This window comes from Zosterops lateralis (genome assembly GCF_965231275.1).
Source record: "Zosterops lateralis genome assembly, chromosome: 12".
NCBI lineage: Eukaryota > Metazoa > Chordata > Aves > Passeriformes > Zosteropidae > Zosterops > Zosterops lateralis.
Window position 1 is genome coordinate 5,744,990 of NC_139772.1, and position 144,179 is coordinate 5,889,168.

General features: G+C 43.1%; 1 protein-coding gene and 1 long non-coding RNA gene across 5 annotated transcripts; both read left to right on the forward strand.

Moving 5' to 3' along the window:
• Positions 1–20,854: 20,854 nt before the first annotated feature.
• On the forward strand, positions 20,855–24,485 carry LOC310914373. 3 transcript variants are annotated; one of them, XR_014591017.1, is made up of 4 exons: positions 20,855–21,018; positions 21,180–21,291; positions 22,255–22,364; positions 24,243–24,485. It is a non-coding gene; the product is annotated as an uncharacterized lncRNA (long non-coding RNA). The 3 variants fall into 3 exon arrangements; XR_014591018.1 differs by lacking the exon at positions 24,243–24,485 and adding an exon at positions 23,326–24,212; XR_014591019.1 differs by lacking the exon at positions 24,243–24,485 and having other exon boundaries at positions 20,856–21,018; positions 22,255–23,298.
• A 16,161-nt stretch (positions 24,486–40,646) lies between these two features.
• MAF (MAF bZIP transcription factor) lies at positions 40,647–104,276 on the forward strand. Of its 2 annotated transcripts, none has more exons than XM_083870242.1 (3): positions 40,647–42,711; positions 54,102–54,167; positions 54,461–54,478. In XM_083870242.1, exons 1-2 carry the CDS (start codon positions 41,627–41,629, stop codon positions 54,133–54,135), a joined length of 1,119 nt encoding a protein of 372 aa, XP_083726368.1. In that variant the 5' UTR covers positions 40,647–41,626; the 3' UTR covers positions 54,136–54,167; positions 54,461–54,478. The 2 variants fall into 2 exon arrangements, with proteins under 2 accessions (XP_083726368.1, XP_083726367.1); XM_083870241.1 differs by lacking the exon at positions 54,461–54,478 and adding an exon at positions 103,481–104,276 and having other exon boundaries at positions 40,648–42,711.
• Positions 104,277–144,179: the final 39,903 nt, after the last annotated feature.

The window sequence follows — 144,179 nt, forward strand, 5'->3', positions numbered from 1 at the left end:
TTACATTCACATTAAGTCTTGAAAACTTTTTTGCTGTCCCAGCAGTGTCAGCAGGAACTTTGCCATTGCCTGTGCTGGAACTGAGATGTTTACCTTCTGATCCTTAAATCAGCTCCATGAAAATAAATCAAAATCATTACTTTGAGATCTTGCGTCTCATGGATCTCACTGCCTCCCTGGTGGCCAGCTGTCCATCACCTCCACCAAGGGTTAATTCCCTGTGTAGGCCAACTTGTAGTTCTCCAGGATCTGTGACTCCTATATTTAGTATTTCAGACAACATGAATTCCAGATGGCTTGTCTCATTTAGGTGATTATCCAAAAAAGCCCTACTATTGTGCAATATTTTGGAGTAACAATCATCTGGTGGCTTGAATCAAGTGCCCAGAGATTTAAAAAAAAAAAAAAAAAATTAAAAAAAAAAAATAAAAAAAATAAAAAAATCTGTGAAAATGAGGAGAAAATTGTTTCATTACATGCCAGAGAAACTTCCAAGTGACCAGGTTTCATTTATACCTTGTTTTCCAGAGATCTCCCCACACCAAGCTCCTTCAGAAACCCTCTTTGCAGCCCCGTGAGCCCTAAATAAAATCCTGACATTCTCATTTAACCTTCACCAGGCAGAACAGAGCCAAGTCTACAGGCTCTCCAGTTCACAGTCTAATGTTTAAATACACCCACAAACTCAGAAGTGTTCAACAAAAGCCACCAAGGCATGACTTAGTCCTCTCCTTCGGTGAGAAATGTCAGGTAGAGCTGTACCAGCTTGTTAGCACAGAATACAATGTGCCTGGTCTCAAACTGTTAATCAATATCTCTATCTGAGAGGTGACATTTCAACAGCTGTGGAACGCTGGAGCCTGTTAGGATCTCTCTTTTTTTTTTTTTTTTTTTTTTTTTTTTTTTTTTTTTTTTTTAAGTGTCAGATTATAAACTTCATAAATAACTGATGAGCACACCTCTAACAACACCCCCTGTGTTTGTGTGTGCCTGTGTCAGCACCTTTCTGGATGTAAGCACGGTGACCCTGGAAAAAATAGAATGTACTGGTTTACACACTTGCCCTGTGCTGTGGAGTTTCAATTAAGCATTGACATACCCTGAGCCATTTAACACCCCCAGACCCTGGAGAGGTGAAAGGAATCAGAAACACAAGGCTGAAAGAGATCTGGAGGTCTTGACTGGTCCCTCTTCTTGCTCCAAGGCCAGACTCAGCAAATCCCCAGCATATCTCTGTTGAATTCATTCCTTAAAACCACCTTGAAATGGAACATCCACCACTTCCTCAGGCAATCTGTTCCACTGCCTCTAATGTCCAAACTATTAAAGAGGATTTTCCTCATATTTAACGTGATAAACTTGCTCGAGTTTAACCATACAGAAAAATAACCAAGCAGGGCGAGACAAAAATGGTGGGGAGAAAGGGATTGGTGAGAAAAGGGGAGTTGGATGAAGAAAATAAATATGTTTAACTGGAAAATTTACTTGAAAGGAAGTGAATGTCAAGAGGAAAGGCCATGTCAAGAGGAGGACATGTAGGTCCCTGCACAAGAATGTAAAAAAACTTTTTCTTGGAGGAAGGAAAAGAATCTCTGAGAGTAAGAATTTTCCTTTCAATTTTTCCTATTCCCCTTTTATGTTCTTTATACCTTCTCTCTTTTGCACCTTTCCATGCTTCTTAGTATTCCACTTTCCAACTACGCTGTAGGTGTCGTGGGGTTTTTTCCTATAGTTATAGGATTTTTTCTTCTATAGGTTTTATTGATCAAACAATGTATTAAATTGTCAGTATGCCCAGAGAATTTCTGAGGCCAAACCAGCACCAGTGACTGTAGTTGAATTCATACTCCAGTACAAAAAAATTTCAGATGTCTCTCTCTGCTTGTAAATATCTACTTACACATTGTGAAAAGCTCAGGAATGAAAATTTTTAACCAATCTTACATATTTCACATACAAACTTTCTTTTGAAAGGCTTTTAAGAATTGTTTTCTTAGTCTTCCCAACACTTCCCTGAGACATTGGCAGTCCTTCTTTAAATGAAATTATAACAGCAACGCAGGTGGATATAAAAGGAAAAAATGAGAAAAGAAATTAAATCAAAGAGGAAATGCGGCTAAGAAAATACGTCTCAGTTTGTTGTTATCAGGCTTGTGGTGCAAGACAAAAATGAAGTTTGTTTATGACTTTGACCTCTCAAATGTTGCAGTGACATTGTAATTTAATCATAGGCTAATAATTTACCAATTCTCCACTTTTGAGTAACAGAAAGCCATTGTGAGAACTGCAGTCAATTTTCAGCTCTACTTGTGTCTTCATCGAGGCCATAAAAACTTCTTACAAAAGACTACAAGAAAACCAGTGAGGTGATCATACACAATAGGAGAGCTGAAGTTATCAATAGACTAATTTACAATAATTGTATTTGCAAATTGAACATCATTACAATAACAATAACTATAAAATCCCAAAAAGATACTTGATGCTCTTGAGTAATTACATGCAATTAATTTGTATCTAATTCCAGACTCTGGCACACTCTAGCCTAGCCTTTCTCAGAAATACTTGCTGGCAATGAAAAAATAAGATGCTGCCCAGGCCACCTCTGCTGGGAAAGCTTTATGTTGTGCAAGAAGGGTTCAGATTTGGCAAAGAGAAGCAGTACATCTGCAGGGAAACCTCTGAAGGATCCCAGTTTGTCCCTTGCACACGTGATAACAGCATTTATGAGATTATTCCAGTCGAGGTCTTTGGCTCCACCTTCTCACATCCCTTCTGCTGGCTTGTGCTGAGCTGTGCCCCCACAGCAGCCTGGACACAATTATTTGGCACTGGCCAAACCAAGAGAGGGAGGAGAAGACCTTCTGCAGTCTTAGCTGATATTTTCCTTTCCCACACTGATGAGTGAGGAGCAGGAGAATTTGAGCCTCCTCTTCCCAAACGGTGGAACGTCTGCCACCAAATAGTTTATACTCCCACATCTTAATTGAAGAAAGGAGCTAAGGATTATTTCTGGATTGTAGCTCTTCTCTTGGCTAGTTCTAGGGAGGTTTGTGCAGACCTTCAGAGACAAAGGAAACTAAACAAACAAAACAGAGGGACAAAGGAAGAGCGTGGGGACTTTGGAGAATGCAAAGATTTTAGAGCCCAAAAGTAAGAACGCATCAAAATACAAGGGCTTAGTTTAATGAGCATATATGTCTGACAAATACATATTATTCATTATTAATCTATATGTCTTGGCCCAAAGTTCCATGTTATATCTCACTATGGATATTGATTTTCATGTGCTTTGCTCTGTACATGTTCTTTATTTTACATGTCCTTTTAAAGGAAGAAAGAGATTGAGGTAGAGAACAGTGAACTGAGAAAGAGGGTAGCAGAGACTTTCAATTCTTTGCTTCATGATACACTGGCCATCATCCATTGCTATACATTGATTATTTTTTTAAAATTCAACTCTATCAGACACAAGGAAAAGTTATGTATCTCTATGAGAAGACAGACATTCCAGCTGTAACAGTGGACTGGCTTGGTTGGTTTTGGGAGTGCAAGAAGGTGTGATAAAAATCTATACTGACCTACTGAGACATTGGAAGAGAGAGATTTCTGCCCTAAACTCCTGCTAGACTAAGTAAGAGGAAAAGGGAAGGCCCTGGAGCAGGAAGGATGGCACCTCTGCAGGCTGCAGTGCCCAGAGTGTGTCAGGGCCCTGGGCAGGGCACTGTGCAGCAGCTGCCTGTCCTTGCACCTCGTGTGGATTTCAACAAGAAAGGTGTGTGCTGCAAGATCCAAAATCACAACCATCAGTTGTTGTTTGCTGTTATTATAAACAACCCCTGCTTTTCCTCTTGGGCAAGAGTGTGTGTGTGTGTACCTGTGTGCATACACATATCTATAAATACACACATGTAGAGGTATGCAGATCGTATAAATAAAACCAATACCATCTACAAGCCTGGCTTTGATGTCAACGCAGTGAAACAACGCGTTTTATTTGGAGTAGCTGGTGAATAAATATTGTTGCAGGCATCAAATAACAAGCGAACTTGAAACTCCTCGGCGCTGCAGCTCTGTATAATTAGGTCAGTGTTATAGCTAAGGGGAGGAGGAGTCAGCTCTAAATGATGCAAAATCCTAAACTTTCAATTAGAAAGCTTTTTTTCTGTGGGGTAACTGAGCATCACCTCTGTCTGATGTTGAGGGAGGTCTGTTCAATGCTTAAAGTTTTAGTTTTTCTGGAGGGATCTGTAAAAGACAAAGCTGTGACCTGCCATTCTCTGCTTGCTTAGAGTAAACCATCCAAAAGCACTCCAGATGTAGAAATGACTGCCTGAGTGGAAGAAATTGTGGGTAGGGAGTAAATCTACCTGAAACAGAGAGCAGTTAACTGCAGCAGAGCATCAGTTTGCAGGTTTTTACATTTTAGCATATGCATCAGATGCTCCTGGGAAGGGTGACACTCAGAAAAGAAATTGTAATTATTTGTTTTGGAAATTAAGTTATGTGTTAAAGAACACATGTGCCTTGGGACTTCTAGCTCTAACAGCTACTTAAGTTTCAGTAAACGGAGTGAACAAATGAACTGAGTGAAAATGAGAAGAAAGCTTCTGACTCACATCCTCTCTCTCCTGACTGTAATAAGAAATGTCTTGAAAGCAAAATGTATTATTTTATGTTATCAATAAACTCCCCATAGAGTTTATGAGAGAGTTATTTACCTCCATTTGAATGTTAAAGAGGGGTTGGGGACAGGAAAAACATGCAATTTTTTTGAGACATTTCAAAAATTTGGTTGTGTGCAGCTCAGAATGAAGCTGTACTAAAATGAAACAAAGTATAACCTGAGAGAACATTAATGATAGCTGCATGACTAGGGAACTAACTTGGCAGGTCAGAGATCCAGACAAGAATCCCCAAACTACTTGCAAAAAACCCTTTGTCTCGAAATTCATACCTTTTGGCAAAAAGTTGTGATTTTGACAAGGCAGCTCTTTGCAGCAAAGGTATTTTAACCAGCTCACCAGCATGCTAAATTCCCCTCTTCTCATTCTCCACTTGACTTCCTCCAGTGTTTCGGGTTGCAATGCCAGAACAGCAGCAATCAATAGCCCAGAAAATTGTAGTATTGTGTGTCGCTGTAATGACTCAAACGCTGGGATCTGTGTTCGCTTCTTATCTGGCTGTGATGATGCCTCCTGATTGGAAAAGAGGGGCACTTGCAACAAAGCTCCTCTGAAATTATCCTCCCAATGTGTGCATGAGGCAGCTGGCAACCTTGTGATAACAAGCAAGTCAATCTTCACTTTCTCATTGTCTTGGTTCAGGTGAGTCTATCACCTGCCCAGAGGACTTGGCAGAGGAGCTTTCCTGCACTTGGCTCTAGAAAAGGGGGAAAGAAGGGACAGGGTTCTTCTTCTGTGTTAGGAAACTATTACTCCATATTGAGGGATTTTTAAGTCCCATCCATTTCTTCCGTGAGATGGAAAATATTGAAATTACCTGGAGATTACAATGAAATGTGAATATGTGTGAAATGCACAAGTACTGTGTTGGCTGTGGCCCCTCATATTTTCCTGGCAGCTCTTGCAGATACAGTGGGGTTTATGGTGGAGTTCTCTCTCTTGCCACATCTCTATCTCCTGGTTTCCAGTTCTGTAATATCCAAAAAGGGCAGTAAATTGTCCTTCTAATCTCCCAGAGATTGGGCATCATAAATCTCTTGTGAATGCACTGCACAAGGTATTGGGGAACAAGGCTCCAGCTCAGGGGGGGAAAGGGCTGGGTTCAGGAAGGTTTCCTATCAGGAGAAGTGAATTTTCTGTGAGGAAAACAGGGAATTTGATGGGACAAGGAAAATAGTTGGGTTTTTGCAGTATTGCCAAATTTATGTGAGCGCACGAAGGGCAGCAAATGGACAGAGACGACTGTTTAAGGGTATCTTGGTGGAATAGACTAATGCCATTTATCACTGTGGGTTTGTAGAGAACATAACTAGCCTGTTAGCAAAAGGGGCATGTATTGTTTAAGGGATTCTTTGTTCTTCCTCTGTTCTCACTCAGGTTTCATGAGCGATGAGAACAGTATTCTGATAAACCTCTTAATGGGAAGAGTGATAGAAACCTGATTTATTTGACTTCCACACTGCTCTGAGAAGGGTTTTGTGATGGTTGAATAGGGTAAATGGTAGAAGTGTTTACAATTACTCTCCTTTGCCTTGTGCTCTCCAAAGTTTTGGGGAAGGAGCGTGGTGCAGATGTGGAGCTCAGTGTCCCTGTCCCTGACAGTCCTCTGGAGGACGTGGAAGCAGCTGTTCTGTACTTTTCAGAAGTGAAGCCCCCTTCAGTGTAAACCCAGGCTGAGATTTTGGCCTTCCTTCAGTGGCAGAGATGGAAAATGTCTCTAAGCAGACCCCCAAAATGAGTGTGTGTGTTTTCCCATTCCCAGCTAAGTTTCTTCTAGAGCTCACAATGGATGCCTGTGGGCTGAGGACATCACTCATGGTGTGATGTCACCAGGGCAACCTTCCTAGAGCTAGAATGAAAATCTGGTGAGATCAGATTAAATCATATGTCATGCTTTCAATAAAGCACATTTTCTTTACCCCAAGTTTGTCTCTGGAGATGACAATGAATTCCTTTGATACAAATGAAGAAGGAGCAACTTCTGCTGAGGACTTTTGTAGGAGCTGTTTTTTCTTCTTCTATTTCTTTTTTAACCTGCAAGAATCCCTCCTGTGTAGAATTCTTCATCCATCCATAGTTGAGGCACATCATTTTAAAGCCTGAAGTCGGTGTTTTTTTCTCTTCAAGAGGGTGTTAACAGAAGGTTACAATTATACATACATTTTAATATGTAACCCTCTATTGTAAACAATTCACTCTTAATATGTCTGGCTTTTGTTTGCTATGAAGTTATACATTATATCTGGATAAATGATTCGCTTGGCTGTATAGTAGTTTCTCCATATAGGTACAATCTCACTCCAGTCATTCTAGATTATTTTTTAACATAATCTAATTTAAAATAAAAACCTCCTCCATGTTTATAAAAATATTATTTGTTCCTGGCTTTCATACATATATGTGGAGGAAAGAAATGAGTGATACTGAATAATGACTAGCACTCAGTCTCTCTAACCACAAATTATGCACCTCTATTTGCAATTTATTCTAAATGCTCATTGTTGTTGGGGTTTCTCTTTGTGTGTTCTCTCATCTTGCCATGCAGATTGATATTCATAACTCCCCTGAATCCATATGGAGAAGCACAAGTGCCTGAGCTGGATTGTGGTGTGTGAGCTCCTGTAAAAGCACAGACACTCCTGTGGTTGCTGTGAGATTGGGTTTAGGCACAAAAACCAGTGGGTGGAGAAAGACAAAGACCAACTATTGCACCACCCCAGCATGACTTAGTCCATACAGAAATGGGAGCATAAGTATCTGCTGTTGATATTGGAGCAAAGCAGAAACAGGGAGGAATTGTCTCTGTGCTGTCTCAGAATGGAATATCTTCCTCCCTCTTCTTTCTTGGGGTGTGTCCTCGGGATACCATCCAGCTCTGTGAGGGAGAGCACACAGTCTCATCTATAAATAACAAATATTTCTGTAGCATAAACGCAGATGCCTATCTGAATGAGATCCCTCTTACGACAAGTTTATTATGTGGCAGAGTAGGAGAGGAGCCTCTGGATGAGAATACTGGAAAACATTTCTCTTCCCAGCAGAGGAAAGCCCTTGCTCAAAATGCTCTGAATGCCAGGTTAGGGTACTGGCAGCAAAGGGCTGTGGGGTATTTTCCCACTCAACACAAGCTATATGTGTTTCCTCAGTGTATGAGGAATGCTCTAAAACCTGTGTTCTCGGTGTCCCCACAGAAGCAGAAAAGAAATGGAGATAAAGCCTCCCTGGCTTTTGTACTCCTGCGTTTTTGTCACTGTTGACAGCAAAATGGGAAAATGGAAATCAAGAAGTTGAAGTTTCTTGCTGAGGATCCAGGGATAGGCATTGGGGCCAGAGAAATAGGTTTTAGTTGGCTTAGCTAGAGGAGAGCACAGTTTCTAATCCCATGGATTTTTCTTTCATGGATCATAGAAATAAATGTGCTTTAAGACATCAGCTCCTTGGACATCCTTGGGTTGGATTGTGCAGATGGATGGTCCTGAATACCTTCACATTCAGGTGTCTGCACTCATGATTTCTTGATTTGTGGAGTAACTGCTCCAGAGAAGATCCAAGATGGGTGAGACGAAGAGGAACAGCACCAGGCAAAACCCTGTCTGCCCCAAAATCAAGGGCAGCATTCCTCAGATAACATCTCTCACTAGTCCAGCCTCCCACCTTCCCTCTTCCCCCAGAAGTAACATTGTGAACTATGAAATAAATCAGTTCTGCTTAGTAGCATTCTCTGGTCAACCATAGATCTGATGGCTACAGAACCAGGAACTCTGAATACAAAGGATTATCAGTCATGAAGAGGGAAATGCAGCTCTTTCTTCCCAGACAATGCAAAAGACCATTTTTTCCATGTTAATTCCCTATGTCGAGGTTTAGCACAGGTATTAATTAACTTTATTACACACTTCATACATGGTTACTAATCTACTTTCTGTTCTTTCTAGGCAAGATAAATAATACTCTCCAACTGTAGCCTCTCAGAAGATTGCAGGCCCAACATAATATTATGAAATGGAGAGGACTGTCTCTATTTTTTTACCCAGAAGTAATGTATAATGTACTGAAGTCCAAAGACAAGTTAGCTGGTGGCATGGAAATGGTAGGCAATACATTGTATTAATGATCACCACTGGCTCCAGAGTTAAGCAATTCCAGCATGGAAAGACTCCAGGCAGCTCTGGAGTCCAAATGAGAAGTTTGTCAGCTTGGGAAATACAAGCATGAGAGTTTATGGGACTGAGGTGACCTTTCATGTGAGCAGAGTGTGGTTAAGAGATGAGTGTGCAGGCTCTGGGTTGACTTTATCTTCCATCTGACTTCCCTGCTGAGGAACATCAACCTACTGTGCACAGCACAAGCTCTGCCCTGATGCTCTTGTGGCTCAAGCTAAAGCCAAGGTTTCAGCTGATTTGGGACTATCACAGGTGGATGAGAGGCATGTTAAGATGCTATTTAGGGTCAAAAAAAAACAAAAGGGGAAAAGGAGCCCATACAGCTCTTTGCCCTTTGCTTGCAGTTCACAGACACTAGAGCTGAGCACTCACAGGCGTGCCCAGGTAGAAGGTGTGTGGATGGGGAAACAAATCCCAGAATTAGTGGCTTCAAAAAGACCCAAGGAAGAGGTGACTTAAACATAGCCACAGAAATATGGACAGGAATGGTGACTGCAGCTTCCTTGTGTGCTAAACTGAGACAACCTCCTCATGAGAATTTTCAAAACATACTGAATTTTGTATATTCTTTAAAAAAAGGAAAAAAAAAAAGCAAACCAAATTAAGAGGTTTTTTTTTTTCTTTAACTTATATGTTTAATATGTTAAAAATTAATTTTTCAGTATTTATTTTCACTGGGAAAATGGGTAAATTAGGTATGGCTGTGATGGTGAGTGACAAACCAGGAGCACTAACCCAACTTCTTCCCCTGTCAATCTGGTTCAGTGAGAGCAACAGGGGCTTTGCATTTCTGAAAGTGAAGCCACTTATTTGGGAGAGTTGAATAAACAAGTTTACCTGCATCTGTACCTCTAATTCCTCCCTCTAAGGCCCATGCACGTTCTTACCCTGCTTTTCATAGCCTCAACAGATAAAATGAACTGTAATTACACCTCAGAGATGTTTCTTTCCTCTGGTGGATGCTCTGTTATGCAGAAAGACCTAACAGCCTGGCTGCTCACCATGTTACTCCAGTATTACACTTTGATATAATCCATTGGACCAGTGGTCTCAGGAGTTGGAGTAATGGAACAAAATTATTTCATCACTGGATATGAAAATCTTTTGAACTCCCTTATGCTGCTGTCAACTGAGTTGTTGCCTCCAGTCTAGTTGTTTCCATTTTCTGAAGACATCCAAAAATCTTCTGCAGGATTTTTTTTTTTTTTTGGCTTTCAGGCATATTTAATAGAATGGTTTGGGTTGGAAGAGACTGCAAAGATCACCTAGTTCCAATCCCATCTCAATTTCACTTGTTGAAATTGAGAACATGTCAAAATTCTCTCCTTAGGTGGGAACCCTGAAGGATTCATTTCCTGAAAAGTTCAGCTGTTCTAATCACAATCAGACACTACCCAATGTAACAGGTCCTCCTGGGCTTGTAACAGCCTTCTCAGAAATCTCACTTCCCATCTCCTGTGATAATATTATCTTGATGGTGGCTTTGAGTCATTTTTGTGGATATTTACATGGGTATCTACTGACTTTCCTCCTGCATTTAAGGGCCTCAACCAAAGTCCAATGAGAGATTTTCCACTGTCTTCAAAAAGAGTAAGATAAGGCACTTGAAAAGATCATTCATTTAGAGAAAATAAGTTCTCTTTGCAAGTACTTGCATGCTGCTGGGCTTGAATCTTTGCTAAAGGGATTGCAGGCTCTGTAGTGCGTGTGTGAGTCACACTGGTGAATCAGAGTTTTCCCTGGTTTTCAAACTGTGGTTTTCTTTGTAATAAAGCATACATTGTATTTTCACAGCCAAAGCTCCACCATGACATCCCTTTCACAGATGTACACCCTAAATGGGAGAAGCTATCCGTGGGCTTAAGAATCTTACACAAATAAAAGGGGAATTACCAGAATTATACACTTTTTTTGTTTGGTTGGTTCCAAATTGGATCTTTTTTGAAGGCGCAACATCAGTTTCTTGCAACAGTTTCAAAATACAGGAGCAGTTAAACTGATAGGTATTTTGGGCAGGAGTCAGGTATTTCTGCCAGCTAAGTTACCTTATGTAAATCTAACTTCTCTAGGCAAAAATGCACCCATTTTTCCAGGGAGTAACTCACTTCTATTTCATGATGAATGTTGAGTTCAAAGAAGAACATATGATATACTGCATGGAGCTAATTATCTGGTATTTTGCTGTTCTGTCCTCATCCCTCTCTCTACAATATTAATCCACTAGGCATTTCTGGTGTGGAAATTGTCATGAAATCATAAAAACAAATATTATTTAGGATATTGGGCTCAGATCCCTGGTAAGTGTAAATCAGCCCTGACTGGAGTGTATTTATATTGCTATCTATCTCCTGGAAACCCAGACTGTTACCATCTTCTTTGGCCTTTCACAGGATGACCTGAGAGCTGCTCCCAGAGGAAATGTGAAGCTCCTCACCATGGACCCTCCAGCAGTGATGGGAGATGAACCAGATTTGCCTCCAGGTCCTTTCACTGATGGACATGGTGACACATCAAGTTGTTAGCAACACAGAATTAGATCACACCAGATCAAAAATTTTAAAAAGACCCAATTGCCTTAATCATTAGCAAGAAAAAGGAGAACAGAAATAGAGGAGAGAAAGATCTGAAAAGATTTTTGAACAACAGTTTTTAGGGTGTTTGATTTACTATTCAAGTGTGCACAGCTGCTGCTCGGGGGGGAAACGGCACCATGCCAAGAGGGAGAGACAAGGCTAGAACAGTAATGAGAGAGGAGAAGATTGTTTGCAGACTGGACTATTAAATGAGCTTGGAAAAAGTCCCCTCATTCCCCCCTCCATTAAAAAGTTGCCTGCTTCAGTGCCCCAGTAGCTCACTTAAACATTGTTGATGCCATGAACTGATGGCAGGACCAGAATCCACCCTTCATCCCTCCAGTCTGGTTTTCCTCAGAGGCAACATTAGCTGCAATAACAGCTCCCTTATTGGTAGCATCTCCCTTGTGCTCTCCCCCTCACATGTTCAAACAATCAGCTCGAGTGGGAGATATATAATTATTCATTTTAGTGAAGCAGCAGCAGTCAACACTGCTTGTCCACAGCAATTCCAGCTCTTGGTGTGGCAGCAGCACCATCACACAGGAAGCCATAAAGCTCCAGCACCCGACATCTGAGGGGAGCAGTGTAGGGATCAGAAACCCTGGCCAAAACTGATCAAAGCAACCACTTCCTTACTTTCCAACAAGGTGAAGGATGTCTCCCTTTGGACCCAGAGATTTGTCATCATTCTAGCACTGCTATGCTTGTACAGACACTGATTGACTCACTCTTAATAGCATTGATTCTTTCACTCAGGTGACACTCCTACCACAGGGCCTGTCATCCTGCTGCTCTGCCACAGCCACCTGACGTTTTCCTCTGCTTCCTCTGATGCTATTTCTGTTGTTCCAGTCTCCTTGGCTTTGCTCATGTTTTGCACTGCCAGGAGATTTCAACAGCACTCTGCTCTTGCTGTAAGGTACAAGGGCACAGGCAGCAGGGGCAGGTGCCTTTCTGTCACTGAGGGGGGTTTGACCCAGATTTTTGTGTGCTCCACACTGACCAGTGCCCAGCAAGGCTTTTTGTCACTGGTTTGGATTACTTTGTTTATGAGAATCTCCCTTTTGGTGATTAATGCCTGTGCATTGTACAAGAGTGGCTTCAAATTTCTCTCTGAAACACGGCTCTGGAAACACTGCCAGATGATATTTCTTCCCAGGCAAAGGGTTCCTTTTTCTATGGAAAATGGGAATGCTTTGTTGGTTGCAAAAGACCCTAGTATGGTACAAATTATAATCTTATTTACAAGTACAAGCTTCTTTGTTCCAGTAAGAGGTAAGAATACACTGTTCAAACTCTGGACAGTTCACAGTTACCATAAACTAGGCAGGCACTGCCCTCCCAAGTGACCAGTTCAAATGATTCACCAAACCAGCTATTGAATTCCACAGCAAGAGCTCTGGACAGAACATCTGCTTCTGCCTAGGCTCTGCTGGTCACAGTCTTCTGATCTCCCAGCACCCACTTGGGAACAGGCTGTGGACAAGTTGGAACTACTTCAGTCTGACTTAACAAGATACGTTTTGTTTTTTCCCCTCCCTGCGGTATGGTCACAATTTCTTTTACCTTTTAGAAAAGAAAATGTTTTAAGGAGACATTTATTTAATTCCTAGTCCTGTTGGATTTTTGAGATTTGATTTATCGTGCTCAGTGGTCATGACAAACACACTGTATCCAAGTGCAGGGAGAGTTATTTGAATGCAGATTGACATGAAGGAAAAATGTTCAGAGGAGCTTATGTGACTAAGGTGTACAAATCCCATTGACTTTGAAGTTTCTACCTAATATCTTTCTAATGATCTTAAGAGTCCAGTTGTCTGGTTTACTAATTATGAAACCAATTTTCAAAAGCGTCTGTCAGACTTTTTCAAATGGGACTTTAATTCTTAAGTCACTAAAGAACTGCAGATTGTATGTTAGTGGGGGCCTTGGTTTTAATTGAACTTAAAAATACATCAATGTGATTAACAAACAGGTGAACTGAGAAACTGTGTGTCAGGACCTTGATTTCATCCAGCTGCTTGCTCAGGTGGTGTTGGTGTGTGTCTAGGTGGTGTCTGTGGGTACACAGCCCAAGTCACTTCTTATCCATCTTTCTTCCATCCAAACCACTCTGCTGTAGTCTCATCATCATCTTTCTCACACTTGGTATGTTTGTTTAAGTTACTACATACTATTTAAACTTAATTCCTTGTCTATGTAAATATTACCATGATAAAATTTTGCTTTTCTTTGCCATCATTCTACCAGCACTGGAAGAATCAGTGCTTGATTCTTGAGCTTTTTACTCTATGTGATTTCAAAAGACCCATGTAAAGTAAGGCCCTTTAGCCTCACTTCCTTTTGAAGATCATTGCTTGGTGTAATACTGGCTACCATTTGCAAATTTTACCCATTTTCATGCAGAATATTTTTTTTATTTAATTTGATTTCATTCTCTGTGTTGCCCTTCTTGAGTGACTCTCTTTTCTTGAAAGTTGTACAAATTAAAATCCCACTTTGTCACTTGCTGAGTGTAGCGGGATCAATGGTTAAGCATGTCCTTGGAATCAAGTCTCTTGAGACTTTTACCCACTAATATTGTTCCTGCAGACATCGCTCAAATTTCTTGAGATATTCAGGCCAGTGCTTGAGTAGATGCAGTTTTTGGCAAACTCTTTCATCCAGGGCAAAATACTCCTAAAGCCCCAAACTGCTTCTTGCTGTGACTGTTCCGGGTCAGTTTGACGTTTTAGAGCAAGGTAGATTTTTTTTGTCTTGCTTAAAATCATTCTGTGCAGATGCATCTGCCTTGCAATCAATGTGTGGTCGTTTGGCTGGTTATCCTTTCCAATAGAGCAATTCAGTTGGTCATACTGATCTACTGATTTCGAATAGCCAACATGACATTAAAGGGCAAGTCTCTTTGTGAGGTCATCATTCTATATTTGGGATTTGGAAAAGAAACAGTCTTCTTAATAAAATTGTGGTTTTGGACTTGATTTTCTTTCCCTTTCCAATGTGACCCATTTTTTTTTTCCAATTTGTATAAATGGTACAGCAGACTGAAGGCCAACTTTGATCCATGTTTTGGTGTTTCAATCAAAAGCACAGGCTGCTGTTCATTATTTTGTGTATATAATCCTGGACACACACACCCTTCCCCAACATAAACTCCTGATATTTACACATGGGATTTCCTAGGGTCACAATTGCTTTCCTCAGAAGTTACTCATCTTCCATTTTTATATGCTTACAGGTAATTACAGACAACATTATCCTCTTTGAAAATTCCCTGAATTCTTGGAAATGATCTGGTAACCAGTATAGCCTTCTCCTTTTCTGAAGGAATGATATCAAATTCATCAGAACAATCCAAACACTGATTAAGACAAAGTATTAGCTGATTTTGGTTGAGTCATCCTTTGTTTTTAATCTCTTTCCTATCCGGTATCTCAATCTCATAATTGCTTTTAAATGTCACACATGCTACCAGAACTGAAACACTGTTTGAAATAAAACATAACCAATTATTTGCTTATTTACTACTAAATGAACATTGTAAAATTAAAACATTATTTTCCATATGTAATAAAGCTGAAGGGAAAGAAAATTAAACTGAAATGGTCCAAACTCCTTTTCTGCAGGGATTTCTGAAAGGAAATAATTTCAAATTATGTGAAATATGCAATTTTTTTCCAACAAAAGACTCAAAGGCATTCTGTGATGTAGGAAGTGTTGTTAGTATGCAGCAAGAGAGCTGAGCATGTCCTTTTATCAGTGATTTCCTACTGGTTTATCAATTCTTTGTTTTGGAACTGAGTTACCACCTTGACCTTCACATTCAAAGCTTTTCTGTAAAGATTTGGGTTCTTCAGTCTGTGGACCAGCCCCACAGTAGCCTGTGGGGGAAATATTGTGGAAAATATTTGGAGTAAATAAAGGGACTAAATAGTATGTTTGTTCACCACAAAGCAGAAAAGGATAATTGAAATCTAGATATCTCCCTGCAAGATTTTGGATATAGCTGAAGCTTGGAAATTAAGGAAAAAACCATCAGTCTTGCAAGATATCAGGATTTTTAATTGCAGTCATTCAGATCCATACTGAGAGCTGTGAAATACCACAACCAGAGTGATCTGCACTGTATTCAGGTGAACTTCCCAAATAAACCCATTCCCAAAGGATTGCCTTGCAAGGACCAAATTGTGAAAACTTTTTTTGACTACCCAGGCTGAGTGGGCCAGTCAGCTGAGCTCTCCTTGGGACAGCTGTGAAGCCATAAAACATACCCCAATGGTTTCCAGGGGCAGGCAGAATCACAGTGGGACTTCTTGAAGAGCTTCAATGCATCTGAGCTCACCAACAGCCCTTGTATAAGGGAGCATGAGGCTATTAAAGGGAGTTTAATAGTGTAGAAGTGAACCCTACATTAAACCAGAGAGGAGCCATGGCTACTCCTTTGCAACTCGGCTGCACAACCTTCCCTACATAATAGGTATCATTCTCTGTGTAGGAAAACCCTTCCCATAAATGCTGTTAATCTCATTCTAACCATACCTTTGTAAATACAATGACACGGTCAATGGTCCCTCTGAGACCACATTTCCCAATAATGAGGGAAATGGTATTTACAGGAAGGACTTAAATATTTCTTTTGTACTGGAGCATGCATTTTTGCATGTAGTGTATGAACCCCCTAATACAACTATGACTAATGCACCCATCTAATTAAATTTTTACAGCATTCCAGCGTGTCAATGTCAAATATTTGCATCCAGTTACCCTCCTCATAATACTGTCAAATAAATAAACTTCTGCTTTTTATATTTAGTATCTGCTTCCCTCCTTCCTCACCATGTGAAATCAAGGCATCATCATCATCCTCATGAAGACAGGAAAACTGCCTCCTGCTTCCTCTTGTCCCAGCAGTGACCCCATAGCTTTTAACTTGCCATTTCAGATATGCTGTTCTGCAGGAGGATCCCATCCACTGTTATTCAATGCAAAGATTAGAATTTGGAGTTATAAGATTACATGCATTTGCAAACAAAAGGAAACAAAACATATATAAAACTTTATTTGTCTCATTTGTCATTTTCCCTGCAGAAAAGTGAGGCTTTCCCGCTAACCAGATAGCTGCTTGGAAACAATTTGGGCACAGATAAAACAGGAAAACAACAAGATTAAGGCTGGTAACTGTTAGGACATCAAAGCCAGGTGAAAAGGTCCATAAGGCACCTCTAGGTTATATCCCTCTAAATAACAAAAAGGTTTATGTCTGGGGATAAAGTGGGATTACTCCCCAAAATCAGATATCACCAGAAAAATACAGACATTGTTCAGTTCATTCTGTTTAATCTCTCCTTACAACACAGGCAGGTCATCATGCAATCTCCCTGAATCCCTAGGTAAGCACTAAGTTGTTGCCTTTAATTAGTCTGCGAGTTATAGTTTAAATGCAGTGGCCTGACATCTCAATTAGGTATGCAAGATAAGATCCCAATAAATGATTTCCCAAGTCTAATATTCTGCAGTGGGGCCTTCTGGGGTGCCAACACAATGGGTGTTCTCCTGACCATGCAGCAGATGCAAACAGGGCCATTCACAGGGCTCTGTTGTAAAGGAGCACTGCATAGTGCTCTAATCCCTTAGTTTAAATGCCTTTTCTTTGAACAGGTTCTAGAAAAGAACCCTTCATTAATATCATGAGGAGCAGGCTGGGGCCATAGCTGTAGATATGGTTGGATTTACATGACAATAAAACATTGTTTGAGGGAGTTTATCAATCCACTGCAAATGAGCATTTCGAGTTCAAAAGTTTCTTCAGCATCAGATTTTCAGAAATGAGTAAACCAAGAGGAAAATCAGGACTTCTAGTGGTGCCCATTCCCTCCTCCCCATGGAGAAAATCACAGACCAGATTTGGTACAGACTTGAGCTCTTGAGCTCTATGTCTCAAGGTTTGTGTTTTATTTGTAGAGAATTTGGGACATTTTTTTTTCTCAAAAATTGTTGAGCCTTTGACACTTACAAGAAAACCACCAAACGGTGATAAAGACATCTGTAAGTATGATGGGGCTTCTCATAGGAGAAATTGGAAAAAATAAGAAATTAATACAAGCAAGTCTAGCTTCTTCTGAGGAGAATGAAGTATTTTTTCCCTTGGACTACAAAAGAAGGTTTAGGTTATGAGAAAAGAGATTAAGATGCAGTAAAATAGTTCCTAAATTCAGGGTGCTGAATAATCCTGACTTAGGGGCCTAGGTTTCCAGGTGAAGTGTCTGCAAAATGCTCAGAGCCCAGGAATGGGATTCACACAGATCAGGACAGTCAGCAGGGGACTGCCTAAGTGGTCTTACAGGGAAAGACAAGTGAAGGTCTGGATTTTTAAAAGATTTAGGGGCCTTCCTCAGGACCAAGCAGAGAGCTTTCCTTTTTCAAAAAATCCTGGTTGTGAATCTTCCACGGCCATTTGAAATCTGAATCTTTCCCTTAAAAGTGGAGAAAGGAAAGCTCTTCTCTGCAGCAGTAGGGAATGTGGAACCAGCCTGGGATGCTGAGATTACCACTTTCCTCCTGACCTCCTCCTCCAGGCATTCAAACCCACAGTTCTCACCTTACCCTGATGAGATTTCTCTCTACACCATGGTAGGACTCGAGTCATTTACTGCCCTCTCCATGGAAAGTGCCCCCCTTCACACAGAACACTGCAGCCTGCAGAGAGGAGGAAACCTGTGCCAGGACCCCAGCAGGTTTTAGCTTGCTCCAAGATAAGGAGGGGGAAGCACAGAGAATCCAAACCAGCGCATGAAAAACCCAAATGTTATCTTAATTCCGCATTTGGTGATTAAGTCATTGGGAGAGAGAACCCGCATTGCCGTGTCAGTGGGTGAGCAGTAAGCTGGTTCAAACAAACAAGTGCTTTTCAGCAGGGGCTTACTCATAAAAAATTTCATATCTCATTAACCAGTTGATTCTGCAAACCTCCCCCACCCGTTAATTTTTTTTCCCCCATCTCTTTCCCTTGGCATGCTTCCTATTTCTCACAGCAGCAGCTGCACACAGTTGAATAGTAAATCAAACACCCTAAAAACTGTTGTTTTAATACAATGTCTAAGATTTCCCAATTCTCTTTTCGCCCCTTATTTTTCTTGATAACCATTCTGGCTCATCTTTGTCTGGTAGTAAAATAACTAAATCTGGTAGCGAAAGCCTGACCTGTATTTTTATTTTTTGTAGAAATTATTGGGTAGGTTAGTAAGTGAAAAGCAAGTAATCCACAAGCAGTTTAGATAAGAGGATATTACAGGCTTGTGTTGTTAAGTGGTATTAAATACATTTTTTAAATTACATTTCAGTAGCAAATGACTTTTCTCATCAGACTCTCTTGTGGCAGAGCTATTTCTTTCTTCATCGTGGTTATAAGTCTTTGGAGAAATCAGTGTTTGCATCCCCCGCAGCCTTCATTTCATCCTCTCCCTGGGCCGTGCCATCTGGCAGTGTCATCTTTCTCTAAGTCTTCAGGTGCCTCTGTTGGCCTGAAAAACCTCCTGAAAGCAGGCTGAGTTCACCACGTCTGAAGAGACACCCTCTCCAGGACAAAAGCACCTTCAAGAGTTCCTGGAGGTGTTTGGAAGGTTCCCAGCCCAAGGTGCAGCATCAGAGGTGGCTTCCTGGAGTGAGGAAGGGTGAATGAATCCCCCCTGGCAGGGCTGCAGCTCTTTGAAGCAGATTGTTCACAGTAATCAAGTGCTCAATCTGCTGAAGGAGTTATTGAACTTTTGTTATCTCTGTACGATTTGGTTTGTCGAGTGTGGGATGTGCAACTTCTGGGTCGGTGTTCACATCCCTGATTACACACAACACTGGGTTTTTTCTGTTTTGGTTTTAATCTGGGCTATGCAGGGGAAGCAGCCAATGGTAAATCCATCTCAGTGACATGCTGTCTGTTATGAGTTAGGAGGGGAGCTGTTTTGATTACGCCTGCGATGTGCAAACCGCAGATGACACTCTGCTCACTGCCAGGGACACCACCAGAGCACTAGTGGGGGAAATGTCCTGCCCTAAAAAGCAGCCTCTGTGTTCTCCTCTCCTGTGAGAGGGGACTGTGAACACTGCTGAAGGCAGAGGCAGGAGTGTGAACCCAGCAATCACATCTTGTGCAAGCAACTTTTTCCAATAAGCTTCCAAGAGCAGATTCCTTAATGGAGTCTCCATGCTGCTGTCAGTGAAGGAAATGTCAAGATCACATCCTTGACTGCAGCCATTCTGAGAAAAAAGAAAGATGACAAGACTGAGAAAGGGAACACCAGCCTTAGAATGGGTCCTCACAGATTCTGTTGGCTCTCTCAGAGCTGAACATGGCCATGGCCACAGGGAGAGCAGAACTCCTGCCATTTGCCCCTGTAGGACAGCTCTGGTGACGTTAGAAAGAGGTTCCAAGTACTAACTGGAAGCAAAAATCTTCTGCATGACTACTTGGAAGTCCTCATTGTATTTCTGTATCCCCTGGTTAAAGCTGAGAACCCTTAAGGGGAACTGGAGCAGCTCTGGGAACTGAAAGAAGATGTGGAAATGTATCAGAAACCTCCTGGCTGCCCACTTCTCTCTTTTCACAGAAAGGAATCTGGGGAAATCACTACTACTATCTCTCTTTATGCTCCTGCTCCCTTCTTGTGGGACATTGTGCTTATTGTGGCTTTTGGTCTTTTGAAGTTAAGTTTGTTATACAGTCTTGGTGAGTGCTTTGTGGCTTGTGGTGGTGTGTAGGCGAAGAAAAAGGACAGAGCTGTGCCGAGGGCAGTTTGGTCTCTGTTGGTAGAACCTGCTGCTAAAATCAAAGCCTGTTTCCTAAGCCATCTTTAAAAACCACTCCAGCAAGCTCTGCTCCCTGCTGCTCAGTGTCCCTGTCTTTTGAAAGCCACACCACCCGTGCTTGTTTTGGCAGATTCTCACTCTCCTCCGCCTCTCCCTGCTGAAGCCCAAACTCCAGAGCCTCCTCCCAGGGTCCCATGCCTTGCACTGGTTTCTGCTGGTCTGGCAGCATGGCCAGCAATAAAAATGGAGTTAGGAAAGGTCTTCAGACCTTACTGGGCTAAATATCTGTTATGTGGGACTGGGCTGACTGACCAGCCCTGAAGTACATGTGTTAACAACGTTCAGCACTGGAGCCAGCATTAATGATTTGTGGACAGACCAGGGTGCTCCAGCTAGCCAGATTAATGCCTCACCTGGTACACAAACCCTGTGTAGCTGTACAAGTTGCACACTGTCCCCAAAAGGCTGTGACAACCACTCTAGAGCCATTACCACCTAACTAGCAAATAAATATTTGGGCACCCAGGCTCATTTGGAAATGTCGATTATTTCCTGAGTGGCTGCAATGGCTCCTCTAGGTAAACACTAGCTCAGGGCAGTGTCTACAGCTGAGTTTTGACCTGGTGGACCTTGGCTGGCAGGCAGGAGTGTGTGCCCAGGCAGCGAGCCCCAGGCTGGGAGCAATGTCTTGTTTCATCACATAATGTGTCTCCCCCTTCCCACTCCACTCCTTGTTTCCTTTCCATTTCTCTCCAGAGGAGACAATGGTAGTTTTCCAATCAAGGAACTAACAATGTAAGTGTTTTTAAAATGCTTTTCAGTTTAAAATTAGAGTTTGTCAAAGGAAGACTTAAGAAATTCCATACTGGGGCTCCTTTTCCAGAGATGTTAGATTTTGTTTTGCATTTAAAGGTTGAGTTTAAGTGGACAACTAACTTCTTCTTCCTCCCTCACAGCACACCTCCATGTTGGTCCTCAAATGGCTCTTTCTCTGTGCTCCAACTCTTTTTTCACTCAGGTGCCTCCAAAGCATATTTCCAAGGCAGAGGGAAAAATTAGGGGAGTGGGGTAAGCATTACGCTCCCATTAGAAAGATGGATTTGGTGTTGAAGTTAAGGAACCAGACAAGCACAAAGGAATCCAAGCAAGATTTCACGTTTAGCTTCCCACAGTGCTCAGCTCCCTCAGTTATGGCTTTGGTGACTTGTACCCCAGTCCCTGCAGATTGTCTGGTGCCTACACTGACTTCAGCTGGCTTCAGTCCCTGGTGCTGGGAGGTGTTCATGTTGTAGGATTCTCCACCAAAACAGATTTCTTCCTGCTGAAATGTGTCTTTAAGTTGAAATCAGAGTCCCTGGCAAATGGCTAAGAGCTGTGCTTGTTTCTTTCTGTCCCTGGTAGAGAAACATTTATGCCAAAAGCAAAAAGGAAAAATGTAATCCCAAAACCTGAAGATGGTTTTGTTGGGACAGGTGATATTCAGACATGTTAAATGTTCTATATGGTCAGCACAAACTGTATTTGAGACTCTCAAAATCAAGGCACTAGATTTGTGTCACTGAACATGGAGACTTAGGGCTTCACTTTGAGAAGAGGTTTCAAAGATACCCAGAAAATCAGAAGCCTATTTTAGGCAATGTTAAGTCCTCATTGCTCTTCTGTGGTTTTTAAAAACTTTCCCATCTCCCCAAATTTGAAAACATTTTCTTCAAGTGCTGTCAAGCTAGAGCTACTCAGTAATGCTAAAATCCACTTGAAAGATTGTATTTAAAAATGAATGCACTCAAAGATTATGCATGAATTCATATGCATGGATTCAAAGACATTGTCTCACAGACAACAGTGGCAGCATATTGAATCTCATATTGAGGAATCATTTCACAGCATTTTACTGTATGTTTTAGCCCTATCTCTTTGCATCTTTATCAGAAGCCCATATATGTCATCATTCATCTCTCTCCTTGAAACAACAGAATTACAGAATTTGCTGAAAAGTGTTAATGTAAACTTTTTTTTTCTTTTTTCCCCCAGGTGATCCCTCTGGCTCTGGGAGGAGAAGGGACCTGTGTGGTGATCTGCCTTTTGAGGAAGGTGAAGGGTGCAGCTGGAATTCAAAACCATCTGGATTTGGGCTTTTTCAGGTTCTCTGTGGGCCTATGAAGGCACAAGAAGTCTGGTGGATTAATCTGCTGTGGAGGGGGACTCTTTGCCACAGATACCAGATACACAATTGTGCTCAGGATGTTTTTTGTTATGAGAACTTACTCTCTGCAGGGAAGGGGAAGCAGAGGGAGGGGGGCTTTGAGCAAAGGCGAGCACCAACTCCCATCAGAAAATTAAAGTCTTTGCAAATATCCTCTGCATCCCTGCACAGAAAGGGTTCTTGGGGAGATTTTTTAAAAAAATCAACAGCAAGAGTCTCTTCTCCCCAGCAGTATTTCTTGATGATGACAGAGCCCCTCTTTCCCTTCCCCCCTTGCTATCAGCTGGCTAATCTGCCTGCACATTCTGACACACAGCTGCGAGAGATGAAAACTGTACTGTTGATAGATGAAACTTTGGATAAGATTACATGGTTTTGAATATCTTGATGACATATTTGTCTGAAAAGTCTTTTAGAGGACAGCCTAATATAAATGCACGGAAATGTTTCTAATGACTAGCATTTGTCTACGTACTTGGTTTGGAAGATTAACATTCACGTGTTCTTCGACTGTCATTTGCATTTGTATGTGGAGGCAAACTTTTCAATAATCACTTCTTCATGCTGAGAAGAGTTAACAATTTATTCAAAATACACAAGGCCAAATTAGTCCCTTCTGTGAGGCTGGGAGCTTTGGTGGAGCTGCACCAGTGGTGGGTTTGGCTCCGCTGCTCTCGGCAGCAGCTCTGTGCCCAGGAGACCTCGCCTGTGGTAATGACGAAAATCCCTCCCTAAGATAGCACAGCAAAGGGGTGGAAAAAACCCACCACCCAAGGTCAGGACAACTGCATCTTTCATCTGTTCGGCTGCGCTGAGCTCTGGGTTGCTTTCCCTTTTGCACTGATAAATGAATGTAGTAAGGCTTATTTTTGTTGTTTTTATTCTTAATTTCACAACAGTCGCTGGTGTGGTTGGACCTCCAGAGTCCTATTTGTCAGCTGAGGAGAGGGCAGAGAGCACCTAAATTTGACACATTTCACATGAGCAGTCAGAGCGTGGCACCTGGGTGCTTTGAATTCCTGCCCTTGCCTAAAATTTTGTGAACCTTAGGAGTTTTGTCACCTCAATTACTTTAGACAATTGACCTTCAAGACTCTTGAAGAAAAGAAGCATCCATTCCTAAAATATGGAAGTACCTGTAGAAACCTGGTCCCATTCAAGTCACAGCAAGCAGGTATCTGTATCTACCTCTACCTGATGCAACAAAGGTTGATGGAGGGACTTCCTTGCTGAGGGTCAGAAAGGACTTTGGTGGACCATGTGTTACCATGCACCTTTACACTTCCCACTAATTAAACAAAAAATAATTAGAGCTCATCTGTGCTGCAGTAATGTGAACCCTCTGCCTTCCTCCTTCCTGCATGCAGCATAAAACGGAGATACTCCTCAAATCTGGCCTCTATATGATACATTCCAGATGTCTGGGCTAAAAAAATGTAACTCAACACTGCCGAGCTGCACTCCTGAAATGGTGGGGTGTCCTTTCCAAGAGCGTGCAGGAAGCAGGGCTGTGGGAAGCCTCCCTGCTCACAGCACTGGACAGAGCTCGGCACAGCTGGGAGGAGAGGCAGCACGTGGGAAGGGGAGGTGCAGGGCTGGATCTTTTATGAAACGTGGTTGGGGTGAGGAAAGACAAACACTTGCAGAGACTGGTGGGGCTGTGCATCCCTGAGGGCTTTGGCCAGTGGCTCAAATATAAATGAAGCTTTCAGTCTGCCTTTAGTGATGTGAAATGGTGAAATGAGTGGGTACCCCCACGCACCAGGAGCACTATCTGTGCACTGATATTGTGGTGTATGTGGTCCCTTGGTTCCAGGAGGAGACTTGACTGGTGTTGCCGTCTGCTGGTCTCATCTGTCCTCCAGGAGAACGCTGCACCCTCCACTGACCAGGAAAACGCAGGAAGGAAACCTCTCATGGACAGTACTGGACATCCCAAGAGATTGTCCATCTCTCCTCTTCTTTAACAGTGTCACTTTCCAATCACCTGCTCTTACTATGGTGAGACTTCTGTTATAGGCCAGATGTTTTAAAAATTTATTTAAATATTCCCCAATGCCAGAAAATATCCCAACTACCTGGTTGCTTCCTCTTGAACACTTCATACTCTTTTTCAAAGGCTGCTGGGATGAGCGTGCCTTTGTCCAGCAGTGCTGCACAGCCACAGACACCGTGTCATTTCTCCTGCTCCTCTCACACCACGCTGTCTCTGCAAACTTGCACTGACACCCTTTCCCCTCCCGGAAAATGTTGACATCTTGATGTCTTCTCCACAGACTCACACTGACACAGTGCTGGGGACTATGTGATGACACCGCAGCCCACGTTAGTGAGTGGTGAAATAGCCCTGTCACAAACTATATAATGAAATATCAAAACTGTTTAAAAATGTAGTTTTCTAGAGAAAAAAAAAATAAATCCCAAGGGCCTTAAGCTTACCTTGAGGACTGCTGTGCTCAGTTAGATACAAATATTGATGCTTAAGTAGAGTGTTTTAACCTATGACAAATATAAATGGCATATAATGCATATGTATGTATATAAGGCTACACATTGTCAAAATTCACAGAGTGATGTTCATGACTTGTGGGCACACCTCATGATATTTTTCTAATACAGGTGCTTTGAAACTCTGTCTGGACTGATACTTGACATAAATGCTTTGCTTTTTTCTTTATACGAAGCACAGTGACCGAATTTGAACTGCCACAATCTGGGATTTAATTTTCAGTTATGAATACTCTTTATTACACATGCAGAATCAACTATTATTCCTTTTGGAAATGGTGGCATAAATTACTCCAGTGCACTTACTTAATTTCTTCTGAAAATGACTCTAATACAGAGTATTAATTTCTGCTGAAAATTACTTTGAAGCTTGACAGGGCTCTGTCAGAGTTTATCAGTGAAGGCCTCATTATGTGTGGCAACAGTTGGGGGTTTTTTGTTTCTTTTGAGGGTTATGAGAATCTGAAATAGGTCAGGTGAAGATGGGCAAGATTGCCCAGGTTTTACTCCTTTGCTACTCTTTAACCATTAAAGACTGCAACTAGTACAACGTAAGACAGAAGAAAATAACAGCTTTAAAATAGGTGCAGCTGTTACAAAGAATTTTTCCTGTTAATATTTGGGATAGTCATTATATCTGGGATGAGATAACTTGGACAAATCAACAAGCTAAGATAAATAGTTTTGATTTCTTTGTTTGTTTATGGAAAAAACACACATTTGCTTAAGAATGTTGGAGAGGTGATTTTGCCTCTTGATCCAAAAAGTGATTAATAGTGGGGCAGGCAGACATACAGTTGGAATTTGACCACACAGGACAGAGTTCATGAGACAAATTCAACCCTGCTTTTAAATATTACATGGTCTAATGAGCCTCAGTATTTAGTTATTTTCTTAAATGTCTGCCGTGCAGACACCTCAGATCTGGAGTCGGAACATCCAGCTGTGCTCTTGCTGCTTCTCACAACACAGTGTAATTAGAACGTGCTGATAACTCGGTTGATGCATGAGAGATAAAAATCCATTCTACCTCATGCTGGTGGTAAAAACGTGGTTTCATCAGGAAAGAGAGCAAATATGAATTAAAAACACGCTGAAGACGACCGTATCATTTTCACCAACACACTCGTCTGACATCACCGACACCAGCGTGAGTTGTGCTCTGCTGCTTTATCCCTGGCATGGCACTGATCTCAGCCATGAGTCAGGGCTCGCTGGTACCAGACACTGCAGAGAATAAAAAATAAAATATTCACAGCCCTGGAAACCCTCACGTCGAGAAACCATCTACCCAGTGACTCCTGCAGCAGAGCAATTCGTGAAGAGCTCCTGCTGCTCCAGAGTCAAGCCTCTAATGGAGCTAATTTTTCTCCTGCATCCTGGGATAAACTTGTCACACAGCTTTGTTTTTATGAGTAGGGGACATGACATCTAGTCAAGTTTTCCATGCTAAGAATTTCGTGTTACATATTGTTAAAGATGACTGAAATAGGTTATGTACACATCAAAATGAGTGAACTTTTACCTTTCCTATTGCAAGTTATCCGTGACATCCTTGGAAATCATTGACTTCTCAGCTATTGACATTGGTGGGGGAAGGGGAAAAAGGTTCATCTTGCAAGAAATGCTGACTCAGAGATTTCTCAAGAAAATCTACTTTCTTAGCTGAAGAAGGAAGGTTCATTCTTTGCTCATCTTGGTGAAATCTAATTGTGATATTTATATTCTGTATTAATTTGATTCAGTAAAGATTTCCAACATAGGCAAAGAAGCCAATCGTAATAATTTGTTCTGAAGCTTTTATTACTATTGTGTTTTGAATGCAGGTATTAAAACAGCAGTGGAGCAGCAGATGCTATCCCTTGCATATTGTTAAAGATGCTACCTATGCAATTCCTAAAAGCATGAGCCCTTCTAATGGGAGGAAGCAGCAAAACACCCATTGACTTCAGCTGGTTATAGATTTCATCAAGTAAATATGGGACAGTGCTACTTGCTGGGGAACAAAGTCATTTGCAAGGAATATTTTACAGTAGCTTTTACTTCTCCTTTGTACTTTTTACTTTACAAAATAGAGTTGAATTTCATATATGAAAGTAACTGCTTTGCATTAAAAATAAGTTTTCCTTTTAAGTTGAACAAGCCTGCTTAAAAAGAAGAGACATTTGGTACCAGTAGCTGTGATTTAGTGAATTTTTTTTTCTACTTTTTCAAGTGCTCATTACAATTCCTACTTATTTTATAGCAATATCACACAATAAACATTTCTTTTCTGATTAAGGGATTGAAAGAGAACTGAATTATAAACAGTATTAATATAAGAGGGAATTTCTATCCTGTGCTCTGTAGGTCTGAGTTTATATGACCTTAAACAATCAGTCTGAAGAAGTGACATCAGCTGCTGTACACATTCCACATTACTGAGGAATTAAATTAAGCAGCTTTAATATCTGTGAAATGGCACAGGCCTGAAAGAGAATCGTTCCAATTTATGGACTTTGTATCTGATTTACTAGTGCATGTCTAGCAATTTCAGAGCCACCAATTGCTTTAAGACCACCTCCAAAGTGTTTTTATCACTTACAGTAAATGTGCTAACATAATGTTTTAATTAAACATTTAAAGTGCATCAAACAAATTTATTGATGCTGCCAGAAGGAAAAAAAAAAAAAAAAAAATGGAAAGAAGAAGAAGAAATTCTGCTATTTGCAAAATAAACCAATCTCCACACCATTTTGTGACCCTGGTGAGATTGGTCTTAAACATTTCAGCTAGCATCTATAAATTAACAAAAATATTCCCCTCCCCTCCAGTTCCTTCATTTTCCATCCCCAACCTCCAAATCATACTTTGTGCATAAAAACATGGTAAGAGCTTTTTGAAAGCTATTCAGCTATAATATCAAATGGTTGTGAACACTGCATTTATTTTTTCTCCTTGAACATAGGCCTGATATTGAAAAGATATAAAAGTCCCAGCAGCACTTTATATTGATGTTGGCATTAAAAATGCTTTTTCTGTTAGTGAGAGAGGAGTTCCCCCTTAAAAAAATAAAAGCCAATACCAGGCCTATCAAAACTTTATCATCCTGTTACCACTTCGGCACTGCATTAAAATATTCACAACCAGAGCTTGTTTTCATTAAAAATCCTTTTCCATCCTGCACAGGGGATCACAGCCCTGACAGAGATCCAGAATTCCTATAACCCTTTAAAAGAAGGAGAAAAGCAAGCGTTGTGTTGACATCACCTGAAAAATAACCCACATTCAGGTTTGGTGGCAGTTGGGCACTGGTAGAGATGATGTGTGGTGGCAGGGGCAGAGATTTCTCCCCGCCACCTCCTCCAGCTCTGCCCATCTCCTCCCAGGAAGGTGGACCTCAGGCACTGTGGCACAGCAGCTCAGCTCAGAGAGGCTTTTTGCAGAGGGCTAAATTGTGATTTATGCTTTATGGCACCAAAACTACGGGCATGTTATTTGTGTAACATAGCATGGCTTAGGTTTTCCTAGTGAGGGGAAGAGTGTTTTGTCTTCCTGAGTAAGCATTCATTTTAGAGACAGATAATCATGGCAGGTTTGCTTTCCTACATATCTTTTCTTGCATACATCTGTCGTTGTGTATGAGAGAACAGCTAAATACAGTGGGTCATAATATGAATGGAAAGCATCTTTCCATACCAAAGAGACTCCAGGATTCTGGTGCCTGGAGATGGGATTCTAAGCAATTCTTGTTAAGGTCAGTACTGTTGCTATTATACAATCTGATATATAAATGTGAAGTACATTTCATGTATGTTATTATACTATACTATACTGTATTATGTATCATCTGCAATTCAATTTGCTCTATTTGTTCAAACATGGTAACTATAAACATCATGTGGTTGGAAAGGAAATGAGCAAAGAACCCCATAACCATTGGAGCTGCCAGGAAACAAAAGGCAAGGCAAAACACCATGGCTGTTCCTGGGAGATTAATCTTACCTTTGTTAAAGAAAAAAAAAAATTGAGACAAAAAAGACAAGTGAGTTCATCATGTGGGATCAGAACCCTCATTTTTGGGCATCATTCAATCATGGGTTGCATGAAAGCTGTCGTGTCATCTATCATGGTGCAGGATAATCCTTTCAGTGTGGTAATTCAGTGATGCGAGAAGCACCACTAACCCTTCGTCCTTTGTGCTCTTTTGTCACGTCCTGAGTCACCCCAGCTTTGCTTCACTGCACCTCAGAAGACAAATCTACTGCAGGCTCACGGTTGCTGTGGCTCATGGTTACCTTGTGGTCCACATCTATTTTTGTATCTGTTGTCTCCTGCTTTATATTTAGCTCTTTGGGCATTCTAGGCTTTAGCATAATGGAGCCCAATCAATGATGTGAGCCACTGAGCAGTGACACAGTGTGACTATGAAGAAATAATAATTGTGGCTTTCAGCATCAAGGTGGAGACATTTTTCTAGAGAAAAGAAATAAAGACCTCAGAAGAAGGGTGCAGCATTTCTCTTCATATCACTTCATCGTGCATGATTTACCATTGTGTTCTAGGGGGCTGATTTTCAAAAAGAATGAATTTTGCATTAAATTCTGAGTATGGTTGCTGCAGAAGATATGATATTTGCCTATTCAGATGATGAGCTGGATGCATAAGTGATCACATCAATGGGTAATATGCACATTCAGTCATGAGAAAAAATTTGCATGCCCTTTAAAGACCTAAAACTTGAACATCTGGCCTTTTCTGTGGCACCTCAATTTTTTATCAATGTCTTCTCTTCTTTGTAAGGTTTATTCCTAAAACAGTCAGATCGTCACAGGCTTGATCCAACATTCACTGCACCCTGTTCACAAATGAGCCAGGCTCAGCTGTGGTGAGAATGACTTCAATTGTTCTGCATTACAGGGGTGGTGTTTACCACAAAGTCCTTGAATTGCACATGACTGGACACTCGTGAGTGCTGTACTTGGGACAGCCTGTGTTCTGTCCAAATGAAAAGTTTCATTAAACTTCTGTAGCACGTGCTTTAGGTAGAGTTGACAGCCAAAGGGGATTAGATGACAACTTTTTCCTCCTCACCAGCTCTTGTGTTTTCCAGAAATACATAGTTAATTGTCAATATGAAGTGTGAGGAAAGAACACCTAAAATGAGATAAAACTCATTTTACCAGATACTGCTCATTCCCTCTCATTTTTTTCCTGCTCCTCTAACTGATGTCCCATCCCTGAGCTTTCTGCTGGGTTTTCTAGTGAGACCAGTATCTTCACCTCTCCAGGATATTGTATATTTTTTCATATCTTACTAATTTGGACCTGTGGTGATGAAAACTGCTCGTAACCAGAAAGTCTGATGTACTAAGCATTTTTCTGCTTACTATTACCTGGCTGGTGATGCTGAAGAGCATTGATATGCTATGGGTGTTCCCTCCTCAGAGCAAATCTCACACATCTCATCTTCATTTTTGTAATTTTACCCTTGCCCCAACCACTCCAGGCCTCTAAAGAAGTTTGGATTTGGGCTGTGAAGCTATGAGTCACAGCAATATTTTCACACATCCCAGTATATTAGTTAGGGGACTTGTGAAACAGAGGAAGGACAGTGTTATTAGTTGAAATTCCCAAATGAAGGGCCAAAGGTTGAAAAACTTCCTCTGTTTTTATCCAGCCTCAGATGAGGCAAAAAATTCCTATGTAGCATCAATAAAGAGTTACCTGCTAAGTAATGAAAGAGGGTTTTCTACTTCATTCTGTTCATCAGACTTTCAGTCTGGGTGGCAATGTTGGGGCTCATGGCCTTCAGGTGCCCTGCCTGGGATTTACAGGACTAATATCCAGGACACTTAACCTCATTTAAAAAATTGTGAAGATAAGGAAGCCCTGCTTCTACCCCTGGCAGCTGCCATCCCAGTCCAAAATAAAGGAGGATGGGTCTCCAAACCTGGGTATTGTTACAGCAGATGATAGGGAAGATAACGAGGGGGGTTTATGCATCATTCTTGTCTAGGCAGACTTTGCATGCTTGTACTTCTGACCCCAAGATCAAGTTCCAGATAGTGATGTATGCAAAGTTTAGTTATCTTTCAGAGAAGCCACCAGAAGCCCAAAACCGAATCTTTTTTTTTTTTCCCCATGAGGAAATCCTTTAGCAGCCCTCCTCTGCTCAGATAACTGCAGCTTTGCAGCACCTTTGCTGTGAACAGGTACCAAAGGAATTCTTGCTGGTGTCTGGCCAGCAGGCAGAATGAAACTTCTATGAAAACAGAAAAATCAGAAAGAGGGGTCTGGGAACGAAGGTACAGACACTGGGGAACTGTCACCTCCACTGAGCTGACAACAGTTTGCCCAGCTGAGGCTTGGCGTGAAGTGTTTACTCATCTGCCTTAGCCCTGGAAAATGAAAAGGAGGTTAAAAATTAATCTGTGCAGCTGGCAACTGCTGGAGTGAGTTGACATGGTGGTGCAAATTTTTCCTAATACCAGGAACACTATGGAGCAGCAGAGTGACCAGGCATCAGGGTTCACATGTGGTAGCTTGACCCGTGCAACACAAGGCACTACATGACCTTTGTGAAGTGCCCTTTTTCTGTACTGACCTGTTTAATTTTGGTGACACAAAGGTGTGGGTATCCTAATTCTTCTGAGATGGTGCCCACCCAGCTTCAACTAATTCTTCATTCCCAGCTGTATTTGCAGAATAATGTGGCACAATGGATGTCTTTCCTTTAAATTTGCAAGGCTAAATTTACTAATGTCAGGTTCTTTGAGTCATCCGGGAATGGTATTTCACCTATTCATTACTGGCTCCTAGAGCTTGATTTTGGATCATATCTTGCAAAAGGACTTTGCCAGGGGCTGCTGGAATCATCTTTAGGCTGAACCTTGAATTTCAGGCAGATAAAAAAATGAATCCCTGTTAGAAGAGACTGCAGGGGATGGAATCTAAACCTGCTGGGGCTAAACTAACACCAGAAAGTGCTAGCCTGCCACTGCAAGAGGCCAGTCTCTAAGTAGTTTGGTAGTTACCTTAACAGCTATAAAAGGTGTAAATCTGTAGAGAGGACAGAAAGAATAAAGAGAGAAACTGCCCTACCTGTCTCCTACTCCACAGGGAATAACACAAGCTACATTCACAGTAACTGATCCTAGTAACTGCTCTAAATGGAGAGGAAAAAGCTGTGGCTGAAATGTCTGTACAAATTACAGGGAGACAAGCCTGTATCTCCAACTCTCTCTCTAATTCCTGTGCTGCACCACCGCTAAAGAACTTTAAGCCCCTTTGTATGACATAATAAATATGCAACTAAACAATTTCAGGCAAAGGAAGACCTCTTCAGCAGCACCATGAGGTTATTACTGTCTCCCAGAACAACATATGCAGTGCTGTATGATAGGTGTGTAGTGCCTAAAAAAAAAAAAAAAAAAAAAAAAAAAAAAAAAAAAAAAATCAGACTTTACATTTAGAAGAGGCAAGAAACCACCTTCTTTGTGTTATGAATATAGGTAGTGGTAGAGATGTGCTCACACCCTGAGCAGATGGTTCCTGGGGCACAGGGAATAGTTTTTTCCTTTTCACAAGCCAAGCTGGTCTTGACAGCAGAGGAGAATAAAGCCGAAACATTTCAGACACTCGGAGCACATCACGTGTGGCCATTAGGGCAGGATTAAACAAACATAATTAGAGAAAGTCCTTCTGAAAGATAGTTCTGCTAAAGGATTCGAGTGCACACCTATTCTGTGCCCTGCTTGAAGTCCTAATGCTGCTCCACCGCTAGAAGCAAATGCCTTTTGAAGGCAGCTCAGAGCCACCGAGCAGTCGCTTAGCTTTATAGTTTGCTAGCTGCATGTCATCTTTGAAGGCTGGGAAATTGCAGAGGCAGTACCGTGATTCCCAGCCGAGTGAAGCAGACACTTGACACATTTCATCCCTTGCAATTAAGGGAGAAAAGAAGAATCAGGGGAAAATTCAAGCGGCATTTTAGCAATAGACCACTCCCTTATCAAGATGAGGTACAGGCATCACCCACAGATATATGCAGGATGGATGCTAAGCACAGACAGTAATAAATGCATGTGAACTTTGCATCAGAAAGCCTCACACTTAGACGACTTCATTTATTGCTCTTAGTCATTTACACACATCCTTCTAAAGCAAGGAAGCTCAAACATAATCAAACCCTGTGTGCAAATTACCAAGTCAAATGCTGTTGTTCTGTTCTGTTGTCTTTTAATAACAGAGCGCAAACTTCCCAGTGCAAAAATACCATCTTGTGATAAAATGACTAATACATGACTAAAGCCAGTTTCCATTGTGCAGGCATAGCTCTGGGGATCATTTGTTTTTCATGGTAGATCCCTCAGACAGTGAATTCCTCTGGTGGTTGGGATTATATTAATGACCAAGACTGTTAGTCACCTCAAGGGAGCTGAAATAGGATGCCACTCTGGTTGCCATTATTAATTCCAACTGCAGGTGTGAAAATTAATTTCATGGGTATTTTTATCATTTCCTTTTAGTTAAGGATTAGAGTTTCCGAATGACCCAGACTCCGGATGGAGACAAATCTGGACCAGGTTTGCCCAGCACTCCCGTAACAGTGAACCAATTCTGATGGTGTAGGAGGGGGAAAAAATGGGGTATAAGGCTTTCCATCCCTCGTTTGAAGACAATTAATGGCACTGAAAGATATCAGATGTCATAATGACATACACTTCTTTGCACCAAGACTCTGTAAAGCAATCCAGTAAATTGCAGGTTGTTTTCATTTCTGTGAAAGAATAACACATTTGCCAATCGTGGGAGAAAAAAAAAAAAAAAAAAAAAAAAAAAAAAAAAAAAAAAAAAAAGAAGTTAAATATATCAAACCAAATCAAATGTAGCTGATTAGAAAGCTACAGTTTCCATTTGCTGGCACGGGGACTGTTTTCACATAGATTTTCTGACAGACGCTGCTATATCTCCATAGTCAAGACAGCTCCAGCAGCCAAGCTCCTGCCTGGTGTCCCTAACCATAGGTGGAGTTGGGCTATTGAATTTGGGGAAATGGGAGGGGAATGTCTGGGAGGGGAGCTGGAGAGGGCAGGAGCTGGACTCAGCTGGATCCATTAAGGAGAGACAGACTGGGAAGGAGGAAATCCCCCCATACACTTCCCCCCTCCCCGTGATTAAACCTCAACTCCTGCCAGTCCAACTGGCAAAAGTGTTGGCTCCAAAGCCGTCCTGTAATTCACCGCCACCTCCTCCTGCCAGGGCCCCGTGAGTAACGCTCAGAAGATAAAGCAGGTTAGGCCACATTCAGTCAGACAATTAAGGCTCGGAGGTAACGTGAGATCCTTAGGTGCTCTTACATCCACACTGCTCATCCGGGGTTTGGCTGTGCTCATAACCCCCTTCCATCCCACAGCTTTCCTCACGTCTGGGGGGGCATCTTTGCCGTGTGGGCAAGCGCTGTGCCTGCCCCAGAGATGGACAGACGGACGACAGACAGACAGACAGACAGACGGACGGACGGACGGACGGACAGACAGACAGACAGACAGACAGAAGCCGCGCCCAGGGGTGCAGGGCTCAGAGCTCCCTCCCCGCCTGCATCGCAGCCATCGGCCCTCCATCTCTCTCGAAGCGTCTCTTCTTCTTGCTGCCATGCGAGGTTTTTCCGGCCTGATCCCCGTCCCTTTGCCCCTCCCGGGGCCGTTCCCACCCGCGCCATCCCATTGCTGAGCGGGGAGAAGCTGCCGCTGGGAATTGCCTTGGCTCTCCCCCTCCCTCCCCGCACGGAGCTGCCGGAGCCGCGGGGCCCGACGCCAGCCCTCCTCTGTCATAATGAACCTTTTTAGGTCATGTAAGCCAAGAACCTTGTGTTGCTAAAGACCCCATCAGTTACTCGAAGCAGTTATCGTATTTTACTGTTTGCAGGGAGTGAGCCCCGAGCGTGGCGCTCAGAACAGTTTATCACCAGAAATTAATGAGTTTGTGCCATCTCGCACTTCGAGACGTTAAATCACGGATTTGTTTAAAATTTACTGAAGTTCACAACTTTTAATAAAGGCTGTCTCAAGCTTCACGGTTACACGTCAAAACATCATGTCAGAATCGTGCCCTCCTCACCATTTACTGACGGCTGACTCCAGGAAAGAGATAGCATATAAAATTCCCTTATTTTTTCATGCTGCTACTGCAACTGTTCTCTTCCGTTGAAATAACTTAATGCAGAGCAGAAGGGGGAAAAGCAGCAATAATTTTTTTGAGCTAAAATAGGTACAGTGTGCATATTGCAGGACATTATCAGGATAGCTCAGATACATAACATTAATGTAAGCATTTTATTCTCTGCCCTTAACTAATGCTAGTTTTCTGTTTCTGTAGAGTTTTCAGTTTAGTTTGTGCAAGAGTTTTTACCAGGTTCTCCACTTACCTACTTTGGCTAATTTCAGAGAAAACACCACACTGTATAGCTGAACACGATCACCCAGGTTATAAATGATAAAGTCCACTATAAAGCTTTATAAAAACCTTTATTGCAACTTAAGTCTTTATTTCTTTTAAATGAACAGATTTTTTTTTTTTTTAGCATCAAAATGTCTTCATTGATTTTTACATTTAGGCGAAAGCTGTTCATGAAAATTAGTAAAGTAGGACATGAATGATGGAACAAGCACAGTGCAAATCTGGTGACACCAACCTTTAGCCACGTCTCAGAGTCACTTGCAGCTTTCCAGTCGCACCACTGTGCTGTCTTCCCTTCAGAGAGAGAAATTGCCTCTGGACCATACAATGTTGTTTGCAATATTTCTAGCATTTTATGAACATTATAAGCGAGCAATGAAAGTATCCTGATTGCTAAAAAGCCATCACTTAATTTGGACTCAGAGCAGACAAGAGCAAACTCACACACTCAGGTGTAGCATCGATGCTGCGTCTTCCATATAGTGACTGTCAGGCACTTCCAGGGGAATAAAGTCGAAGCAGCTGCTAAAACCTCACAATTCCTAGAGCTAAAACACAAGCCCCCTTGGATGTGACACAAAAGCAACCAGAACGTGTGTTTAAGCCTGTCTTTTCAAGCCACTTCTAATTTAGCAACAGAAACTTTACAGACAAATGAATAGAGGTTGTGTATTCATGATCTGGGCAGAATGGCCAAATAGGAGACTGTATAGGGAAAAAAATATTTTTTTGTTTTCTCTCCTTCTGCAGCTTTGAAATGCAGCAAGTCCGGTGGATTCAGTAACACTAACACAAAACTGGAAAGTGGAGAGGCAAGTTTCATTAACAGGGAGAATTCTACATAAAATATACTGGAGCTGATGGAGGAAAGGAAGAGACAGCCAAGATGTTCAGCTGCAAGTGGAGTCCAATTTGATGCTCAGCGTGAGTTTAAAGGGAAGATTTTCTCAGCCTTAAAATAAAAGAGCAGTATTGGATGCGTACGGGGCAGAAAACTGTCGTCACAGAAATGGATTGTGCCGGGCTTGGGAAAAGCAAGAGTGGCAAAAGTAGCTCATTTTGCTGTGCTACATTTATAGATGTGCTCATTTGAATGCTCCCAGGAGGACCGGCTCTCAGCGTCCAGACAAAATTATACAGCATCCCACCACGCCGCATCCCGGTGCTAAAACCTCAGCATAAAGGAGATCCACCACAGCTCAGATGGGAATTTTGCCTCAGGATTTTGGGGAGCAGACCTGATTTCCTGCCAGCAGATCTGCTGCTGTCTTTCATTTCTTGTAGGATCAGCCCTCTGACATAAACAAATTGCTAACATCAAGGACCTGATCCTGCTTCCACTGAAATCAATACAAGTTTTGTCGTTGGTTTCAATGGGATCAAGGATTCAATCCCACTGTTTTTGAAGTCAATAGGGTTGGGGTTTTCTCTGAATAAGCAGGGTTGTGTTAATACTGCAGAATGGGCCTAAATTATATTGATTATTTGGATGTAAACCCAAGCATAAAAACAGGATTAGGGGGAAAAAGGCAAATGTATGAGAAAGTGAGTGCAGAGCAGCATCCATTTGTGGCGTGCAGCGGGTCAGCAGGAGCTCAGCTGGAGCAAAAGCTGCAGTGGCACAGCACCAGGGGGCCAAGTCCACTGGAAAATTTTGGGGGGGAAGAGAGGGAAGAAATTCATCCTGGAGATCCTTTTTCATCTGCTCCTTCCAAAGCAAACCTTTGAGTCACTCATCCTTTATTAAAAATAAACAAAACATTGACAGAAGAAATTACTGTCACACAGTAATTGGTTCTGCTTCTTTTCTGCTCCTTCTTTTCCCTCTTCTCTGATACAGGGTTGTTCTGTGTTTCTGTAACAACTACTGGCAAATCAGAATTTATTGTACATATGTTTGTGTTCCACTTAATAAAAAATATACTTATATTTTCAGATAAACTTTGTTAGTAATTCATGAGGTAAGTGACTATTTATGCTAATAAGGGAGAAATATATTCTCAAGCATAATGCATTACATAAATTTGAATGCAAAATGTTCAATTATGAAGTAAATACAGGTAATGCAAACAGTAAATTACATCCAATAAAAATATACAAAGAATGTGTCTTCAAAGAGAGAGAGGCTTTTATTTGCATCTGTGAGTTGTTTAAAGAGAAAAGAATTAATAAATACTGAATTACTCTTATGATGATTTAGCTCATAATTCAGCAATCCATAACGACTCCCAGTAATCAGACTGTTGTTTCATACCCTCCAATATAAGGCAGGACTGTTTCCTCAGCAATTTTATCCCTACCAGATTATCTCGTCTGATTCTATTAATTCTCTCCCATAAATCTGCTAACAGTGATATGTGATTTACTTACCCTGTTAACTGATCTGAAGACTGTTAAAAGGATTTATCTAGCACTGCACCTAGGAGCAGTTTATGCCTTATCACTCTGTTACCCCGAAGAAGTCTTTCTGAAATCAATTTGGCCGGTTTCATAGTTAAATCCAGCGGACAGTGTTTAGTTCTGCACCATAAAATAAGACACTAGATAAACAAAAGGAGCAGTAACTGTACTTAATGTGTTGGTCTCGATACGTGTTTAAGTTATAACGAATTACTCCGTGGGTCCATATAACACAAAAGCTGCACGTTGGCTCCTGCTGGATGTGGTGTGTGGGACAGGCACAGGCGCTCCAGCGGTGCAGGTTCTGCCTCTGCTGCTGGCACCGCTCTGCACAGGCCGACCCCAGAGGCTCTGGAGTTAATGTTTCACGTCCCCCCTGCACGCTCTGTCAGAAAACTCTCCCACAATAAATATACATTAGTTTGGAGACTCACGAACCAGGTCAGCAGCACGCTGGGAGCGAGCAGGGCTCCACGGGTACGTCGTCGAGCGGAGATGCTTGAAAACAAACCGGAGCGAGAGGCTGGGAGAGGGACAGGGGAGTTTTTCCCTGTGCCTGGCTCGGGGCAGGATTGTTACAAACAGTGCTGGGAAAAGGGAGCAGTCTGAGGGAATTGGCCTGCGATAATTGTGGAAAAACTGGAGACTGAATAGCTCTAATTGAAATGAAAGTGTGTGATTGTTATGGAAGAAACACTGTTAATAGAGGACTGTAAATGTTTAGACACCCATTGTGAATAGCCAAATAATAAAGAAAAATACTACTAAATCGAGAATTATATACTGTAGGGAGGAGAATGTTGCTTCTGAAGGTTATCCAAAAATTGCTAATAATCTTTTTTTCTTTGCTGCACTGAACAGTAGAGACATTTTGGTGCAGCAGTTCTGTGTAACAATCACACAAGAACAATATTGTACAACTAATAATTTTACTCTCTGTTCTGGTAGGTCAGAGCTTCAATTAATTTGCAGTACTTGCTTACATTGGTATCAATTAAGAGACGGTCCCCATTAGCTCACACAATTTCATACTCTCTGTCTAGAGTTCAGAGTTTACTCAGGAAATTTACTCATTTGCAAATGTAGCACTTTGAATCTTCACATCCAAACAAACTGTTTAATGGGGCTGGAGCCACATTTCCACAGCCATCTACCACACGGGCTAGGGAAATACTACAACTGTACATTCTGAAATGCAATAACCTTTTCATTTAAAAATATTAGCACACACTTTATGTCTCTCACAGGTAAGCATGTTAAGAGGTATATAGTGCCACATTCATCTTGCTCAAGAAAAAAAAAATATACAGGGATTTTGGCCTATCCTGGGGGGATTTATGCTGTGAGCCTGAAGTTTTGTTGATTCCAACAAAGTGAAGAAATAGGAAAGTCAGCCCGAGCAGTTAACTTGCATTAACTTTGTCATGGATCGCCATCTGTAAGATAAAGCTGCAGATGTGCACGGCTCTGTGTGTGCGGTGTGCTGCAGGACGGTGCACAACTGTATTTGAATTTTGTTGGAAATGTCGGTAGCATTTTTTATCTTTACAGAATTGCCACTGTGATAATTTCTAGATCTAGTTATCTCCCTAAATTCGCAGTATGCCCTACCCCTTTTCAGTTGCCAGGAACAGTACATGCTGTATGACTTTCAGATGTTAGTACTGGCACTCACACTGATAATGGCATAGTCTGAAGATGTTATCCATTCGTAAAGCCGCTCGCCAAGTGCTATTTCCTAAGCAGAGATTCTTTGGCTATTGCAAATGATGACTTTCACAGTCGGTAAAAAATCACCCAGAGCATTGCCCGCACCTACAGAGCGATACCCTGAGCGGGGTTATAAATAGCAAACTCCTGGGGGGGAAGGGACGGGGCTGGGGGAGAAGGGAGGATTTGAAGTACAATGTTCAAGAAGCAGGTTTAATATATGACCAAGTGTCAGAAGTCAGGTTTCTGAGAATTACTTTTCAGATAAACAACTTTATAGCACCGCACTTAATCTTACTTACTAGAGACATCTCATTTATCACGGAATTACAAAGTAACTTTAATTCTATCGATATTCCCATAAAGCCCGGTCGGAAAAATCGAGCCTGGCAGAGCCCCGGAGGCTGCGGGTCTCCCTGGTCTGAGATGGGACACGGTGGGTGCAGCCGGGGCCGGGTGGGACCGCGGTGGCTGCGGGTGGGACACGACGGGGCGGGGGCTGTCTTGTCTTGTCCCGTCCCATCCCGTCCCGTGTTGTCCCGTCCCGTCCCGTCCCGTCCCGCCCGGCGCTCGGCACTGACCTGCGGCCGAGAGATGGCGCTGTCGGGGTTCGAACCGAGGGCTCCGCTCCGCTCCCGCCGCCGCCGCTCCTCGGCCCCCGGCCCGGCCCCAGCCCCCTCCCGGAGGGGAAAAAGGGGGGGCTGGGGTGGGAGGCGAAAGTAAATACAATTAGTTCTAAATGTATTAAATTAATTAGTCCTGGCCGGCACGCCGAGTGGGGCGGGAGGAAAGGGGAGGGGGGTTTGCAAACTTGCGGGGCTCTCGCACCTCCGGGCGGGCGTGGGGGATGGAGAGGGATCGATGCCTCGTCCCCGTCACAAAATAATCAATAAGTGACCGGGGCGCCGCGGGGTGCGGAGCGATGACCCGCGGCCGGCACGGGGGAAGGGCCCGCCCGCAGGTCCCCGGGCCGGGCACGGCGGAGCCCCGCGTTGTCTCCGCGCTGCCTCCGCTCCCTCCCGGGCACCGCCGGCTCCCCGCTCCCTCCCGGTCTCTGCCGGCTCCCCCGGGCTCTGCCGGCTCCCCCGGGCTCTGCCGGCTCCCCCGGGCACCGCGGCCGCCGCTCCCCCTCCCTGGTCCCGCCGCACGGAGCTCCTGGTCCGGTCCTCGGTGCCGGGCCGGGCTCGGGGGCAGCTCCGGGCACTCGGCCCGGGCAGGGCGCTGTCCCGCGGTGCGGAGCGGTGGCCGAGGCGAGGCCGGGCGCGGTGGGGGCGGCCAGGAGGGGGTTAAGCGGGCGCTGACAGTCAGCTGAGCCCTGACTGACAGCCCGCAAAGTTTCCCTGTCGCTAGACTCCCATGCTAATGAGCCCGGGCGGAGAGCGCCCATTGGCCCGGCCCCGGGCCCGTGCCCCGCCTGACGTCACGGCCGCTATAAAACTCCGCAATGCTTTAAACTCTCCTGCCGGATCAAACCTTTAAATATTTTTCATCTTCTTGCTGTAGCTTTGAGGCCGAGTTTGTTTGTTTTTTTTTTTTTTCTCTCTCTCTCTCCTTTTTTTTTTTTTTTTTTTTAAACTCTTATTATTATTGTTATTATTTTGGTTGCGATACAGACTTTGATTTTTTTTTTTTTTTTTTTTTTTGCCTTCGCTCTCTTTCCCTCCTCCCTCCCCCGATGAACCTCTCTCCTCGCTCTGCACTTTGCACGAGAGAGCCCAGAGGAAAGGCACCATGAAGTGTTAAAAATAACAAAACAACAACAACAACAACAACAACAAATCTACTCGCAACAACACCAGCTAACACTTCCAGCTGCGGTTCGCGAGCTGCGAAAGAGAGCGAGAGGAGAGAGAGAGAGAGAGAGAGAAAAGGGAGGGAGAGAGGAAGAAAAAAAAAAAAAAAAAAAAAAAACCCTCTATGCAAAAGGCGAATAGCGAGAGCCCCGCGCTCTGATGCATCAGCGGAGCCTCTGCGAGGGATAACGCGGAGCGGGAGAGGAGCCGCCGGGGCGGACCGGAGCGGAGGCAGAGCAGGAGAGCGGAGCGGAGCTCGCCAAAAATCAAGCTGGCTCACCCGGTGGCGACTCAGAGCAGCCCCCTCGCTCCCGGAGCGCACCCTTTCTGGAGGACTCTCGGCAGCAAAAGGATGGCATCAGAGCTGGCGATGAGCAGCTCCGACCTGCCCACCAGTCCCCTGGCCATGGAATATGTTAATGACTTCGATCTGATGAAGTTTGAAGTGAAAAAGGAGCCGGTGGAGACCGATCGCATTATCAGCCAGTGCGGCCGCCTGATCGCCGGGGGATCGCTCTCCTCCACCCCGATGAGCACGCCCTGCAGCTCCGTGCCCCCGTCCCCCAGCTTCTCGGCGCCCAGCCCCGGCTCCGGCTCCGACCAGAAGACCCACCTGGAAGACTACTACTGGATGACGGGCTACCCGCAGCAGCTCAACCCGGAGGCGCTGGGCTTCAGCCCCGAGGACGCGGTGGAGGCGCTGATCAACAGCAGCCACCACCCGCTGCCCGGCGCCTTCGATGGCTATGCTAGAGGGCAGCAGCTGGCCGCGGCCGCCGGCGGCTCCGTGCCGGCCGAGGAGATGGGCTCGGCGGCCGCCGTGGTGTCGGCGGTGATCGCCGCGGCGGCGGCGCAGGGCGGCGCGCCCCACTACCACCACCACCACCACCACCCGCACCACGGCGGCGGCGGCGGCGGCGGCGGAGGCGGCGGGCACCCCCACGCCGCGGCGCCGGGCAGCGCGCCGCCCTCCTCCGCCTCCTCGGCCGCCGGCTCCGGCTCCGGCTCCGGCTCCGGCGGCTCCGGCGGCGGCGCCGGGGGGCTGCACCACCCGCACCACGGCGGCGGCGGCGGCGGCGGCCTCCACTTCGACGACCGCTTCTCCGACGAGCAGCTGGTGACCATGTCCGTGCGGGAGCTGAACCGGCAGCTGCGGGGCGTCAGCAAGGAAGAGGTGATCCGGCTGAAGCAGAAGAGGAGGACCCTCAAAAACAGGGGCTATGCCCAGTCCTGCCGCTTCAAGAGGGTCCAGCAGCGGCACGTCCTGGAGTCGGAGAAGAACCAGCTGCTGCAGCAAGTGGAGCACCTAAAGCAGGAGATCTCCAGGCTGGTCCGGGAGAGGGACGCCTACAAGGAAAAGTACGAGAAGCTGGTCAGCAATGGCTTCAGAGAAAACGGATCCAGCAGCGACAACCCTTCCTCTCCAGAGTTTTTCATGTGAGTTCCCACAGCCTTGCCACCTTAACTAAAAGTTCTCCGTGTGAGTTGTTGTTGGGGGCTTTGCTAGAGCCACACAACCCCGCTTGCCACCTATTACCTTTTTTTAAGAAAAACAAACAAAAAAAAAAAAACTCAAAACAATTTTAAAACAAAGTTGGTGTTTTTTTTGGGTTAGTTTTTGGTTTTTGTTTTCTTTTTAAGGTGGGCTGGCTCCGTGTTGGCCAACTTAAAGTTCTACATGAGTTGCCTTTCTGTTTATTATTATTATTATTATTATTTTTATTTTTTTTTGTGGGGGCTTGCTGTTGTGTTTTTTTTTTTTTTTTTAATTTGAAAGATCCAACTCGCCACCAACTCAGTTCTTCATATGAAGCTTGCTCTTCTTTGAAACCTGCCATCCACATTATATATATATATTTTTAAGTTCATGAGGTTTTTTTTTCTTTTGAGCTTGCTGTGTCCAAAAAGTCAGATTTTTTTTTGCCATCCTGAGTTCTTCATATGAGATTTGAGCTTTGCAAAAAGAAAAATAAATAAAAAAAATTTAAAAAACTAAACTAAACAAAAAAAAAATACAAAAAAAAAAAAAGCAATGTGAAAATTTTAGACTCCAGCTTGCTGAGTTCCATCAGTTTTTAGCGTTGTTGTGCAAAACTAGAGATATGCCTAGATCAACCTGCCAAAATCAAGCCTGCATCAACCTTCGGTGTGTTCATGTGAGTTTTGGCCTTAATCTGCCAAACGTGAGACTTTAGTCTGCCATTAGAATCCCATACTCATCTCATGCATTACGCTTGCTATTTTGTCTTAGCAACAATGAACTATAACTGTTTCAAAAGACTATGAAAAAGAGACATTATATTAATAAAAAACCCTGCATGCTGGTCATGTATGGTATAATTATTTTTTTTTTTCTTTTGCTTGGAAATGGACTTTTGGAGACTTATTATGGCATGGCATTCATCCTTTTGTTTTATTGCCTCATCACTTTTTTGGGTTGAAAGCAAAAAAGTGCAACCTTTGATCTTCCTCCTCCTCTTCCTCCCATTAAAGTTTGCATCTGCTCTAAAACTGCTTTGAGTTACTCAAAACTTCTGACTTCCTTTTAAATGCACTGAAGCATTCCCTCTCAAAAAACCTGCCAGAATGGATTTTGGTAACCTAATGTGGCAAAAAAAATAATTTAAAAAAAAAAAAAAAAGAACTTTGGAAATATGTTCAAAAACAAAATTCATATCCCACTTGGGGGGGACATTGAAACCATGCTGTTGCCTAAAAACAGTCTAAAATTAATTTTAAGTGATCTGCCCCATTTTTTTTTTTCCTTTTGCGTTTGGTCGTTGTCAAATGTGGAATGCTCTGGGTTCCTAGTATATAATTTAATTCTAGTTTCTGTCATCTGTTAGCCCAGTTAAAATGTATGCTACAGATAAAGGAATGTTATAGATAAATTCGAAAGAGTTAGGTCTGTTTAGATGTAGATTTTTTTTTTTTTAAAGATTGATGCACTAAATTGTTTACTGTCGTGATGTAAAGGGGGGTAGAATTTGCAACGGGACTGTTTTAAAAAGTAGTTTATGCAGCATGTGCTTGCAACTTAAATATAAGTTGGGTATATGTAGTCCTTGCTATACCACTGACTGTATTTGAAAACCAAAGTATTAAAAGGGGGAGGCACCCCTGTTTATATCTATAGGGGTATTTTACATTAAAAATGTATGGGTTGTTTTTGTTTTTGTTTTTTTTTTTCAAAATTGAAGTATTTGGGACTGAATTGCACTAAGATATAACCTGCAAGCATATAATACAAAAACAACAAAAAAAAATTACGAACCTGTTTAGAACGCTAATACAATTTATGCAGTTATAAAGATGGCATTACTGCACAGTTTTAAAATGATGCAGATTTTTTTACAGTTGTATTGTGGTGCAGAACTGGATTTTCTGTAACTTCAAAAATTCCACAGTTTTAAAGGCAATAATCAGTAAATTTTATTTTCAGGGACTGATATCCTGTCTTTTAAGAAAAAAAAAAATGGAAAGTAAATCTTACCACAATAAATATAAAAAAATCTTGTCAGTTACTTTTTTCTTTTACATATTTTGCTGTGCAAAATTGTTTTATATCTTGAGTTACTAACTAACCACGTGTGATGTTCCTATGTGCTTTTCTTTCATTTTCAACTCTATGGTTATATCGAAAGAGAGAATAATCTACAATAATAAACTGCATTTTTTTGATTCCGTACTCAGTTTCTTAGTCTGTAGTTCAAAGTTCCATAACTGCTTCAGCGTGCTGCCTGCCCAAAGGGGCGATGCTGACCCATGAGCTGGACTCAATAATGTGCAGGAGGGGAGAAGGAAAAGGAGGTAGCTTCGTGTAAAAACGGAAAAAATTGTCACCCGCTAGGACTCGAGTTCTCTTTCAGGTAGATGAAAAAAACGTGAGCTTTCAGGTGCTGCTTCTGACTTCTCAGTAGTGCAGTGAGGGCACTTTCAGTGACTCAGATCATCCCACCAAGTTCTAGGAGATCTCAAAGGGGAGGTCTGCTTAAGAACCTGATGACACGATATGGCCCTGTATTTTGATTGTTTTATGATGGAGTGAAGTGAAAGAGAAGAGTTCACATCCTCTTATCATCTGATCCCAGCTAAGCATGCCTGTCTCTAGTAAGAGATGACACTGCATCAGACTTGGCTTGTCACAGAGCCACTTAATGCTAGATTGAAAGATTTCTTACCATTTTGGTCCATACTGCCTCATTTTTTTCTTTTCTTTGCTTTTTTACCCCTCTTTTTTCTTTTGTTTACCCTGTGGAATTTTTTGGGGGTTTTTTTTTGGTTTTGTTTTGTTGTTTTTTCTTTTGCTACAGGCCTTAGAAAGTCCAGAGAGAGCTGATGAGCTGAGAAAAAAAAATCCAAAGGACTTCCTCCAACTTTTGAGAGTTATTTGTTCTAAACAATCAACCCCAAAGGTTAATGTGCTAGAAACATTCAGGTCTCTGAGCCCCTCTTCACTGCAGTTCCCCATGTCAAAGGGCATTTCGACTTTGAAAGGCTCCTCGAATGCTCGACCCAGTTCGTTTAAAGCCACCTTTCCCTGAGAGCCTCCAGTGTCTGTGGGCAGAGTGCTGTCCTGCTCTCTGAATGGGATTATCTGCCCACTGTGGGAGAGGCAGAGGCCTCTCCAAAGGATGCTCCAGCTTCTCCAGGACGGGGGGGTTTAACTCCAGACCCAGGCTTGTAAACCAAACACCTTTTTCTTCTCCTTTGTGTTTTTCCCCCCTGCTGCTGATGCAACTTCTCCCTAGCAGTAAGGTCATCTGTCCCGGGTGCTGGTGGCCCTGAAGGGACAGGACCTGTTACCATCCCTCTGCCCAGCTGGTCCAGCTCCTGTCAAGGGTCGAGCTGCAAGGTCGAGGTGTGGCTCTGAGCCCCCCTGAAGCACCTGCACCCACGATAGCCTGTGTCAGTGGGCCGTGGCTGGTGCTGGAGGTCACTCTGCTCCTGCTGAGGTCCCTTTGGCAGGGATGGACTCCAGCCTCTCTGCTGGTGACAGCAGTGGCTTGGTCTATAGCTGATGCTATGTCTCACCCCTCCCCAGTGCCGGGGCACCAACCTGCCCTTTGGCATCTGACCTGCTGTTGCACCACGGTTTGAGTAATGGTTCAAGCTCCAGATTCTGGTTAATTTGAGTTCCATTTTCTGGTTAATGTGTAATCTGTGGGTAAACTGGTTACTATTGGCTGAGCTGGGAATTATCTCCTCTCATAAAAACAAAGCTGCTTGTTATTTTGTCCCCCACCTTCCCTTCCCTGACTGAGCCTTTACTGATGTCCAGGTGTTTTTGCAGTTAGAAGCTTTGCTCTTGCCCTTGCTGAGAGCAAGGAAGGGAAGGGACAAGACCTGTCATCAGCAGAGCCCCCACTGAAGTGGTGCTGCAGCCCCCAAGGGAGCACTGAACCCCAAGCTGCCTGGAGCAGGACCATTTCTGGTCCAGCCTCATCCTCACACCCCGCTGTCACTTCAGGCTTCCTGCAGGCAAAGTTAGGAGCAGGCAATAGGATTTTAAAAGTACCGTGAATTGACTGAGTAGTGAAGAGTGAGGAGAGCACTGCTGCCTCCCTGAAGTATCTTCTTTCACGGAGGAAAAAACCAAACATCCTATTTGAGTGATTTGAGAGATAAGAGAAAACCTTCCTAGAAACAGGCTTCCTAGAATAGGGTGACAAAGGGAAAATTCCCATCACACCCCCAATCTGAGAGGAGAAAAAAGCTTTCTTCCAGTTTGGCATTGTGATGACAATCTTGCTTTGCAAATTTAAAAAAAAAAAAAAAAAAAAAAAAAAAAGGCAATAATTCAGCCTTCCTTAGGCTGCACTTGAATTTCAGCCTGAAACATGCCAACTGGCCAACTGAAGGGGAAAAAAAAAATAGGTACACATTTTAATATTCACTAAAGCAAAGTGAGTATTGGGGTTCTCTGTATGAGTCATTGCAGGGGAGCGCCCACCTTTGCCGCAGGACTCCTTGCTGAGGACTAATTGGAACCGCTCTGCTCTGAATAACCTACATTCATTAATCACCCCTTGCTTGACTCTGGCCTCAATCCTGCTCCCATTGAACTTGGAGGTGCAATCCCTGGGGATTTCAAAGGGGAGCAGGATCCCACTGTTCTCCCACAGGTAAAATGTGGGTGGAATGCTGCCTGAGCCAGGCAATTGGGTGTCCAGAGGCGTCCGTGGTCTTAATCTGCCCATCACTAACAACATCCTATTTTTCCCCATAGTCCTATAGTGCCTTCCCATTTATTAACTACATTACAAAGAACTTTCATGTGACTGGTGCTGGGAGATACGTGCATGGACAGCAGCCCTTTGCTGGCTGGGAAATGGTGTGCACTGAGGCTCAGCCCCCTCCTCCCTCCCCAGCCCAACTTGCCCCTAAGTGTTTTTTTATTTCCACCCCCAAAAATGAAACACAACCTTCTCCTGCCCAGCCTCCAGGCTTCTGCTGAACAGAGGCCGAGAGTATTTTTTTGGTTTTGTTACAGCATTTCCCCTGCTTGAAAAAATGTCATCCTGGACTGAATCCTAAAAAAAAGACAGGAGAAGGCAGGGAAATATCTCAGTCACACCAGTGCATATTTATTTCCTGAACTATTTCTCCCTAGGCATGTGGTGAGAAGTGCCCATTTGCAAACTGAGTGGGGAGAGCTTCTATTTATTAGAAAGTCTTCTTCACCCTTTTAAAACAAAAACGCCAGCGCTGAATCAAAATGTCACCTGAAAACTCCCCCCACGCGAAACATGGCAGCAAATTTTTAGTTTAAAAAATGAACTTTCCCAGCTCTTTTTTTCTTGTCCCTTCCGAAAGCTTTTGTGCAGCTGTTTCCTCCCCCTCCGTCTGCGTAGTGTATAGGAAGTTCTTGATCTAGAATCATTCATAATTTTAATACCAATTTCTATTTGACATAATATACTAATATCAGATAGAGAGTGTAGCTGCTTCCTGGATTTAGGGAGGAAATGATGCATATATCAGAATTATCTGCTCAGATGCCAGAACTACATTGGTGTCATTTCAGCATGTGCTGTGTTGAAAGGAAATCCTCTATATTTATTACTCCGATCATCAGAGGAGCTAAATGGACCCACTGTTTCTGACACCTGTTCAGATGGCTGAATTTAAAATTTCACGCAGAAAAAAAAAAAAAAAGTCCTACATACTCCAATGTTAGGAATTAAGGGTTTTTTAATACACTTTTTTTCCTCCCTCTTTCTGAATCGCTGTGCTGTGAGCGGCTGCCGTGAGGCTTGGGCATTCCGGGGGTAGCCATGGAGAGTGGGATAGATTTTGTTTGCTCAGCTCCAACAAAAACCAATCCTGCTTGTACACACACACACACACTGCCTGTAACCAAATGCTTCAGATCTCTGTTTTAAGTGCAGGTCTCGGTATGAGTAACATGATGTAGCACACCCCAGAACGTGGCAGAGGTGAGCGGCCAAGAAAGAACTCGCCTTTTCAGGCGGGAGAGTAGCACTGAACCACTTCATAATTTTAAGGCTCCTCTAATGAATTTTTTTGGGCACAGCAGGTACAAAATCAATAGATTAAAATACTGTACACTCTTGCTGCATCTAATTCCTGACTGCCTGAAATTGCGGGGGAGGACTGGGAATAACATTTGTCACTCTGAGGGCTGAGTGCATTCAGATTTGTGAGCTCTAAGCCAACACAATGCAAAAATAGTCCAGGATGTGACTTAACTTTTCAAGTGAAAAGCAAAAGGCCAGGGATCTGCGAGGCTGTAGTTGGCAGACAGGCAGCTCCATCCCGAGCTATCTATCACCGTATCGGCTTGACCCGGCACAGTGTGACAACATCTCTGTGCCCTTGATGCACGCTGCCTGTATTTCAGCACTCTCTGAAATGATCATTTTCGTTCACTATCGCTGCACCCGCTTTTTTTCCCTCCAAATTCTGGCTTTTAAAAACTGTGTCACTTCCAACACACAGTGAAGTGTGCAGGCCTGTAATCGTGGTGCAGTGAGTGACGAGGACAGAACTTGCCCTGCCTCTCTCCTTGCTTGTTTTGAAGCCCTGTGGACTTCGTGACATAATTTTCTTTTTTTTTTTTTTTTTTTTAATTAATAAATGTCATTGTTCTTTAGTGCATCTCAATACGACATCTTACATGGAATGAATCAAAGCGATTCCTAGACTGCTACAAGTGGAGTTTCTCTTCCATGCAGAAAAAAAAAAAAAAAATCCCCAGTAAATAACAAATAGAGCAGTGTCCTCAAGTTTCCAGTGGGGGTAGAGGGTGGAGTGTCCCTGGGTGCTGCTCTCAATTGTTAATTTATAAAGAGCCACAGTCGGGAGCAGTGCTGCCCCAGCTTGTCCTGATACAGCAGACGTGCCGATGGCTGTGGATGGAGGCGTTGAGCCTCAGCGCCCTGTTCCAGCCAAGGCTCTGGCGTCTCCCTGACCCTCCTCACTCCGTGGGGTCTGCCTTAAATCTGGGTGTCCCTGAAAGGCTGCGGAGTGTGGGGACAGCGGGGCCAGTGCCCACACACCTTTACCTGCCTGCCAGCCCGGCACCTGCCTCGGCCGGGGAGCAGCAGCACTGGGGAGGGTTCTGCAGGGATTTTCACATCCCTGCTTCCAGCAGCTCCTGAATGCCCCGGGCCGGGGCTGTCTGTGAGGGGATAAGGCCCCTCCTCGTCCCTCAGGGCACTGCGGCCGGCGGGGCCCCTCAGGGGCTGCCCTGAGCCCGGCCCGGCCCGGCCGCCACGTCCAGGGGCTCAGCTGGGCACAGCCCCGGCCAGGGACAGCTCTGAACCCGCCACAGCCCCGGCCAGGGACAGCTCTGAGCCCGGGCACAGCCCCGGCCGGGGACAGCTCTGAGCCGGGCACAGCCCCGGCCGGGGACAGCTCTGACCCCGCCACAGCCCCGGCCGGGGACAGCTCTGAGCCGGGCCCGGCCGGGGACAGCTCTGACCCCGCCACAGCCCCGGCCGGGGACAGCTCTGAGCCGGGCACAGCCCCGGCCGGGGACAGCTCTGACCCCGCCACAGCCCCGGCCGGGGACAGCTCTGACACCGGGCCCGGCCCCGGCCGGGGACAGCTCTGAACCCGCCACAGCCCCGGCCGGGGACAGCTCTGACACCGGGCCCGGCCCCGGCCGGGGACAGCTCTGAACCCGCCACAGCCCCGGCCGGGCACGGCTCTGAGCCGGGCACAGCCCCTGTCCCCGGCACAGCCCCAGATCCCCGGCACAGCCCCACATCCCCGGCACAGCCCCAGATCCCGGGTACAGCCCCCGGCCGGGCACAGCTCTGAGCCCGGGTACAGCCCCAGATCCCGGGCACAAGCCCCGGCCTCGGTACAGCTCTGTCCCCGGGCACAGCCCCTGTCTCCAGTATAACCCCAGATCCCGGGCACAGCCCCCGGCCAGGCACAGCTCTGTCCCCCGGCAGAGCCCCTGTCCCTCGGCAGAGCCCCTGTCCCCCGGCAGAGCCCCTGTCCCCGGTAAATCCATGTCCCCGGTCCAGTGCCTGTCCCCGGCCCATTCCCGGCCCGAGGGCAGCCGAGGCCGCCCAGCCGCGGGTCCCAGCTCAGGCGGGTGCGGGAACAGGCCCCGCCGCCCGGGAGGGCCGGGAAGGTGAGGACCGCACCCGCTGTTTGTTTGTTTCTTGTTTGTTTCTCTCTGAATCCCATCCCTGCAACAAAAGGGGAGTCTAGGCGGAACTGTGGATCCGTCTGGCCGCGCATCCAGAGCAGAGCTCCGGTTGTCACCCGGCGGCTCCCGCGGGCCGCCCGGCCCTAGGTATGTCCACAGACACCTCCCTCGGCTTTGGACACAGTGTTTCCAATTTTCTTCTTTTCTTTTCTTTTCTTTTCTTTTCTTTTCTTTTCTTTTCTTTTCTTTTCTTTTCTTTTCTTTTCTTTTCTTTTCTTTTCTTTTCTTTTCTTTTCTTTTCTTTTCTTTTCTTTTCTTTTCTTTTCTTTTCTTTTCTTTTCTTTTCTTTTCTTTTCCCTTTCCCTTTCCCTTTCCCTTTCCCTTTCCCTTTCCCTTTCCCTTTCCCTTTCCCTTTCCTTTCCTTTCCTTTCCTTTCCTTTCCTTTCCCCATTTTTCCTTTTTTCCTTTTTTCTTTTTCTTTTTCTTTTTCTTTTTCTTTTTCTTTTTCTTTTTCTTTTTCTTTTTCTTTTTCTTTTTCTTTTTTTCTTTTTCTTTTTTTCTTTTCATTTTCTTTCCCTTTTCCCTTTCCCTTTTCACTTTCCCTTTTCCCTTTCCCTTTTCACTTTTCCTTTTCCCTTCCCTTCTCTTCCCATTTTTCCTTTTCCTTTTTCCTCTCCCTTTTTCCTTTTCCTTTTAATTTTTCTTTCTCATTTTTTTTCTCTCTTATTTTTCTTTCTTTTTTCTATTTCTTCTTCTTTTTTTTTTTTTTTCTTTTCTTGAATTTTTTCCCCTTTTCCTTCTTTTCTTTTTCCTTCGTACCTGTGCACGCACAGAGACAAATCTAAACCCAACGGCAATCAAAGGGAGCTTTTTAAATGACTTTTTGGATCAGGCCTCGAGTTCTCTGCAGGGAGCAAGAATCGGAGCAGGCAGGATTTACATTTCATGGCTTCTAAAGAATCTGAAGTACGGGGAACGGCGTTTGCCGAGGCCGAGTTTCACAAGTCTGTGTGGATGTGCCTCGGAATGTGTATATGATTAAGCTTAAAGACCTCTTCTGTAAGAAAGCAGGCAGATTCCCTTTCCTGCAGCCTGAGCCCTGCTTCTCCAATTTTGAAACAAAACTTCTTGCCAAGGCCCTGGCAGTGGGATGTCACTGCTGAAGGGGATGGAATCGGGGTGTTGGAATTCTCTTCCAAAGCTGAGGTGTCTGCACTGCAAACAGCCCCTGCTCCCCCAAGCACTGAGAGCTGTGACAATAAAAATGAGCCCAAAATTGAACCAAAGAGGAAACCTAGTATTTTTTTTTTTCCTTTCCCATCCCTTCCCCCCAACTTAACTGCTTCCAAACTCCCTGATTAAAGCATTTTAATATGTAGGAAGAGCTGCTGGAGTCTGCAATGCGATTCAGTGTTCTGTGGTGTGGGATGAACAGATTTTCCTTTCCATAGGGTTTCCTCCTGCAAAGTCATTGTAGAGGAGGGAATTCTGTAAGATTAAATCTGGTTAAAATACTATATTCATGTCACACCAGATACGGTCTCCAGACTGTGCACAGTCTTTCAGCTTCCTTTATTGTGAAATCCTTTTAAAATAGCACAGTATAGTGTAGAGAACTTATTGAAGTATAACTGTCTTACACCAACTCTGTCAGATAAAATGAAGGAAAGTGATCAGACTTCTTAAATTAATAAATCTGCTTAGTGTCTCTGGTTGCCTTCACACTCTCTTACTGTCTTTCACTCTTTCCTTATTAATAAACTGATAGTTAAATAAAGCTGCTAAGAGAAGCAATGCACCTTGTCGGTGGAAAAGGGTTGGTGCCTCCTGTTCCAGGTCTGCTGTTCTGGGAATGGGTTTGGGTTTAGGGCAGGGATGGCCCCAGCAAAGGCTAAAAGCAGGCTGACCACATCAGTTTCTAGATGCTCCTCAGGTGTGAGGCTTGAGTACCTGTTCCTCTCAACCCCCTGCATTAATAGCAGGATGAATTAACCGATTGGCATGAAAGGAGAGGTCGTCCTGAAGAAAATGACACCAAAGGTCCAAAGGAGTCATTTGCTTTTAGAGATCCTGGGCCAGGTGCCAAGTATTGCATTTATGGAAGCATCGTCCCCTTTCTCAAAAAAAAAAAAAAAAAAAAAAAAAAAAAAAAAAAAAAAAAAAAAAAAAAAAAAATTACAAAACCAAACTCCAAACCTGAAAGAAAAAAATATGAACCAAAGCAAAAAGGCAACACCTCTTTCAGTGGCATTTGGAGTCCTTTCAAAGAGAGGGTTCTTTCCAGTGGGGACCTTTGGGTGAGATGTAGGACAGGGATCATTCATTTGTCTCTAAATATGCCTCCCACTTTTGTTTTCAGAGCTGCAGAGCAAATCTGGAATCAAAATGCTGGAAAAGTGCCTTTAGTTTGTCTTGCCTTTTTTTTTTTTTTAATTCAAGTCCATCGGCCGTGTGGTTTATTCTTGCTCTGATTATGCTGCACGGTTACAATAAATGCATGGAGCTGGAGCATTCCTGCAGGCACTTCATAGGAAATATATGTGTATGTCTGTGCATGCACACTCAGGGAGAGAAAGCTGATTGTAAGGGACACAACGAAATATCCATATTTAAGAAATGTGGATTGACTCGCTGACTTATCTCACTTATTGTACAAAGATTCACTCTATGTTGAATTTTTTTTAAATTAGATTTTAAATATGTGTTGACAGGATGAATTTGTACAGTGTGAGTAACTGCAGGGGGAAATGACAGCTCTGCTTTTGTTATTAAACTACTGTCTTGAAAATAATGGAGTGTGTACAAAAATTGATTATTATTTTGCCAATTACATTAGTGCAGCTAATAAAAATCATTAAGAAAGAAATACAGAAAGCTGCACATTTTCAGATCTGAGAAACTGATATTCATTGGTGAGGCAAAAAATACGTGTTTTTAAGGTAATTTGCCAGTAAGAATCTCCTGTTACTAATGTGAAGTAAATACTAGATGTGTGAGCTAGAAATGTTTCACTTCAAACTGCGTTCAATTCTTCTTCACTCAGACAGAGTTAATAAACAGTACAAGAGACTTTCTAAATTTAATTTAGGATTTGCATATAAAAGGTCCTATTCTGTACCATAGTGGCACAACAGACAGGCTTTACGACGTTAAATATTCCTTTTAATAATAGTTTATTTTAATATATTTACTAAATTAGGTACCCGAGAGAATCATCTACAACGGTGATGTGAAAATCCCTGTTACCTGAGGTCAAAAATAAAAGGTATGTTTTCCTTTTCATTAGCAATTTGCCATATTTCAGCAGGGGTGGTAATTTCACTGCTTTGTTTTCTGCTGCTAAGATGGTGCTTTTTGCTCAGCCCTGGGGAGCCGGTGACAGGCTGTGGTGCAGTTTCCTGGGCTTTGGGGTGAGGCTGATTTCAGGTGCCTACAAGAACCACTTGCAGTGATGGGGCTTTGTACTTTTGTCAGCCAGGCAGCTCTCCCGTGTCCCACACCTCATATATAATCCTTTGCAAATGTTTTCTTTCTTTTTCTTCAAATGCTGGCGTTCAGACATCAGCTACGGGGATTAAGGATGGGTCTTCTGAAGATCTCCCTCAGATCTTGATGAAAATCAGGAGTCTGTGTTAGATGACTTCAGTGCTTACAAATTACAATAGAGTTTAATTCACAGCACTGTTTTCCTCTGGAAATTCATGTTCATTCAATCTGTCAACATTGACTAAAAAATATGCCGCTAATGAAAATGTGGGAATTAAAACTTTCAATCCCTTCCCCTGCTAGACTCAAACAGGCACTTTATTTTTTTTCTCCGTGGAATCTGACATTTATTGACCTTGACTATAAAAATACTAAGTGGGTTAAATGAGCACCAAGGTTGCAATGACAGATTCCTGTGTGAATTTTTTTTTATGAAACCTCCTATTTTAGTTAAGAACACAGCCTGCCACACAGCCTGCCACGCTTTGATCAACGGTTAAGTGCTGTTAGAGGCAGCTGAATTTTATTAGCTCATGGAATTAAGCTTGTTTAAATAGTAGATTTATTTTTTACCTTTTAAAATAAATGCAAATAATAAATTAAAATAATAGATTTGTTTGTTAATTTTGAAAATAAATTTGAGTCACAGATTTATTATTTAAAATTTAGGTGAGGATGGGGAGGATGTAACTGGTGCTCTAACCTGTACATTAAATGGAACTGAGAGGAGTTTTTGATGGTGTATGGGCTGTAGGAATAGGTTTTTCAAGGAGCACTACAGGACCTTCATTTTAAAGCCTGATGCTCCTCTTACTTCTCTGAGGAGCATCCTGGATAGGGTTTTGCCTGCATTGCCTTTTTTTTTTTCTGTTCTTCACCACTGTAAATGAGAGAGAAACCAGACCACTTGTTTTTCTTGTGAAAACTTAGAGTACAATATGCTTTTTTTTTTTTTTTTTTTTTTTTTTTTTTTTTTTTTTTGCAAGAATAGGGCCAAGTTGCTATCAGCTGAAGTAAATACATGAGGTGTGTATTTTAATTACAAAGGTGAGCTCATGTTTCAGCAACTTGCTCCAAGGGAAACATTTCTAATTTCAATAATTCTATAGAAAAATCTGCCATGTTTCCTGTAATTCACATATGTGACTATTAGATTTATATAAATTAGTGATATTTATTCTTTTTATCCATATAATAAAAAAGGAAATCTTTTTCCCTTATTGACACTTATGATCTCAAGACTTGCTTAGCCTGCTGTTCTCTAGGACAATTCCTTGTGTGTTCCTTTAGTATTCTGTGGTTATATTTTCACATATTATAGACAAAAAAAAAAACAAAAAAAAAAACCAAAAAAAACCCCCAAAACAACAACAACAAAACAACCAGCAGTAAAATCTGTTAGTTTTAAGCAAATAACTCTTGGGTCTTGGAAGAGTTAACAAACTTTTACGGCAAGGTTCAGGCAGTTCTGACCCCTATGGTAATATTTCATCTAAGGTTACTGTTGGGAGAGAAATCAAATTTCAGCTGTGAACATGATTGACAGGTGAAAGCAAGAGAGAGAAAGACATCTGGTCAGATGGGGAATTTGGGCAGGAGAAGGACAATTCAGGGAAGTGTCTCTGTGATATCAGGAATAATAAGCTTAGATATGAAAACTCCTATCCTCCACACTGTCTGGAGGAGAGCTCACTTGATATTCATGGAGGTGGCTTGGTTGGGGGAATTTAAGACTCTACATTTATAGCAGTGGACAGTAGTCTCCATGGCCTGACTTACTAACTTGGCTCCTTTGAAAGAATTATGTTATTTCTGGCAAACTTTTAGGATTTCAAGGCCATTTATTTAATGACTGTGACTGGAGTATTTGGTGGTTGCTGGTTGAGAGGTTCTCACCACCATGTCCCTGGCAGGTCAGGCAGCAGCAGGGGTGGTGGGGGCCAGTGCTGGTGTCACTCCATGTCCTCCCACTTCTGAGAGCTTTCAGAGTAAGCACTGCAGGATGAATTTTGTGTTTAAAATATACACTGTTATACCAGCAACAAAATTAGTTTCTACCCCATAAAATACCACGAAGGGCTCATTGTGGTGTTTTACAAAGCAACTGTAATTTTCCAGGGGCTGTGTTTTGTCTTATCCAGCTTCCAGCTCCCAGCACCACCAGCTAAGGTCCCTTACAACACATGCATAACCCCAGGTGTATTTCACTGTCCTTCAGTGTATTTTATTTGGTGCAGAAGAGCTTTTCCATCCTCCAATGTCATGGAACCAACAGGAATAAAATATCACTCTATTTCCTGATCAGAATGATGATGCTGGAAAGTAGAATTTGCTTCTGACATAAAAAATACAGCCAGGTTTTTTTTCTTAAAAAACGCAAGAAAAAAATCTGTTGTTTTTTATTGCTGTGTATAACAATGTTTCAGTTTTCAAAGAGGCTCTGAAGGACTTTTTTTAAGAGCTCCAAGGGCAGGATGAGGCAATGATGGACCCTGGGATCTAAACTGCATCCTACCTACATCCCAGGTGAGAGGAGAGATCTTGGCTGGGCTTCTGGCCCCACTGAAGCCTTTGGTAAAATCTCCCTTAAATTCCTGGGCCCTGCACTTCCACCACAATGGAATATCTACAGGGAGGTTGTACTAATAAAAAGCAAAATCTGAACTCATACAGAGGTAGGTGAGCTGTGAATTCCCACGATGGATGCTCTTATTTGGGTGTAAGGGTGGATTTCCCCCTTCCCCAGCACAGCTAAGCTTCTCTCAAAATAAAATAAATTAACCAGGAAAAACCACTCTTATTCTGGAGTAGGAGTGTCCACCCAGGCAATGAATAACACTGCAGTGTAGTTTATTTCCTAATTTCCCCATATGGATGAGACCTAAACTAAGGGGAGAATAAGGAGCAGTAAAAAACAGAAATGTATTTTCCAGTTTGCCTCTAAGACCTTTCACACAGGGGAAATCACAGTGCTCTGAAAATACACATTTACTTACTTTTCACTGCTATTCCTGCATTTGCACATGCATTTTTAAGAGATTTGTGTTTTGTGCAATACCTTTTGCATTCTTATACTATTAATGTGTATTTTTGACATGCAGTTGAGTCTGTCTGTCCATGAAATCATTTCTCTTTTCATGGCCATGGCCTGTGATATCAAACTACTCAACTTCACTGCAAATTAGATCTTGTTTTTATTCCTAGAATGTACATCTGATAAAATTGAAAATTAAAGCTAAGAACTGTAAAAACAATCAAATTTCTTTGTGCATGAGTGAGTTATTTTTAACTTTAAGTTGTTGAATTAACACTCCCTGTAAAATGTCTTTATTTTTCCGAGGCTGATATCAAGATAACTTCCATGAAATATTATTGGCAAACTTCCCACAGCAGTCAATGGGAGCCTTGTATGTATTTTTCAAGCAGATGTGCTGTATTAAGCCTAAATGAGAATCTTTTTTTATCAAATGGGATGCAATATGTTATTCTTGATTAAAAAATTCCGAGTAACCTCTCCCCCTCCCTTTCCTCCCCCCAAACATATTTAGTACAATTTACAGATCATTTCACATAGGTAAAAAATAAGTTCTCGGGTGTTTAAAAAAAGCAGGATTTTACTATGCCTCAAATGCCTTTCTAGCTCATTCCTATGAATTTGAAGTATGAAAATGTCTCAGATCTTTATGAGTGAAGAGAAAGTATATGCCATCTGTAACAGCTTTTACTCCCCTAAAATTCCCAGGAAAGTCAATTTAATACTTTTCCCTGCGTTTAGAGTAAGTCCTAAAATATTTTCCAATGATATAGTTCTTGCTGTTGTTTAGTTCTAATAAAGGATTTTAGGTGCTAAAAAAAAAAGTAATATTTTTAACATCTGTCCTGGGTTTTCTAATTTGTGCCACTTACCAAATGATTCGCACTGTACCAAAATATAGGAGATTGATGAGACAGGAAAAGTACTGATTTAACATCCCACATATAAAATTACTTCTCAGGCTCCACATATAGTCACAATGTTTAGAGAGTGAAGAAAACGGGAGTTGGGAGTCACAGTCTGACTCACTTGTGAGACTTTGACCCACTTATTTGATTCTAGATTCAGCAAAATACTGAAGCACTTTAAACTTGTTATCTGAGGTTTCTTCTAAAGGTCTGTTACCGTTGATCTCTTTATATCTCAGTTTACACAGTTACAAACCTAGATAATTAATTCTTACCTTCTAGGCTTTTGTGGGAGTTAAAAAATAGCTGTAATGTTCCTTGAAGCCCTTTAATGAAAACTGGTTTATTGAAGTACTTGTCATTTACCTTACTTCATACCCTGGGATGAGAAATCACTGGCATTGCCCAGATCCCACGCATCATTTCTACTGGGATGGGAATTTAGTCTCCTGAGTGCACTGGGCCAGGGTTACAAAGATCAGGTGCTTTGGGAGTTGGTCATTTTCTGAATTACACATAACATTACCCTGATTTTGAACATGCCAAAATGTAGGCAAAATCAGTTATGTGCCCCCTCTCTCTCTTAAAGACAATATATCTTTAATACCTCCATGTACAGAATAGCTCCTGTGCACCTGCAAGGCATGCAGAGGTCACACTGTCCTTGTAATTCCTCCCCTTCCTGCCATTACCTTTTTTTCCCAAGGTTCGAGCCATTATCATTCAGCAGTTGTGCAGCTTTTCTTTCCTTCCATCCCCAAATTATTATTGTTTCCCTCCTACCTTCTGCCCCTCCCGAACCATAATGGAGTCCTCAGCTGTAAATTTGCTAACTATAAAGATTTTTGCTTGAAATGTTTTAAAAATGCTGTGAGAAAAAGAAAAGAAAGCCTATGAACAACACGCTGTGCCATGCTCCGGCGTTGCACTTCTATGGGAAAGATAATAAAGATATTAGCACTCATATAATTTCAGATAGGAAATGAAACCAGACATGAAAGAAACACCAGCTCCAGCTGTTGAGTGGGAATCAAACTAGCTATGGGAATTACAGGTATTGTCACCGGAGACAGCCTGACTTCTGAGAAATGACCTCAGGTGTAGGAGCTTGCTGTGGCCCCTTGCAGATATTAACACCTAATTAACAATCTGCAAGAGCATCCTACATCTTAATCACCAGTGAGGTGAGAATGACAATCACAAGGAGGAGAAGGAGAAGGGAAATGGTAATTTTTCCTCTGCACGCACCATCTAATAACCATGGTTATTCAGATGCAGCTAAATGCGATTTCCTTTTAGTCATTTCTGTCTATTGGAAGGCACAGTAAGTTCATTTGCTGCAGGTAGGCAGCGGAGGTGAGAATTGAATTGATCTGAGATACTCTGAAAAATTGACCCTGAGGTCATTCCTAGTTTAAATTGGGAAGTAAGGCTGAGCTCATGTCTTCCCTTTCTTCTCTCCCCTCTCCCTATTCCTCCTCTTTTTGTGTTTTCAGGCATATTAGCCTGTACGGCGTAATTACTTAAACATACTCTGATGGTGGGGAACCTTGTTCCCTCAAAGTTAATCAAAATAAAGAGAGCTTTTGTTAGCGGTGATAGGTAATTAAATGTGGGCTCGGCGTTGTGCGGGGCCTTTGTGCCGGGTTATTGACGGCAGGGCAGGGCTCCCTGGCCCTTCTGCGGCAGCACAGCCCGCAGCACGCACCAAGAGTCGGGCCCAGGATAAATTTGGCAAAGGGGGTGTGAAGGGCTGGAAATCTTAACGGGGCCAGGCTGTAAGGGAGAGCAGTGCATGGCAGCGCATCCCCAAGTCTCCCAGAGGACGGGCGAATTCCCTGGGGAGAGGTTCACGTTTTTAAGAGGAGAAAATCAGGAGTGGTGCTTCTCCTGCCTGTCTATAATCTTCTGGCTGTGGTTTTAGCCAGCAACAGCTGTAAGTGTGGAGAGGAACAACCTACTAACCCAATTTCAGCTCCAGTGTAGAGACCTGGGGCCAAATTCTGCTTCCTATTTCCTGGTGTAAATGCTCAGGAGCATGGGGAAGCTGATGGAGAGGCTCTGGGCTTATTCCCAGGCCAGAGGACTGGTGCTAGTGAAGAGCAAGCAAGAAAGTAAAACAAAAACCAGATTTACTTGGTGCCACCAAAGCCAAAGCAGGAGTAACCTCCCTGGGATCTGTGCTGATGCTCCAGCTTGCCTCTGTATCACTTGGGCAGGATCTGATGGAGTTGTAATGTAATGCCTTTTAATAGATGCTTTTATGTGCGCCTCCAAACAGCTTCCACTTTCAAAGGTCTTTAAAGAGAGTTAAAATGAGAGGGAATAAGGAATAGGCACATTTTGTAGTCCTCATTCTGCAATGGCTCTACCCACAGCAGGCCCTTGCTGCGCTCAGGAACAAATTCTTTCCATATTACTTGGACCCAAATTATACTCTAATAAGGTGAGAATAGCAAAGTGAAGACAGCATTATATTAACCACTCAGCTTCCATGGAAACTCCCATCATTTTCTTTCCAGTGACAAGAGATAATCTCTGTGGTTTTTGTTATGCTCACTTCTTCGACTCCTTTAGCTTTGTTTTCATGTGTTGGCCTTGCACTAAAAAATATAACTTGACATCTTGTGTCTTCTCAGCTAAAAAGGTATCAGTTCCTGGACTTAATGTCAGCTGTACCCAGATCAAAGGCAAGAAACATAAAAGTTGACATATATTATTTATTTCATGGTTTACATCAATGATGCTTCTCTCTATCCTTTTTTGTTACTATTGCTGATGTTTTGCCCATAATGTTGCGCTCACTTCTCAAAAGTGTTTGTCCCCTACAGACAAATTTTCATATTAATGTAATCCATCAGCAGCTAACAAATGCCAGCTCACTTCAGCATTTCTCGCACATCCAAAAATCCCATTGTTTTTTGCAGGACTTGGGTGTGCAAAGAATTCAGGATCAGGCCCAGGGATGGAATTTCGGAGCTGAGAGTTTCTCCCTCAGCCCCAGCAATGCCCAGGGCTGGCTGGAGCAGCAGCCTGGGGTGCTGGAGCAGGGAGTGGGAGACACTGCATTCCCTCCCTGCATTGTGAGCTGCTGCAGAGGCGAGACCAATGCCAGGCTTTGAGGGGAGAAAAAGCTCTAAACAGACTTTTTTTTTCCTCAGTAGTTTGGGGTTTTTTTCCCCTCTACCTTTTCCCATCTTTCTTGCTTGCCTTCGGAGCCCTGAGTGAGTAATACAGATTCCGTCTTACAACTGTATCCAGAAAACCATCTGAGATCTGTCAGAAATGCTGCTCCAACCTGTGCTTCCCTCTGACTGCTCCGTTTAGTGTAAAACTTTCCTTTTTTTCTCTCTTTGTCAACAATTGTGGCAGGTTCTACTTCCTGAGTTACAGAACCAGCTGAAGTGCTGAGTCTGATCTTGCCCCCTACCCTCCCACGAGCTATTTTTTTCCGCAATGAAAATAATAATGCTTGAGAACCATCCTTGGCGGATTTTTTTGTTTTGTTTTGCTTTCTTTTGTTTAGTTTGGTTTTATTTTAAAGCTTGCTGACAATTGTCAAATGTTCATTCTAGCAAAGAAGTCCTGGGAGGGTCTAGCCCTGCTGCACAGCCGGCAGGAGTAATTTGCAGTGCTCCTTGGAGCTCAGCTATTCAGCCAATGTGTGTCGCTTTACTATTTCTTTAAAATTTAATTGGGATCAGGCAATCAAGAGTCTCCAAATTTTTTTGCTTCTTCAGGCTGCAATAAAGCCACTTATAATTTATAATCAAAGTTTGGTATCGTTAAACTAAACTGTAAAACCTACTTCAGGGCTTCAGTCGTAAAATAAGTATACAATAAATATTGCAGTGGGGCTTGAGTAGCACAGCTCTAACAACTGCACGTGAATGGATATACACACACACATATTTTACACTTTTTTTTTTTTTTCGAGTGTGCGTGCATACGTTTAGTTCCAGAGGTAAGAAAGATATAAATAATAGATAACTGACGTGTATTCTTTCTTGGAAGGATTGAAGCTAAGATAGATTTATAGCCCAAGTAGTTAATTTAAATGCAAAATGAAGTGTTAATTCATTGAAGTCATTTATGCATCAACATTATTTTTATGTCTTTATTTATATTTTCCTGTAATATGCAGCAATGTAGTATTCATCCTGGGGTTTTTTCTGTCTGTTGACTGTACTGCTCCTTTGCTTAGATTTTTTTCTAACAAGGCAGCTCATTTAGAAAGAAATGTTTATGTGAAGTGCTTGTCAGTTGGCATTTTTACTGGTGTGCTAACCCAAAGGTAAAATATAAAGGCACGTCTTTTCCTTGCTGGCTTGTTGCTACTAGAAGGGTTCCTCCCTTGTTAGCTTGATAAATAATTTTACTAGCGGGAATCTGCTGAATTTTTATGCTTGCTGTCTATTTTCTGCTTGCTGCAAATAAATTCCAGCACTCAGAGGGCACTAAAACTCCAAACACATGGTATTTTCCCATTTTGTTGCTGGTTGCCTAAAATATTTATTTCGTCTTGTGTTTTTAATTAAATCTTAAAAAAAAAAAAAAAAGTGTAGGAAAAAAATCCCTTAAGTTATACAATTATTTCCAAATGAATGTTTTTGTCTGAATTGTATCTAATATAGAGTCTTGAGTTTAAATAACACATTATCACAGGTACATTAAATGGGTAGTGTTAAATCAGTCATCATTCCAACTACCTAGTGGTTTTCAGATTAAGTGCAAGGATTATTTATTGATATATTATCCCTTTAAGCATTTCTTGCAATTTATTATATACTTTTAGTTTTCCCAGTTTGCAATCAAGAAAGTTAATTTAATTTGCCGTATAAAAACTCGAGTTTTGCAAGAGAATGCACCAAAAAGCTTTAGATTATGGGTTGTCATGGCATGTATGGCAGAAAAAAGTTTGCAAGAAAAAAAAAATGGGGAGGTAAAGTGGAACAGAAATTGGTTCATGTTTTTACTTTAAGAAAAAAAAAAAAGATTGATGCATTTTAAAATTTAATTTAATTTGAGAAAGCAAGAGTCAAACCTAAAAATCACATTGCAAACTCTACTTGTCAGAGGGTGTTTGTCAGTGTCGCACATCTGGAGACTCGCTGCTCCTTGGCAGCACTTCCCCACTCAGTGTCCCGTGTGCCTCATTCTGGGGGGCTTTGCAACCTTACAGGGATTCAGGAGCTGCCTTTTGCAAGGCTTTCCTTCAGCAGCAGCTTCAGGTGTTCAGATCTGCCCGGGGCCAGCTCCTCCTGCCGTGCCCGTGGGTACTGCTGTCAGATTACTTTGCTTCCAACAGGATCCCTCGCTGTGGCTCCTGAAGAGCAGTCCCACCTCTTCCCAAAGTTGCAGGGATGCAGGCAGCACCGATTCCTTACACATCTGCCGGTCAGGGAACTGAGCACTGAAAGGACTTGGATGCAGTCTGGGACTGCTGCCCATCCCATGCCCACACCATCCCTTCCAAGGGAGGGGATGCAGGAGAGCCAGGCAGCAGGTCTGTTCATACTTACCCCTAAACAGCAGAAAGACAAATATCTTTGAAGATGGCAGGCAAATCTACTCGAAATTTTAGAATTATTTGCATATTTTTAGCCCAATTTATCTAGAAGCAACCCTCGAACTTTGGCCCAAATTCTTGCATTCCTACACCAACCACCCTCCCATTCATTTGCTTATTTCCATAAGAATTAGGTGATGGATCTGAGCAGTGCAAGCACATGCTGCTGCCTGGCTGCCCTGCAGACATCAGCCTTTTCACTTACATGAGCACATCCCAAATCAAGTAATTGGCTGGTGGGAAGAACTGATGCACCAGCCCTGAGCAGATAAAGGAAAATCTTGTGCAGTGGGGCAAATTTCTCTTGGAGGCTCGGCCATACAAAATCATAAGTGAAACAGGGTTAGAGGAATCTCAGGAGGTGATGTAATCCATCCCTTTGGCTTGGAGAGGCAGGGTCACGCAGGTTTACATTATCCCTGATGGATATTTGCATAACCTGTTGTTTAAGCCCCCGTGGAGAGTGTGACACCTCCGTGGAGCCTCCCTGGCAGACCTTCACCACCGTCCCTTCTCAAAAGCGTCTCTCCTTGTCTAACCCACAGCTCAGGTCCCTCGTGTCCCCACATCCAGGACATCCTTTCATCTTTTCTCTGACCCTTTGCATATTTGAAGGCTGTTGTTATGGCTTGCAGCAGTGTCCTTTTCTCTAGACTAAACAGCTCCGCGTTTTCTAGTCTTTCTTCATAGGTTATGGTCATGACATTGTTATTTAATATCTTGTCTGAAGAGTCTGCATACAGTAAACTTGCTGGAATTCAATTTACCTGTGTTGAAAAGGACTGTGAGGATGCTGCCTGGAGGCTTTACAGCATCTGAAAGGGGAATAATTTAATTCTCACTCTGATATTCTGTCTTTTGCAGGATGGAAGGTACAGAGCATTTCTTTACCTGGGAGTGCTAACTGCAGCCTCCCCACGAATTTATCCTGGTAACAGGAATATTGTAGTGCAACGTGCAGCCAGAGTGTAATGACAGGCTTCAGGAAACATGTTTTAACATTTTATAATTTTATATATGAATGTAAGAATGGGAGATAGGATTCAGCCTCTGTGGTTGTAGGTAACACCTTGGGGTGTTCAAGGTGCTGCATACATAATCTGTCCCACAGGTTTCATGAATTTCAAAAGCAGCCGAGCAGCTACAGCCATCTGCACACCACCTTTCCCTCTGCTGGTATTGTTGCTCAGCTCCAGTTTGGGTAGATCCAGATTTTCCTTGTGACAGAAGGAGTTTTGCCCCAAAATACCACAGATGAAGGTGAACCAAAGAGGATTTCTTGACCACCTGGATGGACTTTCCTCTTGGCTCTGTCACTTTTTTAAAAGTTGAAAAATACATTTTATGCTTTTTCAGTGAAGATTCTCTTTGCTCCTTAGGAGAAAAAAAAAAAAAAAAAAAAAAAAAAAAAAAAAAAAAAAAGAGGGGAAACAGAACCTGCTAATTCTGTTTCTCTCATTGGCTTCCAGTGTCTTGCCTGGGAGGTTGGTAGGGAAATATGCTGGAGCAAACCAAAAGTATTTACTTGTGAGTAAATATTCCCCAGGGACTTTTTTTCTCAGATGTGCTGGCACAAATTGCTCTGCAGTGGGATTAATCTGCATGGCAGAATACCAGGCAGCATCTCCTGGAGGTGGATTTAAATTTTGTATGATTTTGGCTTCCTAACTGAAATCTTAACCAAACCCTGACTTGAAAAGTGCTAATGGATGTGCACATGCTGCCACCTCACTCAGACAGACCAGGTACCAGTTCTGGAGGTAAAATCTGACAGATTTTGAAGGGTGATAGTTGGGGTGTTCATACTCATGATATACTTTTATGAAGGGAAGATAAGAATGTCCCTTTATGATACAAATATCTCTTCTTTGAGGTTCTATGTCTGCTTTGCATTGTATACATCCCCTTTCTTTTAAAACTGCTTTGGACATCCATATGCCCCCAGTGATCACTTCATCAACTTAAAAAGTTGTCTCATCTAGAAGTATGAGCTTTCTGTACACAATGAGAGTGTATGCAGAGTCAGGGAAAGCAGCAGTCAAGTCAAGCAAATTTTGTACCCCAAGATTTTTCTAGCTCTAAAGGAAGATCTTGTTAGGGAATATTCACAGAACTCTTATGTAGAAGGCAAGATGAGAGTGACCTTGCTGAGCCATTGGCTAAAGTCATATATGTAGCAGCAGAAGAGAAAATATATGCTTCCTTCCTTAAAGAATGGAGTTAGGGACCAGTTCTTACCACGGGAAAGAAGAGCGAGGGAAATGTATTGTCTTCTTTCAGTAGTTCATTTTTCTTTGCAAAGTGATTAATGCATTACTATAGCGAATTTATTGTATAGCCTGATTACCATTGCCTAATAAATCTAAACAACTGTGACTGTCGTGGTGATAAGGCTGGCATGATTTTGTCTCTCTTAAAAAAGGTTTATAAGTTAAGCTTAACTTTTAGCTTTCTGTATTTCTGGGATAAAATTTATTTTGGCCATTACAGCTCTATCTGTTTGAAACTGCACCAAAAGGAAATAAGTTTTTCAAAAGGATGGTATATTACAGGAATAGTTTTACCTTCACTCAATTTGCAAAAGAAAGTGAACATCAGCATTAAAATGGAAATGAAGTTCAGGAGAAAATAATAACTCAGTTGTTTAAAAAAGGTTTTAACATTTAAAAGGGACTTTGCAAATATCAAGGATGGACAACCCAATTAAATTAACTGCATTATAGTCACAGCCGTTAACACCTCGGGCTCAGCTTTTCTCAGGCTACTGGAGTTTGCTGAGGACTTGTCTGTGCCTGGATGAGAGAATTCCAGGGAGCTGCAGGAAGAAAGGTTTGTGATAATGAGGGCCATTTTCTTTGAATGACAGGGAAAGTGGTGCTCCAGTATTGGTGCTGTGGCTGTGCTGGACCAGAGCCTGAGCAAGTGCTGAGTTTAGAAAAGACCTCTTGGCCACACAGGCATTTCCCACTGCCCACTCTCCACTCCACTCTGTCACTTCAAACATGGAGATCAGTTGTTTCTTTTTTATCCTTACTTCTCTCCCTGAACATGTGTGAAAGAGCTCTGCACCTCTGTGCTGCAGCAGTTCATGACTGTCCTAGCTGAATGCTGGGGTGAGGGTCACTCTCGTGAGAGCACCCAACCTTTGGAAAGTGTGATGTGGGAAAAGATCAGGTTCCCAAGTGCAAGGATGTCTATTTAGACCCTTCTTTTCCCATCAGCCATAAGGTACCAGTGCAGGGCAATGGCAGGGTGTGTTAGTGTCAGGGGAGCTTCCATGGCCTGGGTTTTCTACTCTTTCCCTTTCCCAGGGCTCCTGCCCACCCCCATGTCTCACAGTCTCTCCCTCAGAGCAGCACCAGCTGCTTTTGCAGAAGCAGAGATCACTCAGATATCTTTGTACCTCTTGGTTTACCACTGTTTTGTCTTCCTCCAGGTCTTCTGCACAAAACTTGAGACCAAGGCAGAGAATGTGGCCTATTTATTTAGTTGGTAGAAAACTCAGCTGTCACCTGAGCCATAAGTCGTAAACTGCAAATGGCTTCCAAAAAGGTGCAGCTGAAATTTCTTGCATAGTTGTATGAATTTTGTAGTATAAAGGAAGACCAGGAAAAGATCATGAACCTTCATACAGCCTTCAGCTGGGACCCATTGCAGCCAGACTCTGGGAACTATGTATTTGGGTTAGGAGATACAGAGTAAATTGTTTGTTTGGAGTGAGGACATATGAAGGTGATAAAAGCAACAGTCTGTTCTCCAACTTCTGAAAGCTCTGTGTTATCTCTTTTTGAAGGAAGAATCTTCATTTTTCATCTTCTGCCTCACAGGCTGCATGTTTCCATGTGTGTATTCATGGCCATGGTGGGAAGGGATCCTCTGTGCAGTTTGTGAGGTGACTGGAAGACCTTTCACTTTCCATTACCTAGGAGACACCATTTCCATTGACAGTCATCAGTGATATTTGATTTGGAGTGTCAATACTGGAGTTTGGGTCTGAGGACATGAATCTAATGTCTCAAAAACATCAAGGCTTGCATACAGGGCTGGTTGTAGCTGGTAGTTTATATTAAAAAAAAGTTGAAGGTCTTTGCCTGATTTTAAGCCCCTGAACTCCTGGAATTTTTTCCTTCTTTTACATTTTTCTTCAGTTACATTGTAGATTATCTTGAAGCCAGTAGAGTTCAAAAGGTCTCTATTTAGATATGAATTACTTCATTCAGGAATAAAGAAGGAAAAAAAAGGAAGTTACTTGGTACAATCTGGTACAATCAAGTATCATGAAGGGGGGAAAAAAAGCCTTAAGCTTTTGCATAGGCTTTCAAGGGCTCAAAGGCTTCTTTTTTTCCCTGGGTATGTTGAACATCTTGAAAATAAACCAGAGTGTTTCAAAAGAGAAGATAGATGTGTCTGTTCAAATAGGCATTGCATTTGGAATTGGTGCCTCTGGTTGTTAAACAGAATCCTTGTTTAACGTCCTCATTAAGAACTGTGACTTACCACCAGTTTTATGAAGATCAAGTCATTTACTTTTAGAGTAAATTAAAGCAAATTTCTCTGTGGTGACAAGTCAATAAAACAATGGAAGGCTCAAGTTTTTCAATCACCCAACATCTGTTCCTTGTTTTCCTCTAAATGTAGATGCCCTGTGTGCAGCAATAGGTGAACAGAGTGAAATCCAATAGCTGTAATGGTGGGGGGCTTCTTCTGGATTTTTTTTGTGGGTAGTATGGGTTGAATTGGGTTTTTTGTTTATTTCTTTGTTTGCTTGTTTTTCTCAACACAATGTTTGCTTAACACCATAAGCTCTGTCCACTTTTGGAAAGGGTAATTTTGTAGCTTCCCGTGGCAGTGTGTTCAGAGCTCTGTTGACACGTGAGTGGTGACAGCCGATGGCTCTGATGCTGCATTTCTCTGCTGGAAGCACAGTAAGCTGTTGCAGGGTAGTGTAAGTGGTAGTGTAACCACTTCTTGGGAGCCCAGTCAGCACAAATGAGATCCCTTCTTTTGTCCGAGCCACCCACACCAGCAACAGACACCTCTGTTCTCCGAGCTGTGGTGGGAACTAGGTTATATAAAAACCTCACTGAAACCACTTCCATGCTGTAGCCACACGTAGCCTCTTTGTCTTGAAATGTTGTCTCAGAGAGAAGCCAGCAGATGAAACCCAAGGTATCAGGTCCATTCTACATTTCAACAAGTGCAGGATGCAAACAGTGCCACATTTGTTTTAAGGGTTCAGGAGGGTTTGGCATTTGCTGGTGTGAGAACTGGCTCCCTGCTGTGTGAAACGTTCACATGTGGATTTGTGCTGTGTGGGAAACGCTGGCAGAGTGGAAAAGAGAGGGGAAGCTCTGCTGGGAAAGTAAGAGGGGGCTGAATATTATTCACTTGGGGCACAAGTCTTTTCCTAATTCCTCTTGAGAGGGTAGTTTGTCTTGGACAGGATAGCACTGACTTTTGGAAGGGTTGAGGAGGACAGGAAGTCATTACTGGATTCATATGAAAATTAGGAGCTCAAGATAATTTTAGACATTTTTTAAAAAATGTCAGTGAAGGTCCAGAGACCTTTGCTGCTGAAACTATCCCACCCTTTGAAATCTGCCTGCTCTGTCACACATGGTCATGGACTCCATCTTCTGAGGTGTAGTAGGTATGTCTTTTATCTCATGGTGTCTTCTTCTGAGCCCTCAGGTTGAAGACATTTGGTGGGAATGGTTTGCCCTTGTTCAGACCTTTCTGGGGGCAGGAAATGGGCTGCTCGACTTTATGGGAAATGAGTAATTAGGTCTCACCAAATTCAAGCTACCTGGTTGTGGGAAGCAGGCAACTTCTCCTTTGAGTTTTTCTAGAAAAGAGCTGACAAAATTCTTTGCATGCTTCTGTGATACTACACTAGATTTTTACATACAGAAGCACATAGGTTTATTGAGCAGTTCTGAAATCTCTGTTTTGTATAAAGGATGAATAATGTAATTATTAATAAAATTACCATATTTAAAAACCCACAAAAATTCCAAACAACCAACCAGATCTGAAACCCAAAACTCAATGAGTTTTGGATGATAAAAGAAATGGTAACATTTAATCCATCCCAATAATGTTTTGGTAATTGCTGCCTATTTGCAGCTTAATTACTGAATATGAGAAACTATAAATTTAAATAGCTTTCTCAGCTTTCTCGTTGTCCACATAAAGTGCATTCAGTCAAAGGAGGAAGTAGATGAGCCAACAAGCCATGATGCAGCTTTATAGGGTATGAGCTATCATGGCATGGAGGTTCCTGCTCAACTCCTTCTTTTCCATGGTTTCAGTGGGCTTTGGAAGGATCTGTGATCATCATGCTTGGACTCATGATATGAAGGAGATGTACACCCAAAGGCAATGCACAGATGTATCTTTGTAGGAAAAGTGTTTCCTGGGAACACTGACCCACAGTGATCTGCAGCCAGCACAGGGAAGGAGCCTACTGTGGGAAGGGTCGTGGACCACTACAGGAACAGCCATGCTGCTCCCAGTGGGGACATTTTGGCAGCTTCTTGCACCAGGGCTCTGGCAGCACTGAGGTCAGATCTTTTTAAGGAAGCTCATTTAAAACGGAGAGCCTGCGTGTTATTTTTTAAGTGTCATGGTGGTTTTATTTTTTTAAGTGTCATGGTGGTTTTTAGATGTCAAGAGAAACCAAGGGGATCAGGCCATCCAGGGCCAGCTTCCTTCCTTATGTTGATGATTGACAGAGATGAATTTCCAACTGCAGCATAGATTGATCTTAATGCGGAGCTCTGTCTTCCACCTAAGGCCATCAGCCCCAATCATTCCTGCCCTGAAATGTCCTGTGAGAGGTCAGAAAGGAGATCTCCTTACACTGTAACAAGAAGGTGTCGTAGCAACAACTGCCAGGTTTTTACTCCTTACTGCCAGTTTTACTACTACATTTTATTTATTTGGCAGGGCCAGAGGTAGGGACATACATCCTCACTTTGACCTTGGCATCTCCAGGTCATATTCCTCTCTGTCTCTTCCCTTCTTATTATTTTTAGTCATGTAGATAGTAGGAAACTGTTTAAAGACCTCAGAATCAGCCCTGCCCAGTGCACACTGCTTCTTCCATTTCTCCTTTCAGGATTAAATCAAACATTCACCAAACCCAGCGAAAAATCTTCTCTTGACTTTGGTGGTGGTTTTTCTGAACTCTTACCAAAACCATAGAAGTGTCTTAAAACACAAATGGATATCCCTCAAAGACAACCCTGTTTTGTGAGCGTATCCTGCAGCATGAGGAGCACTCTCCTTTTCTCTGGGGTCCAGGGGGAGCGTTGGTGCTCAGCTCCTCCTGGGAGCTGCTCGACCCTGGGCAGGTTGGGAGCATTTGCGGGGCTAATTCTAAAATCCATTCATGTAACTGTTTGAGTTCCCAGGTTGTACAGTTTATCTAGAGATCTGCTCAGAGGTGAGTGTGAAGTAATAGTGCTTTGCACTTCCTGGGTGTCTTTCATCTTTCCAAATATTTATTAAATAGCCCTTAAAACAGTCCTGTGAGGCAGATAAGAGATGGATGGATATGGCTCTTTTCGTGCACCAGTGGAACCCAGCAGCTCTCTGGCTCTACAGAACCCTGCCTGCAGTTTGGGGCAGAATAGGAAGTGGATAACAAACATGTATCTTGTTGAGGGTGCAGAGAAGATTTAGTTAGGTAAAATTTAATTACCTGTGCTGGAGCTGGGCCAGAAAGTTGAGTCTCACCTCCCTCCTTTCATTGCTTTCACTGCGGAGTCAGTAACTCCATCAGGTTCTCGTCCTGTTTGAAGTTTGATCTTGCACCTGGTTCTGGCTCGAGTGGATGTTGAACTCAGACCATGGAGCCCTTTCTGGAAGTCTGCACCTGTTTTTTTCCCACAAATATTTGCCCCTGTGCCTTTTTCCTGCCAAAGTTTTTCATTGAGATTCCCTCTCTGATGTCCCCAGGGCACTCTGAGATGCACAGCATGAATTCTCTTTTGTTTGCCTTTGCAGCTTGTAACTCTAGAGCATAAAAATATTGAAGCTAGAACTCAAATTTTCCCTATTTTGTGTTAATGCTTTTTATTAAATCTCCAGACTCTCTTTAAAGCTTCATAGATTCATAGAGAGCAATTTATTGTAGAGCTACATTTACTGTATTTTATGTCCAGTGTAATTGCTCGTTTCATCTAATTCAGATTATACTGGCATATAAGAAAGACTACCCCAAGATAAGAAGAGATGAATTATTAATCAAGAAAGTTTTAGAATTAAGATTTTAAATGTACATTCCAGATATATGTGTAATATTTAGGAACAGATCTGAAAATAATTGTGTGATGTGCTTTAATCAAATTTGAAAGAAAATAACCAATACATCAAATGTTAGAAAGGAATTGACCAGTAAGTCAAATCTGGAAATGAAAGTGATGGATAAATCAGGTTTTAAAAAGTAAACAACCAATATGTCAAGTGCACAGTGTGTTTACTAAAATAAGGAATTTCTTGGATGTGACTGACTCTGTGTGCTACAATCATGCAATTAAATACTTGAAATCCTTCAATAGCAAATTATATGTGCAGGTGTACACAGGCACAGGTGCATGTGCACAAAAAAAGCACACGTATTCCTTTGCAGTGCTTTCAGCCACACCAACAGCCTATGATATTCTAGGTGTACCCAGGATTTCAGGTTGAAATGTCTCCATTTCAATATTCTGATATTACTGGACCTGAACACCTCATGTTTCCAGCTCTTTCATAAATAGTAATTGCAAGTGTAGCCCAGATTTTAAAAATGATGGGACATGCCTTGTTCTGAAAGCTTTCTGCTTTTGTTTTCTGATTCTAATTGTACACTAGAAGCAACACAAGCTCCTTTGGCTAATTTAAAGTATTTTGATAGACAGCTTGGGCCCAAAGCATATTTTCAAGATCAAGACTATAAAAATCTCACCATGGAAAAATCATCATTTGCCTCACTGACTTTGATTTACATCTATGTTACAGAGCCATGAAATTTAAAATAAGATGATCTAAATTGTCCTATAATAATGTGGGCATGAACGTATACTCCTGGTGGCAGAGTTTCCCTGTCACTATACCAAATGAAATCTAGTTTTTAGTGCCAATCAGTTAGGCATCATTAACCCTTTAAGAATGTTATTAGCATTCTCACAAAGCTTTTCATCATGTAACAAATGTTTTCAGACTAAACTTCTCGAGGTCAAAAAATCCAAGCCAGAAAGATTTAGGACCTTTTTGCCCTCTGCAATATTATGTATACACTCTCCATCACACCAAATATAAATTATTAGCAGTGGTTTTTGAAAGCTTTGAAAAATGTAGTATTCGAGTTAAAAAGCAGTCCTTCATAAGCTGTCCCCATGTGCTCCTCCCCCTCATCCCTTTTTTTGCTGTATAGTAGAAAAATTGCTCTGTACATGCATCCTCCAGAATCCAGGAATGAAAATTGCTTTGCATTTGCTATTACATTATGGTGCTCTCCGTTCTGTATTTTTTTTTTCTCAGTTCATGTTGTTCTTTTTGCAATAAGTGTATGTTTGAATTGAATTGAAGAGTAGCATATTAAAGAACTGGTTTTCATAGCTGTTTATGTCCTTTCATCCAAAGAAGTGTGAGAAAAGCAATCAAGGCTTCAGATTGACATGCTAAAGCAAGAACTATCAGAAAAAGCATCTTGCCGTTGGAGTGTGGAATATTTGCATACCCAGTGTGTTTGTATTAGATCAGACCAAACCAAGGTATTTATAAAACCAGCTTCAGCCTGTGGTCAGGCCTATAATGAACAACTGATTTAGTTTCAGGTAAAGTAATTATTAATCTGTTCCCCCCCCCCCAACTTTATGCCTCTGAATGTGTCAAAATGTAGCATCTATAACCCTGACTCAGTGTATTATTCAGACTTTTCATCACTCTGTTTTTCAGCAGATGGCATCTAGGTGACTTGCAGTCTTATGAGTGGGATTTATGAAGCGAAATAGAGAAGCTTAAAAAGTAATTGCAGAGACAGGAGGAAAAATTAGAAATTAATATCACTGTAGGAAATGGAAGCAGCCTCACGTGGAAGTGAAATTCTCAATTGGTAGCTTTTACATCAAAAGTGGTGTTTGATTTGTATTTATTGCAGTATAAATAATGTGATGCAGGCAGTAGTATTGTATTCAGTAATTTCTCTTGCAGGCATTTGGGATGAACTTCCCATGAAAGACAAGTGAGTAAGGAGCGGTATGACTGCTACTCCTCTGCTCATAGAGAGCACTGCCTCTTGCAGCTGGGGTTTTGGGAAAGATGCTGCCTGTGCAGTTCAAGTAAAACATCCTGTATTTTTTGGCTCAAAATAGCTCACGTTAAGGTTTTGCTGATGAATCGATGTGGCCCATGGAACAACCTGAATTACTCACTGAGACAATGTGAATGTGTGTGAACCCAGGCTGGGTAAACACTCAGTTTTAAGGGAAGGATGAGAACCTAGAAAATGAAGAGTACTGTTCACATGACTTTCTGAAAGATATATTTGAATGCTATTGATGAATTTAAGCAATATTTATAATAGATTTGAATGGCATCAATACTACTGAGAATAATTTTCTCTGAAAAAAGGGCAGTGGCAGTGGCAACCTAGGGGATCAACATGATGGTTACAGCATCTCCACTGCTGAAATTCAGTAGAAATAAGTTTTTATAAAAATATAAATAGAAATAAGTAGAAATACTTAGAAATAAGTAGAAATAAGTGCCACATTTTGCTTAGGAGACAATTTAAAGCACCTCTTTCCTTCTCTGAGGTGCCTATCCAGTACGAATCCTGTGTCACCAGTGAATACAGATTCATGGCCAGCTCCAGGTAATCTGTGCTCAGAGCCCTAGAGAAATTCCCATGGGAATATGTTAATCTGGATTTGCTGTATGTGTGTTGGCACTGTGGTGCAGTGATGATTTTGAAAGAAAACATGGATATGGCAGGTGATTTGTTCTTTCAGTGCTAGCTCTGCAGGTTTTTTGGACCAAAATCCCCATGTAAGTACAAAATTAACTCGATCTCCAGCCTCTCTGAGTCAGACTCAGCTGTATGTGGCTCAGTACGGACTTAACACTTTAATGAATCAAGATCCAAATTCACATCTACCTAAGACTGATGCTCAAGAATGAAGAAGTTATTTGTCTGTCCTAGTGGAATCCTTTCTGGTACAACACATTTGACAGCTCTGTGTAAATTCACAGTGGTGTATGAAATACTTTTCCCCGTCATACACTGTCTTTGTCACTACCTTCCCTTAACCTTTATCTCAGTAGAAAGGAATATTTAGAAAAGCACACTTGAAAAATGGGCTCTACACACTTACCGCCAGAAAACACAGAAATTGTTTTAACTAAACCTTTTTGAGGCTTAAGGAACTTCAAAAAGAAATTTGGAATCATAAAAAAGTATTGAAGGTATTCCTTTTTGTTGTTGTTGTTGTTTGAAAAATGAAAGTAATGGCTTCAAAATAAGTGCACTGAAGAGAGGCTTTTGTTCTGACAACTTTTACATCAAGTTTCAGCGTTGGGATTGAAATGGCAAAAGTTAGAATTTGATAAAACAAGCTTTTGGGGGTCCTTTTTCTAAAAGATTCCTGCATGAAATATGAATCTGGAAAAAAAAAATCATGGAAATGGAGTGGATGTTTTTAACTGTATGGAACTCTTAAGAAAATAACAGTGCAAGATGTGCTTTGAGATAGTATAATGGCAGAAATTTTGCAGTTGTATTGTCACTGTCAAAATCAGCCTATATGCTGCAGTTCTATATTGTTTAGGCATAGGAAAAAAGAATTTCAACCCTTTCTCAGCACAGAAAAGAAAGTTTTTGAAGTTTGATTAGTTTCCTTTTTTCTTCAGATTTCCATTTTTGTGCTCTTTCTACATTTCTCAAGCACTGTGACAACACCTGATGAAATGTAAAAGGTTTGTTTAAGTGGTTTTGGAAGTTTTCTGTGATATTTAACATTAGTGAGGTGAAATACATTGCCATCAAAAAGCAGAACTGGAAGATAGTAGCTGTTGTCATGCAGGTCCTGTGTCCCAGGGTCTGGGACAGTGGATCTGTGGGTCTCCAGCCACAGAAGCAGGTTTGGATTTGCACATCAGTGGTTTCTTGTGAAGAAGCAGCGTCTGAACATGGCTGAGGAGAGTGTGGTTGAGGCTTGAAAATTTAGGGCAGGTATTTCGAGAAGCAGAGCTGTGATGCTCAGCAGGAGCATGGGGCTGGAGCAGGGATGAGGGGCAGCCCTGCTGTGAGCAGGGAAATCTCCCTCTTCTGACTGGTGCTGAACACTGAGGTGGGACAAAGGTCAGGGGGCAGCCCCTGTCCTCCCCTCAGGTTGAAAAGAAGGTGTAAAGAAAGTAAACCTGCTCTCCCTTCCAGGGTGATCCAGTCTGATGGGTTGGGTCCTTCCCAAAGAGGGAAAGAGCAGAGCCTGAATTTCAGGGAGGAGATGGAAGGGGCTGGAGCCGTCGAGGCGATATCCATGTCCCCTTCTTCTCAAAGAGCTTAGCAAAACAAAATAGAGAAAGAAAAGCCTCCAGCAGCAGGGAGTGAACGGCTGGAATTTCCTTAATATTAGCTGAGCTTTAGGCAGCAAGCCTTAACGTGGAGAATTATTTTTAATTAATAGCTTTTCCCCTACTTTGGAGCTCAGCGGGAGGATCTTCTTTGCATTGCACAAGGAGGGGAGATAGGAGCAGCCCCGGTTTTTGTAACTGATAACTATTTCAGGCCAACTGCATTGCCTGGAATAACTTTGTATTCAGAAAAAGAACAAAATGTTACATCAAAAGATACCTCCTTCTGGTTCTTGGATTTAAATTGCTTCGCCCGATAAACCCGCAGCCTGACCAGAAATGAGTTGATGGATTTTTAAGAGTCTCCAAGACAAATTATTCCCTCTCTCCTTTTCTTCATCCCTGTCTCTCACCTCTGTGTTATCAGCATGGCATTTGGCCCTACCAGGGGACCTTCCAAGGATGCTGAACAATCTCAGCTCTGCCAGGGTCTGAGGCTCCAGGGCTTGTGCCTGGTGACAGGGTCCTTTACCCAAACTAGCCCAGATCCAGATGGAAAAGGAGGCAGGAAGGTGTTGTGAATTTGTATTACTTTAACACAATGGGTTTGTTCAGAGACAGTTTTCAGGCAATAAATGGCTCCTTTGTGTTCCTTCCCTCCCCATGGTAGCTTTCGGAGCTGTATATGTGCATATCATTTTGCCTGTGTATTAACAAGCAAGAAGGCTCCCTGGCTTCAGGCTCCCTCCTTCTCTTCCTCTCCCTCTCCTTCTCCCCAGCTTACAATACCCCCTGCTCCAGCACACAATTAAAACAAAATTAGCAAAATAAGTACAAGTTTATGGCACGGGAAAAAAAAAAAACAACAACAAAACAACAAGAATCCTTTCTTTTTGCTTCTCTTATTTGGAGGATTGTAAGAGGCTGTAGTGCCTCTTTTTATGAGCAGCTTCCTGGGAGTCGGGACATTTGCTTGTTATACTGTGGCACTGTAAGAGGGTGATCGTCATGGACTATAAAGTAACGGGAAGTCTCACAGCCCCTCCAGCTCTGTAACACAGTAGCTTGGCTCACACAGGAGAGAGGGATTTATTGCACTGCCTTGTATTTTTTAACATATTTTGTCTGCTTTTTATTTACAACCCAGCCCAACAGTTCTTACTTTGTCCCTTGCCTCCCTGCCCTCCTATCTTAATTCTGCCTGTTCCTTGTGGTGTGTTGAAGCCCCAGAATGGTACAAAAAAATGTCACTTTAGGTGGAGAAGCAACACAGATAAAGGTTGAACTTTGAGGTGGGCACATCCCCCTTCAGGCACTAAGTGCAGGATAAATATCTGCTTTTCTAGGCTGAGGGGAAGGGCAAGGAGAGGATGGAGCTGGGAGGAAGAAGAAAAAATATGAAAAAAAGTGTTTTCCTTGTTATCAAACCTACCAAGCTATTTTTCCCTATGAGCTTTTGTTAAAGCCCAGTGTCTTTCTCTTATTTAAATAAGTCTAATCTTTGAAGGAGTTCCGAGTTGCTGCTTTTCAAAGCAGTGGGGTGTAGTTCCGTTTTATTAGCTGTCATTGAAGATCTGATGCAGTCATGTTGGAGGCTGTAAATGCCTTGATGCTGTCAAGCCAAAGCCGTTGTGAGCGAGGGTGGGTGCCTGCCGTCCCTGGCACTGCCTTCAGAGTCAGTGTCTTCCAGCTGCTGGGGTTCACAAGCAGCATTTCCCAAATTTTGGCCTGGATTTGGCAGCATTTACGGGTGGCCGTGCCCTGGTGGGATTGGAGCATTAGTAAAACAGGATTAGTATTTATGAGAAGAAGGGGGAAGATTGTGAATGATGCAGGCATTGCCTTAATAATTAAGCAGCTTTTGGGAGACCTTGTATTTCTGTCAGCACTGGATCCTGGTCTCAGGTCTCTTCCATTTGCTCTGATGAAGCAGGGTGGCATCATGCTGCTGACCACAGCTCGGTTTTGGGATTATCTGCTCTCATTGAAACTATTCCCCCAGAAGCTGCAGCGATGAGTTAACCATCTGGGGTCAAGAAGAGGACATTAAATATAATCAGCAGCTCCCTTAATCTTAAGAGGAGAATCCTCATTTGCTTGAACGTGTGTGCTGATCAAAGCATGATAGGAGCCAGGATGTGATTCAAGAACAGCTATTTCCCAGGAAGGATTTTTATTCTCCTCTTTTTAAGGCAGACGGGAAAAGCACCAGGAATTTAGAACTGTTGGAACTTTTTCTCTTGTGGTTCAACTAATGCAGTGAATCAACTGCACTTGACCAGTGCCTATACATGTTAACTATCAGCTAACATAATCTGAAGCCCTAGGAAAATAGGTTGTAGCACAGATGTAAGACACTGAAGGAAGACAGTAATTTTTTCCTGTAGATGGGAAATGCATATGTTGCCTCACTCACTTGTCATTACTGAAACTATAGGTAGGGACAAAAATAGAAACTACTGACAGCTTGATTTCTTCATGCTGGCACTGAGCTACAGCAGAGCTCTACAAGACCCTATAAATATGCAAGTGAAGGGAAATCCTACACAAGTGCTATCATACTGCTATAGGACTGAATAGAATTAGCTTTATTGCAACCAAACAGTGTGGACAGAGTCTGCTTTTCAGAGCTCCCCTATCTCATGAACAATGTAAAATGTGAACCAAAGGCAGCTAATCTGGCCTGTTTACTGGGAACAGTTCCAAAATATATTGTTGGAAATGACTAGAAAAAGCTTTACACTGTGCAGCCCTTATGGAGCAGCCCTTTCTTCCTTTTAAAGTGAAATGTCCTTGCAGAAATTAAACAGTTTCATAAAAAAAAAAAAAAAAAGGAAAAAAAAAAAGGGGGAGGGAGGGTCAGAGTGGGATCACTGTAGTTTAAACCACTTATTAAAATTTGTGAAGGATCCAGCATGCATTGAAAATGCTCCCCCTCCCCCCAAACCTAAACCAACAAAAACAAGCCAACCCCATGAATAGCTCTTCCTAGCTTCCTGCACATTGAATATGTATGTTAAAGGACAAGGAGCCAAGAGTCGCTCTGTTTTGCTTTGCTTGGAATATTTTTTCTATGAAAATATTTCATATTTTATTTTCATATTGCTATTTTTGATATGTCAAAGTCAGGGGCCATGCCAAAGAGAGGCTGGCGAGCTGGCCATGGAGGAGATTTCTGCCATGGATCACAGTGGTGCACAGAAGCAAGATGTACCCCACTGAGTAAATGATGCTCCCTGCACCTACAAGCAGCGTTCAAAGGGTTTTACATGGCAAGAGCAGAAAACACTCCTGCTGGGGCTGGGAGAGTCAAGCAGAACTCAGGATAAAGGAACCCCCAAAATCGAGAAGTATTCATTAGGCATGAAATCCTGGAACTTTCCATTGTTCTCAACAGAAGATATTACTTGTGCCATCTTGTGATCCCTGCCAAGTATGTCTCCCCTCAAGAGGACTCCATAATCCTCTTACTTTCATTCACATCTCTAAAGTGGCTTCATCTCCCTCATTTTTCTAAGCTGCTGTTATAAGTTTGCTTCATGATTTAACTGCTCTCACTTCTTTTTTTTTTTTGGAGGTGGCAACTGATTTGTCCTCGTTAGAACTGAGCAGTGTATACAACTACAGAGTAAACATTTCTATCTTCCTCCTGGTTCAAGCAAAAAGCCTTGACCCCCATGCCAGTAGAAGTGAAACATTTCCAAAACACACAGGCAACTGGAGATGTGACTGTGTTTAAAAGCTTCCAGTTTAAACACAGTTCTCCAGGAAACCATGACCAGGAGAAGACGACTCGTCCCTGATGAGAGGTTTGACTCTGTAACAGTTTGTTGGCCCACTTGTACATTTTTATTTTATTGTCTGTACCATGGAGCACTTACTGCTTAATATGTCTGATAATAAAAATCCCACAGAAATTTAAATTAGCGTAAGGCTCAGCAATCAGGCTTAGCTGTGATCTGGGGTCATTGACTCTCATATCAAATCATGTCACCTTCATTAATAACTGAACTATTGACCCTGAAACTCAAGGAGCTTTCCTATGATTTCCTAAAATCTGGAGTTTTTATCCTGTCAGCCACAAACTCTTATGAAGCAGTGAGATTTCCACTGTCTGGCACTGCCCTCCTCCCAGGTTCTCAGTTTTTCTGCTCTAATCTGGTTCCTGGCATTTTTCACCTTGGTGTAATCTGCCCCAAATTTTGTCATGTAGAGGGTAACTGCCACAGGCTGAGACCATGCAAGGATGAGCACCAAGCAGACTCCTACCTGTCCAGGTGCAGGGTGTGCACTGAGGGGCTGCACATTTTCTTTTTTAGAGACCTGACCTTTTAAACTGGTCTGATTGCTGCCAGTATTCATAGCAGGGAGAACAGAGATGGACCTGTAATTTCATTGTCCTGTCCCACACTCCGAAATCTCCCACATCCCTCCCCCAAAATCTCTCCAGAGCTGCTAGAAGTGAAGAGTTCAGTGGTTTAATTTTCTGTTGTCTTGCCAAGTTAGAATGGGATTAAATGCTCTCAAGGTCTCTGGACTATCACTTTACCCAAAACATCCATCCCAAGCATTCAAAGAGGCATAGAGGCTCTGCATAGCTATTTATTTTAAATGCCTGATTAAAATTTCATGAAAACAGGAAGTCAGGGGAAAAGAATAGATTGCAAGAACGAAGAAATCCAGGGCTTTGTCATTTTTAACTCAACAACACACAACATTGAAGAAAAAAAACCCAACACCCAGCACATTCAGTTGTAACTGAGGAATATTTTCACCATTGTACTGAGGCCACTAATAGCATATTTTGTCATTGACAGGGGAGTTTATGAACTAAGAATGAAACTAATTTTTTTACTTAACTTATTACACAATTTTGATACTGTTTGTAAATTTTCACCTTAAGGTAACCTAAAATTGCTGCACTTAAACCTTGCAAACTTTAAGATTTTTTTTGATACTCCATTGTTTTTTCCTATCTCAGAAGCAATAAATATTGCAAGAGCACATCCGTATCAGAGCAGCAGCTCTTCTGTCCTGGTATCTTTCTGGTTTTCCATTCTTAAGCATATCTAATCGTCCAAATAAATGACGGGGGCAGAGACAAAAGACTGATTTTTCTGAATATTAGTCACATGCAAAAGACCTTCATGGTTTTTCTGGCTTCTAGAGCTCATTTTTCCTGTATGTAGCTTGTGTGTTTTTATTTTTCCTGTATGTGCTTGTTTTACAAGGAAATATCCTCTTTGCTGAAAACATATGAATCAGAAGCAGCGTTTAGCCAAGCTGCATTACAAAAGGATTTAGAGTCTGCTGAAGTCTTCTTGCCTTTTCAGGCTGTGGGAAGCAGGACCCCCATTAAGAGGCTGCAAATGCCCCTCAGCCATTTTCCAGTACCGCTGTCACCTTGACTACCCGTAGGTAGTCGTGGGGTACTTACAAACCATCAGTGTCCCAATCTGTTCTCCTGTACCAGCCCCTTTCAAAAATAGATGGATGTTAAAATTCTGTATTAGCCTCTCACTGCAGAGGCAGCATATGTAGGGTTCTCAGCTAGGGCATCCGGTGGCTCTGGATATGGTATAATTATGATAGCTTAATGACAAAATAAGTTTTCACTTGCCAATGTTAAATTAATCCTGTCAGTACATACGTCACTGCGAGTGCATTGCTCAGTGTACCCTTACAATATGCATAATACCATGTCTCCTTGCTTCTGCTTCTCATCATGTGGTCCTCTTGGTGCAGATGCTGTTCAGCCACTTAAAGAGCTGTAACACTACCAGGGGAAAAAAGAAAAAAAAAACCCAGTATGTTATACTGGAACAAATATAATGAGCCTAAAACCTTGGAAGCCTTCCTTTGTTCATCATTCTTGCTGAAAACAGTCACAGCCTTGTGGATTTCTCTATTATTTCAGCTGTAAAAATCATATTGAAATTTGATGGGAATTATTTCTAGGGGTAGTTAATTGGCTGACTAGGTGTATATGTGAGGAGAGGTAGCAGGGAGCCCACAAATGACCTTTTCCCTTGTTAGATTGCTCCCTGGCCAGCTGGACATTTGGTATCCTAAGGTGAAGAGTTTTTTAAATTATAGTTTCACGGCTTTGCCCCTTTACAAGACAACAATTTCTCTGTGTTAATTCACCATATCGAGAGGAGGGAAGAAAGTCAGCTGCTGCAGAATATCCCTTATGCTTTAAGAAAGCACGGCACTAATTGCTGGGAGACTTTTGCAAAACAAAATCCTGTGTGGCTCAGTCCACGCCTGCACACTCCAGTCGTCTCCGCTCCGTGCCAGCATGTCACAGGTGCACACCACAAGGGACAATGCAGCAAATGTAATTGGGAGGCAGGTGGCAATAGCTTGGACTCTGTAACACATTCATCCCAAGGTGCACTCGTGCATCTGTTAGAAAGTGAAGTAATTTTTTTTTTTTCCCTGTAATTCAGTTGGTCTAACAGAGATTTGAACCATAGGAAAATATTTCCCACCTCCTAAACACAACAGCAAGAAAGTTACTAAAAGTCCTCAGAGACCACAAGAGAGGTGGAGTGGAGGCTGTTGATCTTTGGGAAAAAGCAAGGGGTTGTCAGTTTACATAGAAGTGGGTCAAGTGTTTTTAAGACACTTGAGAGGGCTTTTTCCTCCTTTGCTATCACTGTAATATCAGCACAAACTTTTCCTTTTCAGATATGAGCCTTTTGTAATTGCATTAGTGCTGCATGCTCTTGGGCTAGCCAGCCACCCTCCTGTGTTCAACCTTCCCTGCATCTTTCCAAGAGCCAGAGCAGAGCCTCTCGATATGGGAACCTTTGTGTTTCTGCTCTGAGTCCTAACAAAGGGTGTTTATTCCCTCTCTGAAACACAGAAAGGACCCCAAATGCTTGTACTCTTACAGGGAGCCTGAAAGCAAATCTTGCTGAGCTGAACTGCAGCAATCTCTGGGGTGGAGTATAACAGCTATAGTGCAGCATACAGAATCCCTCTGTAGGAGAGGGAGGCTGGTGCCAATTCCAGGCAAAACTGTGGGGAATGGGATTCAAATGAGCACAGATGCGATGTTGCTCACGGACAAAACAAACAGCGCAGTACTGCAAAAATGCACGTAGGTTTTAGTAGCCTTTGGTGGACAAAATACTGCTTTTCTATGAAGGATACCTAAACAAGGCAAACAACATAAAAATTATATCACAATTTTGAATGCCACATGCTTTCTAATCCCAAGGGGAGTATTTTCCCCATCTGTCTCAGTCCTTAACTCCACAATTCAACTCTCCTTTTAATCTGGAGTTGGGTCCAGCCGTAATCCAGAGCTCAGAGGGGCGATTTGCCTGTGAAGCTGCTGGGAGGGTCCCACTGCTTCTTTCCCAAGGTCTGCTTCAGCCTCTCCCGGCAGTTTGCAGACTTTGTCCTCCTGCTGCATCTCCGTCTCTTGGCTGGTGGCAGGGCCAGGTTAACTGAAAATGTGAGGTTTCGATAACCTGCAGCAAGTGTTTCCCGTCTCCCAGGAGAGAGCTGTGCTGGAAAACAATTTGCAGAAGACAGGAGAAGAGATCTGGTGCCATTTTTGGTGCAGCTACTCTGGTTTCTTGCTGTGAGCCCTTATCAGTGGAGTCCTTGTAGAGCTGCTCATCAGCAGAGATCCTGCAGGCGAGCACAGCGTTATTGCTTCGTCCCATGTGGCTTTTTTTTATCAGTGCTGTTCTGGCTTCTAAACCTTCTGGAGATGCTGTAATTGGGTACTTTGGGGTGGCTTGGCTTTTTTTTTTTTTTTATAGCCTAAGTTAAGTTTTTAGACCGGGCTTTAGAAATAAAAGAAAAATAAAAGAAAGCAGAAGAAAGCAAAATAAAAGTAAGGAAAGGAAAGTAAAAGAAAGTGAAAGGAACTAAAATGAAAGAAAGTGAAATAAAATGAAAAAGAAAAGTAAGCATCCGTAGCTGGAAGAAAAGAAATGATATTCCAAATAAATAAATTCTACTTCTACTTCTTGGAGTGATCTAGGACAGCTGATGGAGATTGACACTCTTAAGTTACATGAATGTTTTGAACGTGTAAAGAATGCTTTATAAATTCAGCTTGGTTTGCTGTGATACACTTTCCAAATTAGGATACTGCGGAGCAGATTGTGAAATGGTGATTTACATGACTTGAGGATTTTGCTCCTTGTGATTAAACACAATAGCACTTCTTTTGGTTCCCTTTAGAATGCATTTTAAAAAATGTATTTAAATGTATGTAGAAATGTATTTAAAATGCAGGTTATTTCCACAAATATAAAAATATCAGGCAAAAAGTGCATTATTGAGTGCTGTGTAAAGTACAGCTGAGCATGTCTAGAATTGCAGTATTCTAAAGGAGGAAATAAAATTACAACTAAGAAAAATATTCAAAGTACCATTTTTTTTTTCCTGGCAGGAAAGTGAAAACATGGAGTTTTGTTGGCTCATTCTTCCTTTTGCAAATAATTTAGTGCTGAGCTTTTACCTCGCTACATGATATACTGCAGTGAAATGCACAGAAATTTGGGATTAGATATGAGTTGTAACATCGAGTAAATTTTATGTTGAGAAATTTAGAGCGTGCCAAGCGGCCAGCTCCTTGGACAAAAGACTAACATGAATAGGTTAGAGAATTATTAGCCTCTAATAATAGATGATATACTGTATATCAAGTAATGACTACTTACTATCCTGCATTTATCTGTTACACGATGTCCTTTTTAATTACCTACCCTGCCGCCACAGGGGCCGGCAGCTGGTGCAAGAAACACTGCAAAGCTCATGCCTTCTTCCCTCGTAAAATGGAAATATCTTCCCAATCTGTGCCCTTGCAGTTGTTAAACATGGGTTTCCCAGGAAAAAAAACAAATCCAAAGCACATTTTTTTTGACAGTAGTTTTTAAGGAAGGTTGTGTTAACTAACATTGTTTTTCAATGCAGTTCCGACCAGTGGAGAGCAAAACTCTACCTGACTGTGGCTCTTCCCTTCAGATTTTAATTCCTTCTGCTGCTTGTCTAGGTGAGGAACGGATAAAAATAGATTGTTAGATGAGGCTGTTGCTTTTAATTATATTCGTAATGAGCATTCACCATCCTTAATTCAATAGTGCAGTATAACGGGGGAGGGCAGGGTTGTTTAACCTCATTTCCTAAGGAAATGAGGCATATAGCATCCCACCACCCACCCACCTGGACCCAGGCCTCTCCTAACAACGTGTGAATGCTTTCCAAGTGAGCTTGAAAGGGGACAGACATCTCAAAGGTTACGTTTCCTCGTGGAAATTGGGGTGAGTGCAGGGAAAAGCTCCACATTGGTGTGCTAGGCAGGTAAGTTCAGTCATTATCTCTGCTGACAGCAGCCTTTGGCCAGTGCCATCCCCTGCCTGCTAGGGAACAGCGGGGCTGGAAAAGCTGGGCACCAGGCTTGCTGCTGGGGCCGAACTTTGGGATGGGCAGCACGGGACAAAACTAGAGAAAATCACTTTTGTTCACAATTTGGTTTCGGGTTGGAGCATAAATTCTGGGAACCTCATTTTACACTAATTCTCTCCGGGGTAATGTTAGTGCTGGCAGCCTCCTGGTTCTGGTGAAATCAGGGCAGAGTGAGGAGCTGGTTTGCTTTCTGGGAGCAGGACAAAGCTCAGTGGAAATTGGCCACTGTGCTTTTGGACCTGCAGTGTAGCAGGGGACCTTTCCCATGCTGTGCCCCCAAAAGAGCAATTCTCCTCCCTGCTTCCCTCCCTCCATCTGCTCCCACACCGACTGCTCTTGGAGCTGGCAGCACATTAATAAAAAAATGTAAGTTTTATGGGACAAAGTAAATAAGGCAATTCATATATCATTCCTAAGACACACAGAAAGGAGGCAGAGAAAAATAACCAACCGATATTTTATATGAGGATATTTCCATGAGTCAGCTCATTTTCATGTTTCTGGGCTTCCAGCTGCAAGCTCTGCTGTGTTGGCTTATCTTCTACTCGAGGCCTGGCATGTGCCAGAAGTAGCTTATAATTGGCTGTGTTTCCCCTTTGTAAATGGTAATAATAGAGCCTTTATCAGCAGAGAATGGCTAAAAATTTGGATGTCTTTAATTACATCACAACTCGTAATTTTTTTCAGGTCTAATATTACACAAATAGATCTCAGAGCTCCTTGTTCAGGTTGCAGGGCTGACAGCAGAGGGGTTAATTTTTGTAGGTGGGATATTGAACTGCCCTTCAAATGTTCCCTAAGCAATGGCCATGGAGCTGAATTTATCCTTTAACCCTTGTGGCAGGGGTTTCATTAACCCCTTGGCTTAAGAAAAGTCACAGTAGTTGTGGCTCAGCCTGGCTGGGAGAGGCTGATGCATTTCTTGTGGCAGCCTTGGTGTTTATTACAGGGCAAAAATGCAAGGCATTTTCAATGAATTTTAATTCACTTGAGGTTTTCAATGAACTCACCTCAGCCTTCTAAACTCCTCCTGAGATTGCTTCCTGTGGATTTCAAAATGACTAAATTTAACTGGGTGTGGGGGTGAAAGCAGCTCATTCAATATGATTTCTAAAGACAACTATGCAAGCTTTATAGAAAATTATTTTTAAATTTCTACATGGCAGAAGAATTTGGTTGATCACAGGCACAAGAAGGATGTTGCAAGATTTATTCGGCCAGTCACAACTTGAATTTTGAATAAATTCTGTCAAGCTGTTAAAAAAAAAATATGGAAATGCATCACTTGACGCATTCAAATCACAAATATGTTTGAGGGGAACTGCAATCTGCTCGGAGATGTCCTGCGAATAAAAAAGATTTTGCATGTGTTTAATATATTCCTTTTTGAGGAATTAATTGTCCACCAGCACTGACAAGCATGGGGGATGGAGGAGCGGAATGGGAGCGATTTGCAGTTCTTAGTGGGAATTAGTGGCATGACTATATTATAACAATCATAATTAAGCTTTGTACTTGAACAGTGCCTTTCCTTGGGGAATCTCGAGGCACTCTGTCAAATTTATGGGGAAATCCCAGGGAAATAAGCGATTTCCCTACAGATCTGCAAAAATTCAGTGGCAGGGCTGTGAGCAGACCCCAGGTCTCCAGTCTCCTGGACTCGGGCTCCAGCTGACAGCAGGATTCCTCTGGCACAAACAGGGCAGGACTCAGGGGCTCTGGGAGCACAGCCTGGGGGTGCAGGTGGGTGCTGGGGGCACTGGGGTGCCTCCCTCACCTGGGGCTGTGCAGGGAGCAATGGGCTGGGGGCAGAGGGAAGGTGACAGCAGGGACAGGTAATTCACACCAGACAGCTCTTTTCAGCAGCAACTTGAACCTAAATGAGATTAAAAGAGCAATGGGAAAACACACTTGGATGTTGTTGTAACCTTGGGGAAGTCCTGACTTCTCCATGCCTCAGTTTACCCACCTCTATGGTTAATATGGTGGCACTGTGGGAGAACTTGTGGTGGTGGATTTTTCATGACCAAATATAAAAATCAAGGAATCTTACATAAGGATGTGGTGCTTTGAGCATAATTTGTTTTTAATCAAATTTTTCATCAAGACTGAAGTCCTTTCTTCAAAAATGTGCTCTACTTTATCTCAAAATTCAGGGTTTGTGCAAGAAATACACAGGAAAATTATTTATGTGTCATGAAGAAGGCTCTGATGCGATGATCACAGTGGTCTGTTTTGTTTAAAATCCCTAAGGTTAAAAATCTGTACAACTTAATGTTTCTAACATGCTTTGAGACCTTCAGAGGCAAGGTCCCTTTGGACTCAGTGGAATGAATTGTCCTCTTGGAGTAAGCTGAGCTGAATTTTGTGCGTAAGACAAGGAACGTGTTACGTTATGGGTTTGTTTGCTCCCCTGGCTGGTTTCACCAGTTTGTGCAGCCTGGTGAAAAACCAAACAAATTCACCTGACTGCACAGACAGAGCAAAGCTGACAGTAAGTTTTTCATCTAAGTGCCTGCAGAGGATGACAAAGTGTTCAAAAGGCAACTGGACTTAACATTATTGAGAATGTTTAAAGTAAGCAGTAAAACCTAAAACATTGATTTGGTGTTTTACTGGAACAAATAGAGAGATTTAAAAATAGTGGTTAGATGCTGAAAAGCACAGCTGCAGTGAAAATCCACATATTTGCTCTGAATAAATCCACTCCCTCCTGGGAGCAGGCTGAGTGTGGAAGGGAACAGAGTTATTGGCCTCTCTTGTTAGGCCCAGGCTGCTCATTCATCTTGGTGATGGGCAAAAGGATGTTTTTGAGTCCGTGTGAAGGAGCCTGTCAAGGAGCAATGGGTAGTGCTCCTCTGGATGGGAGCATGAGGTGCTTTAGAGGGAGCTGAGCTGTTGGTGCTGTGCAGAGAAATCTCTGCCCTGAGCCCAGGGGTCATGGCAGTGGCCTGGAGAGGGGCACTGCTCTCCCGAGGCACTGCTGGCATCTCTGCAAGCCTCGGGTCAGAGGACCAAGGGTATCCCAGCAGAACTGGGACAGTTGGCAATCCTCGTTCTTGTGCAGACTGTGTGAAATGCACACCATTCCCCAGAGCTTACAGGCACAGTTACAAATGAAGCAAAGATGGCAGGAATGACATTCCCTTGCTAATTATAGTGTGGTCCCATCTGTATATTTGGTGTTATGTCACCAACTCCAGCCTGCTTTTTTCTAGCAGGGAAATACTGCTGTAGGTCGAAGCTCAGCACAAAAGGCTCCAGACCTCTAGTAATGTTATAGTTGCTTGTTTAACAGGGGAGAAACTCTATTTTTAAGGGCTATCAGTTGGAAATCTGAGAGCGTGTTGGCTAAGGTGCTTTTTGGGTAATGCAACAGTCCGTGTTTAAAAAGCACTTGGGTGTGGATAAACATAACAGAGTTCAATGGCTGCACATTTCATTGAACCCTGCTGGCTCCATTGGCATCCTGTGCCTGGCAGCAAAGCTGTGAGCTCAGGTCCATCCCTCCTGCATGGAGAAGGTGAGAGAGCAAGTATCTCCCTGGCCATCACTGCACTTCTTGGCTGCAGACTTCTTGGTCAGTAGATTGTCTGTGAAGAGTTTGGGCTGTAGGACTTGTGTATTACCCTCCAGGAATTCCCTCGGAGAGATATGAGGACAGAAAACTGCCCTACTGGATCACTCTATGGGGTGTTTCCTTTCAATCCTCTTGAGCATCTCACATGTCCTCCTAGGGACCAAGATACAATCCTGGAGTCCACATCCCTGCTTCTGTTGGTGGACTTTTCTAGCTCCTTTTTGTAAAGTGGTTGCAGTTTAGGACTTTAAACTTGCTCATGGAAGATGTCATTTGTCCCTCCCAAGGAGCCCATGGGATGCTTCATTCTTGCACGTGGTACTTGTGAGCAGTATTGGTGAGCCTCATGCTAAATCATACAAGACTGAGACTTTTAATTAGGGTAGAGGTGGGAGCCTCCAAATCTCATGTGATTAGAGAGTTCTCATAACTTTTACATTTATTATATAGTCCAATTAGCATATTTCTTACTTTAATGTCTCTATTGCCCTGTTCAGTGTTGAAAATCCAAAAATAAGAGCACTTGCTAAAACTTGAAAGCCATGAAGTGAAAATAGTCCAGAAAGAAATGTAAAAAATGGGTGTTCCTAATTTAATTCACTGTTTGGACTAAAAACAATTAATGAAACTTTGGCAAAACAAGGAAACACCATAAATAATTACAAGGAAATTAAATCTGAAAACCATCCACTTCACTCGTTGTGGGAGAGGCAAAAGGAATTTTAAAAAGTCAAATAAGGCTTTAAGCCATCCCAAAAGCAGGCTTGTGTGAGGAGTTGGAGAAGCACTGTGAAAAGATGAATCTCACAGGGCTTGCACCTGGACCTGTCCCATGAGGTTAATGCCCCTCTCTGGCCCCTGGTTTGCTGCTACATCCCAAGGGTGTTTGGTGGAGGTCGTGTGCAGGAGGGGAAGCAGATCCTCAAACAGCTTTAGGAGTGAGGAGCTGCCACATGAAGGCCACGGTGTCTCTGAAAGTCAAGGAGAATTTGTACCAGCAGAAATAGGCTCCTGGTTTCTTGTCATGCAGGAAGCCGTTGGTGGAGCCGGAATTTAACAAGTTCACAACTTAACAAGTCCCAGCCTAGTGTCTGGACTACCAGAATAGATTTTTTTCTCAAATACCCCCAATCACTCAATGCTTTTGTCAAATTTCTGTCTCTCTGTACCCAGTGTCAGCCTCAGCTTAACAATGAAGGTAGTCCCAGAAAACTCACAAATAAGCAACCCATTCTCCGTGTTATGAAAGCAACCTCCTACTGTCTTGTATATTAATTCCGTTCTTGTGGGGCGCTGTAGAGGTTGAATTTTCTCTGCCTGGCATGGTAACTTTCATTGCTTTCATTTTTATTAGGAATTTCAAATTTCTGAAAGGCTTAGAGTGAGCCATGAAGGCTCCACCTCTTTCTTGGCCCTGTAACCCATGAGCAGTTCAGCTGAGGCTAGGGGATTTGTGTATAATGATTTGGGAAAGTTGTGAGTATTAATAGTAAGGAATTTGAAATGTTTTTCCCCTCTGTAATTCAACACTCAATAGCTTCCCCTTCCACCCTGCACATAAGGTGCTGTACCAAAACCATGGAAAGAATTTGTGGAGCTTCAGATCAAGGAAGTTCATAAGCTTGCAGGCTTTTTTCTTGCTTGCTCTTTTAAAAAATCTTATAATATCATCTCCTCTGGAGAATAGCATAGCCAGAGGACTTTACAAATTTTCACCAGATCCTCTCTCCGGGAGCATTGGCCCCAGGGCAGAGGCAGGACAGCCCTCTGATCTCTTATGCACAGTGTGGTAAGGGCAGGAGCCTGGAATAAGTGTTCAGCCTCAGCTTTTTCTTTTCTTTTTTCTCCTTTCTCTTTCTGGTAGCAGCTACTGCTGAGAGAATGTGTTCCACCTTCTCTAAGCTCCAACCTCAGTCTTCCTTCCCCTTCCACATCTCACAGATACACATGGCCAAGGTGTTGAGCTGCAGCACACAGAATAACAGAATCATTTAGGTTGAAAAAGACCTCTCACATCATCGAGGCCAAGCTCAAATGACCAGGGTCATCTTGGCCCCAGCTCTGTGATGAAATGCCCATCCCTGGTGCCCCAGGGCAAGACATTCCTGAGCACAGAGACTGCCATTGCATGTGGCAGCAGTGCTTGGAGCTGGGGACACCCTGGCCCAGGTGTCTCTGAAATGACAGGTTTGCTTTTAAGTGCCCCACAGGTTCCTTTCATCTCCATGGGCATCTTTGGCTTAATTTCTCCTGTGCTTTAATCCCTGTGCATAAAATGCAATGTAAACCTCAAAACACCCTCACTTACTCTAACAGAAATGTCATCTCCGAGCAGTATTCGTTCAAATTCTCTGCAGCCCCTGTGATTTCAGCCCAGAGATGGGTCTCAGCTCTGCACTTCATCCCCAAAGCCTGATGAAAACCCCTCATACAGGTGTCCAATTAGCCTGACTCGGGCACAGATGAGGGACGATCACAGCATATATTCGTGTACATTCATTGCCACGCATTTGATGTATGGTTTCATTTTTGAATCTTGACTTCATTTTGCACCATGATATTTGAACATGCAGATTTACAAATCAGGCCCCAGCATTATTGTTTAAAGAACCCTCAATGCCTTTGGTAAAAACCTGAGTAAGTATTTGTTATATTTAGAGGCAATTCTGCTTATTGTCTCTTTACACCATAAGCTTTTCACTGACCTAGATTTTTCTATTTCATTTTCCATTTGCTGTCCCCCAGTACATTTGCATGGAAAGAAAGTCTTTTGTCTTTTAGTGCTCTCTTGCACTTGCTATTTCATCCACCAGCCAAAATCACACTCACTGCCCTGTGATGGTGTGAAAGAGCTTCACTGGAAGTGATTGTGTGACTGAGGATCCTGGCTTTAAACTAGAAGTAAAAAGATATTGCAGCTTTTAAGCTTTGTAGACTCCTTGGACTGAAGAGTGCTGGAGGACCAGCCTGCAGCAGAAGAACATGCAAAGAGGAATGGTTTGTGTGTTTTCCAGCAGTAGCAATTTACAGAAAGAAAAGTGGACAGAGTCAGAAACTGGCTTCCTTTCAGTCGGAGGGAATAGCTCTCTCCCTGGATTTATATTACAACTATAGCTAAAGACACAAAACAACATCTTGATTTTAATTCTGGTTTCAGTTTTAGCATGTCATTAAAGAGATACCTGTATTGACAGGAAGAGTTGTAATGCTTTTGGGGAGTTGTTATTATCGTATTACACGATTATGGTGTTTATTGCGGTGGTGCCTTAGGGCTGAATTTACAAACTCTGAGGATGGATTACATGGGTATTATGCTGCACAGAGACATTTTACTGCATGTTCATGTTGAAATCCTGTGAACTGGACAATGTAAACAAATTAATATTATCGGGGAAAACCTGTTTTTTAAGTGAACTTTCCCTGAAAACTATACTCAGTCAAAGGACACTTGCTCTTGCTCTCACATCTCCTGCCTCTCAACCATGTTCAAAAATGTTTTTACTAGCACATGTTAACCAAAACCTCATCCTTTTCAGAAAAAAAAAAAATTAAAAAGCAGGCATGTTTTAAAATGCATTTGATCCAACCAGCTAGTGTATTTTTAAACACGACAGTGTTATGTTTAACAGTGTGTTAGCATATGTCAATTAACTTGTTTCTGCAGAGTGCTGACAGAAGTGCCCCCGTCGCCGCCAGCCCTGAGGGGCCCCGGGGCTCAGTCAAGTCAGCAGAAGGGAGCCTGTGCCCACACCTCCAGCCCACTGAAACTCAGCACTGGCTCCTCTGGACAGTATTAGGGTGCTGGAAGAGGGCATGGTGGTTTTGAAGTAATTCCTCCTTCTACTGGCTGTGGTCTGCAGGTAACCCGCCTTGGCTGGGGAGATGCACCAGGGCTCCTCTGTCAGCACCCCCAATGATGTCTCCTGTGAGCACACACGTGAGCTGAGATGCTCACACTGCACACAACGCCCTTCCAGACAGAATAAATAGAGACTTTTTCTCACACTGTCAAGAGATCACACCCCTTCCCTGTGCCAGATATAGATGAGATGGAGGAGAAAAGATGCACGTGCACGTGCATGTAGCCCCAAGTCTCCCCTGTGCCCAGAGCAGGTGGTGAGGATACTGTGCATGTCTGGGGTGCTTTGTGTGCCAAGTCACAGCCATGGCCATGTGAGCTACTCACCTCTCCACTGCTCTTGACCATGCTGGCCAGTGCAGAGGGAACACTTTAATCCATTGTTGGAAGTAGCAGAGACCCTTCTGTCCAGAGACTGGCATGTGCTGCTGGATAAAACCCTGGGAATGCATGAACTAACTAGTTATATCCCAGCAGGACCTTCCTGTGCATCCCAGCCATGAAACTGTGCGCGATGAGAAGTAAGTGGAGTGGGGAGCACACGGGTCAGGTCTCACCAGCAAAGCAGGGATGCACAGTGCTTTCCTACAGGGATGTGCAAGTGCCTGTCCATGCATGACAGCTGCAGAGACACCATTGGGTGTTTAATGGGGCTCATCTGTTACTGCCTGTGCAGAGGGTGTGGGAAGGGTGAATACACATTTATGGCAGAGGAGGTGTCCAGGGTCTGTATCCCCATGCCCTGCATGGTGTATCCATGTCCCAGCCAGACTGGGAGCAGCTCCCAAGAAGACAGACCTGCCTCTGCTGCTGTTCTTCATCCAGGGAATTTGGGCAACCTTCATTTCTCATTTCAAGATTAGCAAATGCATGAATGATTCCCATGTGTTCTGGGACAGTGTTAATGGGAACGGTAGAAATACCTAGAATAAGCAGTGTCCAAAAATAGATTTCTTCTCCTGCCAATGTCTTGCACATGTTCTTAACTTTCCTGCCCTGGGAAGCAACTCCTGGCACCCTGCAGGGCAGGAGAGTTTTTCCATTCACTTCACTGGGTGCGGGATTTCATTCTGCCTTACAGACCTGTGGATTTTAAAGGGACTCTCCATAAGGCACACTCGAGCTCTTTGCAGGGTCGAAGTGCTTTATATTTTTAGCACTGACACGATGGTCATGAGGGAAAAGCACGTTTTTGCCCCGCTGGAAGGGCATGGCCAGACATGCTGCTCTGCTGGGGCTGCTTGGGGTCAGGTTGTTACTGGCCCTGAACCATTTCTTCAAGTGCTGCACCTTCCTGCTGCACAGCTTGGCTGCCATAATTGGAGCCGTGGAGCTGACCTGCACCAGCCCAAACTTGTTGGAAGTGGGGTTTTATAAATAGACTGTGTGGACAAAGGGTGTCTGCTCCAGGGTGTTTATGGGGCTGGGGAGAGGAGCTTGGGGCAGGGATGGAGCCTGACAGCTCGCAGTGAAGCAGCACAGCCCTCTTTGCAAAGCAGGGAGCGCGGTGCGGGCAGAGCCTGCGGCAAGCCCTCGGCACAGGGAAGGATGGAGAGGCCACGACCTGGGGTGTGGGTGCTCAGCTATTTTCTCCCCGTGAGACTGGCTCCCAGGCCTTTGCTCATGCAAACCCTGACAGATCCCATCTAAATGAGTAGTTGGAAATTATGTGCTCCCTCCCTGGTCTGGGCTGGAGCTGAATTTTTGCTACCAGTCCCAGGGAGTAGCTTTTGCTACTGAATGCAATTAAAAGAGCCAGAACTTGGCACTGTGGGATCTTGCCCAGTGCTGGTAGTCAGGGTGATTGACATTGAATCCTTTGATTTCTCCAGAGGCATCATAATATTTTAAACCTATTATTAATTACAAGTATATTCATCTCCGAATAGTATTAACAGTATTTCAAGTTATAATTTTATCCTATCCGACCCGCTGGGAAAAAAAAAAAAGGCAGTTTTGGATGAACTGAACAACTTTATAGACACTGTGCTTTATAACCAGATAGATTTTCCCTAGTTAGTTCCATTTCTATCTAATATTGGCGGAAGATTAAAGATACTGAATCAATGGCTATAAAAGCTTACATTAAAAATTTGCAGTAAATGAGAAGAGGAAAATTTCATTAGAAACATAAATTGTAACAACTGGAATGCCTGCAACTTATTTTTAGTATTCTACTGACAGTCACACTTGAAAGCCTTTTTTTTCCAAATGTTTTCTTTTCTCAGATGAAAAAAAAAGAAGAAGAAAATGACCTCTAATATTTTGAAATATAGAACTAATTACAGTACAGAGTGATCCTGATCCCACTGAAGTCAACTGCGGCATTCTTTATGACATTGCAGGATAGTGCCTCTATTAAGAAATAGTAAGGAAATGAGATACTTTAAAGAGAAGAATTTAAAATGAACTGGCTCTGTTGGCCTCTTTTGTAAAAATACCTTAGAGCCACTTTTATCAAGTCAAAAGGTTCATTGAAAAGAGAGAAATTAAAAGATGCTGTTCGTGGAGCATGGCAAAACATGAAGTTCGCAACAAATATCTCTCCAATCCAATTATAACATTCAAATCAAGCAGGAAAAAAATTATGAAATATAATGAAAGCTTTCTTTCTACTGAAAAAGTCTACTTGGAGGTGTCCAGACCTGAGGGAATTACCAAGTCAGCATTATAGTGGGGAAAAAATGTATTGTAAATGAGAGTGAAATAATCAAATTTTTCTGGTGGAAATAAGTGCAGTTGTTTGATGTAATTTTGACACACAGCATAATTTCAGCATCAACAGTGAAGTTTAAAGAATCAGTGTGTCTTCATGAGATTTCTGTACAGAAAAGCCATTCAATGGGAAAATATAAATCAGACTTTGGTTTGCACATTGGCCCTTCTACAAGAGAAAGCCCTGAATTATTTTAGTTGCAAATAGAAAAATAGAGATGACTCCTTTTCATTAATTTCTAGGCATCTTTTCCACTTGAAAATCCAGCATGATTGTGGCATATAAATCACAAGAAATGTGATGTGTGACTGTTTTTCTGCTCACAAAAATGGAACTTTGGTTTGTATACCAGCTCAGCTGTTTAAAAGTGGAGTTTTCCACAGTGATCTACACTGGACTCATGTCACCGTGTTTCTTGCAGATGTAATTTTTCAATATCATGGGGATATATTCCAAACAATTAAAACAATTAAAGTAGGGCATGTCTTCAGTATTTTACTCAATCTTGTAGTCTGTATGAAATATATTTGTAATTTTGTGTTCATTTCCAAATGGAGACAGATTCACACACCCTCACAGCCAAACTCAGGACGACAACCAACAATTAAATGAAGCCTGAGATCCAGTCCAAAGCAGGCATATACTCAATTTAATTTTTAAATAGCTTAATTAATAGTTTCAGTTAAAGCAAAGAAGTGAAAATGGGTCAAACTATGTAAACATTGGTTAGAAAAACACACTGTCCAGCCAAAGCATTGTAGAAGTGCTTTTAAGAAGAATGGTCTTTAAATTTAATTTAAACATGGTTTTCCAACTTAGGTAAAAGCCCAGTTCAGACAAGGCCCAAGCCACTCTTTGTGCCACAAAGAATTACCAAGGTATGATGAGAGTTTATTTAGTCTTTGCCTGTTCTGGGGCCACGTTTCAGTGTGCAGTCATCCTCTTCTCCTTGCTGTCAGCACGTTGTTACCTCTCGGTAGCTCGGAGCCTTCCACAGGGAAACTGCACCGAGCCACCACGGGGATCTGCGCTAGGGCTGGAAAACATCCCCCACAAATATTTACTGGGGTTTTGAAACGGGCTGGGAGACACTGCCTTTGCACACTGAGTGTTTGCCCTCTGCAAACATCCACGTTCAAGTTCTTATCGACACAGCTGCGATGGGTGCTGGGGTCCCTTACATAAGAATCAAGGCTAGGGGGGTGATTTTACTCCACAGTAGTTGGGGAGTAGAAGGAACACCGTGTGTCTTATGTGACCAGGCATTGCTCAGCAGCCCTCACTTCATAGGAACATGCACTTGTTAACTTCTTGGGAGTTCCTGGATTCCAGAGGGACAAAATCATAAAATGTAAGCAATTTTTCTCAATCCAGAGAATTATCGCATCTAGAGAAAACTATATTCTTTATCAAACACCCCCCACATTTTTTGCAAATTTTTTCTGTGATACTTAAATTTCAGTTTAAATGACCCAAGAGCATCCTTTGAAAGAGGTAAGAATGTTGTTTTTAAAAATCCTTTTTTAATTATACCATAGCACTTACCTGATTCTTATATATTTGTAGCTTGAAGTTTCTGCTACAGTGAGTTCTTTGCAGATTTGCTGATTTGCAGTTAACTCCCAGGATCCTAACTTTTTGATTAGAATAATTAAAACGTTTCTGTTTGCTTGTGGAGTTTTGGGGGTTTTGTGTATTTTTTTTTTTAACTTTAATTTGATTAAGTTAACAAAAAGAAAAAAGAAGAATAGAAAAAAATTCAGATGATAAGTACCAAGATTGGCTCAGGTGCATTGATTTAGGAAGGTATCACTGCCATCCCCTTCATCAGCACTTCTTCCTGGTATGATAAACTTTGGGAGTTTGAGCCTAAACTTTGGCTAAGTTTTATCACATGAGAATTTTCCCCCAATTCTTACATTTCACCTTGATTTATTCAGAGCAGGTCATGCAGCAGGAGCTGGCAATGTCTAAAGGTGTCACTGCTCTTTGCCAGCCATTCCCCTTGGAATGTGAAGTCAGGTTTGGGGGAGGAAACCTGTGGTTGGTGGCTTTTTGTGGAGTACATGGCTGGTGGATGAAATAGTTTTGGCCTTCTTGATCTGAACACCTTTGTTTCCATTGTAAAGGATGACACAATCTGTGCAGGCAACAAAACCCAGCTGGTTCTTCTCTCCACCTGCAGATCATCTGCAGAAGGAGGGGAACATATCAAAGATCCTTATAATGAAGGACAGTTTTTACTGTTCACGTTCAAAAGCAAAACCACAACAGGAGACAATTTCCCTTTCATGAGAGTGAAGCAAACAAACATTTTAGGCTGGAGAACAGGCTGGATGAGCTGACCTACTCCAGCTTCTTTGAAAATTTAAACGTGTCAAAGGTTCTGTGCCAGGCAAAGGGAAGATGTAGGAGAGGTTTTTATAAATGGCAGTTGGGCAATTAATGTTAACCATCAATATCAGAATGGCTTAGATTACATGATTAACTAGTAAGAGTTTTGAGCTGGCTGGTAATTTTAGATTAAATAGTCAGGCAGCCAGTGACTTGAATATTGATGAATATCCTGTGTTTTATTAATATGCATTCTCTATAAATTAGAGGCTTAGTACACAAAGAAGAATCCTAATGCTCTTGCTATTTTTCATTGCCACAGGTAGAGCTGAATAATTCATAACAATTAATTTATTTCACTGATTTAGCCTTTTGGGGCGGGGGGAGGTAGGGGGGAAGTTGAGCACAAGTAGTCTGCAGGTAATTTTTTCCATGTTTATTTATGATAAATAACTCACCAAACACATTTGAAGACTAATTCTTAGTTGTGGGGATTTTTTTTGTATTTTAAATTGGAGAAATTGGAAGGAATATGGGCATAAGTGCAAGCAACCTGCCAGTCAGTACAGGAACCCAAATGAATTTTAAATGGTAAAAAAAGCCCAACTAATTGCAAATACAACACATACAGGGTCAGGCTCATGTTGATTTGTATTGATTGATGCAATGCTGGTTACATTGCATATTTCTGCTCCTCATTTAATTGATTCTAGTTCTTCAGGACCAAGATTTTCTTATAAATATTTCTGTGGGCAGAATTCATTGTCTGTATTTAGTCCCTACTTCATAGGTGAAATGCTGCCCTGCTTGCAGCCAAGGGAAGTTTTACCCTTCATTCTGAAATATCCAGGATTCTACCTCCTGATGACAACATTCCTGAGAATCTTTTTTTGGTACACACTGAGCAATAATGTGTCCAACACAAACAACATTTTATATTTGTGCAAAGTTTCAGAATATCCATATGCAGATTTTTTGAATTTCTTTTTTAGGCAGTGGTAGATAGTGCCTTAAATACGAGACAAAATGTTGCAGCACAAAGATCATTTGCCAACCCCGCAGCTCAGGGAGGCTGCAGCCCTGTCTCGGTGTCACACTCATATCCTGAGCAGGTAATATCCAGAAACACACGAGGAGGAGGAGGAGGAGGCTGGATGATTATTGCCTCTCCCTTTCTCTGGTTCTTACAACACACTCACAGCACTGAGACTTGCATAGCACGCAATAAATCATTGCCTCATTATGCTCCTTCTGGAGGTTTGTTTAGAGCACCTACTCTAGTACTGGCTACAGAAGATTATTTGTTCTTCCCAGAAATTCCTCTCAGATATAGACCTCTGGTTTGATTTGCACACAAGGAAAAAAAAAAAATCCCTGCATCTTATTTTTTTGAAATCATTTTTCAGTGTGCAGAACAATTTACATTACAGAAATGCCTAAGAAAGTAATTTCAGCAATGTCTGGAGGGGATTTTTATTTGTAGGTGGGTGATTTTGTTGCAAACAGGCAAAGGTTAAAGAAGGTTTTTGTGCTTTTGTGGTTTTGTGACTTGCCAATATGAAGTATTAATAAATGAAACAGAGGGTCTTCCCTCCTTTCTTCCTTCCTCCCTTTTTGCCTGCCTTCCTTTTTGCTTTCCTTCTTCCCTTCTTTCTTGTGTACATAAAAGCTGTTGATCCCTTACCTAGCCAGATTTTGTTGAATTATTGTAAAAGAAGCCTAAGTACCTCATTAAATAAATATTGTAAGGTCTTCATTCACTCTTCCTGTATGTCTTTAGCCAGCCCCAGTTCACAGCTGGTGCAGGAGGGCACCGGTCTGATTGATAGAATAGGGATTTTGACACTTGGTTTTGACTTAAGGAGACAGATTGTCCTAATAAAAGGTGTGCATTAGTTGGCCTAATTTACTAATGAGGAGCAGTTTTGCTGATTTTGATAAAACAGTATTTATTTAGCCTTGCATCAAGTAAATGCTGGAATAACCTAGATTGTACCTGCAATGGATTTGAGACTTTGGAGAGCAGGTGGGTACACTGCAACACGGCTGGGTTTTGCTGCAGTGTAACAATGTGATCTAGGATCTGATCCAGGCTCCTTGGAAATCAATGGAAATTCTACCCTTGACTTTACTGGGCTTTGGATCCTGCTCCAATTGTGCCAGGATAGAAATGAAATTGCTCCAGCTTGGGGGAAGAATTTTCTGGCTTAACAGATTCAGGGTTTTGTATTGATATGTGTGTTTGTGTAAGGGGTCCTGACTTCAAGTTTGGGTATTTTTGACACATGCCTTGCTGTGATCCTCCTTTCTAGTCACAGTTCCCTGAAATGCAACAGACTTCTCTTTTGTGACCACTCACAGACATCCCAGATGAACAATGACATTTCATAGATGATTGTAATGTGAAACTCAAAATCATTGTAAACTTGCTCAAAATGTGACCTGCCTCCACACAAAAGCTCCCTAAGCTTTCTGAACCTCCCAGCAAAGCTGGATGTGCTCACAGCCGTAAAGAAACACAAAACTAAGTCACTTTGGTGTATTTTGGGGTTTCACTACAATCCTCCTGCACTATTGTAGCTCAGAGTCCTGGGTATAATTCTCATTTGATCTTAAACTCTTGCAAAGAGCCTTGGGATAGAAGATGTGCTGAGGTAAGGACCAGAAAAGACTTTTCCCAACACCCACTGCAACCTGAGTCCCCCACAAACAATCAGGACTCAGCGAGAATTGTACCCAACCTTTTTTGATGGAAGTGCAGTGGTGACCTTCTAGATTGATTAAAGATGTGACATTGATTGACTTTGAAGGGAGCCACATCCACCCTTCTTCTGCCAAAAAGGCAGTGGCTGCAATGTGAAGCCTCAAGAATGGGGCATTGCTCTTCCAAGTACATGGAAGACATCCAAGGGTAACGGGATAATGCAGATAATGGGATAGGGTTTCTCCCCTCCTCTCCCTCAAATACCATATAGCTAGATTTTGGCTATCCAGCCTCATGCCTTTAGAAGACTTTTCTCTGATAGCTACTTAAAAGATGAAATAGCTGAGGAAATGAGCTCTTTTTGTAGGTTATTTAGGATGTTTGGTGGTTGAGAATGTCAAAAAGGACTGGTAATATTGACTCTGCAGGAATCTTTAATGGTGGTGGGGGTGTGATGCTGTGAGGATTGGTGTCAGTAGAAGGGATGGTGTGGTGGGGGAAAGCTTTATTCCTCTGGCCAACCCACCCCTGAGGATTGTTCATACTGTCACTTTGGGGTGTCAAGTTTGAGAGGGGCTAAAATGACCCTATTTGCCAAAGATACAGAGTATCTTAACAATATCTGGTCTCCTTAAAGCACCATTAATTGGCACTGAGGAATATTGGCCTCCAAAACTACCACTTTTGAAAATCTAGGCCACTGAACCTGATATGAACTATCAGAAAGCAGAGACAAGGGAGCATTTATGTTGGAGAATGTACAGTGGCTTGAAAACTACAAATCAAAATAATTCTCCCTTTTATGTGTAAATCTCCTTCTCTTTGATACACAAATTGAAAAGCTGTCTGGTTTCCTTGTAGTTTCCGTAAGCAAGCAGCGTGTGACTGCACCCTCTAGAATGCTATTCAAGTGTTATTTAAAGTGCAGACCTGCTAAGGTCAAACAAGCTCATCTGAAGGCTAAAACTAAGCCCACCAAACCTTACACCCAAGACCAGCAGGCAGGGGGGTCTAGAGTTCCACGGCTCCCTGATGACAAGGGCACGGTGTGACAAACAGAAAAACACCAAAAGATCAAAGCACTTTTTCAGGCACAACAATAAAATCAGAGACAGAAAAACACCAGGTCCTGGTGCAGGTGTCTGCTCTTCCAAAGCAGCCTTTTTCAGGTTTGACACAGGCAGCCCATGGCAAGGGGATGCAGGCAGGGGCTCCACACTGGCAATAAATGAACATCAGCAAATGTACATCCTGTGTAGTGCATTTCTGAGCTGGGAGAAAGGCTGGAGAGCCACTGCATGAAGCCCACATGGAAGGGATTATTGGGGCATGCTGGACTTGCCGTGAGTTTACTGGAAATTTTTCAATGCAAGCATGAAAAGATAGTGTGATGTGTTTTGCTCATATTCCAGAGTTGTTTTCCCTGGTTGAGCACCTCACTGCAGGTCCTGTGGAAGTCAATAGCTGTCTTGCCTTTCAGAAGGATTATGCCCTTAAATAGCTTCTTTAGGAAGTGTACTTTGCTTGGTGATAACACAAAGCAGAGGGTGGATGATTAACACCAATTAGGATTATTTACAAGAACCTAGAAAACAATAGGTCCATAAATCATTGTCTTATCAATTGTAGTTCCTCCTGAGTAATTCAGTCATCATTGGGCACACTGTGTGTTTCACTGTTAAGTACAGATCACACTGATCTTAGCTGAGGTGTGTGCAAATGTTGAACGTACAATATGACCTAAAATAGCAGCATGTTATAAAAAAGTTCTGATAGTTTTCAACAGTTTTATGTTTTAAATCCCCAACAGTTTTTCCCCAGGTATATTGAGTAAATTTAAAGCAACTAACAGCAGCCTTGCTTCTCTTGGGTTATGCTTCAGCTCTGTCTACACTTGTCTTCATTTGGGGTGGTTTTGCAGTAATCCTCTGGCTGTTTCTATTTGTTGGGTACTGGTCCAGCTGCAGAACAGCTCCAATGCACACATATTCCTTCCAGAGGAGAGCCAATGGAGAGTTCACTCCAAAAACAAGCCAGGGCTTGGTGGGACACACTGCTCTGATCCAGGGGGCAGCCACACTACCACAGAGTCCTTCAGGGTGTCTGTCACCCTGCTTTGCAAGAGGAAGGATGTCAGACTTCCCAGAGCTCCCATACCAGCCTGGAGGGGAACTTGTACTTTAGGGAGGGTCATCTGCTTTATGTGACACCCTTTTTCCTGGTGACTGGCAGCTCTTGAACTCCTCTTTCTTCCACCAAGATTTCTCCTGGCTCATTATTCTTTTTGTTTAGTAACTGCCTGGTCTTCTGTAGCTATTCCTCCTTGCTGCTGATCTTTTTTCCTTCTACTTTTATCACTTTTTGTGATCCCTTTTCCAATTTCCAACCTTAGTCTCCCAGAAGAGCCGGAGTGGTGACGCCTGGATGCAGAGGAGATCACACTGCTTATAAATCTGCACCATGAGGAGGCCAAAAGTTTCTGCAGCAGCAGGAGGTAAGCCAGGACTGCTGGTGGGTGTAAGGAGCAGAGAGCAAAGCCACGTGAGTTGGAGAAGAAGGCAGCAGCACCCCTGAGGATGGCTGTGGGGCAGCGTGATGGTCCCGTACAAAAAAACTTGAAGAGACCCTGAAAACTTCAGGTGGGAACACACCAGCCAAACCAGCTGCTTGTGTGGTTTGGTCCATGGACCTTTGGGGTCTGCACACCAGAGACTGAAAACTCTTGACTTACCCTAAATTTCTTCTTTGTGGACCTCTGATGTGATAGGAATGGCACAAAAAATCCAATATATCTTCTTCGCCATAATGTTTCCACCCTGCTAACTTTCCCAGGACTACTTTCTGCTCAAATTACTGGAACTTAATTACATGAGGTTTAATTTCAGCTACTTGGCCAGCTTTAAAAACATATATTCAAATTTGAACCACAAGGACAGAATTTTGGGAGCCTCTTTGTCCTCTCACTTTGTGTTAATTTAAATGAGGAAACTGTGCCTGTGAATCTCTGCTTTACTTCACCTGTTCCAAGTGAGTCTCAGTTCTGGAGAGACTTCCCTGACTCCCAGCAGTTTAAGGGAGAGCACAAACAACCCCTTATGTTATAATTTATGTTTTTGAAACTGTGAAAACAGTGGATATTTGTCTCCTGCTTATGCATTTTCCTGTAAATAAAATGTATTGAGACCAGAGATGGAGTTACACTGACTTTACACCAGATAATGTATTGACATTTTACAAGAAAGTGTTGTATTATCCATACATTTCACAAGTAGATCTTACATGTTTAATTATAACAAGAAAAAGAAGTGGAAGGAATCAAGGGAGGGACATGGAGAAAGGTCGTGGATGGGAAGTGGTGGAGTTGGAGGATAACAGCACCTATCAAGGCATTATCTGACAATTCCTCTGATTAGGACTTATCTTTCTGGCTTCATTATTTCATTATAAACTGCTGTTTATCTGATAAGTAATAAATGGCCTCCAAATTTTATTGCATATGCTCACTTTCTTTAGATTTTGCATCGGTTTGTTCCCCTCTTAAGATCTTATTTCAGTGAAGGAATGAAGATTTTATGTTTTTGCTGGGGTTGACTTGTTCCTCTGGTATTTCAATGTTGTTATTTAGCTAGCAAGTCCCACAGCAATTCCTTGGATAACACTTCCATCTATCACATTGGGATGATCAAGGATACATTGCAGCTGATGTTCAAGCACTGATGTGTATCTGGGGTTGGGCACCCACCTCCAACTCAGCAGATACAAAACTCTCTAAAAAACCAACAAAAGAGGGGTTTTTTTTAAACACTCAAACCCGCTAGTGGATTATCCTTAATGGATTGGCAGCATGCCTCTCCTTTCCTCTGCAGGAATGCTGGCCTGGCTCTGCAGCCCTGGCTTTGGGTTTTTGGTGGTTTTGTTGGTTTTTTTCTCCTGTGTTACAGCATGCAGAAAAAAATAAAGTGTAAGACTGATTTGTAATAGTTCATGACTTTTTTTTTTCCCTCTGCAGCCTGGGATTAATTTATTTACCTGCCAGGAGGCAAATATAGTGACCAGCACTCCTCTTTGGGGAGTGCCCCTGCCTTGTCAGCGTGGCCCTGCAGGAGAGGGCTCCTTGCATGGGCTGGCTGTTGTTTCTGGGAGCTCACGGACACACCTTCAAAGGTTGAGGGTTCAGCTTCTTCTGCGTGAGAGAGGAGAGGAAATGACCTTCACCCAGCTGAGCAGGGAACAACAGGAAACCCTCACGGTCCTGCCATTTCCCACCCCCAGGATCCGGAGCTCAGGGACCTTCTTGACGAACTGTCAGTGCTTTTGTCAGGGGTTAGCTGCTGCAAATATATTACCAAAGTATGTTGATGATTCATAGGAAAGTGGTGTACGCTGATTTAAGTGATGGACTAGCCATTCTGTAATGGATTTGAGAATTCCCAATCAGATTGTACTTAGTTTTATCAAGCAGGAAGCTGGCAGGCTGTGTTTTAATCAACTGATAGCATCTCTTGGCAATTGGCATCCAGCTAGTGGACAGAGTACTTCTCAAAGACCAGCTTGCTAAGTTACAAACAGTCACAGCCACTCAGATCTCTCAGTTTTACCTCCAATTTTTTTTTGTTCTGCCTGTTTCTTTCCCAAATGAAACTTTTGGCTGGAAGTGCAGGAAGATGCAGCATATCTGCTTGTCTTTCACTGACGATTTAGGGGGAATGGATGAGGCAGAATGCATTTGCTTCATCCCCCAGAAAGCTATGCTGAAAGAAGCTCCTAGATGTAGCAAAAAATCCCAGAATCAGACAAAGTCTAGGATTTGGTTCTGACACAAGTTTTTGGATTGCACACATTGCATAAGTGTAGTAAATCTACCATGTGGGACCACACCAGGTAAGACGTGCCCTTTTCCCCTTTGATCAGGCCATGACTCATTGTTCCATGACTCATTATCTATTTTGTCACCAAAGACAGACCTGGTGTTCTGACCTGTACCAGCGGATATCAAGATTGGTCCCCCACCCTGATGAAACTCATCACTCTATTTATTACTTCTGGGAGAGACCAGCTCCTGCAGAGCATCTTCACTGCATGAACCCTCAGGTGCCACAGCTACCTTAAACAATTCCCTACTCAGGATTTATGTTTTGTCACAATTATTGAGCTGTGGAGCCATCCACACACATGGAGCTGTGCTCAAGCACAGCGTCAAACCTGAGGAGCTGGTTTGTTGTGCCTGGCTCCTGTGGAGTAGTTACTGTACTTAGCAACCCACCTCCAATATAAATATATCTGCTACTCTGAAGAGCAGGCTTTGAAAAGCACCAGAAGGGATCACTCCCCCATAAAGATTTTTTTCCAACATTGCAGAGCTGTTGGGACGTTCAGAGAGAAATTCTTCTCCCAGTTAAGCATCCCAGCCAGAGGGGCAAAGATTTCACCACAGGCTGACAAAGCTCTGGTGCAACCTTCTGCAATGAGCCATGAGCCCCCATTTAAAGCTGAGTCCTGTCTGAGCTGCTCTTGAGCCATGCAGGCATGGAGGGAGGTGGAGAGCAGCCACCCATACAGTTGGGACTTGGGAGCCATCCGTGATATCTTTGCACAGGGATCCCACAGCACCACGTGGAAAAAAACAGCACCCTGCTCTGAGAGCTGAGCCCTAAAACCACTTGGGTTTGAAACTGCTCAAACATTTGGACGCCTCAGAAGAGGCTGATGATTGAAAGGCTGTAAAACAATCATGATCCCAAAAAGTAATAAAACCGAAAGTGAGGTGTAAGGAACAGAGGAGTGATTCATCGGGAAACTGTACTCCTGAAATTGTGTCACAAGTCCTGGGTGAGGGAGGAGCTGTGTGTGAGCATTTAAGGGCCAGATCCTGACTGGTCCAGAGGAATTTGAAGATCCAATGAAGATTAACAATGGACCCTGTAGCTGAAAGGAAAATTTTAACTTCCATCTTATATATTTTGTGTTGGCCATTACAAGAAAATCAGAGAAGTCAGACCCCTGTTTTCAGTGTCATGTTCCATGAGTCTTTCAGCAGACAACGACCTCCATTTCAAGAAATGAAGTTTCCAATGCCAGAACCACCAAAAGAACTTGTGAAAACAAAGCTGAAAAATGTCTTCTCTCTCTGGGGTGGAAGTATACAATTTCCACAGGGTCAGTTTCTGTGTAAACATTCCTATTTGTATGTTTTACAGATTAAAACAAAAATGTATCTTCCAAACATATTCAATAAGTCAATTTTAAAACAAGTTAATTAATGTATCTAAGCTTTATCACACAGCATAAGTAAGTGGAAAAAATCCCCCAGCCAAATGTAAAGTCTAATCTTGATTTTCTCACTCTTTGAGTTCATTTATTACAATGTTTGCTCACTTTTATAAAAGCCATGCTCATGTAATAATCTAATTTCTGAGAGCATCTCCAGGGACAGGAGATCACATTACAGTATCTCACATTATGTGTCATTCATGCAGTATCTCCCAAATCATAAAACGTATGGAAAGGGAATGACACTTGAATAGCAGATTCCTCCTCCCTTTCTTTTTTTCCTTTTCTGAGCTTTTTTTTTTCCAGCCCAATGCTTTCTTCCTTATAGTGTCTGACCTCATGCACCCAGGCTGCTCATCTCCATTCTGCAGAGAAACAGGCTGTGGTGCACATCTCTCCTTGCTCTACCTGACCACCTCATCCTGTCTCACACTGTGTTTCATATAGTTTGGGATTTTCCCTTCTGTTCTGGGCTTTCATTTGTGCCACCTCACTTGTCTGTGTTTTGTACCTATGGGTTCTGCTTTGTGAACTGATGAACTGGAGCTGAGAACTCGCCCTGCTGACAAAAATCTGAAAAAAGCCCAAGTTTCAGATCAATAATTCCCCTGCTCTGAATCATTTCATTTCTGGCCAAAATTGTCTTAACAGGACAAGTACAGAGAGATAGGACCTCTCCAGCTGCCTCTGGTGCCAACTCACAGACTCATTGTCCTGCCATCTTCATTTCTTTCAGCACTTTCAGGGATCTTGATAAAGACCTTGAGGGAGGCTTTATGGTCTTAAAATATTTCATTGATCCATTCATGTCCACACACTCCAGGGCTTCAATTTTTAAGATTCCTTCCCTATTATTGTGGAAACTGGCTAATTACAACAGAAGCCTGTTAGGAACCTGCTTCAGACACCAGTGTTGGTGTAGCAAAGCACTTGCAGCTTGCCCAAATCTCAGTGTGCAAAGTTATGGAGTCCTTGGGATGAAAATAGGTTTTCTAGGAGATGATTCTGCTTCTCTAAATATTATTTTAATATTCAAACCCAAGGTCACAACCTCAATCCTAGCTCATCTAGTTGATCACGAAGACCATAATCAATTTTATTTCTTATGATACATCCGTTCCAAACTACCACTCCCATTGCTCATTTCTTCATGCAGAAGTTGTGCACTAAATTATCTGGTCTGATTAATACCAGGTTACTGTGCCTACCAATGCACTTACAACACAACTTTGCCATGGGAAAATAATCCTGGCCTTTTTAAACACAGAGGAGAGCAGAAAAAAAAAAAAGCACAACATCAGGATTAAACCAGTTCTGACAATTTCTCATTTCCATTTATTCAGAAAAAAGTCATAATTGAGACTTAGAGAAAAAGAGAAAAGCCCTCCATGCCTTTAAGTGTAAAATCCATTTTAGTAGCAGGAAGCTGTTATATGGTTAGAGCAGTTATTTTTATTGTCTGTCTGGGTATAGTTTTTAACTGCAGGCACAGAATAAATCAATAGTGTCATAAAGCTACTCTCACCCTCTGCCCTTTCTAAAGGGACATTGTTCAGTGTCTGTGCTGGATGTGACACAGACTGTGCTTTGATGCAGAGAATTATGTCTCTACTAATGTTCTGGGGAGAGATCTGTGTGACACATATTTACCTGTATCTCTTTGTCCATATCATCTCAGAGTCATCAGATTAAAAGCAAAATAAAACACAGATATACACACCAAAATGTAGAGAATTTTTTCATCAGAAGAGAGGGAGTTATCCTGATTATTCTCTTGCAAGTGATATTTTCAATTAATGTGTGCATTCATAATTGTCTCAGGTGGTGTATTTTCAAGACTGCCTGAGAAAACATGCGGTGAGTCATAGGACAGTCCACACAACTTAAACCTGACTGTAACCTGCTCTTTAATACAGCAAGGAAGGACAGAGCAGGATCTGACTGTATGAAGCTGGTGCTAGATAAAATTGCCCTGAAAGTGTGCCTTTTTAATAGCAAGAGTAGTTAATGGCTGGAACATTTGGCTTAGGAATGTGGTGGATTGAGCATTGCTTTCAGTCTCTAAATCAAGAGTGAGTGTCTTTCTAAAGCTATGCAATAGCTTCAGCAGAAGTTATGGCTTTGATGCTGAAATGAGTGGGTGAAGTTCTTCAGCTATGTTATATAGGAAGCAAAACCAGATGACTGTGATGGTCCTTTTCAGCCTTACTAATCCATTAAATCCTGGTTTGGGGCCTTTCACACACCAGGGTTTAAAGCAGCCTCTCAGGTTTTCCGGATGGTTTCTGCAGGCAATACACGTTCCAGAGCTGGATCTGACAAGCTCCATAAAAATGGGTGTCTGGAATTGACACACTTTATAATTTATATATAAATCACTGCCTCTAAATGCAGTTCCAGATCCATTTCCCCGTGCGGCTGAGCTCACTTTGTCTGTTCTGTGCAGTGGGGATTTTCCTTTACAGAGCAGATGTGCATCTGAGCTGAAGCACACACCACGTGCTGCTGGAGATCCCAAAACCTGTCACCCCTATCATGGACCACAGAGAAGTAAACCTTTATGGATCAAATTCCTAAGAGATTTATCAGCAGCAATTCCTCTTGTCAAGTCAATTCATCGCTCCTCTCCTTGCTTGCTCATTGCAACTTCCCCAGGTTGGCACTTCTGACAGAGGCATGAAAATTGTACTTGTGCTGCAAGTGGGAGGTGGAGACAGCAAAAATCTGTGCCCTGTCTGTGGGACTCCATGCTGAGACAGCTCTATTTTCACATCTAGTCACAAGCTCATTGGTATTACCTCAGTATTTGTTTTGAGGATGGTTCTCAAGAAATGGAATTGGAGTTTGGATTTGGTGAGATTGGAGGAAGTAAACTCGGAAATAATTCAAATGGTTTCTGAAGGCAGCAGCACTCACAGGTAGCTTGGTGCTGGACAGACAGAGGCAGAGACCCTACAGGAGTCTACACACTCCATGGTGAGCATGGTGGGTACCCCTCACCTGGGGAACCGAATATTTGTTTTCCTTCTCCCTGCAAAATGCTTAGTGCTGGATTTTTCTGTCTATAAATACTGATTTGGATTTCCCTTCCTTCCCTCTCCACGCTCCACTGAAAGCAAAGACATCTCACCCAGCACCATTTGCTGACTCCTTCCCTTCTGCCCTTCCCCGTCCCCCAGAGCGTGAGCGTGGTGGCGTGCGGCCCCTCAGCTTCCCCTCAGGACACTGGCACTTGGGAAGGAGAATAACAGATGTTGGGGAAAAAACAACACCCTGTCAGGTAGAAAAAAACACTTTAGCAAAAAAAACCACTCCAAACTATATGAACTTCCTGGCTTCCCAAACTTTCTCATGAATAGCCAGTAGCTGCCGGAATAGCAGCAACAGTAATAATAAATTACAGTAAATATCATCCTGTCATAAGTGACAGCAAACCAAACCCACTGCTGTTCAGAAATGAATTGGAGAAAATATTTCTTAATCTCTGTTTGTGTTATTCAGTCAGCTGTAATGATTTATAGTACTCCAAAGAAGTTGTGGTACAGAGTTGTTTCTTAATCATCCATTTCAGCACCTTGCTATTACCCACACATGTCTGTGCTTTGGTGGGGACTCTGCACTGCTGGATGCTGCAAAATGCTCAGCTCAGGAATAAACTGATTTAATGCAAGGGATCTTTCAGCCTTTTTTCTGGGACCCTCCTGCCTATGGGGACAAGGAGGAGCAGTACTGAGTTAAGGGCAGACCCATAACAGTGCCTTGAAATGAGGTTGTTTACCCAGAGCCATCTGGTTTGAGTCTATTCAGCTGTGAATAACCCACAGGCAGTGGACATGGAGGGCTCTGGTGCTGGAGTGCATCAGATGGACACCCTGCAGATGAGGCTCTCCCCTTGTGAGGCTGTGAGCACACTCAGGATCACTGGGAAAATAAAATGGTGGGGGATAAATTGAACTGGGAACATGGTATCAATCGCTTCTGTCTTTGTCTACTTATTTCCAAAGATTTATACGTGACAGTGTGAGGACTGCTCAGTGACACATTTTAATTTAATTAAATTTCCTGTTGGATTGATGTCTGATCAATCAATAATGTTAATGTTTTTGCAATTTAGAGATTAAAGCTTGGATGAGCGGATATTGAAATACTCTCACATCCAGCTGCCTGGGAATATCTTTTTCTGCTTCCATTCCTCAGAAAACCTGTTTTTGGTGAGAATTCATCCTGAGGCTTGCCATGAGCCTTCACCAAGGCTGGAAGCTTTGCTCTATTCTAGCAGAGGGTGAGGGAGTCGTTCAGGAGCAATGTCACTTCTTGGAGAGACAGACTTGCAGGCAGCTGAAAGTTGGGTTTGTGAGAAATCTGGGTGGCTCTGTATATTTTGCCTCTGATGTTCAATGTAGGAGAAAGTTTGAAGAATGGGACATTGCAGGTGTGACAGTTCCCTTTGCTACCTGCTCCTTGTTCAGGAAGTTGTCAGTGCTGAGGTTGCACCTGGGGATTTGAACCTGATCACCCCCAGGGCATTTTTCTCCATGTGTCCTTAATTTAACCCTCTGGATCCCACTCATTTCTCTGGCCACCTCAGCCTCATGCAGCAATGAGCTCCCCAGCTCAACTGCTGCTTTCTAAGCTGCCACCCATGGGACAGCAGGATCCTGGTCTGGAGCTGAATTTGATACTTCTTGGAGCTTCTTGCCTGCCCAAATTTCTCACAGATGAGCTAATTGTTCTCCACCCTCTTCAGGCTGTGAAGATAAAGAGATGCTGTAGCATGTCCACAAAACCCTTTTTTTTTTTTTTTTTTTTTTTTTCTCTTATGTCTTGTTTGATTTAGTGCCTCAAATACTTTAGTAGTGAGGTCAGGAGAGTCTTTAACTTATTCAGGGGAGTTATTCTGTACTGACTTTTCCATGAGGCCTTGGAGTCTTAGACAGTCATTTAAAAACTTATGACTCAAGAAAAAAAGTAATCCACATTTTCAAACTTGTAAAAATGTGAACCCAGATTTCATCTGAGTCTCAGGTATGGCTGTAGTCTCAATAAGTCAAAGTTATTTGTCAGATCTTAACACTGTCAAAACTTGGACTGTGAGAAATCCCACCTGGCTGAGGTCTGAAGGCTCCAGTGTCCATCTCTGGTCTCCAGGTCCATCTCCAGAGCTGGCTCTGTGCTATTTGAGGTGTTTGCATTCTTGTTGTATTCAGGGGAACCTTAAAAGGACCAATTTCTTGCTCAATTGTATTTTAAAATCTGCAAAATCTGTATGTTCTGTCCCTTAAGGATGTTCTGTGGGCTGTTTGTTGTGTACTTGTCCCTCAGACAACCCCAAAGCAACACACAGAGGGAGTAAGATACAGAGAGAGAGAGAGAGGAGGAAGGGAAAGAAAGAACAGCTCATTTTCCACTTTAGCACAGACACCTGAGGGGTAGAAGTCAGCAGTTTTTTTGACGGTACAAGAACTTGGTAACTTAAAACAGGAAGCAGAAGAAAAACCACGACCAAATAACTTTGCCTTGACCTCCTCCTAAGAGAATCAATGACTTTAAAGTAAACTGGAACTTCTTGCTGGAATTTATTTGGATGTCAGCTGCTCCTTACCTCATTAGCACAGCAATATCCAGAAATGTGCCAAAAGATTTAGGCAGGCTGGAGGACGCAATGAAGCTAATTTTTTTTTCCTTTTTTTTCCCAAGGGAAGGCTTCACATATTTATGCCTCACTATCAAAATACTCTTCAGTGCAAGTGTTTCTTCCACTTAAATCTACTGTGTGCAGCTGGTTTTGTTTTGCCCTCTGTTGTTAACTCCACCAGACCCCCACTATTCCAGGTGAAAGGGGAGCGTGCCCACGGTACCCATCCAGGGTTGGGTGGGAATGGTTGAAGGGTAAGAGAATGTCAGTGTCTATCTAGGTGTGCAGGAGTATGGGGAAGGCAAAGGAAAAAGGAGAATTTGTTCCTTGGAAGGGAGGGAAATAATCTACTGCTAAACCAGCAATTTTTGTAGTAGATCAACATTTTTATGCTCAGTCCTTGGTATAATATGTTCTTCAAAGCTGGTTTCCATAGGTAGGACTGCTATGAGCTGGTTCACCTTAATTACTGATCCTTCCTTTCTTCCTTCCTTCCCTCCCTAGAAACCACCTGCACAGGGAAAAGCACCACAAGATGTTGTTAGAATGGGCACTCCTGGCTCTTTGGGGTTTGCTGTGCCCTCTTCATTAAAAGAAGGGGGTTTAATGCAGCAGTTTTGTTTGAAGGAGCCGGGGCTGCTCGTTCCATCTCCCAGGTCCAAGCTCTGCCAGCTCATGTCTTTGCTCCTTCCAGCTAAGCTGTTTCACAATCCAAAAACATGATGAGCCCTGAGAAAATGGTGTCCCAAAGAGCACCCCAAGCTTTTGTCCCGTTCAGCAATTAAGTATTTGGGATCTGGAATTCCCATTGTTGTTCACCACACCACCTTGCTCACCAGAGCAGGCTGGAGCAGGCTCTGGCCAGTTGGCTACTTTGGTGATTTACCCCATCAGGAATGTGGGAGTACAGAACAAAGCCACACCGTAAATCCCACAGTCCTCATCCTGCAATGAAATCCATTTGGACAGCATCATCAGGCTACTTTTTAGAGTTCTTCATCTTACCCTGAACAGTAAATTCCTATAAGAAAGTAATTTATGATCTGAGAGGGCTGTTACTTACAAGCTAGTAAAATAACTTTTGCTGGACTTTTACTACCTTCAGCAGCAAGCATCCGTACTGAAGCCAGGAACAAGCCTTTTCTTCCTAGCTGGGATACAGTGTGATCTATCATGGAGCCACATGGGTTTTTGACTTGCATTCATCTTGTTTCCATGCACTGTGTTTGAAGAGAAATCACTGATTTCTACTTGCAATGCTTACAGTCAAGTCATGTTATTTCAGCAACTGCATGAGCTTCCAGTAATTTATGCACGAGTAGGATCAGGGTGGCTTCTAACATAGCTTGGGCACCCTGCTTGAGACCTGTTCAGAAATCAACAATCTCCTGCATCCAAGTCATCCAGGATCCCTCCATCTTTGGGTGGCTGAATCACCCTTTTGAGGTAGTTTGTTCTTGTTGACAGCAAGTGGCGTTGGACTTGGTGCTTAATCTTTAGATAACCAACAAATGTCATCACAAGTGTGTTGTGTTACAACCATCACAGTTTTTCTGCTCCCTTCCCTGCAGGGGCTCCCACCTGACTGTTCCTCAAGCACTGAGTGCTGTTGGCTATCAGCTCCAGCGCAGAAATGGGCTTAACAGGTGGCTGGTTGTGGATCTTATCACACGTTTTCTCCAAATAACTAAAACCACAGAAGCACAGAAACACAGCCCCAAGCCTCCCACAGGAAGGATGGAAATGAAAAATTACTGAAGCACATGCTGGTGCCACTCTGATAGCAGGGCAGATCAAGGCCCTTTTGATCCTTTATAAAACATTCCTGAGGGATGCTGAGCAAGTCTTGGCTATAAGTTTCTGTTCAAACTGAGTCTTTCTAACCCTTAGAGGAAGAAAGCTCCTCTACTCTTTACCATATTTAGCATGAGAAAAGACCTTCTCCAGTTCAAATATTCATGAGCCAGTCAACAATCAGAATCCAGATTATTACTTTTATATCACTATTTTCCTGCTCTGTCTCAGGCCACAGCATCTGTGTGGGAGCATACAGCAACATTTAGCACTTGAATGCTGGCCATGCCAAAGCATTTGGAATCTGCATCATGGTTAAAGAAAAGCAGGTCAAACCCTTTGCAAGCATCTATCCTGTCTGCAGAAAAAGCCCATGGGTTTTGCTTTTATGTTCAAGAGTTGGCAGTCGTGCCCTGGAAGTCATTGCTTTTGTGATTATGCCCTCAAAAATCAAGTTTTGAGGAGCTGTGTGCCCTCCACAGTTGTATAAACCATGCTGGCACCTCTGAGCTGCCTGCCAAGGCTTGCACTGGGCTCTAAGCAGGTTTTGCTCATTTTGCCTTCAAAATCTGAGAGAGATAAAAGCAAAAATGAAGCTGCAGAGAAAGCCCCAGCAGAATGGGCTTCAAGTCCCACACTCAAAAGACAAAAACTTAGGGATTAATTTCAGATCAGGAACCTCAGAAAATGGTGTGAATATTGGAAAAATATAGCTAATTTCTCCAAGGGAAAGAAATGGTCCAGTTTTGACACTGAGGCAAGAGGTCTGGACTTCCTAGGTGGAAGAGAAATAAAGAGCAGATACATGTGGGTTGAGCTTTCCATGTACATTTTTAATTATGGCACATCTATCATTCTTAGCACTGCCTTGAGCAAAGAAAGATAAAACAGCAAAGCAATAGCAAGATTTCCACACATGTAGCCAGTCTCAAAATCAATGGGAGTTTGGTATCTAAATACCTTTAAAAACCTGATCAGTTGTTCCCTGAGGCCCCACCTGAATATCACAACCTTAAATCCTGGAGGATGTGCTGGCATTGCTCAGCCTGTGCAAAGCAGAGGGGTGCACTCAGAACAGCATTTGGTTTGTAATGTGAAGGGCTGAAAAACTGTTCATGTAAGGTTGTCTGATGACAAGAGCAGCACACTCTTATCCTTCAGTATCTCTTTGGTTACAGGCATTGTGTGACTGGGTACCAGCAGCCAGTAACAGGAATTTGGTGACTGTCCCCAGATGCTTTTTAGGAAATATTAATTACCCCCACTTTTATATAACTTACATGGAAAGTGTAGACCTTCACTAACTCTTGGTAGAAGAGGAGGAACAAAGTATGTTTACCTTATTCTTCTGCATATAAATAGAACCAATAAATATTCAGGCAAATTTTTTAAAAAGCAAAACTCTTTCCAGTGAAGATGAGGGACTCTGCTGAGGCCTTGCCATGTGTTTGTGGAATTCTGGTCGTGCCTTCCTTTGCCTCCTGCCACACTGGCACCACTGCACATGCTCTTCTTGCTGCTGTTCACCCAAGGTTAGGCTACAGGAGAGATTTGCTTAGCCAAGGTGACTCCTCTCGTCTGTTACATATCCCAGGGTTATAAATAACAGAGCAACCTCTGTTTGATGGGGGGGATGCTGATAATCCCCCTCCCTCCTTCGGGATGCTGAAGCAATTACAGGCAGGAGGAAGCCACAGAGCCCTGGTGTTGTTGCAGCAAACAGAGGCTTTGGGTCGGTCTTGGCTCCTCTTTAATTAGAGTTTATTGGTAAAGCAACCCCATTTTTCTGTTCCTGGAAAATCAGGGCTGTCAAGGCCTAATTCCTTGGGCCTATCAAGTGTGAGATATGTTTACCAAGTCTCTCCAGGATTAGCTGGGTTGCCATCAAAACCGAGGAGTGTATTTCTATCAATGAAAACCGCTATGACAAGGTCTGTCCCCTGAGACAAATGGCCTGTTCCATGGAGGCTTTAAATAGGAGCAATAATGGTAGTGAGCAGCACTGGGTTGAATAATTAGATTGTTCTTCATAAATCCTCAAGTGAAGACTTCCAAGCAGGTCCATTATGTGTGTCGTATGTTAGCACTGAGCTTTATGTGGTGTGGACACCGCTCCGTGCCGGGCTGCTGTGATGGGTGAGTAAATCACCAAAGATTGGGACAAGAGGAGTACAGCTCCTTCCTCTCCTGCCTTTTCCCCCACAGAGATCATCTGCTCTGAACTGCAAACATCCGCATTATTTATCTCATTGCTCAAAGAGTTTTTGAGAGGACTAACTGGAGTAATTTCTGAATATTTATGCTTTGTTTGTTTATATTCAGAGACTGGAAAACACACATATTTTGTTCACGTCCCCAGACTGGCTCATTTACTGATTCACTTAAAACATCCTTTCAGATCCATTGAGAGATAACTTTTTCCTCAGAGGGATGCAGTGGTATAATAGCAGCTCAGTATTATCTCCTTATATTCTTGGTAGGATTTCCTCTTGCCAACTGAGAACTGATCTTTTCTTTTAAAAAAAAATCTTTCTCCATCCTCCCCTTTCAATTATTCAGGTTTTCTCTCTCTTTCTTACTCTCTGTTCCAGTTACAGAGAGAAATCTCAGATGAGCAAAATGTCATTTAACCCTAACACTGATTCGTGATTTTTAGACACTTTGTAGGAAATCCTGGGAGGCAGCAGCATCTGCAGGCAGGGATGTACACCCAGCCAGTGCACCATGCAGGTGTCTGCTCAGGCGAGCACTTCTGCTCGACCCAGCTGCACTCCATTCTCTCAGAAACACGTTTGTCAGACCTGGTTAAACAATGCTGGTAAAAAGAACAAGAAATCACATTATTCCCCCAAGAACTGTGTATACACCTAAGTATTTTGCCTGCCAGTAAGAATCTTGTGTCACAATAAGGTTTATAGGAGCTGACTGGCAAAGGATGCCCTGATGATAAATAAAATACCCCTGTCCCATGTGCCATGACTCTGTGCAGCTGAGCAGTCGCAGTGTCCTTTTCACTTACCTTGGTAGGGAGATGTGGCATCTGCCTTTGGACCCGTTGTTATGGGCAGCTGATGGGGCCCCATGAGGGGACATGTCATACAATGAGTCAGGAACAAGCACCAGCTGTGAGCCACCTTCTGATAAAGCTCTAGGCCTGCTGTCAAATTCTTCAGCTCACACACAAGCCCTGGAATGAGGTCTGGGATTGGTGAGATCCAGCAGCTCCACTGTCACCCACCATTCTCTGGTACCAACTGCTTTGCTGCCCGGTCATCCTTCACTTGGCCCCGGTGGAAAAAGTTCTCCAGTATTAAAACACCGCCAGGATAAAGTGTGAAACATTTTAGAAGGCAATTTAGGTGATAATCATCAGGGTAATAGAAAAATATTATCCATATTCATTTAAAGGTGTGCTGTGCTTCCCTTCCCGATTAGCGTACGAGACTCCTTGGCAGGCTATGAAAATAAAGTGACTGTGAGAATTTTTAAAGGCACATTCCTCCTTGCATCATAAGAGCATGAATTCCAGGAATTTCCTATCCACAATAAGTTTGCATTCCTGGGACGACTGCACCCTTACACACAAACTGCCCTGATGCTGCAGCAGACACCAGCCCTGCTCCTTTCTGCTCTGCCTGGGCAGCCAGAGGGATGAGAGTAGAGTTTCTTAGCTTGACCCAAAGTGCAAGTGCTGAGTGTGGCCAAGAGCCAGCCACATCCATCTGAGGATGATTTTCAGTGAGATACCTGGGAATTTATGCATGACTTTATTTCCTAAATGTGGCTTTTCATTGGGTTTGCTCTGTTTTGTGCCGAGCTGCTCAGAGCCAGGTGTGCTTTGTGCCCAGAGGGCAGAGCCAGCAGAGAGGGTTTCTTGCAGTGGGTTTGTCCATATCTGCTCTGAGAGGGGACCAAGTGGCATTTGACCCTGTGATTCAGGTGATAATAACAGTTTGTGAATTGATTCATTAGGTGAGAAGCGGCCTTTAAACTTCCCCTGAAAAAAAGCAGCTTGAGATATTTTAGTGTCACAGGTTCTGACCTGTATGTTGGCGAGGAGCCATTGGGCAGAGCTCTGGACAGATCTGGGGGCTCCTGTCCCACCCAGGGCTGGTCAGAGCACACAGTGCAACCCAACAATCCTACACCAAAAGAAATGTTCTACAGAAGTGGAGTTAGGTCTTCTCAACAGGGTCTGGTCAGGTAAAACTGGTCCCAGTTTGGAGACAGGACTGAGTCAGCAGCCTCACTCCCTGCTGAGCCCTTTGCTCCTGGCACCGAGCTGTGATCGGTAATGCAGCCGGACTGAGGCACCCAGGACACTCAGAGGAAATGGGAAATGTGTCTGGACAGTAGATGATTCACAGCTGCTGGCAGCTGAACAGAAGTTTTCTGGATTTCAATTTTAAAGTCAGGCACCTTTATTCCACCCTGTTCCCACAGTGGGCACCTCCATCCTCTTATGAGCCTGTGCTCAGGGCTGTGTCAGTGCACAGCACGAGTGGCCCTGCCTGCCTCAGAGGCATTCTGAGGAGCCAGAGAGTCCTGAAATTGGGGCACTTCAGTTCCAGGATCATGTCAGCACCTTAAATAAATTGATTTCATCTTCCAGAGGGTCCTGGGAAATCTCTGCCTAAGCCAAAATCTGGTTCCACCACCACCCAATTTTATTCTTCTTTCATGCATCTGCTGGCTGATCTGGTACCAGCCCCCTCCAGTGCTGTTATCTCTCCTGAAAATAATGGTAGTTTGGGGTTTTTATGTATCAAACACTCACTCTTTTCAGATCAGGAAATATTTGCTACAAAAAAACAAGGTGCTCTTTGTTCTCCAAAGATTACTTTATAAGGCTACAACACATCAGGACCCAAAATGTTTGTAGATTGTCTGAATTTCCTAAAGTAAGTTTAATAAATAAAGACTCAAGACTGAAAACACTGTCTGTTTGCAGTAGGATTTCTCATTACATTTCGTGTCTATTGCAGCTTTATGAGGATATGCTCGTTTAACTCCTTTCTGATGCAGTTTCTTAATACAAGCAGATTTTCTAGATTAGTAAAGGTATAGGAAGCAAAAACCTGGAATTAGATTTGCAGAAAGTCTGTTATTTATACTAGATAATGGACGTTAAACCAAGACAAAAGAAAATTCACTGTCACAATAATAAATCCATTCTAAAATCCATTTTCAAAGCAATCAAATCACTGCAGAAACCCAATGACAAGTATATAACAATAATGTATATTTATGTAGCAACTTTCACCCCAAGGAATCCAGAACCAAGGGAAGCACCAGTGTGGGAGGTGGCTCTGGGGTGATCCCAGGGAGTGTCACAGGGATTCTGGAGCAGCCCTCACAAGGTCACTGGAACAAACTTGCCTTCATCCAAAAGACCCCCACATCTCAGGAAACGTGAGTTATGCTTCCAGTTGAGCTGCTGTGCCTGTGGTCAGCACGCACGTGAATGAGGGCTGAACTTTGCCTCTTTTTGCAAAGAGCTGAACAACAAAAAGAGAGTGGTTTCCCCTTTTAAGGTCATAAACAGGATGAAAGTGCTGCTTCAGCCGGTGGTTGTCCTGCTGTGGGAGGCTGCCCTGGCTTTGGGTGCACAATCAGAGCAGTTTTGCAAGGGGATTTTTACAGCCCTTTGAAAAACACCAATATTTTTGCTAAATGTTAATGGAAGCTTGACTTGAAGTCAGCTTGAGCTGCAGAGCAGCGCTTATAATAATGATTTATGTATTAAATGCGGCTGATCTGTTATTTTTATTATCTTGATGCGTTTTTGATGTTCAGTTTCCCAAAGAACAGCAGCCAAGTGGCACTGAAACCAGCTTTGAACACGTGCATGTGTGCATGCCTTAGCAAACACGACTCATGTGTGATGTTCCAGTCAGGGCTCTGAATAATCGGGTGCGAGGAACGAGCAGCTCTCGGTGGGATGGCGTCACTCCATTGGCCTCGGTGTGACAGAGTCATCTGCAGTCAGGAGGGTTTGTGTATTATCTGCAGGAGCTTTCCTGTCTTATCTGTGGAAAATTGATCCATACAGTCTCTTTGGAGACCTACATCAAATATTAATTTTGCCTATTTGTTCAATGTAATTAGCAGGTGTGATTAATCAATTAATCAATCTGCGATTCCTATCTGTAGTGCAAACAGCTGTGCCTGGAGGGGAGCAGAGATCCCCCAAACACCTCCCCACTCCCCACTGCAGGGGCACCCCCTGACCCCAGGTCGAGGTCTGCAGTCACCCACTGGTGACTCTTGCAGTGCAAAGTGCCCAGAGAGCACAGCCAAGCCCCTTGAATGGGGACACTGCTGTCCTTGTCCCCTAAAGGGATGTGATGGCAGTGCCTTGCCATGGGGCAGGGGAACAGGAGGATTCCCCTAAATGGGGTGTGGTGGCCCCAGTGAGCCCTCTGGGCAAATGGACTGGTGGGGCCAGAGATGTGCTTGTCCCCTCAGCAGTCATGCTCCAGGCAACGTCTCATTTTGCCTCTGCCTGGAGGGGACACAGCAGGAAAGAGTTGCCAGAAGTGGGTGGACTCTTTATGGCAGGCTTTTGGTGGCATTCCCAACTCGATTTTGCTGGCTGAAAGGATGCAAGTAAGTTGTGTGAAGTTCAGGTAGAAATAAGTTCTTTTAGAAATGCCACACTTACTAAGTGGGCAGCAGACAAAATCCCAGCCCTCTGCTCAGGGACTCAATAACTTTTTAAAGCTCTTGAACTGTTGTTGAAATTCACAGAGGGTGGGGAGCTGGATCATGTTTCATGAGGGATTGAGCACCTTTGGGTGTTCCCATTGCCTGGGGCCCTTATTTGGGGGCAGAGGGAGGGGTATGACCATGGGTAATGCCGGCAAAATAATTACATGTCACTGGGCTAAATTGCCAGGTTTGAGACTTTGCATTTCCTGGTGGCAAGAGGCGAGGACCTGGCAGAGCAGCACAGCAGGACCCTGGGCTATGCTCTAGCTGAGGGCAGGAATTTGAGCTAGTGCAGGTACAGGAGCCTCCAGCTCAGGATGGGCATTTTCAGAGTGTCCAGGGTTTATAGGGGATGTACTGAGGGACTTTACCACAATCTCCACAATCCAGCTGTGATACCACAGCTGCCACAGTGCTGGAAGGGTTTCTTCCAGCACTCTGAGAGCTGATGCTCTGCTCTTCAGTAAATGTGGCATGACCAAGGTTCTAGGTGACACAGCTGAAGCCTGTCTGAGTGTCCTCTGAAGCTCTGTGCCTTGTTCAGTGATATATTCTGGATTATTCCCATTCTAGCCTTCCTGGTTTTCTCTGCTTTCCTCTTGATTTTGGGAGAGTTCTCCTCTCTTGCACCTTGTTCACCATCACCCTGGAGAACCAGGATCCAACTGCACATATGCTGAGATAAAATGGGAATATAATCCAGGAGTACCCAGGGATGCCAAGAGTTGACAGTCCCATTCAAGGTCTGCCTGAAGTTCTTTTCCTGTTCTGTGATCTTGTAGCTCAGCAAACCCTTTTGCTGTAATATAAATCCCTTTGGACAACCTGACCTTAGCCTGGCCTAGGGTGGGGTGCTTTTTTCTCATTTATTGGGCTCATTGGGCCTGATTTCATTCCTGTGCACTGAATGCTTTGCTGACCCAGGAAGATTTGATGTTCCACAAAGGTAAATGCCCCCCTGAAGATGAACTGGTCTTGGTTTCAGTGTGATTTTTGGATTAGAACTGCCCAGAGTAGCACTTTCCTCAGAATAGTTTTTCTACAGAGTAAAAAGTATGTCTCCATCTGATGCCTTGAACTGTCATCATAATAACCTCAAATATAGCTGTCTTCACCACATCACCGTCCTCCTCTCTGACCCATAAAGTTTTACCATTACAACCTGCCCTTAATCACCTAACCATTTCCTTAGTCTTTCAAGGACAATGGTTTTTATGCCATACTTGCTAACCTTACGTATTACTCTACCATCCTGGGCTGCCTTTAAATGACTTTTCTGAAATCTATGTGGATTAGCTCCACTGCTTCGGTCCTGCATGTTTTCCACCTTAGCTCCTAAAACAAATTCTGCCAGATTTGTCAGACAAGATTTACCCTTTATGGAGCTGGGCAGATACATTTTTATCAGTTCATATTTCTCCAGATGTTGGGTGATCTCATTCCTGTTAACATCTCTAAAACCCTGCCTCTGATTAAAAAAAAAAAAAATAAAAAAACAACCAAAAAACCACATTCTGCAGGTTTGAAGCCAGACTTTCAGCTGGTGGGAGTGAGTCTGTGTGTGTGCACCAGATTTCATGAGCATCTGTATTGGCTGATTTCTATTGCAAATATGTCTTGGTTTCTACCTATCTCTTCTCATAGATGCTCAAAGATCTTTGCTTTATATCAGTTTCTCTTTACCACTTTTTAACTCCTAAAAATGACTCAAACCCCCTGTTACTGGGCACTTAATGTCTCTTGCTGTTCCATTAAGCAGTGTGTGCTGAAAGTACACTCTGCATCAGCCCTGCCTCCTTCCCCACAGAATGAGTTTGCTCTGGTGGTTATTCATGCTCTCAGCATTTCCCTGCTTGGCTGTCACAGGAAACTTTGCTTCTCAGTCTCTCTCCCTGTGTTATTGAGCTCTCTTGACCACCTCTCAGTGATCTGGAGGTGCCCCTGTTAGTCTTGTCTCCTTTAACTCTTTAAAAGAAATCTTTTATTGTTTTTATTCACCCCCATTCTTGGGTGATTCTTCCATGGGCATTCTTCTCTCTCTGTCATATTTGGTTTCCTAATCAGCTTTTTACATCTTTTCAGCTTTGCTTTATAATCCCTTTCATCCCCTTAATATTTGCCTTCTTACCCATTTCAGCTGCATCTCTTGTCCCTCCGACAGCTTTTATGACTTCCTCAGTGATCAGCCTCCATCAGAAGCACACTCACCCACCCCTGCCTGACAGAAATCGCTGTTTCCAAGTGCTGCACTCATTTCCTGAGTACAGTTACTGTGTATGTAAACGAGGGCTGGGTGAATAGGTACTGGTGCCTCTTATATTGACTTTTATTTCTTTCTGGCTGCTGTTTGCTCATGAGCAAATGGCACTATTCTCACATGCACTCGTTGCTCCAGTTTGCTTCTGAGGAGCTTGGTGATTTTACTTTTTTTTTTTTTTTCCTTTGCAAATGGAAGGCACCCCAAGCAGAGAGTCACCCATACATGCTGCCACAGATCTGAGAATTGTGTAATAATTTTCTTAGGGGGACTTTAAATATTGCAGGACTGTAGCTGGGCCATTCTGCTCTCAGAATAGCACTAAAATCCCCTTTGCCGTTAACACAACTCAAAACTCTTACAAAGAAAGTCAGAGGTGGTGGATGGAGCATAGGAAGGGAGGCAGTGAGAGTTAAATGACTTGCCTAAGGCCATCCAGCAGGTAAGTGGCAGAGACAAAAACAGACTCCGCTCGTCTGCCCAGGACTGTATCCACTGAGCCAGGATAATTCCTGGCAAAGCAGCAACAGTGAGGCCACAGACTCAGATCATTACTCATTTGGTTTTATTTGTTCCAGCGCTAGGTGATGAAATGCAAATGGTACAGGCAGATGCGCAATTTCAAATCCTCCGTGTGTCACGACTCCAATATCGGAGCAGGCTTTCCCTCCCTCTGCAGAAATGTGCTGCTGAAGATGCACGGGGGCATGGAAAAGGGTATTCGATGGCTTCATGTGCTCAGGGAAACCTGAATTTGCAGAAATTTCCTTCTCAAGCAGATTCACTCAATTGTAGTGTGAAAAATGTGTAGTTACACACAAACACACACACACACACACATTGATACTTTTTAAGCAGTCCAGGTTCCAGTCTCCATGGTAGGCTCTTAATCTTCAGGCTGAGGGGGGAGAAGGGAAGAGGAAGAAGAGGAGGAGGACCCAGGGAGATCTGCCCTGCCCTGCCCTGCCCCACACCCAGTCCAGATGTGCACATCTGGCAGCCCCAAAGCAGGGCGAGGGCTGCAGGGAGAGGGAGGAGAGGAGCACACCTGGTGTGTGGCCAGCACTGAGCAGGGGAGTCCCCTCCCTCACCAAACCCCTTGGGCCAGTGTTGAGCAGAGGGCTCAGCAGTGGTACTTGGGCAGCGAAGTGGGTTTTTAATATATATTTAAAAGAAAGAGTTGGCACAAAGAGAGGTAGGAAGGAGCTGCAATTGTGAGAACGAAACCACACCTTTGTTCTCCTAAAGCTCTTTCCCCTGTTTAATGGTGATTAGGGTTGGTCAAGAACTTCTTCATGCTATTTACATTTTTGACAGATAATTTTTTTGCTTTCTTGCCAGATTTTAAGGCTTTTTCACAAAAGGAAAACCTCCCAAGCCCATACAGCCTTAAGATTTAATAAACTGTTCTGTTTGATGGAATTTTTTTTAAACATTTTTTTTCAGTTCTTCAGCAGAATCATGTTGCAATCAGAAAGATTATTCAAGAAAAGGCACTAATTAACATTTTATTGTTATAATTATTCCCATCATATTCCCTCAGCTATACAGGTCCTCTCTTTCATCATTTATTACAGTGATGCAACTATACAACAGGGCTTGTGTACAAGACAAAGACAAAGCTGAAGGCTTAATTCAACATCGCAAGCGTGATGAAAGGAACAAAGGATGATGCAGCTATGCCCTGATCCGGCAAATACTTATGCACATGGATAACTTCACTGCCAGGAGTATTTCTGCTCGCAGTAACTGTGCTCTAAAGTGTCAGCAGGCTTTAAGTCATAGGGCCTGATTTAAGCTCTGCCCGAGTCGGTGCACAAACTCTGACACGTTTCAGCAGGGACTCTGCCAGTACTTACTTAGGGAAGCATTTTAGCGCTGCTGAGTTTACTTGCAACCTAATCCTGAGCATGCACACAGGCTTTCCCGGGCTCCGAGCACACGCTCCAGCCACCAGACAGCGGTGACAGTGATTGATGACTTGATTCATGGCTGTTCTCTGAAGGTACCTCTGGCGGGCACTGCCAGGTGGAGCAGCTCAGCTCAGCTCGGCAGTGCCCGGGGATGCTCTGCCTCCCCCGCTTTTATCCTGGTTTTCTCCAGAAATTATGTCTTTGGTGAAGGAAACTCCCAGGGATGGGACGCCAATCCCATGCCAGATAGGCATTTTTCAACCCTGCGGGGGTGGGGACGTTTCTACACTTCAATTAGCCCCTTAATTGAGCTATTTGCAGGGGAGGGCTCAAGGGAGATGAACACCTATTTCTTCGAAGTTTAACTACCACCAAATCTAAAGTCCCTTAAATAGGAACAAATATATAGTGTCTCTAGAAACTTTGTCACAGTGAGCTGCCTAGTATTTTCCTGCCACAGTAACGTTAGTATCATCAAACTGTGGCATGAAGAATATTCAATTATAATTTAGTTTTGATTTCATGGTTTATTTTTAAATGTATTTTTAGACAAAACAGTGTGCATTCCCTCAAACTGCTTCTAAAGCAAAGAGGTATTGAGTTTTCGGGCCAAATATTATGGTCACAATTTTCTCTTTGTGTCAAGTTTAAAAATAGTGCAATCACAATGCTTCAGTAGTATAAATTTAGGGAGGGATGAGAAGAGTAACATTAAATCTGTCCTTAAAAATATAACAGGACAAGTAAATATATCAAGGGGATATCTGGGAGTTTTAGGTCTAAGTTCAACTGGACTTTGCAGCCAGGGCAGTTGCAGCCCTCAGCCCAGCCTGGCCTCCAGTCCCCCTTGCAGAGCAGGTGATGGATGTTCAGGAGACAGCCCTAAATGGAATTATAGGGTGGTTTGGGTTGTAAAGGACCTTAAGGATCATCCAGTTCCAACTCACTGCCACAGGCAGGGACACTTTCCACTAGACCAGGTTTCTCAAGTAAAACATCTCCTTCAGAGCCAGCACCCCAACCTACACCAAGCCAAATTACACAGAGCAAATCAGGTGATGAAAACCAATCCTCCACAAATGTCTGTGTGGCTGCCTCAGCAAGAGCCCTGTGCTGAAGTCCTTGGTGTTCTCTGGGTGTAATATTTCTTTATGGTCCTTCCCACAGCGGTGGGACTGTGACTATAACCCTAAACCTGAGCTGTGACTCTTAGGTCGAGTTTTTCTTTAGAATAATTCCAGCAAGTGTTGTCAAAGCCAAAATTAGCACAGCTATGGGGCCTCTGCAAGTAACTGCCACAGTGAAGCTAAGAGGCTTTTTTATGGTTCTTCAGTAAACCAGACCAACCATGCATTGAAAGTCATCCCAAAGGCAAATTATCTTTACGATCAAGGGACTTCAGTTGTTCTGGGCAGTTTTCCATCAGGGCCTTTCAGGGAAAGCTGCTGCAACATCTCACTTCTCTGTGGGATGACTGGACATAAGTAATAAACACCCGAGACTGGTGTTTGGCCTGATTTTCATCTCCTGTCTCCTGGTTGAAATAAATGTGCTGTCACATGATAGGAGTAGCCCATGAGACTTATGCATTATTATATCCAACTTGAAAATTAACTCTAATGCCAGTTGCACACAACACCAATGAAAGTAACCATTAATTGTTAATATAAACTATTAATGAAACACCAGGATGAAGGTCAAAGTGCATGGCTGAAACCTTCCAGCAAATGAAAAGATTATTTTGCCTCTTGCTGGGCATAATTATCATCAGAATTTCATCGACTTTCTGATCAAACCACTTCCCTCTGCACTGACCTGTTCCACCACTGCGGTAAATCTGCTCTCCAGAATGGGTATTTGCTTTTCCTTGTCCACCAAGGTTTTTATTAGCACAGTGGATGTCTGTGAGAGCAGAGAGCTGGCACCCTTTTGCCTTTGTTCCTATGGGAGCTTTTTTTCCCCCTCTTCCATTGTCCATTACTCACAATAAATTTGCATTGACCTGGCTCCCCATAAATTATCCTGTCTCCTGCTGGTACGTCCTTTAAGTGTCCTGGTTCACATGTCACAGGGCCATGACGTGGTGGACACACCTGAGGGCAAGCAGCCTGGAGTGAGAGCAGGCCCCTTCCCACTTTATACAGGTCAAAACATCAGGGAGATGACAAGTTTGGGGGGATTTTTGGAATGACTGTCACTTTTTCCTTCCTCCTGAGCATGACAGTGTGATCAGTCTCCCCCCAAGAGTTTTACTTCAGTAATTTCTCGTACAGGCTTGGACTGCTCAGGTACTTTCTGCTCAATTTTTATTTATTTTTTTCCACACACACACACAAAAGAAGTCTTTCCCCAGAGAAGAGTTTATACACTTTCTTTTTCCATCAGAAACAGAAATCCTAGCAAGTGAAAAAGACTATCTGAGGGTAGAAATATCCTGGTGAGTTTTGTTTCTGACAAACCCTAAAAAAATTTTCAGGTGTGCAAGAAAGATGCTCTTTGTAAACATTAATTACTTTGAGGAAATCTCAGAAGTGCTTATCTGACTCAAGATTGCTTGGCAGTAACATCTCTGGCTCAAAGGTTTGCTGTTACCATCCTTGCCCAAGCTTCAGGTTTACGTGGAGGTGGACTCCAGGGACATGGACTTTGCCCTGCCTACCTTGTCCATGCCCTCCTGGGCAGACAGTCTTTGGCAGAAGTGCATCATTTGGCTCTGTGACCACCCAGCAGTGCTTGCCAGGGCTGTGGGGAGTGCAGGGGACAGAGGTGAGGCCATGCTGGGTGGGCTGAGCCCAGGTGGGCAACCCACACCACCCATGCCAAGCCAGGCTGAGATAGCAGCTGCCAGGACTCTGAGCTCTGAGTTACAGCAGTGTTAAACCCATTCCTGGATTTGGATATATTTTAGTCCTTTTTTTGAGTTTCCTAAGACAGAAGAACTCCTGGGATCAGTATGGGATAGGTGCTGCTCTTGAGCAATGTCATAGCTGTTGGTGGATAGACCTGAACTGGACGGGAGTTGCATGAAGTCCAAATGCTCAGTAAATAGAAGTTTCCATGGCTGAGATTTATTGAACCACTTGGTTATGTTGATGGTTATGTTGGTGAAGACTTCAGCAGGGCCTGCTGACTTAATTAATACATGGTATTACACCAGTGGACTGCTCAGAGTCTTACTCATGTTTCTGTTTGCAGGTTATCTGTAGAGTTACCTGATTTTCCATGAAGAGCATGACCCATCTGCATGGATCTTTCTTGGTTTGGTTTCTTTTTATTTTTATTCTGTATACCTTTTTTTTTTTTTTTTTTTTTTTTTTTTTTCAGGAAGCAAGAGTACAACCCTTGGGTTGCCTTTACCAGGGGAAAATACTGTGTGCAGTTTCTGTTAGCATGGGCATGTGTAAGTTGCTCCTTTGAAGAGAAGGTCCTAATATGTTAAGGTATGCCAGGCTGTGACAAGCTGAAATCTCAGCTGAAGAGCCCTGTCAGATCTGTTCTCTCATCCATGCCCTCCCTCCGTTCAGACCCTGACCTTCCCCATCAGATAAGCAGCACAGATCTCGGCCCTGTTCCCTCTGCAGTCTCAGCTCATTAAAAATTCATTGCCTAAAGTGAATCTATTCTGTTGCTGCTGAAGTGTTATTTACCTCGGCCCGGATTTCCTCAGGTTCTGACAATTAAAGAGGGTCCAAGGAGAGAGCTGAGTCACGAGATTAAGACTTGGGCAATAATTCTCTTGTAGCAAGAGATGATCATGTAAAGCCATAATTTCCCAGCTGCGTTTTGGTTCCTCTTCAGTGCTTCATTAAAGGTGGTGACTCAACAGAAAGGACTGAGGCACAGGTTAACAAGAATCCCTCCTTTTGTGGGATTAGAGCCTAGCATAGCCAGGCTCTTTCAAAGGCAGGAGATGTTGTCAAGCATCATTAGGAAGCTGTTTTAAACAAGAGTCATAAAGCACCCTTTGCGGTCAGACGAATTTATTAGAGAGGAGAGTGAGTGGAGGCAAACAGGGTAGGAGAGAAAGAGATGAACAATTTGCACGGCACTGATAACAAAGCAGTTCACCAGATCCAGAGCTGCTACCATTAGAACAACTTAAAAGGATTTTGCAAAAATCCCAGGGTGTTTTTCGTTCTGGATGAAAGCGGAGACTTTGTGGATGGTGCTGGCAGACAACGGCAAGTCTTGAAATCAAGGTTTGTGTGCAGGTTAACTGTTTCCCAGCCTCATGGTTATTCCTTCCAACAAGTGAGAATGAGGAGAAACTGGCCTCTTGTTGTGCCCCAGTGATCCTGAAAACCCTCAGAACTCCAGCTTGGATGGCCTTTCACAAAAGCCAAGCAGCTGGGGGAGGAATCTGGGGCTTTTCCTGGGGTAAGAATATAACCTAGCTTCCTTTGGGAAGGTGAAGTATTTGCAGTAATTTCTCAGACAGCTCCTGCAAGTATTCTCCAGCAATGTGCAGTTTGAAGGGCTGTTGGAGAGACTTCAGACATTATTGGATCTTTGATAGTGTCTGGTTTTGGAAAGAAAGCAAATGCTTTTCTTGGGTTTGATATGAGGGAGAGAAGAGGGAAAGAGGGAAATGAAAGAGAAACAGATGAATAAAAGCTACTTGTTTGGAAGTAGGTAAGCAGCTTTATTATACAGTTAGCATGATGGACTATGTACTGTGTTTGTTTATTGAACCAACGGCATAAATCTAAATGAACCAGTAGCTCAAATGTAAACCAGCTGTGGCTGAAGGTAGAGGAATGCCAGATACTAATCATCCGGACAGCACCAGTCCTGGCCATGGGGTTTCCTCCCACCCTCGTCATTGTTGAGAAATGTGCAGTAAAATCCCATTTTCTTTGTGAAATGCTCGGGCCACACAAGCCCTGGCTCTGTCAGGCTGATGTGAGCCCCATGGAGAACCCCGTGGCTCCTGTGTATAAATGCTTTGCTGCCCAGGGGAAGGACAGGGGCTGGCAATGGGACAGACAGGGCAGGAGCTGGGATGGACTGTTGTTTCTGGACTGGTTCCTTCCACTCTGTTCAGAGGGCTCTTGCTAGAGCATGTTTGGAAAGAAGTGATGCTAATGTTGCAGAGACAGGGACAAAGGAGCAGGGTAATCATGCTGTCTCTTCAGAGACTGAAGGGTAGCTGCTCATCAGGAGGGAGGTTCTCTGGCGTGGAAAACGGTGGTCAAAAGTACATCTCCTGGCTAGGAAGGGGTTTTTATTTTGTATTCAATTATTCATATGTGTTAGCTGGTTTGCAGATGAAGCTGCGTCTCCTCCTTCCTTCCCTCCCTCCTCTCCTCCTGCCAGTGCACACCAGGAGTCTGCAGTGTGGGCTCGGGAGCTGGGAGTGCCCTGGCTGCTGTTCTATGCTGGGATGCTCTCTGACAAAAAGGATGTTGAAACCGAGGTATCCAAATTTTGGATGCCCAGTTCCTTTCAGGGTTCTCACTCTCCACATTCTTCCATTGCATTTGTATTTCTCCAACAGAAACCTTTCTTCCTCTCCTCACTCCGGCGTCCTTGGCAGGGAATTCCCGGGTGGGTGCTCACAAATGCCAATGGCCCCTTTTCCTGGGCGGCAGCAGAGGGAAACAGCGCCCGGCTTTGCACAGGGGCCCTGGCAGAGGCACGGAGGGGACCCGGAGCATTGTCTGGATATAATTTAGGCGCTATAAACAGAGGCAGCGAGGGGTCACGCTTTCCATTCTCATTGTACCCCCTGCAATGTCTCTGCTAACTGGTGCATACAACTTGAACTCTTGTAAAAATTAGCAGCGAGCACAGCACCGGTGACAGAAAGCTGAACTTTTCCAACAGCAGGCTCTCAATCCGCTGTGTGCGCGCTGAATCCACTTAAAACTTTAAAGAGACAGCCTGCTTTCCTATACCCTTTCCACCGCTTAGTTTGGAAAACGACTGCGGCACTAATTAAAAGCAAATAGTTTAATGTGGTCGCGTGGGGAAGGGAGGCTCTCCGGGAGCGGATCCCTCCTGTGCAGGGCCCGGCAGTGCGGGACCCCCGCGGGCGGCGGAGCCGAGCGAGCGCCGCTCCATCAATCCCCGCCCGGGGCGGATGGCAGGGCTGTGCTGCCGGCGGGGGCCGCGCCCGCCATCCCCGCGCTCGTGTATATATATATATATGTACTCGTTGTATAATAATCCGAATTGCCATGGCCGGGGAGCCGCCGGATGCCGGGCTGCGGGTGGTGGGGTTTGCTCCTCGCCTCGGCGTTACCGAGGAGCGCCGGCGCAGCGCTCGCCCCTTCCAGCCCGGTTTATTTAACGCTCAAAAGCCCCAAAGTTTATCTGAAGTCTACCGTGAATAGCAAGTGCTTCATTATCAAATATCCCCCGCCATCCTAGGGGTGAACAGAGCAAACCCCTCACCCCTGCCCACACCAAAACTTCTAGCTGAAGCACTTTTCCTCACATGGGGAAACATTATTTGTATTTTATTTTTTTCCTGATGCTCATATCAGCCTGCACTAATGATTTTGTACGGCCTCAGCATAATAGAATAGGCCTTTTTTTTTTTTTTTTTTTTCTTTTTTTTTTTTTTTTTTCTTTTTCCCCAAGTTTACATTTGCACGCAAGGATGTGTAACAACACAGAGAATTGATTTCTTCCCCTGTATTATCTTTGGATAACATGCATACCATCTTTGCTGGCTAACAAAGAAATAGGAAACCTCTCTTCTTCTGCTTCAGGATACCCATATGACACCCTGTTCCTGTATTTATTCTAAAGCAGCTGGGCATTGATAGCAAATTAACTAAAAGCCATAGAAGAAATCCATATCCATTTTCCTCCCTACCATGTGTAAGGAGAATGAGTACAATGCACCTTTTTTTAGCAAGATTTTTATTGAGTTAGATAATATGTCAATGGTTTTAAATTTAAGTCAATTGCAGCAAGGCCACATTTTTCCTGCAGCAGGCCGGAAAAGAACAGTGAATAGAGAAATTTTAAGTCACTGTGGATTGGAGTGGGGTTTGCTGTGTTCAGCTAAAGTCCAGAGGGAATTGATGGCATTTTGCATCAATTAAGAAAGTGTTCCATTAAGACAGGGAGCTGGTATGAGTGGGTAGGGTGGTTGGGTGCAGGTGCTGCCTCTTCTCCCTCAGATCCCTGTAGGGAGGTGCCTTCAGGCTGATCTGTGCTGTCCCTACAAATACCTGATTTTGAGGGTTCTGGGGTTTCTTGAGTTTGGGTGACAGCTGAGCCTTGGCACACAATGCCCCCAATATCTTCATGTCATCAGCTTGAAGGACTGGGAGAACTTTGTAGCTCCCCAGTGGCAAATAGGACAGCAATACTTCTGGATTTTAATGTTGTATGAGGAGCACTCAAAGTTTCCATTCCATCTCTGTGGGGAGGCCCAGGGTGTGCTCAGCACAGGACATTCATTGTGGGGCTCCCCTGGAGCTCCAGGATCAGCATCTTCCCAGCCCAGCTGGCCCAGGAAGGACAGATGGCATCAAAAATCACATCTCTAAGGTAGGGGGCTGTGGGAATACCAAACCAATGTTCTGACACATGAAACCTGCACTACCAGACTCTTTTAGAGAGAGGTCCCAAATACAAATCAGGGGAAGGTGGCATCCTAATAGTTCCTTGGTAAAAAGGCTTTGTTGATTCCCAGTGGAGTGTGGCACACTGCAGCAGGCCTGGCATGGCTGTGAAGGCAGGGCTGCTGTTCCCAAAGCAGGTGTTGCATGTGGCAGGACAGGTCTCCAGAGCTGCTGTGGTGGCTGGGTTCCTATGTTCTCTCTGCCAAGAGACTGCTGGGGAAGCTCAATTTTTGGCTGCTTCTTTTGTAAGAGGATAAAGACAACTAAACTGCTTCATATTGTAACCAGCTTTGCAGAATGGTGTTATGGCTGTGCTGAGGGGTCTCCAGGGCACAGCCCATGTGGGTGTCACCCCAGTGGTGTCACTGACACAGTCTGAGTTGGATCCTGCACCAGCTTTGTGCTGATGGGATTCCCTTCACCTCGGTGTTATTTTAATTTACAGCAGTGTAAATTCAAGCCTGACCTCACTTAGTGGCTTGGTGTGTTTTTCTCATTCCCTGTGTAAAATGGAGATCTTTCCAGGAATTTGGTGGCTGTGAGTCTGGTGTCCAGCTGTTTTACACAATATCTCTGGGAGAAAGGCTGAGCATCGTGGATTTTGCTGTCTGCACCTCTTAGCAGAGGAAGTATTAGTTTTAATGGGTAGCAGCCTATGAAATAATAACCATGTCTTCATTTATTTGAGTGCTGCAGCATCGTAATTAAGCTTAACAATATTATAAATCCTGTAACGTTAACCAAATCAGATATTTTGCCAATTCTAATACTTCTACCTAATAAACCTGAAGCCTCTCCTGTTTAAATGTCTATCCAGGAAGGCTGAAGTTGAAGCAATGTTAAAACCATTGTAAGAGGGAGAGAGGGAAATGAGGATTATATATAGACTCCCTAGAATTGAGTCCTTGGTTATTACACTGTGTGTTATTTATACTCCCCTGTTATAATTCTGTTTTACACTCCTCTTTTAGTATCTGTGCTCCCACTTTGTGGGTCACTGTACATCCACTGTGTAGTACCCTGTGAGCACTTGTAAATGCATTGACTCCCACAATTATAATTTTTTCATTCCGAAAGTATCCACAGCACAGATAATGATTTTTCTTATTTTTCTGCGTTTCACATCTTTAAACAGCAACTTGGTGACAGTATCTGCTTCAAACTTTCCAGAACTCTGCCATAAAGTGGAGATAGTCTATTACTGTTATAGATTTTATGTTCACTCTGTTTGCTTTGAAAGGGTGTGCGGACATGTATGCACAATGTGTGATTATTAGAAATTCTCTCCTACGTTTGTAAAGCCCCAGACTTTTGTCTGTTTAGTGATATATCATGGAAACAGAGCAAACCATTGCCTTGTGCATGAATGACCCTGTAGTGTTTGTGCTGATCTTTATATGTTTTTTCAACACGTGAAAAGAGAAGGCTGTGAAGTGATATTTTTCATTTCCTGATAATTGTAGTAGGCAGTTACCCAGAGTGAATGAAGTGAGCTGTGCTTCAAATGTGCATTTTCTGTTCAGATATAATCTTTCATAGCATTAGAATGGGACATTGCTGCATTAAATGTTGCTGTTGTAGATGGCAAGTGTAGAGTCCTCAGTGCTGATAAAGAGCAGGGAGCCCATGAAGTGCACAATGCAGTGACTGGAGAGGAGAAAACAGATGTACATGAACAGAGGAGTTATTACAGTGCTCTGTGATGATACAGAGTAAGCAAACATAATGAAGGGACTTATTTGTAACTGTCCTGTGTAGTAGGTGACAGGATTGGTACTTCTGAGTACAACCTCTGTTTTCCTTCAAATACTTCTGATTCTCAGACCCAAAAGAAAACAAAGTTGAGGCAATGTGGGTGACCAGCAATATTAATTACTAAAATACTCCTTTTGAGCAGTCTGACTAAAGACAGATTGAGAAGTCACCCAGGAACTGCATCATTTCACAAGGTCGAGAAGTGAGGATCTTTTTTGGACAGTCTCTGCCTCTATTCACTAGAGATAAAATATAATACTAAAAAAGGTGTGTAAGATCCTCAATGGGCACAGGCTGCCTTAACTCATCTCGAAGGCAGTGCATCAGTTTATATCAGCTAAATATCTGGTTTCAGCAAAGGTTAGGTTGAGAACTTCCTGAAAGAGCCTCTTCTGAGAGTTAGAGTATCAATTCCTACATCTGTTAAAGGACCCAGACCTTGAGTTTCCTCTTAATCTGGCAAATTTAACACTTCTGCTCAGGATTTTTACTGCCTGGGCTTGACACAGCCTTTCACACCAAGAGTTCCCTGGCAGGAGCAGTGTCCATTTCCTTGCCCATTTCTTTCTGCAGGGAGCTTGCTGCAGTGCCATGCTCCCATGGCTGGCTGGCACATCCTACTGCTTGTCCCAGGCTCCCTTCCACACCAGCTTCCCAAGTGCACTCTGAGTCCTCTTGTGCCATTTTCATTCTTCACAAACTTTTATGTAAAAATAACACTGCCAGCCATCCCAGAACTCTGATCCACATCTATAGATGCTACAGCTGGCTGATCAATTTTATTGATTTCTTTCAAGTGCCTCTGTCAAAATGATCACACAGTGCTAGACTGTTTTCCAAACCTGCAAGTACACTACTGGACTAATACATTCTTGTGCTAACTCTACATGTCTCCTCCATTTTTAAAAATTTTAATGGTGTCATCTGCATTTATTTTACTCTTTTTTTAGAAAAGGAACAAATCTGTTTGGATAGAAAAGAATTGATTATATCTGTCAAATGGGCCGATTTGTTTGTACACAACAGAAGTCTTTTTAAATGGTCTTTTTTAAATAGTTGTTCAAGTGCCTAAGTCAAGGGGTGGCTTGTTATCAGGTGTAATTCAGTCGTGGATTCAGTAGCTTTTAGAAGAGAAGGATCTGTGAATGGCACTGTGAAGTTACAGCTCAACTGTTCTGTCAGTGATGGGTGAAATAAAGTTGCTTTCAGCACTCTACCAGTTCTGTACCTTCTTTTGTGAAGATTATGGACTTAAGGCTCAAGTTTTAGTTTGCAAGAATCTGATAATTTATTATTATTATTTTTACTTGGCTTGTTAGCTATCCCCTTCCTGTCCCAAGAAGTTGGATGGTATGAGCTGACACTGGTGATTGGGAGAGCAGATGGGAGTTGGAGAGGAACAGTTTTTTCCCTGTAAGGTAAAATATTGCCAACTGGAAAGGCAAAGTGTGCATGGAGGAAAATACCTCTGGGAGGGATGAGGGTGAGCACAAAGGTGCTGAGCATGATCAGAGCAGTCAGTGAAGAGGATTATTTCCTTCCCTTGATGTCCTGCTAATGGTGACAAGGCCTTGTCCTTCACTAATGCCCGAACTACCTCTCAAAGACAACGTCCACTGCTTCTACCCAGCGCAAGCTCTTGACAGATTTTTCACTTCCTTTTGTTTATTGTTTTCACTAAATCTCCTTATTCGTGGTGGTCCCGATGTAAGTGAAAGGTGAAGGCTTGTGACACTGAAAACCGTGGCAGCTTATCAGCAAAACGTTGTGATAAGGCATTTCCTTCCTTGAACATGCACAAAGGCTCAGGCAGGGCTATCTCCAGAGCCCTGGGCCGGGGTGTTCTGCAGGGATTCCCCGGGAAATGTGGAGAAGCCACCTGGGGTTGTTGGGCTTTTCGTCAGCACCAAAGCTTTTGTGTTTCCTGGAGAAATGCTGTGGATGCTCTGGAATTTAACTTAATAAATGCAGATAATACAGTTTCATTAACATATCACAAAAGAGCTGAAGTAGCTCATCTTAATTCTTTAATTTCCTGCTTCTCTTCTTGCCCCTTGTTTGTCTTGGGAAGGGAATGGAAACCATGAATTTCCCTATATGCCTTGGCCCATCCCTGCTGCTACCACAGTCCCTGAGCTTGGTATCTGTGCTGGTGGCCTCCTGTGCTGAGACAGTGTCTGTTTACACCTTCCTATTCTGCAGGGAACGGCCCTCTGTGTGTTTGCTTGGGATATAAGAATATGAAAAATTGCTGATCATAGATCATCTCCATAAATCTTACAGACAATAAGTCATAAAACCTTGTGTCCTTACATATGGCAGTAGCCCAGGGACAGCTTCACCAGATGTGAACAACAGCCCCAGAAACAAAAAAAATCAGTTAAAAAACTTCTCCCACTGTTTACATTGCCTGGAGTTGAAGCTGTGTCTTGGGAGGGCTGGGGCTGGTGGTGTTACTTTTCCCTTTTTTTTTCTTTTCTTTAATACCTTAGCGTTACATTGACATGTCTATTGCACAGTGAGAATTCCCCATGCACTAATTAAAAAGCACTATCATTTGTTAACTTCTTCCTAGCATCAGCTGCAGCAGGACAACAGGCTGGCAGGCTGTAAGGAGACCTCCAGGTACTCCCAAGTTTCATCCATCTCCCCCACCCAGCATCCCTCCTCCCCACTCCAAACCCAGCACAAGTGATTTTCTCCCAGGCAGCTGAAAAGAAAGGCAAGGAGGTTATGGTCTGGAAATTGTCTTCTGTCAGTAAGAGAGACCTGGTTAGCTTTTTCCTCCCCTGTTTTGCATATCTATCAAGGCAAATTAAAGGAGACACAGGAAGGAGTCTTATTGTCTAATAATCCTGCCAGGTTTTAGATCTCTGTTCATGAATGGAACTGAAGTGTCTCAGCAGCAGCAAGAAAAACCCACGTGAAGTTAGCAGGCTTTGCTTTGCATTTGCATGTAGTGGTTGAGGTGGTTGATTGTTTTCCCCCTATGATGTATCTCTGGTTTTATTGTCATTTTCTTCCCTTTGTGACTCTGTCCACAAAAAAAAAAAAAAAAAAAAAAAAAAAAAAAAAAAATGTAAATGCAGCCGACACTTTACAATAATTCTCTGTGGGGTAAGGATTGAACAGAGGCACTCTGATTTACCATTTCAAAGTGCTAACGCTTCCAGCCTGAAACGCTGAGGCTTTATCACAGAGGGGATGTTGTCCCTGCCTGCACACAGGGCTGGAACCACCTTCCCCCGGTGTCTGCAGAGGGACCCTCCCTCCTCGTCATCCCTGCCGGGAGCTGCAGGACGCCACAGCTGATGTGGGGAGAAACAGGGATGGAGAACGGGGTTTGCAGGTCGTGTTCTCTTCTTCCTGCTGCCTGCCCTCTAAGCCCAGGGATGCAATTTCCTTTGCTCTCAGGTTTGTGCTCATCCCCTCGCTGCTTCATCTGGCTGTGCTGGTGAGGGAATAACCTATCCAAGGGTCCAGAGCTCATCTGCCAGCCTGGGTCCCCCTCGTGCATCCCTGAGTTCAGAGGATACTTTGCTGCTGTAAGAGATCAGAGATTCCCCCTTTCAACTCTGGGCAACAGTAAATTAATGCAGGAGAATGGAAAAATTCCCTGAACTTGGTAAATATAGAAATCTCCCCTTTGCACTTTGCAAAAGTAGAAAAGGCAAATTCTGCTTTGGTGTGCCCCTGGAAGTGCAAATTTTAAGGCTGACTGAAACCAAGTGTGTTTTCTTGGTGTCTGGCTCCTGCTGGTGCCAATGGGATCGGCAGTTGAAGCCCTTCTGTCCCTGGCTGGGGCTGCAGTTTGGAGCACAGGGATAAGAGGTGCCTCCCTGAGCAGCTGGTACCTGTGTGTGACCACTGTGAGTTAGACCCTCACTGCTGCAGGGCAAGCAAAAAACTAAATATGACCCTGGAAATATGATGTGCTTCGGTGGGAACCTCTGCAAAGGAACCTCCTCTCTCACCAGTTCTGCTGCCCTATCTATTCACTCACAGTTCCTGACTTCAGTGCCAAAAAGAACTTTTTAATCACCTTTTTTTCAGTGAAGAGAGGAGGAGTAGGGAAATTGGAGGGTGCACATCTGCAGAGGTTGGTGGAGGGGGAGATGGGGGCAAATACTCTGGGCTGTGCTGACACTCTGTGCTGACCACAGCTCAGGCAAGGCAGGCAGCACTCATCTCAGTGGTTATCCTTTGAAACTTCTCTTTGCAGAAGCTGGTTCACAGAGAAAACAATACTGAGCAGAGGTATCAGAGTGCTGGTACTGCACCAGCCTCTTATTTCCTCCCTCCTTCCACTTCCTCCAGTAATTGTATTTCCCCTGTGCACTGACAGCAAATTGGAGTTGGGTGTTAGAGGCACAAATTAGAAATATATCAACCAATGTAACAGTGACTCTAACATTTGTCAAGTGAAATCTGTTATCACTCAAGTATTATTTGTTGCTGGGTTAAATCAGGTTGTATTTAATATTGCACAAGCAAGTAAACCTAATTCCTCCTTGCTCTTTTTATAAAAAAAAAAACCCAAAAACCAAACAAACCCTTGTCTGACCTTTTTAAAGAATTATATTTATTTATCTTGTGGGGGATCATCTGATTTGGTCCTAAGCCTTCTCAGAAGAGTTCTCAACATGTGCTGAATTGTTGTTAATGGTTTTTACCCCAGCTAGCAATGAAAGTTAGATCGTAAAAACAGCTGAAAGCCCAGATGAACCAGCTTTTGGCAGAGGGTGGGAGAGAAGAGAAGAGTCAGTATTGGGGATGCAATGGTTGAACATTGACTGGCAAAGGAATCAAGATTTGGACCCGTGAGCACTTTACTGTGCTCAAAATCTTTACAGATTTTCTTTGTCGAGGTGAGGTTATATCCTTTATAGCAACATTTGGTAGTTGCTTTAAATTATTAAAGGTATTTCATGGGGCTGTAGCTCTTGGAGCATTAGTTTGCAAAGAGGGCCCCTGCCTGTATTCTTAAGGTAGGTTAATGATGACTTTCCTAGTGCAATGTGTCCAGGACACTGAGGTTAATAAAACCCGTAGCTCTTCTTCATGACTATCATGGGATATTTAATGTTCAGGAGTGTGCAAGACCTCAGCTTAATGTTCCATATGAAGAATAGTGCTGCCAAGCACTCATCATCCCCAGTGCCAGCACAGGACATTAGAGGTGCGAGGAATGGGCCGAGCACGCCTGGGGAGAGCTCAAGCACCTCTGAGCATGGTCATCCTCCTCCTTCACAGAACCAGGATCACTGAGGCTGGCAAAGATCACAGAGTCCAGCTGTAAAAATGGTGCACAGGGCAAGGGGCTGGCTGCTGGAACTGTTTGGCTGGTGGCCTGTGGCCCCTGCCTGGGCTCAGGGGGTTTTGCTGGAGAGGGACAAGCCCCAGTCTCAGTGCAGCACAGCTGATGATTCATTCTGAGCTGGCTCAATTAGAGCATTTGTTTATTTGATATAATCTCTTTATTTCCATCTTTTCTCATCTGCTGCCACCCCCATTTGAGAACAGGAAGGAATTTTTTGGGGGCTGAGGAATAATGAAAGATTCATATGGCAGGGCAGAGTTTGTGCTTGTGAAAACTCTGAAACAAAGGAAGAAAGAAGGTGGGTGTAAGGGGGAGTTAATTTTTCCTTTCCTCTTTCTCCTCTCTCCAAAAAGAGCTTGAGACTTTAAAATAGTCCAGCATTGTTCTGGGACTTAGAGGGCTTTTCTAGCTGTGAATATTGCAGCAAATACCACAGCAATGACAGTATAGCACTGTCTGTATTCTCTCTGTGCGCTGGCTGGACAGGGATTTTTCATTTCATGCATCATTTACAGCCTTCTGCATTGATCTACAAAGTCAGAGCGTGTTGCTAGCACAAAGGGAAAGAAGAAAGGGAAGAGATAGGCCTGAATGACAAAGTTCAGATCTGAAATCAAGCCTCTGTTCAAACTTCCCCAAAGCATGGTTGTGCCTTGCAGTTTACCTCATGCTACAAGAAGGACAGTTCACATGGCAAAGATCAGATACAGATTTGAGCCAATTTTTAAAGCCCCTTAAACTGCAGAAAATTTAAGCCAGCATTGTATCATAACAAGGAGAGGTCAGAACCTTTGACTGGGATTTCAGACTCACAAAGTGGTCGCTGGATATCTGTCCATTGGGAAATGGTTGTGTTTTCCATGTCTGGCACACTTTTCCTGTAAGTGAAAGCAGTGGGATGTTTCAGAATATTATAAGGAATTTTTCTTCATGTTTCAGTCCACTTATGATGGTGCTTGTCTTTGAAATAAGACATAGGTTTTCAAAAAATAAAGAGGGGAGAGCAGAACCAGTTTGCTTGTCCCATCCAGGGCTTTTGTTCTTTTGTTTTTGTTTTTTTTTTTTTTTTACAGAGAAATCTAAACTGCAAGAGAAGTTTCTTTTATAATTTGTCTTATTTTCCAGGTATATTTCATATCAAAATCCTCTCCTTTGGCAAAACCATGTCTACCAGCAGAGAATTCCTTTCTTTTTTTTTTTTTTTTTTTTTTTTTTTTTTTTTTTTTTTTTCTTTCCAATTAAAAAGGTAGCATTTTGTGATGTTAATTTTTTTAAAACTTCTGTCTAGGCATGTTTCATACACATGCAATTTTGCTTTATCATAGTAACAAGCACTCTAATCTCTGCCATCTGCTTTAATGAACTGCTAGTATAATCTTGTCATTTTGGTTCACCATACCTTGCCATACAGTGAGGTCTCATTTCCCCTGCCAATTGCCTGGGGCTATTAGTCAGCAGCAAAGCTCGCTCACAAAACCAATCCCAATCAAGAGCAGCAATGCCGTGGGGTAAAAACTTTGTCTCAAGCTGCTCCTCTGGTGGCAGAGCGAGTTGTGCAGGTTCCTGGGGCAGGGCTGAGCAGAGTGCACCTGGCTTGGGAAGGGCCAGAGTGTCCCTGGATGGAGGTGGCTGGTGGGCAGCACCCCGGGCTCTCACCCTCTGCCTCTGCCAGGGCAGGAACTCTGCTGTGCCTGGAGTAGGGTGGTGTAAAAAATGGGGGGTTTGGACTTGTTGTCAAGATCAAGGGGAATGAGGAATTTTAGGTACTACAGTGAGAAAACATGTGGAGTATGTTGGTTTCCTGTCCTCAAAGGCAAATTTCCCACTTAGGACAAGAGGGAGAAAATAGTGCAGTTACAACCTGCAAAAAAATGGGAGCCCCCAAAACCCTTTGACAAAAGGATCAAGAGGAAGAAAACTCTGTCTATAGACTTGTGTCATATAATTAGTAAAAAGCACACTGGAAAAGGAGTAGGGGGCCAAGATCCTCCTTGACATTGCCTGATACCCTGGAAAAATCTAGTGATCACTTGGACAAACCCAGAGATCCCTCTGGAGCAGCCCCATGGCCCCGTAGAGGTGGGCACACCCATGAAGGGCTGAGGATTCAAGATGAAATCATTCTCAGCCATTCTCCCTCACATGTGCACCCCAAAAAGCCCCAGGCTCACTGGAAAGCGCCAGCTGTAAGGAATCTAGATCTCCAAGGAATGGCTCTCCCCACCTACACTGTTCCCTCTTCCCCAGCATCAGGATTTGGGCAATACCTGCACCACCAGTTAAATATAGAAACCAGGAGGAGATTCCTAAACCACCCACCTCTGGGTGTTTTAGGAAATGACTGGAATGTCCTCTACAGGTACACCCCAAACATCCCATGAGAAAGCTGAGCATGGTGTTAGAGGAAATTCCTGCTGACTGACGAAATGCTCTTGTCCTGGGATTTGCTCTTGGCACCTGTGGTGTTTTTCTGCAGGAAGTGCTCCCCTGCACACCCAGCCAGGTGCAGCTTCCCCATGGACACCAGCAGGGCCTGAGCTCTCTCTGAGGACTCTTGGGCTGCCCTTGCAGGGGCCATAAAAGTGCCTTGATGTCACGTAACCTTCTGGTTCAGTAGAGAAGACGTCCAGGCAGGTTTCCAGACCTATCATGTTAAAAAACTTCATTTCCTTCTAATCTACACGAACTTGGCCTCACAGGGTGTTTTCTGCTCTTCTTTCTTGAGCATCAGTAATGTCACCCCAAGTAGGTCCTTGTAGGTAATCAAGAAATTGCCTCCTAAACTTTGAGCTAAATGGCTGGAACGAGGCTCTCAGGTCTACAGGACAATCTCTGATCTGTGAGAAGGTGGCCTTTGCCAGATACAATGAGTGTTTAGCACTGTGGTTGTGGGAGTGAATAAGAACAGCCCCAATGTCCTCAGTGGCTCCCCAGGTTGTGGTTGTGGTCAGTTCAGAGCCAATCTCAACTTATGTCAATCACAACTGCAGGAAATGGGCCCCTGACACAGAGCAATCCCATTCAATAGCTTTCTGTATCATGACTGATCTCCACACTTAGGGTAAAAATTGTACTGGAAGATTCAGAGAGTCCAACTAACTTTATGTACCCTGTTGTCTCCTCCTTCTGATCTGATGAAGAGAAATTTTCTATCCTTTCCCTCTTCCTTCATGTGTCTCTGGCGTTTTTGTTTGTGGTGCAGCCGTAATTACCTGTTCTATTCACCACTGTTTTGAATGCAATCTAACTCTGGGTGAATGAGTATTCAAACAGAGATTACAAGGATTAGCAGATCTGGAATCTTAAATGAGGCAGCCTCAGAACTGTTACCCCAGGAATATTTTCTGGTGGAAATTTTGATGTCTGCTTTGCTGAGTGATGCAAGGCCAGAAGTGATTTAGAGGGCTGTCTCACACTCAGGGCAAATCTCATCAGTGAGAGTCCTCTTTTTAAAATACCTGGGTAGTAGGAGCCTAAAAATTCTCCTTGAAAGGGTTGAAAGATGAGGATGGAAGGATTTAAGATCTGGGAGACCAGAATTAGGCTCAGAATGGGGCTTTGGAACTGGGCAGGGTGAGTAGTTCTTCTGAGTTCATCTTTGTTTTAAACTTTATTTTTAGTCAAATGTCTTCCTAATAGTGATACTAACATGAAATTATTATCAAACTTGATAATTAAAACTGGCAATCATCCCTCCAATCAGCAAACAGCTTCTCTCAATCCACTAAGAGATTTCCTGTCTCTGCATGCTCAGTTCCTCTCAGGTCACTTGGCCCTTGATGTATTCTGGATGAAATGGGAATACTTACGAGTAAATTGAGCCAGTGTTTGTCTCCTCAGATATCAAAACTGACTC

Coding starts and splice junctions, on each gene's coding strand:
- MAF (XM_083870242.1), top strand. CDS start 41,627: ATGGCATCAGAGCTGGCGATGAGCAGCTCCGACCTGCCCACCAGTCCC. Junction 42,712..54,101: donor TCCTCTCCAGAGTTTTTCAT/GTGAGTTCCCAC, acceptor TTACTAAATTAG/GTACCCGAGAGAATCATCTA.